Raw genomic sequence first — 125,699 nt, 5'->3', positions numbered from 1 at the left:
GTAAATTGAGACCTTGCCCAAGTTCCCCAGACTGCGGGCTGGGCTTGGAGGGCAGGCGCCGACCTCTGCTTGCCTCTGATAACAGTGTTAATGACCCTAATTCACTTTGGTCCATTAATGAGCCTTTATTGAGCAGAAGCAGGCGCCAGGGGTGTGGGAGTGTGAGCTACCATGTGGGTCCTCCAGAGCCCTGCTCCCAGGGAAGATGGCCATCTGAGCCTCCCTGGACAGCCGTCAAGTAGGCCAAGATATCGCCTCCTGCTCCCTGTCACCAACCCTGGGCTGCAGTGCCCCCCGATGTCCCTCCTGGCTAGTGAAGCCTTCATTCAGGGAGTAGATGGCAGACAAGGAGGCAGGCCGTCACTGTAATAGTTTGTGACCTAGCCTCAGCCCGGTCCCTCCTAGGGTCCAACCTAGGCCTTGAGGTTGTGGTGGGGGCTTGTGTGGCAGGACTGGCCCAGGTGATGCAAGTGTGTCTTCTCACCTGGAGGAAGGGTGCAAAGGCAGCCATAGCAGCAGCCAGAGGAAGAAGGGAGTCAGCCTGGCACCCAGAATGAGTCCCCTGGCCAGCGGCCCCCCTTCAGCTCCCAGTGTGGGCTGGCAAGAAGTAAGGTGGGGCTGTTGGTGGGTTCCCTGAAAGAGGCCTAGGAACTCAGGCAGACAGGCAGGGTCCTAGAGCACAGGAGAACCCTAGCCAGAAAGCACTACCTCAGCTCAGCCTGTAATAGGAATGAATCATGAATATGCATGAGACCTTATGACTATTCATATTAGGAAGAAGCCTAAATACTCCCAGGTTCTGACTCAGGTGGGCTTGGGACAGGGCAGGGGTCTCTGGCTCCACCATCCCTGTGACCCTAGGACCCTGGCTTATGTAGCTGACAGCTGTTGGAGCAGCTGGAGCAGGAACCCCAGTTCCTGTCTTGGTTCTACTCTTGTCTCTCCCTATGACACAGAGCGGATCACTGCCCTGCCTTAGGCCTCAGCTATCCCATCTGCAGAATGGGAATAAGTCTCAGCTCAAATACCTCCAGGGGTTGTGCTGAAGGTCAAATCCAGGCAATAGCCATCATGTGGATTGGATTCCTCTGGAAGTTTAAGAAGGGTCTTTAAGAGTCAGAGGTTGCCCAAGATTTTCAGTCAAGGTCTCAGAGAAGAAGTGCGGCATATTAACTCCTCTCACAGACTCAAAAACGGTGGCCCAGAAAGGTAGAGAGACTTGACCAAGGTTACATAGTGGATTCTAAGCCCTGTGGCCTGGTCCTTGCCTTGGTCAACTTTAGGACACTAGGCAGGGCTGCTCTCCCCAACCTAGGCACCTACGCTGTTTCCTGTCACTTCACCAGGGCTTTCTGAGCCATTTGTTTTTATGTCTGTATGTTGGGTGCCCTGCAAGTGGGGCTGGCGTCTGCCTGTGAGTATAAAACTGACAAGAGGCGCTGGCAGAGTGTGGAAACTGTCAGCAGAGCAGCCGCCTGTGAAATTAACATGATATCAAAAGCGTCAATGTTTATTTACTGGAAATATCTGGACAGGATGCAAAGCAGGCCGGCAGCTGCTGCCTCGAGGGTGAGGGTGAGGGTCACCCCACCTGTCCCTCCTCACCAGCTACTAGGTCCTGCTAGCAGAATCAGCTGACCCCCTAGATGAGACTCCCACTCTCTTCTTGACTTGCTGAGGAACAAGCTCTCAGGGAGAAAGTGCGGCTTCATTCAAGGCTATCCAAGAGTAATCTCCCTCATGTCCCAGGGTTCCAGTGGTTGTGTGTCCTGGCTCTGGTGAATGAGGATGAGTCCTTGTTCTCCACAGCAGCCCTCCCCAAGCCCCAGCTGATTGGGCCAGGTTGAGGTCACCTGACTAAAATGTGGCCAATCACAGGGTGTCTTGTGGGAATTCGAAATCAGGGCACAGAGATTAGGTTAGCAGCAGGGGATTGAGATTGGAGATTGTGTTGGCTCCAGGCAGGGGCTACCATCTTGGGGTGGTCAAGCTCAGCTAAGCGCACGCTGATAAGTGAGGGAAAAGCTTGGTTAGCAGAGATGAGGAGAATAGAGCAGATATGCAGAGGGGAGCAGAGATGAGAGACCTCCTAGCTCCTGAGAGAGACAGACACAGATGGTTTTCGTCTTGGGATAGGGAAGCCTGGTAGTTCATTGTACAATTGTGTTTCTTCAAATTTCTCTGCAACCTTACATTCAAAGGCACTTTTGGGAGAAAGGGCAGAAATCCACTGAAACCGGCCCTAAGACAGAGACTGACTCCAGGACTTGAGGTGACAAGAAACAGACCCTCAGATAAAGTGTGGAATTAGCTGGGAAGGAGTGAAGGGGGTGTCAGTAGCCCATAGCATATGGTAGCAAACCTGCTAATTATGCTGTGCCCATAGTCGTTGGGACCCAGACCTGGGGCCCACTGAGAGCCAGGCTCAAGGAACCACAGAAAAAAAGTAGAATCAGGGACATGCCCTATAGCTTGCCTCTGCTTCTCTCTGCATCCTCTGTGAATTGGAAACATGGCTCTTGGTAGCTCCCAGGCTCACATTTCCCAGCCTCAACTCCAGAGAAAAACCAATATTGGTATTCTCTGTTTCCAAGTTCAAATATCCTAGGAAAGGGTACTGATTAGCCAGACTTGGGGCAAGTACATACCAATTTCTTATCCACTCACACTAGCAAGGAGATGTGGGTTGGGTATAGGTTAGCCCAGCTTGGGTTGGGTACCCTCCCCTAGGCCGGGGCATGTCCAGGGGGGTGGGTTGCATAAGAAGACAGCAGTTCCTAGTCAAACCGCAAGGTTGGAGGTGTGGGCACCTCACACAAAGCAGGCAGAACAACTGATACCCACTCCATTCTTTAAGCACAGAGATCTGGGGGCATCAGGCCTGCTCCCATCACCTACTTCTCTCCAGAGGATACAGGTTGGCATCTACTGATGGCAACTATGCAGTGTTGGGCTGAAAGCTTTTTTCTACTTCCCCCTTTGCTACATGGAAGTTTTCATGGCACTTGAACTGATTTCCCAACCCCCGCCCCAACCCCCATGACTGCATGCCAGGTGCATGGATAGGTGGTAAATTACCATTTAGCCCAGTGTCCCCAACTTGATCGGTGACAAGAATCAGCAGAGCACATTCCCAGACATTTGGATTCCGTATGGCTGGACTGGGCCTGGGAATCAGAATTCTGACCTTATCTTATCTGGAGGATGACTTGGGAATCACTGATTTAGGCCATGGAGGGTGAAAGTCTCACCTGGCCTAAAATGAGACCAAAGTAGAGGGACAGATGGCACCCACAGGGTGGACTCAGCCCTGGGAAGTCTTTTAAGTGGTGGTCTGCACCTTGGCTGCACATTAGAATCGTCTGGGGAACTCTGAGAATCCTATTACTCAGGCAGCACCCCAGACTAATGAAATCAGGATCTCTGGGAGTGGGAGTTAAATAGCAGTTTTGTTTTGTTTTTTGTTTTTAAAGGTCCCGTGGTGATTTCAATGTGCAGCCAGGGTTGAGAACCACACTGATCTAGAGAAAGCCACACTTTCACTTCACTCACACTCATACTTACAGACCCCAACCCGCCCATAGCCTAGAAGAGGTGGCCTTCCCTATCTTCTGGCCCTGCCTCAGCCGATGGGACAAAGGGTGGACACCTCACGTAATCCCGGCACATCACAGTTTCTCTTCAGAATTTAGAATTGAACACGAAGGCTAAGTGAGTTGCCATGGGGAGCTGAGGTTGCCCTCTTAGGGGAGCTGGGCTCAGACACCCCCTGATTGGGCAGCAGAGGAGGGGACAGGTGACCTGAGCCGCTGGGCAGCCAGAGGCCGAGCCAAGAGAGGAGAGAAGAAGCTTCCTGTGATGGGCTTCCCTGAGACTATATCCTTACAGCAATCCCCTTGTTAGAGAACATCTTTAACTGGGCTTCTGTTCGTTGCAGTGCGGTCAAATCGTTTTGGATACTGACAGCACTGGAAGCTCAAACTTACCCCAGCCCAAGAGCCCCACATGCCCCTGCAGCCTCCACCGTTCTGCCCTGGAGGGCCCAGTGAGGGGCAGCAGGCTGGCGCCTACTGGGCACATTCCACAAGCCAGCCACTTTCCACCAGCTTTGTCTCTAAGCTTCCCAACAAGCCTGCAAGGTGGGAATGATTATCACCGTTTTAAGGAGCAGTGCAGTGTTGTGCCCCAGGCTGCCTGGCTGATTAGTGTGGAGCAGAGACAGAAAGCCGGGTGTGCCAAACCGCTTCCAAAGTGTCTCACCGGAAGCCAATTATGCAAAGCAGGGCAGAGTGGAGGTCCTGCTGCGAAAGGGGGTGGGGCTGCTGCTTGCCTGGGAGGAGGGGGGCTGACCATTTGAAAACAACCCCACTGCGGCCTAGGCCCTGAGAGAGACTGTGGGAGGCCCGAGGCCCTGGGACATGCATGGGCATGCTCAGAAGCTGGGAGCTGTGATTACTCTCATCATCCCTGTCACTGTTGTCACACAGGCTACAGAGTGCTTTGTGAACCACAGTCCCCTCCTACCCCATCCGGTGTGATTCCTCATCACGCCTGGTTACCTGTAGCTCTGATCACACTTTTTAAATGTGTATCATTTGAGTGACTGTCTAGTTGGAGTCTGTCTCCCCCACCAGACTCGAAGCTCCCCAAGGGCAGGAACTCTCCTCATAAAATCCCTGGTGCCTAGCCCAGTGCCTGCTTAGAGGAGGTTCTCAGTGAATATGTGGAAGGGAGGGAGTGCTCAAAAGCAGGAATTATGACTCCATTTTCTAGATGGGGAAAGTGAAACCCAGAAAGGGGAAACCAAGTGGCCAGGGTCAGACAGGGAGCAACGGCTAAGCTAGGCTAGGACCTGACCCAGAGCAGGGGGTGGAGGCCCAAGAAGTGAAATTTCAGGACGGCTGTAGGCATAAGTAATCCTGGACAAACGCATAACTACAAACTGAGTGTGGGATGAGAACGTGGTGATAAGACCCTGAGTGAACCCCTTCCTGCGACGGAGGCCTCCCCTCTCTGACGGGGAGCCACCACCCCTTCCAGCACGAGCAGGTGGAATGAGCAGTGGCTGTTCTCCCCGAGGCTGAGAACCATAGGCCCGACCCAGAGTGAGCAGTAGGTGGGCCACAAACTGGAGAAGGTGAAAGGCCTGCAGAACCTGACTACAGGGTCCATTAGAAACCACGCTTGCTTTTAATGTTCCTAAAGAAAGAGAGAAAGAGAGAGAGAGAAAGGTGGGCTTGTCCGCTCAATAGGGTAAAAGACAATTATGAATGGTTTTCACCATGGGCTCTTAATTTCTACCCTGATGGGACAAGTCTCCCTCTTGGACAGGCCACCTGGTATTGGGACGGGTCTGGCTGTGCGTCAGAGACAAACCCTCCATTGCTCACCACCTGTGAGTCTCCTGGTCCAGGGCCCCATGCTTGTTCTGAATGTTCTGAGTGAAGGCTGGGGACAGGAAGCTGTATTGAGAAGGTGGCATTATATATAATGGGGAGTCCATAAGAATAATAATAGTAGAAGCAAACATTGATTGGTCACTTGCTCCGTGCCAGACACTATTCGAAGTGCTTTGCAGGCATGATCGAATTTAATCCTCATAAGTTACATGGGCAAACTGCCCAAAGGCACACAGCTGGTACGTGGCAGAGCCAAGATTTAGACCCAGGTCATCTGGCTCCAGATCCCATGCTCTTAACTTCCTACACTTGGCCCCTTTGACAGGACTTCATCTCTTGGTATGCTTTGTGTTTCAATGTGATTCAAATATTTAGGGTATGATTTTGCCTAATCCCACTGTTGGCAGACCCCAGGCCAGGGGATTGATTCAGAAGGGGGTGGAGGAGAGGGCGGGGTGGTGGTGATGAGGAAAGGACTATTTGGGGAAGTGACCTATACCATGAGTTGAAGGTTGCCAGAAAAAAGAAGTGAGCGTGTGTGTGTGAGTGTGCATGATGGGGCAAGAGGGAGGTGGGGGGTAGGGAGCATCCCAAGCAGAGGGAAGAACATGTGGGGAGGTCTGGAGGGGAAGGAACTTGGGCACTTCAGGAAAAGGAGGTCAGTGCAAGCTCTTCAGAACCCTCTGGAGAGAGGAGACCATACTGGGTCATAAAGGCTCCCCCGGAGTCTTTGAGCCAGGTCCCTTCACAAACCTCGTGGGGTGGGCCCCACGAGGCACTACTGGCCAGGATGCTGACCTGCCGCGCCCATCCAGGGGGACCAGCGTCACTGGGACTTATTTCGGGCTCGTTATCTGGGCGCCTCTGAAGAACCCCTACCATTCCTGACAGCCTGACCCTGCCTTCTAACCCTGTAAAGGAACAGGGTCGGGGCACAAGGGTCCGGAGTCGGGGTGGGGGATAAAGGGAAGTTCCCTTAGTCACGCTCCTCCCGGCCGGCCCCTCGCAGCCCTTAGCCGGGCACCTCCACTGGTCGCCTAGGAGATAGCGCCCGGTGCGCTCTCATTGGCCGGCCGCGTCTCGGAAGGCGGGAGCGAGGCTCCCGGCTGCTGTCCGCACGTGCACGTGTGTGAGCGGGCTCACGTGTGTGTGCAGGGTGCGGGAGCATTGAGCACAGGGCTGATCTGGGCACGCTGTGATCCCAGGAAGGAGCGAAGCCTCGGTATGGGAGGTGGGTGTGGACCCTTGGGAGGACCCAGATGGTCAGAGCCTGGTTGGGGGTGGCTTATCCAGGGTGCACCTGTGAGCTGTAGAAGGGGGCTGTCCTGTATGTCTGTGCTTTAGTGTGAGTGCTCGGGTGAGAGGATCCAGTGTGGTGTACCAGTGTAAACAGCTATTATCTGTACCAAAGTGTACACTGAGGGTGTCTGCTTGCATAGGTGAAAAGGTTTGTGTGTGGACACATATATTGCTGCCTGTCTGTGTGCGAGAACGTGTGAGGCTGTATAAATGTGAGCTCTTCCATGTGCACGTGTGCCCACTGGAGTGTGTGTGTGTGTGTGTGTGCATGTGCGTGCATGGGTAGCAGAGAGGTGTGCGTACTCATGTGTGCATACCTTGTCTCTGCTGCTCCCACACCTCAGATCTTTCCTCCATAGACTCTGAGATGTGTCACTCTCATGCTCAAGCACCCACCATAGCTCCCCATTGCCCCATGGCACCCTACAGAACACCCACCTCAGCTTCCCCAGCCCCTCACACTCAAGTCGCCCTCCCTCCCACAGGAGCACCGAGAGCCAACAGGAGCGGGGATTCTGTCCCTGGTGCAGGGGAGGCTTCAAGGGCAGGCGTGAAGAGTTCAAAGCAGATTTTCTTAAACCTAAGCCAGGGGAACTGGAGCTGAGGGCCTTAGGAGCCTTGGAAAGCTGGGACCTGCCTTTTGTCTCCCCTATTTGCTCTCGCTACACGAATGGTAACCTTCCCTTAGGCCCCCACTGCCTGTGGGGCACTGGACTCCACAGCTGTGGGGTGCTTACCAGGTGTTATTCCCTCATCTACCTACCCATCCCATCCTCCCCTGCCTGCAAGTGTGTTTGGGAAACTTTCTTTTGTGCAGGAGGGCTAGAGGCCAGCTGGAGCACCCAGCTGGGACCTGGGAACCCATCATAGACTTTCCAGCTCTGTGCCTCACCACAGAACAATCCTCCCATCAACCCACACTTTCAGCAGTCCTGTCTGCCTCTGGGCAACTACAGGAGCCCATCAACCTTGCAGTGTCCCTATCCTTTCCAGCTGCCCCGCAGGACAAAGGAAAGAGCTGTTCTCCTGACCCCTGGCCAGCCAGGTGCCAGCCAGGGGCCAGGCAGTCCTGCTCGGCACTTCTGGCTGCAGGGCCTTCCACCAGTCCTACTTCCATGCTGGTGGCTCTACCTGGACTCACCATGGGGCAGAGGATCTTGTCCCACTCCTCATGGGCCATCCTGCCTAGCTGAGCTCTTGGGGCCCACCTGGTCCAACGCTAGCTGTGCAGAGAGGGGAAGTGAGGCAGAGGGGCAGGGACTCACCCCAAGTGGCAGAAGATTGGCAGGCTCCCTGAGGAGGACACAGGAAGACTCCAGAAAGGTGACCTCCAGGGTATGTGTGGGAAGGGGGCTGCTCTGGTGACTGGGCCTCTGGGGGCTTTGGCTGTCCCGGCTCCAGGCTGAGAAGCATCTGAGGAAGGTTGAGGTGGCCTGAGGCGGCCAGGGCCGGGGCAGGTGGATGGGCCAGCAGGCCCCTTGGGCCTCTGTGCCAGGTGACTGAGCAGTTGGTATCAAGCATGGTGAGGGGGATTTATGGGCCCAGGCGCAGGGCTGGGCAGTAAATGTCGTTGTGCTAGAGAGGCTGTAACTCTACTTTGCTTCAGCAGCAGTGTGGGGGCAGGGAAGTGAGACGGGGACACCGCTGAGTTCTGGGGTGAACCCTGAAGCTGGAGGGGAGTAGGGAGACCCAGTTGGTATAGTCCTCCCTCAGGCACCTGGGAGGGTCGGCCCAGAAACGCTCAGGGACCAGTGCAAGGTCACACAGAGAAGTGTCTTCCCCTCCCAGTGCTGGGCGCTGGACAGAGCGCAGGAGACAGGCACATGGAGAGCCTCACTCTGACCCAGCTCTGTGCTACTGGGGGGCAGACAAACTCCCCTTCCCACCCAGGGCTGCTCCCTGTGCCCTTGGCGTGTCCTGAAAGAGGCTCTGGCACTGACAGGGAATGGAAGGGACAGGGTTTACTGTGCCTGTGTCTCTCCTCTTTACGACACTATATTTTTTAACGAGCTATGTAAATGTCTGCTAGTCGGAGAACAAAGTCAGGGCCCCCAGCTGCCCCCCTCCTCTAGGGCTGGGTGCCCCCTGGGGCCAGCCTGACCTTGTATTTCCTATGGGAAAGCTTTCTGGATGCTACAGTGGTTGCCTCCCTGTCGCCACGTCCCAGTTCAGCTGAGTCAGAGCTGGTGCTACTACTGACTCATTTTGTGACCTTGGACCTGTCACTCCCCCTCTCTGAATCTCAGTTTCCTCATCTGCAAAACGGGAGCACACACTGGGCATTGTGTGCGTTCTGAGGTGCCACGCCTTAGCTGTGCAACTTCGCACAATGGCTCAGCCTCTCTGAGACTCGTGTTTCTCATCATCAAAACAGGGAGACAGTCATGCTGATCACTGCTTTGGGCTCAGCTTTGGACACTGGGGCCTGGGAATGGTGGACCATTGGGAGGGTCCGCAGTCCTCTCACCTGCCTGGCTTTCTCTTTCCTCCACCTCCAGCTTTACCTCCAGCCTCCTCCTCCTCCTCTGTTCCTCCAGAACACCCTTTTGCTCCATCCCCAGGATTGGCTGTCTCCATGGCAGTGTGTCTCAGCCCAGGCTGGGAGTGAGGGGGTGCGGGACAGGGTGGAGCTGGTGGGGGGTACGGGGACAGCCATGCTCTGGTTCCTGCTGGGGTCACATCCAGGGCATGAATTGGCATCGGGGTCGGGGTGTGAAGGAACTGGGAGAGGAGGGGTTTGGGGCTGAGACACTGGGGCATCCCTCAGTCTCCGTGGCCCCCAAGTCCCCAGCCTAGCCTTCCCAGACAACAGAAATCACCTGGCCTGGGCTGGGGTATAGGATGAGCCATAATAGGTTTATGGGGAGGCTGTAAATCCCTTCACAGGCTAAGCAATCAGTTCCCTCAGGCAGTCAGAGCCAGAACTTAGTTACATGGCCACTGTTCTCAGACCCCTGCCCCGTAGTCCCCAGTTGCCTGGCAGGTACAAAGGCCAAATTGCCAGGTCCTTAGAACAGGCTGCTGGGCCTTGTGTATATCATGCTCTGATCTCAGGGCCCCACAGAGATGCCAGGTAGACTGGGAGCCAGGAGGGGAGAATTGATTAGCAGAAGCTTTGATTGTGACCCCCACCCATGCACTCACCCACCTGTGCCAAAGCACACTCTCCATCACTGACTCATTCCCATCCCACAAAGGAAGGAGGCCGCAGGAGGTGATGGGACCATGCCCACTCCACAGCGGAGAAGCCTGAGCCTAGAGTGGCTCAAAGTAGAGACCAGTCTGGTGCTTTTTTTTGCCATGAAGTACTGGTGCCCTGAGTATGAATCCTGGCTTCGTCACCTACCTGGCGGTGAGCCCCAGGCAACCACTTCTCCTCCCTGAGCCTCAGTGTCCTCATCCAAAAGGAAGCACATGAGAATATCCTTGTGATAGAACTAAATAAGAGAATGTGGGTAAAGTGTCTGGCCTGGTGCCTGGCACAGCCCTTGATAAACAACAGCTGTTACTATTATTGCTATAGTAACCCTGGTGCCACCTGCCTCCTGCTTCTGCTTGAAAGGACACTGCACCAGGGGCAGCAAACTTGGGCTCAAGTCCTGGCTCTTACTTACCACCTGTAGATCATCTGTAGCCCTGACACCATCACTCTCTAAGTCCCCTACTCCTGGGTAAACTGTAGAGGCCTGTTCACAAATGAATGGTTCCTGAAAGAAAAATGGCCCTGTGGAGGTTCCTATGGAGGGTGACTTCCAACAGTGGCTGTATCGACCCTTGCATCCTGCCTGCCCTTTCACCATGTGACTTTGCAGCTCCTCCCACCCAGAGCTGGGTCTGACCTCCCTCCCCTGAATCTAGGTGGGCCTGTGACTTGCCTTGACCAATAGAATGCAGCAAACGTAAAGCTGTGGGACTTCCTGGCCTAGGCCTCAAGAGACCTGGCATCTTCCGTTTTGCCCTTCTTGGAGCGCTGAGCTCCCATAAAGAAGTCCAGCTAGCCTACTGGAGAGACCATGTGGAAAGAGAGAAGCCTGCTGTCCTCCAGCCCTTCCAGACTCCCCAGCTCAGGTGACAGACATAGCCAGAAGCGGCCCCGGATCTTTCAGCCCCAATCAGTTCTCCCCAGCTAACACCAGGCAGAGCAGAGATGAGCAGTCCTTATCAAGCCTGCCCAGATTATGAACAAACAATAAATGGTTGCTGTTGTCTTAAACCACTAAGTTTTGGGGTCGTTGTCATGCAGCAACAGATAACTGATACAATCCTTTAGCCCTTTCTGTACCATCTTTACCCAGACTTGGCCTGGGTGGGTGGAGCTCCTTGGCATCAATTGATTGGACAGGAGATGAGCACCTGACTTAGAGGCAGCACATCCATTGGCTGACAGGTGGCCAATCAGATTTTTTTTTCCTCTGGAGACTATGAATGAAAAGATCAGAGATCCTAGCAAGCCAGAATATGAAGGCAGCTGAAGCTGGGGTTTGGGAATGGGAGCTGAGGACGACTTTCAGCCCTATGCAGGCTGTCCTGTCATCAAAGGACACCAAATTGGGGAGAGGAGCAGGAAAGCTGATAGACCATGGAACCAGGTTCTGTGAGGGCCCAAATAAATCACTTAACTCCAGTTGGTCTGCTCTGACTTTGCTCCTTGTACCTCACGAACCCTGACTTCAGGCCCTGAAAGCCTCAAGGTCCCCCAGGACTCCTAATACTTGCCAGGGGTCTACACTGCTCCTCTGACCCCTCTCCTTTGCTCCCTGTGACCTCCATCCCCCGAAACACACACAGGTTGTGGCCTTGTCCTCCAGGGCCCCAGGGCATGGCCACTCTTTTTCCATCCCGGGCAGTCAGGCGTGATAGCCTAGAGTCTGCTGCCATCCAACCCACACAGCCCCAAGGCCTTTAGTGGCAAACCAGAGGGTGTGACCAGGTTTGGTTTCTACCCCAACCCCACTGGAGTTCCAGCTCTTTGGGATTCCCCATTATGTTCCGCACGCAGTTCCTGAGTTCAACCACCACTTCTCTGCTTGTCCATAATGATGTCACGATAATAACAGTGGTCACTGTTGTACACCAAACAGGTGCCACACCTGAGACGGTGTTTGAACCAAGGTCTGCCTAACTCCAAAGTCCATGCCCCATCCACCACTCTGCTGTGTGACTCTAGGCAGGTTACTTCCCCTCTCTGAGCTTCAGATTCACACTTCTGACGGGTAAGCCGGGGGGGTCATGGTGTTTTCTGCTCCCTCTAATACTTACCCTGCTGGATGCTATCCTTGGCCCAGTCCACTTGCTTGTCCAAGGGTAGGCTCCCAGTCTTACCACCCTTTCTCTTTAAGGTATGCTGTATCCTGAAGGAACAGGCCTGGAGGCTGCCTCTGGTCTTGGTCTTCTGGAAAGCAGGCTAAACTCTCAGGATTCAGTATCTTGCCTTTTCCCCAGTAGCTTGGACCCAGGCTGAACAGTGAGCAGAGAAGCCAGCTCCCTATAGGGCTTGACGTGGCAGGACACCCTGACTCCACAACCCCATTGGGTCTGAGGCAGACTGGGGTCATGTGGTGAGTGGTACCTGTGCCTTCTCTTTCTCTGTCGGAGGCTGTCAGGCCATGGAGAAAGTAACCTCTCCAGTCTGACTTTCCACGCTATTCCCCCTTAAATCTGCCAGGATTCTTAGCAGTTGAGTTCATTCATTACCCTCTTCTATAGATGAAGGTCCCACAGTTAGGAAGGGGCAGCATTAAAACCCAAGCTGCCTAGCTCCCAGCTTGGGCTTTTCCTGGGGCCCAGGCTCTTTGGCTTGGGCCAACCCAGCCCCCTGACCCAGGGTGCCCACATCCCCGTGAACTGACTCTCTCCCCCATCTGAAAACAACCTCACAATTTTCTTCTGTACTGAATTTCCTCAGGGATCCTGTTCCCTCCCAGTAGCCAGGAAGATATTGGCCCTGCTCTTACTAGAACCTCGTGAAGCCCGAGGGATCCCAGCATCCCAGATGGGTTAAGTAACAATCCCATGGGCTGCCTTCCGCGTGAGGTCGGTGCCCACCAGGGCATCCAGGGCTGTGGCGATGGAGAGCCTATGCTCTGGTCTCTCTCTGGAGGTGGGCAGGCCTGTCGAGTTCTTGAAGCCTCATGTGATACCACTGGCCTCTTGTTGCATACAAGCCACCCCCATGTCCAAGGACTCCTCTCCCTGCCCTTGAGGTCCCCAAAGTTGTCTCCTGCCAGATGGGGGTCCCCAGGCCTGGTCCTGAGAAGCCCTGAGCCAGGCTTAGAAGTCTGCGGCTCTGGAATTTCCAGGCCCTGGTCCTGTCACTTAGAAGCTGCGTGACTTTGGCTAAGCTACCACCCTCTCTGCTCCTGGCTCTGCATCACAGTTGGACCCAACAGTAATCATCACCAGCACCACTGGTAGAGGGTTTACTGAGTGCCAGGCACTACATCAATCAACAAATATACCTATGCTCCCTCATTTAACCTCCTAATGGCCAAAAGTCGTAAGATCATCTTCATGTTACAGATGAGAAGACCGAGGCTCAGAGGGGTTAAGAAACAGCCCCAAACAGCTAGTAAGTGCTAGAACAGGACCTCAAACTCAGACCTGACCTCAAACCTCAGGGTCTTATCATCACTAGTCTAGGCTGCCCCCCGACCCCGGGACTAGCAACCTTTTCCACATCAAAATTCTAGGATCCTGTGGGGAGAGGATCCTGTTTTTTCCCAGGATAAAATCACAGTTCAGAGGGCTTGAGGCTTCCCCAGAACCAGGGACAGTCTGGGTGGTGGCTGGGAGATGTGGGCAAGTGTACACAGACTGCCTGGAGCAGAGCAGGCTCTTGGGTACATCTGTAAACTGAATGAATGAATGAATGAATGAATGAGTGCCAACTCCATGCCAGACTCTGCTCACCCTGCCATCCCACCAGAGGCTTGGTTTAGAAGTTGCTAGGCATGCAGCTACCCAGTTCATGCCAGCTTGGGTGGGGGTGTGTGAGCCCCAGGAGGAGCCCTGATTGGAGGAGCTGCATTCTGGAAGTTTCTTGCCGCTGAGGGCAGACTTCCCTATTGCATCCCTCCACCCCCAAGTTCAGCTAAGTCTGTACCCATGGGTTCCTGCATCGCTGGATTCTCCCCTAGCCTGAGGGTTAATGGGCAGCAGGGTCACCCTGGGCCCACTGTGGGGCTGAAATCCAAGGAGTCCCCGAGTAGAAAGAGGAAACTTGGAGGGGTGAAGCCAAGCTTTCCTGAACCTGGTGCCCCTCCCTGTCCGACAGAGATGGGGGGTGAGCACATGGTCTGCTGGCTGAGCTACCGCCCCAGATTCTAGAGCCCATGGATTCCGGAAAAGTTACAAGCTGACCTGTCTGGCTCTTCACACTTCTATCTCTCAGAGCATCCCTTTCCAGGGTTGAGTTTGGAGCGTCTAGGTTTGGTGAGAATGAACAGGGCCACTTCTGACTCTCCTGGTCAGCTCACACGCAGCTGGCTCCCAATCCCAAACCCAGAGCCCTTCAAAGCCCAGGGAAGGCTCAGAGTAAAGCCTGGTGGAAGACGGGGCATGACTGGGTTGGTGACCTGGGTCTGGGCAGTCCTAAGGGCAGCCCCAGAACTGCCTTCCTAGTCCCAAAGACTGGGGGCTCTACATGGGAAGTGGCATACAGTAGGCACTTGATAAATGCTTATGGAAAGAAGGTTTGGAGAGATCTGGTGTTCCCAATCCCTGGGTAGGTCCAGGTCAAAGCTGCAAGGGGCTTCTGCCTGGGGGGACCCCACACCAGAGGTGATGGAAGCGGTGATACTCATGGGCCTCGGGACTCCTCGGGGGGTCTAGAGCCCTGGCCATCCAGGCAATGCTTGTGGTCACCGCCAGGCAGCTGTCCTGGGAGAAGCCTCTGGAAGTCCCTGGAGGCGGCCCTCCCCTGGCATGCCCCCAACCCTGACGCCATGGAGATCCCTTAGGAGCCCCACCACCCGCAGTGAGATAATAATGACCATAATGAGAACAGTCACCCACACATGTGCACAGCGCTTTACAGGTTACAAAGTGTTTCACATACATCATCTCATCAATTCCTCACAACAGCCCTGTGAGGTAGGCAGGGCGGGGAGTAGCGTTTCCGTTTATACAGATGTGGAGACTGAGGCCCAGAGGGGGTCAATGACCTGTTTGAGGCCACACAGCAAGTCAGCAGCAAAGCTGGGACCAGAGTTAGGCCTCGGCCCCTGGCTCTCTCCACTGACTGTGCTGTCCTCCAGGAGGACCCCAGCCCCTGTCCAGAGTCTCAGCCACACTCAAGCCGGGCCCCGCCCCCTGGCAGTAGTGCTGCCTGGCAGCTCAGCAGACAGGCCCTCACCCCCACTGGGCAGCCCTGTCCCCTCCACCCGCTCTCCGCCAACAGCCAGCCCAGAGCTGGGCACAGACCCCCCCACCCAACCTTCTCCTGGCGACTGCCCTGGACGGGTGGGCAGGCAAGTGGGGCTGGAACCTCCTCCCCTGTTTTCCTGAGTGATCCCTCCCCACAGGGGAAGAGAAGAGAAAGGAGGAAGAGGAGGAAGAGAAAAACAAGAAACTGAGTTGGAAGAGGGCCCTGGAGCAATCAGGACGTCAAAAGTTTGCATTCCGACTAGCTATAGGAAATAGTTTTTTTTTCTCTTTTTATTATTTCAAGTTTTCATAAAAATCCATAATTACTGAAACCCAAGTTACAGAGGAAGTTCGTAACTTTTTTATTGAATTATTGACTGTGCCGTGTCAGCTTCCGACTCCAGTCTGTCAACGTGTGCCCCTGTGCAGGTGGGGTCCCCAGGCCTGGACTTCTGAGGTCCTGGTAGAAAGAGGGCAGGCGGTGAGGGCCAGCGGGGGCAGCAGGGGACGGCGTGGGAGGGAGAAAAAGTGTGTGTGGAGGGGCTGGGAGGAGGTGGGAAGGACTGGAGAGCGAGCGGACGGCGGCCAGGTCCCTTCCCCTGCCCGGCACGCCCCAGGGTCCCCGCCCCCCGCCCCGGCCTCATATCATCTTCATATTGAACTTGCGAGGTGCGTCGGCGGAGCTGATGCCTGCGTCCGACTTGCGGGGCACATACTCAATCTCGATGTTGTGCTTGGTGTTGCCCTTGCCCCGGCTCCAAAGAAACAGCAGCACCAGACAGAAGAGGACGACGCCCAAGAAAGAGATGAAGCCCATGGTGGTGGCGATGATGAGGGTCTTGATGTCGAAGGGGAAAGGCACGGTGGCGCGGGTGCTGTTGGCCTCTCCCTCGCCCGGCTGGTTGGAGATGAAGGCGAAGGTCTTGTTGGGCTGATGGGGCCAGTCGGGCGAGTAGCTGCGCACGTGCAGGTGGGCAGGCATGGAATCGTTGCCGCCCGCGTTGGCCGCGATGCACAGGTAAGTGCCGTTGTCCTGTACCTGGGCGTAGCGCACCTCCAGCGTGCCGTCGGGGAAGACCGTGAGCCGCCCGTTGCTCTTGGCCGAGACCAGGTGCTTGCGGGGCGAGAGCCAGAGGATGGCGGGCGGCGGGTCGCCATCTGCCCGGCACACGAACTGCACTGTGTGGCCCTCATCCACAAACACCTGCTGGGCCTTGCGGTCCCGGATGCGGGCACGGCGGCAGGTGAAGTAGTTGGGCAGGAGCACATCAGGGAAGTCCTTGAACTCCTTGCCCTGGACGAACTCGGGCGTGGCACACGTGGGCTGCTGCCGGTTGAAGTTGAGCCGCCAGCGGCGCCGGAACACCCACAGGAGCCGGCAGTCGCAGGCCAGCGGGTTGGAGTCCAGGATGAGCGTCTCCAGGTTGCCCACCGAGTGGAAGGCCGACTCCTCCAGTGTGGTCAGCTGGTTGCCGGAGACATTGAGCACGCGCAGGTAGTTGAGGCCGCGGAAGGCGTAGGGCTCCACCACGGCCAGCTGCCCACCCACCAGCTGGATCTCCTGCAGCCTTAGCAGCTCATGCAACATGGAGCCCTCAATGGTGCTGATGGGGTTGTAGGAGAGGTTGAGGAAGCGGAGATAGACCAGGTGGCGCACCGCCAGGTAGGGCACAGCGGTCAGGTTGCAGTGCGTGATAGACAGGGACGTCAGGTTGAGGCCGTAGAGACAGTTGGGAGTCATGGTGTCCAAGTAGGGCCAGTGAGAGATCTCCAAGACCTTGAGCCGGTACAACCTCTTGAAGGAATAGTCCCGGATGGCATTGATGTTGAGGTGCCGGAGCCGCAGGACGATGAGACCGTGCAGGTGGGACAGCGCCTCGGTGGGGATGGAGGTCAGGTTGCATTTCTCCAGCGTCAGCTGCTCCAGGCTGTTGAGGCCGCTGAAGGCTCGGTGGGAGATGTAGACGAGGTCGTTGTCGCCGACTTCCAGTGACTTGAGGTTGTACAGGTCCTGGAACATGTAGTCCAGCAGGATGACGATCTTGTTCTCGCTGATGTCCAGCTTGGTCAGGTTACTGAGGCCGGTGAAGACGCCCAGGGGGATGAGCTTCAGGCGGTTGCTGCGGAGCCCCAGCGTCCGGAGGTTGAAGAGGTTGTTGAAGGCGCCAGGCTCCACGGCGCTCACGATGTTCTCATTGAGCTCCAGCTCCTCCAGGTGCGGGAAGCTGGCAAACTCGTCCTGGTTGAGCGTTTTGATGCGGTTCTTGCCCAGGTCCAGCAGGCGGGTCTCAGTGGGGATGCCCTCAGGCACCGCCACAAAGCGCTTGCGGTGGCAGAGCACTGCGCGGTCCTGGGCGGAGCACTCGCAGCGGGGCGGGCAGCCTGTGGCTGAGCCTGACAGCACCGAGCCCAGCACCAGCAGGAGGATGGGCTGCCAGCAGGCCAGGAGGGGGCTGGGCATGCTCCTCACGCCCCCCGCCAGCATCCTCTCGCTCACCTGTGGCCAGGAGCAAGCACAGGACAGAGGGGGCGGTTAGAGGGCAGTGTCTGCTGGACCCCCGCCCAGAGCCCTCTGTGCCCTCTGCCCTCCTGCCCTGTCAGGATGTCCCTGACACAGAGAGAGAGGCAGGGGTCCAGAGTGGCATATGACACCTGCCTGGGACCCCACAGTGAGGTCCAGATGCCCAGGCCAGAGGGCCTCCTGCCACCCCATGCTGCTTCCTCCCTGCCCCTTACCCTACCCAGAGCCCTCCTGAAGGACCCTCCAGCATCCCTGGGATCCAGGGGGTTCATGGAAGGGGTAGGGTCACTTCAGATGAGTCTGGTGTTGGCACCCTAGGCTGCATCCACCTCCTTTCCATTTTACAGACAATGCAACTCCAGGCATGCACTTCACACCCCACCTGGCACCCTGAGCCTCAGCTTCCCCTGGTGTTCATCAGGGATAAAGCGAGACCTGTTGAGCTGCCCTCAGGGCTCACAGAGGGAACCAAAGGGGCTCAAAGGCTGAGGCCTCTAGGAATAGCCAGCAGAGGAGCACGTCTGGGCCCCAGCTTGCCAGGCAAGGGCTTCTGAGGCTGCTGGGGCCCACCCTCTCCGAACTTCAGCCTGAGCATCCCCAGGCACAGACACCACGGCTCCCTCTCCATCAACACTGGGCTGAGCTCGAAGCCCAAGAATCTTGGGCAACCAGCACACCCAGTGGTTCCAGCCAGTGTTTGTGAAACTGCTCCCCAGTGGGGTTTCTGGATCAGTGGAGGGTACCCCCTTCCAGAAAGCCAGGACCCAGCCGTAGTGCCTCCCTGGGGAATCTTTCCAACTCTACCCTTCCTCTGGGTCCCCATGGTGACCCACCCAGGCTCCTGAGCTCAGGCTCCTGCTATTCCTTCCTCCTGGAATGTCCCTTCCCCCGGTGTGTTGAAACCCCCTCTTCAAGGCCATTGCTCTGAGAAGCTTTTTCTGATCCCCAGTTGGAAGTGTACTCCCCTTCAAAGACTCCCCCCAGGCTTCATCCGTCTGTCTCTCCGGCTTCCAATCACCCTCCTCCTAATACCAGGGTTCTGTGCAGCTGCTGGTCCGATGGGGGAGCAGTCAGACCCCCACAGCCCAGGAGGGCGCAGGTAGCCCTGGAGGTGCCGGTCCACACTGGGGCACTGGGGACATGAGGCTTGTTACAGCCGGGCCCTGAGGAACATGCAGGATTTGGGTGGTGATGACAAGGGAGACGGTGCCGGGATAGGGGTCTAGCCTGAGTACAGGCTGCAGGTGGTGTGAGCAAGGGGTGTGCGGGAGCTCACCCCCTGATTACTCTCTCCTAGCCCACGTTCAGAGGCCACTTGCTCCCACTTCTGCTAGACTGCTCTTCCCTCCTCTATCTCTGTTCCACCCTATGGGAAACTGGCCCAGCAGGGTACTTAGGGGGCTGGGAGGACTCGTCTGGACTCCTCCAAACTCCAGAGGCTGGACCAGACGGTCTCTGGGGGCCGAGCTGAAGCCCTTCTACTGCTAGTGGGGGTGAAAATCCATCCCACCCAGCCTGGCACCCTTGGGGCTCTGCTGCCATCCACATAGCCCACATTCACGGCCCTGAGGGGGCCTCACTGTAGGAAGGGGATGCCCAAGCTGGGAAGGTCCCATCTCTCTGCCTCAGCTCAGGCCCTTCTCCCACCCCTTCAAGCTCCTCCCCACACCTGCACACAGCCTCCACTTCCAAAGCTACAGGTCTTATCATCTGCACTTCGACCCTGATGGCAACTGGGGCTCAGAGAGCTTGTGGCTGCCCAAGGACACCCAGCCAGTTGAGGAGGTGGATTTGGGACCAAGGCTCTGGTCTGTCGGACTTCAACGACAATGCTCCAGCGGCCTCCCAGGACTGACAGGCACTCCCTGGTTGTTGATCGACTAAGTGACTGATTAACTAGAGAGGGCTCCTGGTGTCACTGACGTGTTATAGAATCTGCAAGGTTTTGTTATTCCCAAGGGCTCTGTCCACCACCACCCCCCCTTCCCCTCAGCCCCTCTCATCCTCTCTCCAGAGTTTTCTGTGCTTTGGCCTCCCCCACCCCGCCCTCATCAGGCCATTTTCCACAAGTCACACACGCTCCAGTGACCCACCAGAAAAGCAAACATCCTGACAGGCAATCAATAAGTAATTGGGATGGCAGCTGGGGCTGGCGTGGGTGTGAGCTTGGGGACCGGGAGAGGTAAATAGGACTTTTAGTACCCAGCTCACCACTGCACTGAGGCGTGGGGTAGGCTGATGGAGAGGGTGCTAAGGAATGAGAGAGGGGATAGCGAGTGCACGGGCTACCTTGAGATGTCAGTAAGACCCTCATACAGACAAGAATCTGGCATATGAAGACTCCACCCCCTTGTCTCAACCTACCCATCTACCTCCTCTCCCACCATTCCCCCCAGGGAAAACACCCAGGTATCCCAGCCTTGTCCTGCACATTCCTGGCTCTAAACCATCTCCTTTTGGAGATCTCTCCCAGCCTCACTGCCCCAGCAGACTTTGTGACCATCCATCCCAAAGGCCATCTCCTCCATGAGGCCACCCCTGATCTACTCAGTCAGAAATCATCCCTTGCCCACAACTCTGAAGTACCTTAGATTTATTAGTAATGACATTATGTAACTGATGTACAGCACATCTCATTCTAAAAATGACTTGGGCCAATGACCAGAAAAATTATGTTACAAGATGATAAGAAGATAAAGCTAAAGAAGGCAAGCCACTCAAGAAAGAAGGTCACAAAATCCTATATAATGATTAAAGGTGAGAGCTTCCTAGTGACCTGAGCAAAGAGGGAAATGTGCTCCAAAGCCTCAGCATTTGGCGCCTCTCCTGTGTCGTAGTATGTTTAATCCTGGGTCAAACTCCCATGGGTACATTTCTCTCACCTGCTAGAGAGTGAGGTGCCTGAGGGCAGATGATGTGTCTGCAGCCTCAGACCAAGGTGTGGCACGGAAAAGACTCAACTGAATGTTCTTTGAAAGGAAGTGTGTGTGCATGAGAGAGTTTTTGCAGGGGCTGAAGTCACTCTGATGAAGCTGGCTCTGGAGCAGGCCCACTGAGCAAAGAGAGACCTGGGGGATTCAAATATGTTGATAGAAAAGCTGGTCGGCATTGCCCTGTGTGGCAGGCCTGGCAGTTAGACCCCCAGAGCAATGGGCCATACTCCACGGGACCAGGATAGCTCCAGAAGGGCACATCCTCTGAATTGCCTTTTACATGTGACTGTCCTGAAAGATGGGGAAACTGAGGCCTAGAGGGGCTAACATGGCTTCCCAAGCTGGTACAGCACACTGGGCCTGGTCTCCAGGTCTAATACCCCCATAGGGTCCCTGTCATCTAGGGATACTGGTAGGGTTGTGTCTGACGGGGTCACCAAAACTGCTGAGTGAGCAACGTGCTGCTCCCGCCCTCCTGGCACCATTAATCCCGCTGGTTACCCCTGCAATGGCCAAGGAGAAGTGTTTTATGCATTTTAATCAGTGTTTTATTTTGGATCCTTGCCCACTGAAGGGCTTCCCACAAGGGCAAGAGTTTAAAAATTGGACCAATAAATACAAAGGAAATGAACATCGAAGGCTGGCAGGTGGGCAGGCAGAGGAGAGCCGTGCCCGGGCCACAGCACACAGAGCCGACAGCAGCCTGCGTCCTCCCAACCCCAGAGCGGTGGGAGCAGCCAAGCCATCAGACCTGCACTGCAGACGGCCACCTGCCACCATCACACCCTCACTCACGTAGTGGGGCAGATACAGCCTGGCTCCCTTGCTCCCCACACCAGCCACTCCACTGTGTGCCCCTCAAGGACGCCTGCCCTCCCTGCCCTTTCCCCCGCTGTGCAGGGAGGGGCTGATTCCAGGGTCCCTGAGGGAACCCACACAGAAACTGGATCTTCCCCAGCTAGAAAGTCAACATCCTCAAACCTGCTTAAGGGATGAAGGCGAGTAAGGGCTCAGGCCCCAAATTGTAGTTTTACTGGGACTGTAAGGATCTGAGGTTGGCATCCCCAGCTGGGGCCTCACATTGGGGCTGTCCCTCGGGGTTCAGGGTTAAAGAGTATAACTGGTGGAGACAGAAGGGGCATGGGATCATCCATGGATGGACTTGGAGAACCCTAAGGGAGGTCAGGGGTCATTCTCTCTCCTAAGGCAGCATCTGGAGGCCACTGGGGGCAGGGGCGTGCCTCTACCACGCACCCAGCCTGGCCCGTACGAACTGGTCAGACGCCTGCACTGAGGGAAGGGTTGGGACTAGCATCTTCAGACCACTTGCTACAGGCCAGGTTTTAGGCTTTATACACACGGTCTTAGAAACCCTCACCCAGCATTCAGAGATATTTCCTACCCATTTTACAGATGAGAAAAGCTGAGATTTCCAAAAGGAAATTCCTTTGCCTTTAGGCCTAGGCTACAAAGCTAGGAAACAGCAGAGCTCCGTTCCTCCTGGTCAGGCTGCCTGCCCCAAGAGCTACCACAAGTGGAGCAGGACTTCTTTCAGACACACAGGCCAGTTCAGAGCCAGAGGAGGGGCAGGCGTGTCGCGGCAGCGGTAGGGTAAGGCCCCCAGGGCTAAGGGAAGGCACTAGTCCTTAGGTAGCTGCATGTAGGTAACTTACCCCCTAAATGACAAAAGCTTTTCCCCAACTGTCAGAAAACTGTATGTTGAACACACTGAATTTTTTCAGTGTTTTCCCACCGTACCATTCTCCTTTGCCTGCTGCCACTGTCTATGCTAGAATCTCACCTAATTTGGGGTCGGCTGCAGCACAGGATGGAAGGTTCAGTTATTTTTGGTTTACAGTATCAATATTTCATGGTGTTCCCACTCAGTGTTCCTCAGGGACCGCAGGGATCCCCAGTACACACAGGCATGAGATCCCTGGCATGGAGGTGCCCACTGCCATCCCCGGGACCCGTGGCCCCCTGGGTTCCCAGCCTGGCTGTGTGACCTGGGGCAACTGTGACAGGCTGCTTCTTCACTGGGAAATGAGGCTGTTATGCACGATCTCATCTTGTCCTGACACCCTACATTCCTAAGACCGGGTCTGCAACAGGAAGGAAGGAGGAGGGAGGGCAGACTTGGGATGGGGGACTGAGGGCTTCAGAGAGTCTGCCTCCGGCCCCGCCCAGCTCTACTACCCTTTCCTACTGATTGTCGAAAGCCCTGGGCCTGTTAGCACATCCTGTTCCCACCACCACCCCTTGAGGTGGGTCGATTACTCGGAAAGGTGAAGGGACTTACGCTGTGTCACCAAAGATTGCAGGCAAGGCAAGGTCTAGATTCTTCATGACTTGCCCTGTCCCCAAGTTCCTGCCTGTCTGAAGTCCCTTCTCTGCCTTCAGCTCCAGGGCACAGGGCAGCTGGATCCATTTCATGAAATGATAAAGCACGTTCGTGATAAGAGTACCTGTTCAGAGGCAGCTGTGGCCACGTGGCTGAAAGTAGGGTAATGGGGGGTGGAGTGAGGCCTGTCTAGAAAGCCCCGATGGTCGCTCCATCCCGGGGCCTTTCTCCCACAGTGATGGTCGACCATCTGCCCCATGCCTGGAGATCTCCCACTCAGCCTTCAGAATCCAGTTCAAGGGTCTTTTACCCCAAGCCGCTCTTTGCAAGTCCCCAGGAAGAAGGGATCACCTCCTGGGGGTCCCTCTGGATCTTGGGTGGCCCTCCGCCAAGCACTGCTGGTGTGTTTACCTCTCTCCCTTCCTCCCTCTGTTAGAGCCTCTGCTGCCTCCCCTTCTGTGGCCCCCAGATTGAGAGCCCCCAGTACAGGGCTGGGGCTGCTATAGCTCAGCACCGCCAGGCCCAGCTTCAAGGGGCAGAGAGCCCCGACACACAGCTGGTGGGACAGCACCCCAGAACAGCTCCTGACTCCTGGTCTAAGCTCTTTACAGAGGCTTCCAGGAGGAGGAGGAGGTGTCATGTGGGCTCAGGCTGAACTACAGATACATTTCCACCGGCCAAGTCAGGGGCGGGAGGGGAGGCATTTCAGCCAAGAGAACGGTGCGGGCAAAGGTGTGCAGGATGGAGGTGACTCGTGTCCGGGAACATTTGAGAGCATCCAGGGGCTCCTAATTGCTTCTCTCCTACCCCAAATCCTGACCCGGGTCCCTGGACTCCTTTTAAAGATCCTCCATTCTGGCTTTCCCGGGCTAATCCCTGCTGAGGTGTGAATGGCTGATAATGGCTTAAGGTGTGAGCTGCTAATGGGGGAAACTTGGTCTTCCCTGGTCAGTCTGATCCAGCAGGGCTACGCTGAGAGCCTGGGGAAGGGCAGGGGCTGCCCCCTGGCACACGGGGAGGGGGTATGGGGGCAAAGGAAACCCTGGGAGGAGGGGTTAGCACCAGGTTGAGCTCTGGCAGGATAAATCCAGACCGACTGTGGCCCGCAGGCAGGCAGCTGGGCCGCGTCCGTCCGTCTGTCTCCTCCTGGGCTGGTCTGCCTGCCTTTGCCTGCCCTCTCCTTCTCCCTTCTCCTCCTCCTTCATCCGCCCGCCCCCAACGGGGAGAGAAAAATCAACCTGAAAGAAAATTGAGGTCATGTCCTTTGTCGTGTATAATTCTTTATTTTCCTCTTGCTCTTGGTTCTAGCAAAGAGTTGCTGGGCCCCCGGGGTGTGTGTGTGTGACGTTTGTGAGCAGGCAGCCATGTGTGGCCTATGTGGGTGTGTGTGCCTGCTGTCCCTCCTCCTGCCACTGCCGCTCCCTGCACCCACCCTCACCCCCGGCCACTGCCATCAGCCCCATCTCTTAGGTGCGCTTGGAAGCTCAGTCCTCTCCCAAAGGTGCTCCCCTGGCCTCCCAGCCATGGCCGGGCTGGAGGGCGCTGACTGGGTGCAGTGTGCCTGCCTGTTTGCTAGGGCGGCTGCCGCTGTGTGGCCCTGGGCAAGCACCCGTGCCCCCTGCACCTAAGGGAGGGGCGCCCCTGCCCACCCCACCGCCTACCCCACTGAGCACAGCTGATCTCAGGAGCTGACAGCCTTCCAGCCAGTTCGCAGCCCCAGGCCATTTGTGGGATAAATTATGAATTTTAATTGGCAAAGCATCTTAGTGTTTAAAGGCTTCTATGTATGGGCTTCGCCCTCTAGGAGCTGCTGGCTCGCTGCGGAGGAGCAAGGGTGGGGCAAGGCCTAGAGAAGGCTACTTCTGAGTGGGCAAAGGGCACTGGGCTCTGGCCAGGGCACCCTGCCCTGCTGTGTGACCTTGGGTGAGTCCTGGACCACTCTGGACCCTGCTGCCCTTCCACACGGTTGTTCTGAGGTGAGAGGCCAGTGGGGAAGCTAGGAGCCGGCGTAGGGGAGGCAGGAGGGAGCCACTGGCTCTGGGAAGCTTCCTTGCTGTCTGCTGTGGGCCTGCCTGAGCGGACAGCACTCCTAGTTGGATTGGTGCTGTCCCAGAATTGAGGAGGGGTACACAAGCACCCATGTGGTGACCTGACGGGTCTCAAGGAAAGTGATGGTCCTGCACCCCCATACCTCCCTTCCCATCTCTCTCCAGGTCTGAGATGCCAACCCAGGCCCTCGGGGACAGGAAGATGCCCCCGAAGGACCCTGACCCCATCCACCGCCCAGGCCAGGGGCCCCTTGGGAGGTGCCTAGCAGACATGCCTGCTTCATCTCCCCTCAGCCCCCCTCTTTCTGGGGCACCCAGGGCCGTCTCCCAGTTGGTCCAGCCCTCAGGCTCCTCTACCTTGGGAACAGCTCAGGCTGGCCCATTTCAGACTTTGGAGGCCTGAAAACCAGCCAATCCCCACCTGGGAGGGTCACAAGCCTTGGGCTTGGGAGAGGGGCGAGGTCACAGCCTCAGAAACCCAAGGTGGATACGGGGGAGCTGAGGGGAGTGGTGGATCTAATGTGGGATTTGAAGGCCAGAGACCTAATAAATATAATGATGATGATGATGATGATGATTGGAAAAACCCTAACAGAGGACTTTTGGTGTGCCGGCATTATTCTAAGTACTTTACATATAAAAATTAATTTAACCTCACCACAACCTGTTGAGGTAGGTCCTGTTATTGTTCCCACTGTGCAGATGGAAAAGACAGAAGCACAAGGAGGTTCTGTAATTTGCTCAAGGTCACAAAGAGGTTCTGTAACTTGCTCAAGGTCACAAAGCTAGCATGATATGAACTCAACAGGCACAACTGATGCCATCACCTGACTGTGCATTCATGAGAAGCCCAAACTTGGGACGGCCCTGGCATCTCTGCAAACCTCTAAGGTGCGTCCCAAGGCAGAGGGTATAAAGGGTCCAGTGCACGCCGACAGGGTAGAACCAAAGACCCATGTGTGGAGTCATAGAGGAGGCCTATTCAGTTCAGTACGAGGAATCAAATGGAAGATCAGACGGCTCAGGATAGAAGATGTACCTTGGTAGATAATGAGTGAGCAGGCTGTCATGAGAGATATGCAAGCAGAGACCGTGGATCAGGGACACTGCAGGAAGACTCCTCTGCTGGGTCCACACCTCAGCGGCCCCTCTTAGCTCTGAGATACCCCCATCTTGCACCCCAGTAAAGGGATTTGACATGGCCAGCCCCCCAACTGCATCTGCAACCCTGTGCTGGGCCAGACAGAGGAAGCATGCTGGCCAAGCCCCCACCCCCTCCTGGAGCCACGAGCCGGTTCTCTGCAGAGGGAAGCAGAGGAGGTGGCAGAGAGAGATTAATTCCCTGAAATGGGAAAAAAAAGAAAAACACACACACACCACACACCCTAATAACATGTAATAAGAGGTTGGAGACAAGGAACAATGCCCTGGTAATGTCACCCTGGCGGCAATCAATTTGGGTGTCACATGAAATAGGCCTAATTATTCCTCCAGCCCCGTCGCTCATCTCTAACCAGCTCCAGGGGCCCAGGCCCGGGCGGGGAAAGCGGTGTAGAATCAATTGTTGGTGCACCAGGCTGGCAGAGGGAGCTGCTCCAGATTAGCTTGCCAGCACCAGGTTTCTCAGCCCCTGAGGGTAGGCAGGGGCTTGAGGGCCTTGCAAGTGCCCAGGAGCCACCTTGCTCAGCCATCCCTCACTTGCTCAGTGGGCAAGGGAAATCAGGGAGGACTCCCCAAGGAGGTGGGAAAGAAGGAGGAGCGAACATACATATGTTCATCATTGTTCATTCCCCAGGTCACCAAACTCTTAGCACTCACCAAGGCCAAGCCCCACACCAGGTGCCAGGGGTTTATCGGGGGCTGTGCATTATTAAAATAATGAAGCAAAGTCTCCTTCTACCTCCCAAGCTAGGACCACCCCTGCCCATCCTGTGGGTGAACACAGAGCCACTAGGATTCCTTTGGCTCTAAGAGTGCAGGGACTTAAGCTCTCCTTGCTCCTTCTTCATTCCCACTTCATTGGGGAGAACTGCCTGACTGCTCTTGCCCATCCCTGACCCGCTTGCCCAGGGTTTATACAGACAGCACCTCAACACCTGGGGAAACTGAGGTGCAAAGGGAATGATTGCTTAGTGAGCACCCATTACACACTGGCTGCTGCTGCCTATCTCAACCCCCATTTCATACACCAGAAACTGTGAATTTCGGATATGCAAATCAAGGCCGTAATATAAGATCATTTTACACTCATTCAATCAGTAAAAGTCAAGATGTCTGAACATACCGAGTGTGGGTGCGGGTGGGGAATAATGGGGATACTCATCTCCTGCTGGGGGAAGCATAAACGGTCCAACCAATTTGGAAAACACTGTGGCACATTTCCTAGTAAAGCTGAATATGAATATGACCTACGGCAATTCCGCTCCTAGCTGTGTGCCCCAGAGATGCTCTGCCTGTTGTCTCAGGGGAAGAGACAAGAAAGTTCACCGCAGCACTGTTTGTAAGAGTAAAAAGGGAAACAACTCACATGCCCATTAATAGAAGAATAAATACACTGTTTATGTTCAAACAACAGAACATTATGCATCAGTGAAAATGAATGAACTACATTTATCATCATTTGTAACAATATAGATGAAACTTAGGCATATGGTGTTGAAGAAAAAAGGCAAATTCCAGAGGACTGCACAGTTTCATGTTCCTTTTACAAAGTTCAAAACTAACTAAAACTGAACAATTTCTCTATATTAAAATGTGATTTTTAAAAGGCAAGGGAATACTAAATAGATAATTTAGGGTAGTGGCTGCCAAGGGATGGGGTGAGAAGAAACACATGGGAAGATGCATATCGTTATTAAAGTGCTAGTGTTCAGGTTGGGGAGTAGGGTCATGGTGTTCATTATATTAGTAGTCGTAGTAGTAGTAATACTAACTACATTAATTAATTAACAGGCCATGCCTGGACCGGTGAGCAAGAGTCGCAGACCAGAGCTCAGGAAGAAGGCATTCTAGACTGAGCCCCATGCTTGTAAGCTGGGGTCTTTGGGCAAGTTGTTCTACCTCTCTGGCTCTCAGTTTTCTCAGCTATAAAATCAAATCTCTGTACCACCTACAAGGCTAAGATTGAGAGCACATCATTGATACAAACTATGAGTAGCTAGCAGTTCTGGAGAGTTTACTGTGTACCAGGCACTGTTCTAACTGCCTTGCATACATGAACACACTTAGTCTTCATAATGGCCCTCTGTTATCCTCACTTTACGGATAAGGAGACTGAGGTCCAAAAGATTAAGTTACTTGCCCACAGTCACAGAGCTAGGCAGTGTGGAGCTGAGATTTGAACCCAGGCATCTGGCTCCAGGTACCACACTCAACAACCTCACTATAAAATGACACAAAAGGAACTGAACACAGGAGGAGGGGACTGTTGTCAGAACAGCTCTACTGGGTCCACAGAGCCCAAGAATATTCATTCATTCATTCAACACATAAATGAAGGTCAGCAGCCCTCAAATGCATTTGGAAATGAACTTGCCTTCCCACTGTCTTTCTACAAAAAAACTGTCCCTGATTCTGGAATCCTGCTTTCTGTGTCTCTGCCAAGTCTTTTACTGCCTCAAGAGATACCCAGTCTCTCTCTCTTCCTGGAGGACCCCTGACTGCCGCAGCCCCCAGGAGCAAATCCCAACCTTCTCTGAGTACTAGTGTGTGCTACTGAATACCCTGCCTTGGCTCTCCCCAACCCCTGCCTCTGGGGCATCCTTGACACCACCTACCTCTGTCCATCCATTACAGGCTGAAGACACTGTGTTCCTTCCAGGTAGTTTTTGCTACCAGAATCAGCTGCTCCCTGGTGCCTCCCAGCATCTTTCTGATCCCCAAGGCCAGGCAGGGGAGCCCAGAGGATGGGTCCAGGATTGCCCCGGGTGTTCAAGGCAATCCATGGGGGCCATGCGAGGGCCTAGCCCAGAGCAGAGCAGGCAGCTCAGCCAGGATTTGTAGAATAAATGCATGAATGAATTGGCTGGTACAATATTAGGTGCAAACCAGGCACCGTAGGTGCGTGGAGGAGGAGGGTCAGTGACGTGGAGCAGTCAGGGAGGCTTCCTAGAGGAGGGGCCAGGAGAAGAGAAGACCTTCTGGGTAGGTCTTCTCACAGCTAGACCAAGAGACCCCAGCCAGCAAAACCAAGGCTCTCACTCTGAAACCACCACCACCTACAGCCTCCCCTCCCTGGCCCTTCCCTAGTCCCACAGGACCCACTTCCTCAACCCTCCACCTGACACACTGCCTCATGCCTCCATGGGACCCTGTGCAAACCACTGCACTGCTTCATCTCTCAGCAGGAATGCATTTCTCCCACCTTCCAGACCCAATCATGATACTCTCACCATTTGCTTTGGTGGCACGTGGAGAGCAGTAACAGATGAGCCATCGCTGGTACCAGGGATCCTGTCTGGCTTTATGCTGACCAACCCTCAGAAGACTTTTTTTTTTCTTTTCTTTTTGATATCCCCCTGGAATTCTGGGTTTTAGAAAATAATATCTAGTATAGGAAAAATGGGTGCTCCGGGGCAGGGGATAGGGGAACTGATCTCTAGGAAGAAGACTACTGCAAGGGGTAGAGTGGTCTCTACAATGCCCTCAGCCCACAAGCCATGACAACTTAGCCTTGAGCACCCACCCATCCTCCCAAACCTGCCCCATTGGATTCGGGATCCATTCTAACTCCAGGCACTGGGGAGCACTGCAGCCCTGACCAAGCCCTACCCAAGGCCCATCTCACACATAAACTGGCAGGGAGTGGGAGAAGGGGCAGAGACAACAAGAATACCAACAAGAATACCCGCCCTCGCCTTTGCTAAGCCTCCCTCCAGGAGGGGCAGCTGGGTGCTGCCGGGAGCCCCTATCTGGGTTCCGAGGAGTTCTTGGCCTCTCCCTTCTGTCACCTAATCCCCTGTCTCCTGCCTCAGGCCATGGGGAGAAAGCAGGAAGGGCAGGCAAGCTGTCCCAGCAGACCAGGTGCTGGCATCTTCCCAGAGGTGTGAGGACTCTGAGCCCCTCCTGGCCTACACAAGGACAAAGGGTCTGGGAGCTGCTGACCCTCCCTTCCCTCACAGCACTCCTTGCTGGATGTGTGGAAGCCCCAGGCTCTCTGCCGCCTCAATGCCCCGGCTCATTGCTCCCTGGGCATGGGAGGCACCGGTGCTGGAGCCATTGGCATAACGACCAGCAGGGCTGAGCCAGAGCCAGAGCCGGAGCCGCGGGCCAGGTTGGGCTGCACACCCTCCAGCTGCCCAAGCCGAGCAGAGGAGGACGGAGGGAGGGCTGGGCTGGCAGGAAAGGGGCTTGCCCAGATGGTACTGCCCCCACCTCAGGGCTTCCTGCACTCCCACCCCACCAGGGCAGAGCTGTTGCCATCCTCCCAGATGCCCCAACTCCCCCACCCCGACCCCAGGACCTCTGAGAACAAAGAGGAGGTGCCGATGCCAGCACAGCCAGGGCTGGATGGAGCTGGGCTGGGACCAGGGCAAGAGACAGGAGGGGACTGCCCACTGGGCCTGGCCCCACCCCTCCTCAAAGTGGGGTCCACCTGGAGGTGCCTGGGGAAGCAGGAAGCCCACAGCCCATCTTGCAGAGGTGGGGGGCCGAGAAGGAGACCCCTTCTTCTCAGCCGGTTCCTACCTCCCACCAGCTCTGCTTCGGAATGAAAAGTGGGGCAGGGGGAAGTGAGAAGCCAGGGCTGAAGACAAAGGGGAGGCCCCCCAATGGTTCCTGGGTCCTCCTCCACCCCAACTCCCTCTCCTCCACTCTCCTAGCCCCTATTTCCCCTTTCCTCCCTCTCACTGGGCAGGAGCTGGAAAGGGGCTGCCCCTCGTTAGGGGAGTCAGGTGGCGCCCAGCCCCGTGCCTGTGGAGAAACCTGGTCCCTGACCTGCATCCACCGGCTTGGGGGTGCCTGGTGCAGGCTAGGGCTGCCTGGGGGTGTCTGGGGTCTATGGAGAGAGGCAACCACCCAGTGCTGAGCAGGCGGCTTACCCTTCAGAGTGACCAATGCTCAGAATGGGAGGTGGGACAGAGGACGAGCAGGACTGGGACCCCTCCCCAGCTCCGGGGGTCCCAGCTAGACAACCTGAAATTTGTTGGGTGGGAGGGACGGGAAAGAAAAAACCTTCATTTCTGAGGCTTCGGGGGGGGCGATCAGATCTGTGACCCCCAAAGCGGGTCTGGGTGACGCTGGGGTGCCCCACAGCCCCAAGATGGGCACAGCCCGGGCCGACGGCGGCCCCCAGGGGCGCTCGCCGTGGGGCTGCCCACTCGGGGCTGGGCCGCGGCCGCCGGGCTCACCTGCATTTCGGGCGCGCTGTCCGTCCGCTCCGCTCGGTCACCAATCGCATGTCTCCCCCGCCAGGGCCCCAGCCCCTGCCCAGCCCCCTCCTTCGTCTCCTCCTCCTTGTCCGACACCTCCGCCCGGCAGTCCGCGCGCCCTCGCGGGGCTAGCCGTCCGTCTGTCTGCCCCCACGCGGGCGGGAGCCAAGCCGGAGCCGGGGCCGGGGCAAGGGCCGGGGAATGCAGAGGCGGGAGGCCGGGGCCCCGGCGGGCGGAGGGGCGGGTGCGCTCAGGACTAGCGACGCGGGCTCTACGAGCCTCGTTCTGCGCCCCGGGCCAGCCTGGAGCCGCCGCCGCCGCCGCCTCTGCCACTGGGGCCGGGGTCGAGGCCGGGCGCGCTCCGCAGCGGGGCCGGGGCCGGGGCCAGGGCTGAGGCCGGCGGGCAGCGGCCGCGCATGCTGCTCGGAGCCCCGCGTCGGGAGAGGAGCCGGAGCGGCGCGGGTGGGGACTCCGCGCGCTCCGGGACCGGGGCCGGGACCTGGACCCGCCGCCGCCGCCGCCTGTGCTGTCGCCGGCCGCCCGCTCCGGCTCCCGCGCCGGCTCCCGCCCGGGCTCCGCGCTCTGCCGCGGCGCGGGGAGGGAGCGCGAGGAGCGAGCCAGGGAAGGAGGAGGGAGGGAGGGAGCGAGCGAGCGAGCGATCCAGCGGCGGGAGCCGGGCGGGGGAGGAGAAGGCGCGGCCGCAAAACCGAGGGTGGGGGGGAGGAGGTAAGGTGGAGGACTCGGCTCCTTTCAGCGAAGGGGGCGAAGAGGGAGGAGCGCCCCAACCACCGCCCTGCACGGATGGGGCAGCGAAACTGACAAAGGGGCGCGGGCTAGGGGCGTGCCAGCCTTGCGCGGGGGCCGGAGCCTCCGAGCTCCAGCCCCGCACACGACTGTGCTCCTCCGAGTCCCAGGCCAGCGCGGCCGCGGGGAGTCCGGTCTGCGGTCCTCCCTGGGGGTTTGTGCCCACCCTCGCGTGTGGCCACTTGCGTGTACATGTGAGCGCGTGTGTTCACACGTGTTAACTGGGGTCATTGCACACTGCCATGTGGACCGACACACGCACGTGAACCGGCAAGGCTCCCCACCGACCAGGGTTGTTTGGAGGACGGAGTGGGAAGGGTGAGGCCTGGAGCCGCGGTCAAACGCCTTGTCCCCTCTCCTCGGAATTGTCTGCGAATCCCTGGAGGGCCCACATCCTGGCGGCCTTGGAGCAGGTAGAGAGGGAAGCTCCGGGGACGCCGAAGAAGGCGCGCCAGCCCCGCGGCTCTACCCCAAGCGTGGTCTTGCGCCCTCTTTTGCAGCCTGGGTCCCCGCCCAGCCTGGCTTCCTGTCCAGCAGAGGGCAGCAGGCCGCTCTGGCCAGCTCTGGCCGCGGGCACTGCACCCAGAGACCAGTAGAGGGCAACGCAGAGCCTCAGTCTGGGCTTGACTGTCCCTCACCCCGCTCCCCAAGGGTCCAGGGGATCCTGAGTTGAGGCACGTACTCAGATAGGCCCAAGGAATGGGACCTCTCCTCAGATCCAGATCCTCCTTGACCTGCAGATACAGAGATTCGGCTGGTGGAGGTGTCTTGGCAAAGCCTGCAGAGTGGGCTACGACCCTCGGGACCTCACCTCCTTCCACTGTACACCCCCTTCCATCTCCTTGAAGCCAGATGCCCTTTAACACTAAGCTAGTTTGATTAGAATAACCATCAATGCTGACACCATCCCACATGCTCGCCCCTTCTCCACTGTTGGGAGTGCATCACATGAGCACATTAGGGGTAGGGGTCCCGGCAGGCAGAAAAGGAAGCTGAGGCTGGGGGGCACAGATGTGGGGGAGGAGACTGGCCCAAAGCCTTTCAGTCTCTGGGGCAGAAACGGGGAATCCTGCTCCCAGTGCCCTGACCCCCATGGAGCTTGTCTGACATTCACTGCAGTTACCTGGCTAGCATGGTGGGGCCGCCAGTCCCCCCCCCCCTCCCTCCCCCACAGCACCATCTTCTCCACTGTTCAGCCTCACACACAGCCCAAAGAGTTGCACAGACCTTCTGTTCTAGCTCGACAGAGTTTGGGTACTTCTCAGTCTCACAGCCACACCACAGCTCTGAACAGTCACGCCTGGAGAACCATCTCCTGTCTCCTATGTCCATCCTCATCCTAGGCCTAGCTGGAGCCCCCTCCTAGTAAGTGAGGATGCTGTGCTGTGCACTCTGTGCGACCCTGGGAGAAGGCACTGTTGTTCCCCCTGTGACAGAGAGAAGGAACCCCAGGCTCAGAGAGGTTCTGTGATTTCCCTGTGGTCAAACAGCTAGTAAAGCCTGGAAAGGGAATTTGAATCGCCTTCCAGGGCCAATTCCAGCAGGGGGCAGGCTTGGCAGAGGGACTTATAAAAGCTGGGAGGGGAAGAGAGAAGGCGACACAGGAGTCCCCTTCGCTTCAATAGTCCAGCGCAGGCGGTTCCCCGGCCCCTCAACCCTGTGCCGCCTGGACCCCCATCCCAGGCTCCCCAGCTCCCCCACCCCGGCTGTTTGTGAGTTACCCGTGAGCTCCCGCCCTCCCGCGCCGCCTCCTCCCACCAGCCAGACAGGAATAGACGCTCTCTCGCTCCTGCGTAAAGGCTCCGCCAGGCACCCGGCGGGCGAGCAGACCCGCTGCGGGGCGGCGGCGGGGGCGGGGGCTATTCCTGGTGCGGCGGCTGACGCAGACACTGCACGGCCACGGTGTATCTCCGTCCCCGACTCACCTGCTCCCTGCCTCAGTGATCTCGACGGAGAAATGGGGGAGAGCCCACTGCTCCCACCCCCAACCCCCAGATGCTGGCTGAGGAAGTTGGCGTCCTGGGGTGAGGTCTTCTGGGGCCCACAATTGTCCCTCTGCACCTTGGAGGCAGCAGGGATGACCAAAGAGCTGTGTGTCTGGGAGGAATTGCCCCAGAGTCTTAGTTCTCCATGTGAACAGTATCCAAGCCATTTCCCCTTCCCTTTCTCTAAAAGAAATGACCCCTCCCAGCATTCCCTGTCTTATTTCACCAATGGAAACAATGGGGAAGGGAAGGCTTGTGGGGGGGGGGGGGGAGGAATTTGGAGAAAAGGCCTTTTTGAGGGTCCAGCCTGGGCCTGGTGAGAGTGCAGGTCCCTGGCCTTGTCACCAGAGACCCCATGAAAGGGGGAGGGTGTCACTGGGGACAGGTATCTTTCCACTACTGTCTGGTGGGGCAGTCCCCAACACAGCCCTCTCAGGGATCCCAGGGCCATGAAGAATGTGGAACATCAGAATGGCCCAGTCCAAGATTTCACTGGCACAACCTGGAGATCATAACCCTGGAGCTTCAGCTGAAGAAGGTTCACCCATACCTCCAAGCCTTTATCCTTACTGGTCCACCTGCTCGGCCTGTCCTCTCCCTGGTTCCCACCTGTGCTTGACCAAACTAAGACCATTTGCATCTATTCCTGTCTCTCCTCCTCAGGCTGAAATGCCCTTAGAGGCAAGGGCCCAGTCTCCTCCCTCTCTGTCCTCAGACTAGGAGCTCCCAAGAGCAGGCCTGAGACAGCATGTTCCTGGCTTCAGGGTGAAAACTCAGCAAGTCCCAGTAAAGCAGGAATTGATGGCTGCAAGGAGTCAGTCTGCTACAGCCTGAGTGCTCACAGCAAAGCAGAGAAGCTGGGAATGGGTTTGTCTGGGGACTGTGGAGGAGGGGCAGGACCCTCCAACATTTATTTGGCTCCTACTGTAAGCCAGGGTCTAAGCTATACTTTACATACTTCATCCCACTTCAAGATTGAGATTGCTATCCCCATTGTACAGATGAAAAAACTGAGGCTGTGGGAGGGCTGGTGACTTGCCCACGTTTACTCTGTGAAAGAGGTAGAGCTGGGCTTTGAAGCTCTGTGTGTGTCTGGTATCAGAGCACAAGCCCTGCTCTCCCCTACTGTGGGAGACTGAGGAGGCAGGGCCTAGTCCCCTGTGGCACAGGAAGGAATGGGTGGCACACACGGGCCTGCACGCATGCCTGCTTTGTGCTGGTCCTGCCCGCTTGCATCCCAGCAGCTCTCAGGGTTTTACAGTGATGAGTATTTCTGAAGGCACTTGAAATTAATGACAGCTCTAAAATGGCTGGGACAGTGGAGTCATTGCTGAGACCTCTAATTAGCAAGAAAAACGGAGACCAGGAGCCAGGGAGGCAGGTGGGGGCTGGGCAAGTGGCACTGGGCATGGAGCAGGGTTGGGGAAGTGGGTTGGAGCTGGCATCCAGCTGGAGGTCTCTGTGGGGCAGGTGGAACCCGTGTCCCACTTTATGCCACACATTTAATTCTGAGCACTCATTAATTTGCTGTGTCACCTTGGGGGGAGTCACTGCCCCTCCCTGGGTGAAAGTTTCCCCAGATACACAATAAGGGGTTGGCCTGGGGGTCTCTAAGTTCAGGGTTCTATGGGGAGAATAGGATGAAGCCGCAAGAGGGGGCTCCTTGAAAGACCCTGAGTCCCTAGAAGGCTGAAGCCCAGAAGCTGGGGGTCCTATAGCCTCCGGGAGCCACTGAAGAAGCCCTGCGTAGCTCTCACAGCCCTCCATGTTGGGGTTGCTGAGGCTGCCGGTATAATGAAGTCCTAAAGACTCAGGCTGGAGTGAAGTGGATCAGGAAGTGGCAGAAAATCCATACATCAGAGCCCCGTGCTGGTGCAGCTATGGAGGGGGCAAGGGATGGGGGGACACCTGAGGGGGCCGGCAGGAAAGTCCCCTGTAGGAGGCAGGCCTGGAGCTGTGGCCAGGCTTCAGGCCTTCCTGCTCCCTCTGAAGTCCTTCCCTAAGAGCCAGAAGGGACTCAGGGACTCCAGGGTCCCACCTAGGCATGTTACAGAGGGTCTGGCTGAGGTACCTAAAAGGGAAAGGACTTACTCAAGGTCATTTGTCCAGGTGCACCCTAGTTCTTGGTCTGCCACATCCTGCATGGGGCAACTGGCACAGGGAGGGGCACTGGGGGTCAGCTGAAGGGGACCTATTTGCACAGTGGCTGGCCCAGCTGGATGTGGAGACGTGCTGGTTGACATGGAGGGACACCCACTGTGGGTACAGGCTGAGGCCAAGACTCTAAGGGCAGGGGTGTGAAGAGCCCACCCTCACTTCCTTGGGGCATCCTCTTCCCTGGCAGCCCCCACTGCAGCCATGTCTTACTTATCATTAACAGCTTTAAGACCCTAGACCCACTTCCTTGAATCCTTTCACCCACTCCCCTTCCAATGCAGGGCACTATGTGGCCCCCCTCCCTCCAGAAGCCTGCTCTAAGCACCTCAGTCTCCTGCTCTGAGCTGGCCTGTGCATCCGTGGGCACCTCTCTAAGCCTCAGTTTCCTCCTGTGTAAGATGGGAATATCAGTAGAACGCATTTCATGGGGCTGGTGTGAGGATGTCATGACAATGTACAGTCATCCCTCCAGGACCCCCCACAGATACCAAAATCCACAGATGCTCAAGTCCCTTAAAGTCGGCCCTCTGAATCTGTGGATGTGGAAACTGGATACGAAGGACCAAAATGTATATCTAGTACTTGATGCTGGGCCTGGCACACAGTAGGTGCTTGATAAATGTAGGTATTTTTATGGTTATTATACTTACTGTTATGGTTGCTCTTTGCCCTCTGACCCTGCAGCCCCTCCTCCGTAAAGATAGGGGTCTACCCTAAGCTCCCTTTCAGCATTCCCATCAGGAGAAGCCTGGACCAAGTTCTTCATTCTCTAAGAATCAGGAACACCCTGAAGGCAGGGACTGTTCTTGTGTCTCCTCCAGTTTCCTCAGAGAGCCCGAAGCCCAGATTCCAGAGAGTCTGATGTGTGCAAATTAAACTCAACTGAAATCCATTCATCAGGAAGGACCAATGGGCTTCTCTGGAGAAGGGAACCAGGGCATGGGGGGCGGGGGCAGGGATACTCTTGAATCCCCAGCTCTCACCTCCCCTCATCTTGGGGGCCTCGATCACCCACGCCTCCACTGGAAATGTTCCAGCATCAGTGATGTTCACTTATCTAGAAACAGTGTAGGTAGCAGCCTCCACTACTTGAAATTGCACTGAGAATTGGGGGAGGCAAAAAGGTTCCTGGGGGACCCAAGGCAGAAGCCCGCAGAGAGATGAGGTCCTGGGGCTGGCCCCTACTCAGTCTGGTGAGCTTGGCGCCTGGTTGCTTCATCCATAATGGCTGAGAAGCAGGAAATTTGTCTGGGGCCAGTCAGTGAAGGGGCTCGTCTGCCCTGCCCACCCTGAAGTCCCTCCAGAGCAAAAACAAAAAAGCAAATGTAAAAAGTAGTTTGTATAAAGGGACACTCCCTGGCTCCTTGGGAATCTAGACTCCAGGCTTGGCAGAGCGACTTCTCCCAAGAGTTTGGGCTCGGCTGTCCCCACGGATCATGTCAGGGGGAACTTGAGCTAATGTGTGTAAACAGACAGCACTATTAACAAATCCATTTATTAAGCACTTGTCTTGAGTTCTGTTGTGCAGGAGACTTGTTTATTAAGTCAGAACCTGTTATTAACTTGAGCCAAAGGCAGCAAGGCAGCTTGGAAGATGTCCAGCCCTAGAGCCAAGCAGTCTTGAGTTCCAGTCCTGGCTTTGTCTCTAACCACTGCGTGACACTGGGCAAGGCACTTCACCTCTCTGAGCCTCAGCTGCCCTGTGATAGGCAGCCCCTAAGATGGCCACAAATGGTCCCTGCCTTCTGGTATTTACCCCCCACCTTGTGTAATCTCCTCCCCTTGATTGTGGGCTGGACTAATTGACCCAATTCTAGTGAACAGAATATGGCAGAAGTGATGGGATATCACTTCTGAGATTAGGTTACAAAAAGACTGTGGCTTCCACCTTGGGCACCCTCTCTCCATCACTTGCTTATTCACTATGACAGAGGCCAGCTGCCATGTTATTAGCTGTCCTGTTGAGAAGCCTGAATGGAAAGGAACTGATGTCTCTAACCAACACTCCACGAGGGCCTGAGACCTGCCGATAGCCACGCAGGCAAGCATGAAAGTAGACCCTCCCCAAGTCCAGCCGTGAGATGACTGATGCTCTGGTGGACGTCTTGATTGTATCCTTGTGAGACACCTTGAGCCAGAGGCACCCAACTAAGGCTCACCTGGATTCCTGACCTACATAAACTGTGAGATAATAAATAGTTGTTGTTTTAAGCCACTATGCTTTGGGATGATTTGTTATGCAGCAATAGATAACTAATACAGGCTTCATCTGTAAAATGGGCATAAAAATTCCTTTCTCCCAACATGGCTGGGGGCATTGAGATAATGCAGGAAAAGTGCCTGCTGCCTGTCAGGGTGAGGAATGACACAGCAACTAGGTGGTTATCTAGTAAAGTTGAGGAGATGCACACTCTATGACCCAACAATACCCTCCTGGGTATACACCCTGGAGAAACACGTCCACAGAAGACAAGCACAGGAATGTTCCCAGGGGTAGTGTTTGTATTAGTGAAAAATTGGAAATGCCCTAAATGCCCATCATGGGGAGAAGGCATGAACAGAACATGCAGTGGAATACTACGCAGCAATGAAAATGGACAAGCTGGAGCCACACATGTCAGTGTGGGTTCTCTCACAAACACAAAGTTGAGGAAAAAAAACCAAAGATGGTACCATTTATATAAGGTTTAAAAATAAGCCCCAAACCCTATAAATTATGTATGGACATCTACATATATAAGAAAAGCATACAAACATGCATGAGAATGATCAACTCCGATTCCAGGGGAGTGTTACCTCTGGGGACAGAGGAAGGGAAGGTGGTAGAGTTGGGCTTATCCTGAACCCCATACTCCAGAGTGTTTACCATGAGCATACACAGTGGTTTTAAGTCACTCATTTAATCCTTTCAACAACCCCATGGGGTCCATTCTATTATTCTCTCTTCTTACAGAGGGGGAAACTGAGGCACAGGATCTCCAGGGAGATTTTCCTGGAGTGCAGTGGGAGGCCAGGGCTTGGTTCCTCACTTTATTGCTAACTTAGGGAAGACCACATTACCTCCCTGACCTCGGTCTATTCTTCTGTAGCATGGGAGAGACTTGCCCCCCTTCCCCCTTTCCCCTTCCCCCTTCCTAGGTGTGGACTGAGATGCTGGGAAAGTCTTGATTAATCAATCTGGAATATTTGCAGAGGCCCCCCATAAGCCAAGCCTGGGGCCAGCTACATAGTAGGGGAGACTAAAATCAAGGAGGTGTGGACAAGAGAAGGTGTGAATAATAAGATGGTTCAATTCAACACAATGCAGTTCAGTTCAGTTTTGCATTGACTCAGTTCACAGACAATAGTTGAGGTGAAGGAATATTGCTTGAGCACCTACAACATGCTGGGCCCTGTATTAGGTGCTTTTTCTAAATTATCTCATGTAAGCCTCAACCACAACACAGTAAGTAGGAACTGTTATTATCCCCACATAACCAATGAGGAAACAAAATCAGGGAGGGTGAGCAACTTCCCCAGGTGACACAGCAGAGCTGAGATTGTCAGGATTTGTCCTCCCTCCACCCTGACCCGCCCTCTGTTTGGTGCTAGGGGCAGAGATGGAGGGTCCAAGCCTTGTTGCCCTCTGGGGATCCCAGCCCAGACCAGGAAGGTCTGGAGGAGTTGGGAGGAGAGAAAGATGTGTGTGGCTGGAGCAATCAGGTCAGGTTTCCTGGAGGAGGGGGAGGGGGAGGTGCTTCAGTGGGCTCATTAATGGTGAAGCAGGTGGAGGCATTCATCCATCCCTTCTCCCATTCATACCCTCAACAAACATTCGCTACAGCTTTCTCTGTGCCCCAAAGAGCCCATGGTCTCATGCACAAGACTCAGTGCAGCGTGAGCTAGGCTGAGGCAAGGGAAGCATGGGGGCTCATGCACACACAGAGCAAGCACTGGGCAGGCAGGATAGACACCCAGGAGCTGGTGATGGCTGAGCTGAAACCCAAAGGGTGAGTAGGAGTCAACCAGAAGACGGAAGGTGGGGGATGGTACTCCAAGCAAAGAGAACAGCAGGTGCAAAGGCCCTGGGACGGTGGGGAGAGACAGCAGACCCCAAGGAAGGCCAGCAATGACCAAGATGGTTCCAACTCAGCTGAGAAGCGGGTGTGGGACTGAGGCTGCCACCATCTCTCTCCCAAGTAGGGAGAGTGTCTGCCTGCTGGGTTCTCTAACCAGCTGTGTTCCCACGCCAGCTCAGCCCTGTTGGGCAGGCAGGGCCCCTCTCCAGAGGGCTTAAGAGCAGGGGAGTTCGAAACATAACGGCGTATGTAATTATGTACAAAAATGAAGGAGCGCTCCGTACTAATTGATGGTGGGAGAGAGTAAATATCGGCAGAGGCACCCGGCTGCATCTCCCCGTCCAGTCTGGCTGGGACCCAGGGCAGCCGCCTGGCCACTAATATGCCCGTAAATTATTGACGTTATAAAGAAGAAAGCAGGTGTCATGTGGCACCCATAAACAGCTTGTTAGCTAAGACTAACGAAGGGGCAGCTTGCTGCTTGGTGTTGCGTGGGGTCCCCCCACACCCTCCCTGATTGCAGAGGGAGATGCATGAGGGTGGGTGTGGAGAGAGGCAGAGAGACTGGCTGCCCCCCTCCCTGCCCCCCTCCAACATCCTGACTCACTGTGGAGTCCGGTGGTGCTGGGAGAGAGAGGAGGTCCACAGACATAAAGAGCCCAAAACGGGCCATGAGCTCCCCATCACTGCAGCGTGCGAGCAGAGCCTGGACAAACCTGTCACAGAGGACAGAGGAGCCGGAAAAACTCTGAGGCCTGCCCAGTCTGATGTGCTTGGGCCAACTGGGTGCTGGGAAAAACCGGATGCTGAGCCTAGACACACAGGGTGCACATCACAGGAAAGCCACCTGCCAGCTGTGTGACCTTGGGTAAGTCACCCACCCTCTGAGCCACTTTCCATTCATGCTACCTGGGTATAGCCATGCCTATCATGGAGGATTGTGGAGGGGGTCCTAGGACCATACGTATGTGACACTCTGGGTGCACATAAGCCCTTGTGCATAGGACGCTCCTCTACCTCCCACATACACCCCCAATCTCACAGGGGGCTTCTAATTAGATCAGGCCTAATGAGGCTTCCCTCTGCCAGGCTCTGTTTACGCTTCATTTAAGCCTGAGTCTGGGACATTAGGAGGAAGGGGGAGGCAGCCGAGGAGGGGGAAGGTGTCCAGCTGCCAGGTCTTGGCCCACCCCAGGCTCCACCTCACACAGGGCACCCTCACCCCAGGGAACAGAGGAAGAAGATGGAGGGGGTGCTCTAGAGCTAGAGCTGCCAACAGAGAGAGGCCTCGGGGGAGTGGGGAGGTGTAGGAGTGATGGTTGGGAATGCTAGCATTTTGGCTCCTTGATGATGAAGAACTTGAACCTCGCTGTCTCTCAGGCTGGGGTTCTGTAGTCTCTAAGATGCTTTCTTCCAGGAGGTGCAGCCAGGCAGCCTGACTGGGGCACTTGGGTTCCCATGGTGTGCTCAGCTGCCAAGGGCCACGCAAGACAAGAGGAGGGGACTAGGGAAGGTGCCCTGGAGAGGCAGCCAGATCACCCTCCATAACCTGCCTGAGGCCACACAGGGAGCAGAGCGGGGCAACATCTGGGCTTGGCTTCGGGCAACAGATGGGTTCCTCTCCCCAGTCCTGAAATACCCCCAGGAGAGTGTTCGTTCTGTCAGTGGTTTCCTTCTTCCTGAAGAAAGAAGGGAATCCTGAGAGTTTTTATCAGCTATGCTTCGGGCTGGGCCTCTCCTCCAGGGGTCCTCTCTGCACCCCTTATCTTATCTTGTCCAGGCTTGGTCTGTCCCACTGCAGCCTGTTTTGCAGATGCACAGAGAGGCATCATCGCTGCCCCAGGTCACACAGCAAGTCAGTGCTGACGCCTGAAGCTGGGGCCTCCTGCCTCTCCCCACACCTGTTGGACTCAGCCCTGGGAGGAAGTGGGAGACTCACACTGTCACGCTGGGCGCTGGGCATTGTGCTGTGACTGTTGGGATGAGCGCACTCTGACAGCCACTGTGGTGTGGCATTCCCAGGAGCGCCCTTCCTGCCTAAGGACTCCCAGCCCTCAGCACCTGCCTATCTATCACCTGCCCAGTGGGGTGGGGGCAGCTGGGGTAGGTGCCTGCAGTGACAGCCAGGTGGCCTGGTCAGAGAGGGACGGAGGCATTTTGGAGGGACGGCTCTTGGGGCTGGGTGCTCACCTGGGACCTAAGGACATCTCCCCCCACCTCCGACCTGAGAGGGGACATCTTTTGCCCAAGATCATAAGTCAGATGTGGGGGGAGCTGGGACATATCTGTCTGGTTGCAAAGTCTGCACCAAAATAAACGGGGGGAGCATGTAGACGGTGCAGCGGTATTGTCACTGGCTGGTGTGTACTGTGGGCTGCTCAGGTCAGCTCACAGACCCTCATGGCCCCGAGATCAGCATCAGCCCCTCCTTGACCCCTTGAGGGTCTGTCCCTCCCTCCATCTCTCTGGCTTACCCTCCTTCTCTCAAAGGGTCAGGGGAAAGAAAGGCAGGCCAGACCCCTGGGCCAGTGACAAGTGGATCTGACCAGGCCCCCTGGATGGTGCTGGGAGCTGAGGAGTGGAGAGCAGGAAGGCTGCCTGGGCTGGACCAGGTGGGAAAACAGGGCTGTCCAGGGGGTCAGGGGAAACACAGGGCCCTGGTAGGACTGGGGGTTGAGGCAACCCTCAAAGGCGAGAAGGACCTTCTCTCCTCCCTTAGCTAGGTCAGACCTTGATAGGGACTGCGGACCATCAGCAATAGTCAGGCTACACAGAGGGAAAGAGAGGCTCATGGGGGAATGTGGAGGGTGGGCACACAGGGAGGAAAGCCCAGGAGCCTCAGGTCTGTGGCACTTCCTCATGGCCTCTTCTGGCTATGTGGGCCTGCACCTCCCTTCCTGCCATTCTTGGGTGTGCCGTCCCGCCAGGCATAGCACCGGTGTCAGACAGGGCCCATCCCAGGAGGGCCCACGCCAAGCTCAATGGTTTAGGGTTTCTACCTTGAGAGGAGCCACAGCTCTGGCCCAGAGGCAGCAAGCCAGAGGAAAATCTCAGGTAGGGATGTGGGAAACCAGGGCATCCTTCCTGAGAGTCTGGTGCCACCCCCAGGCAGGACGCTTGGGATTTTTGCCCTCCTATCTCTTCTCCCTCTAGTATGGGACTGGGCAGGGGGATGATATATCTGCAAACAGGGAAATGGGTGGGTGTAATGAGTGGGAGAACGTTCTGGAACATGGAACCCTCTGGGCAGAGCACTTAGGCAAGTCCCTTAACCTGCTCCAAAGTGTCGTGAGGATTAAATGACATAATCTATTCAGGTCCCCAGGAACAGGGCCCAGCACATGGTCAGCCCTCAAGAGGGTGCACTGTTGTGATCATGAGTCTAGTTGGTGCAGGGATGTCTGCTTTGTGTGTGTATCCAGTTCTTTGTGTTATGGTTTTTTATGATAATGGTGTTGTATTGCAGATCTGTTCTGTGTGTATCACTGTTAAATGTGATATGTCATCGCTGTTGTGTGTGTCAGGGTTAGGTGTCCTGAGCAGGACTTTTCTGCATCTCCCCCATTCTCTTAGCTCCATCAGTCCACAGACAGAAAACCCAAGCCCTCATTCAGGGCTTCCAGCTGTGTGGAGAGGAGCAGCAATTGTGGTCTATACCTGGACCATGCCTGCCCTCTCTATCCCTTCTCTGCCCATGTTGTCCCAGAAGCCCACCTCCCACAACTGGCTGACCAGAGCCTGGAGGGCAGGTGGGTGAGGGAGGTACCCTGGTTCCAGGAGTCCCAAGGGCAGACCTGAGTATCTACCTGCTCCTTCTGGGCCTACCACCTACTTGTGGCATTTCTATAACCTGGGAAATGAGGTTGGCACTGATAGAAGTATGAGTGATACCAGGAGGGCAAGAAAGAACCTAGCACATGTGCCCCTGAGATGACAGGAAATGGGTCCCAAAGCAGGGCTGAGCCACGGGCAGGCTGAGCCCTGGCTGACTTCTCACTGGTCACTCCTGAAGCTGATGGACACAGTGTTGGGCTGGTTCCCTCACTCCCTTCAAGCGACACGTGCAGAGGGTGTTACTGTGCCCATTTCACAGATGAGAAAACTGAGGCTCAGAAAAGTGAGGTGACTTGTCCTAGTCAGTGGAGCCAGGACTAACAGCCGGGTCTGGCCCTGGTGATAGTCACAGAGGTTTGGGGGTGGAAGGAGGAACCCCAAATGGAAACTTCTCCATGGGGCAAATGATGTGGCTCAGGCTGGCAGCCTGAGGTGGAGAGATCTGGAAGGCCCCAAACAATGGGGGCCCCCCACCCTGAACCAAAACATGGGCTCATACACTCAGATGCAGTGTGCTCACACCACCTGCTGGGGTGCGAAAACCAGCCATAAATACCTGCATTGTCGTGGTGGCTCATCAGGCAAGTGGGAAGAGAGGTCTGGTGTGCCCTCAGGAAATTTCAGTGACTCACAGACTTGTGGACCCCCCGCCTCTGCACACCCAGACACTCCTCCCATATGCACACCCCCGAAACTGGCTTGGCTGGGTGCCTCCTTCCTCCCCCAAAGAGAGCGGGGTAGAGAAGACCACCCATCCACTCCCCAACTCAGGGGGCTGAGGGGTCTGGGAGGGGGGAGCCCTGGCCAGCCAGCTTGCAAAGACTCCATACATCCCAGCCTAGGAAGCAGGGGCCAGGGAGGGTCCCAGGGCACACAATGGGGTGGGGAGAATGGGGTGGAGCGGAGGGCTGACCCCGAGGCCCACTCCTTCTCTCTCACTGTCTCTCTCCCCAGAGGCAGCCCAAGCAGAAGTGGAGAGGTGGAACTCATCACCACTCATTCCACCAGTGCCCAGCTCTCTCTCCACTCTTGAACTTGGCAGGGACAGCTTCACATTTAGTTAACACGCAGGAGGTGTGTGTTGGGGCGGAGGGGGTACCTGCACATCTCATGGCTAAAGATAAATGCCAGCTAATGTCTGAAGTGTAGGAAGCGTCATGAACAAATTCAGGCCCACAGTGTGTGCCCTCCCGTCCCCAGGCAGGTTGTCCCCTAATGCAGGCAGGGCGGCTGCCTCAGACCCTCGCTCACTTTGTTACACACCTGCACTCCTGCACAGCTTACTGATCCCCCTAGAGAGCGGGCTCCAGACCCCCATTAGAAAGGCTAGCGGGCTTTCCTTAAGCCATCAGTTAGCTCTGGGAACTGAAGAATAAAGAGAAGCAAAGTTAAACATCTTGCTGATAATTCTCCCCTTGTGGCGGACATTAGTCTGCCTTTCCAGTGGACGAGGAGACAGCCCAGGGTCATAGGATGCCCCAGAAGAGCCTCAGCTTGGCTGGTAGTCCAGGGTGAGTCCAGGGAATGAGCGAGTGCATGACGAGACTTCAGTTTCCCCATCTACAAATTGGGACTGCACTATCTATCCTGCCTGCCTCATGAAGGGGCCAGAGACATGAGAAGGGCCTTCTGCACGAGCCTGGTGGGGGTGTGATGGGGGCAGACACCCAGCCACTGAGGGGAAAGACACATCTATGGCCCCCATAGTCAGTAAAGGGATGGATTGTTCCTGCTTGTGCTTTAGCTACATGTCAGGGAAGTGTGTGTGTGAATCAGGCCTGCAGACCTGAAGGGACCCCACCCAAACACATGGCCCCCTCCGCCACCCCACCACACCCCAGTGTGTGGGAGGACCTGGGCATGTACACGAAGCTCCTCGCTCCGGGCACATATGCTGGCAAACTCTGGTTCTGTCCCCATACGGAGTCCCGCTTCCCAGAGCCCTGCTGTCATGGCAACCAAGAGAGCTGAGTCAGGGCAGGGATGGGGAAAGAGGAGTGGGCTGAGGGGACTGGGCTGTGGCTCACAATTCACTTGAGAGGGCCAAGTGCTCCCTCCCTCCTCTTTGTGCCCCTTCCCTCCTCTTTGTGCCCCTTCCCTCCTATTTGTGTCCCCTATATAGGTCACAAATCTCTGAGCAGGTAGAGGCCAGGCAGGAACCTGGAGCTTCCCCCACCCCCAAGTAGACCAGAGCAGAGGCCGGCCGGCCCTCTCTCCTGGGAACAAATGTGGCAGAGTAAAAACCCACATTCAGGGCGAGGTTTGAGGGCCAACCCCTGGCCCAGACAGCTCCCCCTGCTGAGTCTGCTGTGATTCTTCTCCCATCTCCATCCCCACTGCCTGAGGTTCCAGCATGGGCGATGACTTCCTTGGGGCCTCTGAGGTGTCTCTGTCCTCAGGAGTACCCCAGGAAGGGCGGGGACTTTGACAGTCACAAATGACTGGGCTGGGATTAGCTGACAGCCAGGTAGGGTGTGCTCCTCTAAACTAGGCCCAGAAGAGAGGCAGGCCCCACCACAGATGGTAGGAAAAAATAGAAATGCCTGACACTTCCGGAGCATTTACTCTGTGCCAGGTACCAGGGCCCTCCGGTAATCTAGGCATTAACTTATTTCATACTCTCAACAACTCTATGAGGATGGTGCTATGAGCGTCCCCATTTTACAGGTGAGGAAACACAGGCACAGAGAAGCACAGTAACTTACCCAAGGCCATAGAGAAGTAAGTGGCCCCCTGGGTACATTCCAGCTGTAGAGTGTGGAGGTCGGGGAAGGCTCTAAGCTGGTTGAGTGTGTGGTAGGGGACCTAGAATTCATTTGTCTAATTGCCTATTTTATAGGTACTAATGTTGAAGATGGGAGGACAGTTTCTCTTGTAGCTTCCCTGGTGAGAGTCTAGGGATGGGCCAGTGCCCTGCTGAGAATCAAGGCCCCTGGAGGCTCCCAGACCAGGCCCTGCTATGGCCCCCATGCTGTCCTGCCCCTGACAGAAGGCACTAGGAAGCCAGAGATGAAAGGGTCCCAGTCCGTTTGCCAGAGCACAAGCCAGGGGATAGGTAGGCCCAGCTCACAGGAGGGTCTGACACAAGATGGGTAGTGACCAGAGCAGGAAAGGAGGAAAGATGAACCCCAGGGAAGGGAGGAAATCAGAGCGGCTTCCCTGGAGGAGGCAGTCTTTCAGGATTGGTAGGATCCTGACCTTCAGAGAGGGGCACAGACATTCTAGGAGGAAAGAACAGTAGGTATAAAGGTATGAAGACTGGACAGAGTGGGGTCTGTACAAGGCCCATGGAGTGGCCACAACTGCCCAGCATGGGGTCAGAGTCAGAATACAGTCAGAGGCTGAGTGGAAGCCTGGGAATTCCTCTCCAAGGTCTCCCTCCCCAGCACTGAGGGCAGTGTTTTAACTCATTGCTGAGATGCAACCTTTTCTAAAAAGCCAAGGGATCCGAGAAGCTCCGTGAAATTGAGCAGGAAGACTCACAAAAACAATCCCAGTGTTAAAGATCACAGATGGCTTCTTTCACTAGAGCACATGCTGGGTCAATGGCAGCCTTGCTGAATGCTATTCCAGGCAGCCTGAGAAAGGCCCTGGCAAAACCTTGCTCCCCTCTCTGCTGCTGTGCCCCATGCCCTCTCTTCCCTGTCTGCTTTGCCCACCCCTCCCTTCCCGCCCTCCCTACCCTCCCTTCCTTCTACCCTTGTGTCTTTCTACCATTGTTCCTTATTTTATTTTCAGCCCTCAGCACTTTTCCTGAAAGAGAACAGCTGGGCTGCTGGAGTCAAAGAGAAAATATTTTTTTTGACTACTTTGCAGATTCCCCTTCTCATGAAAACTGACGCCACCATTGCTAACTGATGGATGGATGGTAAGATATCTATTTCCTTGTCTCCTTCATTCCTCCCCCTCTCTGGGCTCTGTTCTGTGGGAATCTAGGAAAGACCGGGCAGTCATACAGCAGCTGGGGGAGAAGGGTAGTAAATGGGGATGACTTTGGCATCAGGTGGGCAGCTGGGGCCCTCAGTAGCATCATTAAGCCCATTTTACAGATGAGGAGACTGAGCCTCAAGATCACCCAGATACAACAATAATTACAATACTAACACTAACCATAGAGTCAGCACTTAAGGAGCACTTGCTGCATGCCAGGCACTGTGCTAGACATTTCACGTGCAATGAACCTATGAGGCAGATACATTACCGACCCTGTTTTACAGAGGGGGAAACTGAGGCTCAAAGAAGGGAAGTCACTAGCCCAAGGCCACACAGCTGGGCCCGTAGAGCTGGAATGTCCCCCCATACAACCATGCCCATGTTCACTCTGCGAGCTGCAACCTTCCCCTGCCCTCCAGCTGGCTGCTAATGGGAGAATCAAGATTTGAACCCACACTTGTCTACATTCTCATTCCAAAGCTGGGCTCTACTCCATGTTGATTGCTGTTGCCAAGAGAACATTAAACAGCAGTTCTAATCACAGGATGACCTGGCCTGATTCTAACCCACACCTGATTCCTCAGGCCAAGGGGTACAGAGCTTCCGGCTAAGCCTGGCTCATCCTCATGACCTGCTCTGTCTGGGCCTCAGAGACCCTGCTAAGAAAGGGGGAGACTGGACAGGCTGGGCCCTGGATAGCAACACATGAACTGGGGCCAAGGCCCCCCAGGACCATGCTGAGCAACCCATGCCTCCTTCCCAAGGGTTACCTTTTGCTCACTCTGTTCTCCAGGGCTGGAGACCACAGGCAGGGCCCGGCTCCTCTGGGATCCCAGTCTGCTCCCTGTGGCCAGAAGACACAAGGAGGGGACAACAGGAACCCTGGCCTGGGCCTCAAACCTGCTGTTACACAGCCCAGTGGCTCCCAGGAATCTTGCACACACACCCTGGAGCACCCCAGTAAGGCCAGGAGGCCCTCAGCTATGCATGTGTTATTGTGGGTCTTGATCTGTGTACTCTCAAGTCCAAACTTAGGGAAAGTGCTTTTAAGACACATCCAAGGAATGACTATCAGTCCTGCAAGCTAAGAAAGGTTGTTTGGATCAGACCTGGGAGTAATATAGGATAGCAGTCTGTGTTATCTGCGAACCCAGAGCCCTGCTTGGCTGTCCAACGTAAATGTGTTTAAATAGCAACACACACGTTCATGTCAATGGGAATGTTCTAGGCTAATTGTGGCTGGTGTAAATGTTCATGAATTCAAAGTGAACATGATAGGTGGTGATGCTGTGTTCAATGTAAATGTCCAGTCTTTGCTAAGACAGAGGACTTCATGAAAAATATGTTTGGTCGATGGAGATGCACATGTGGGGTCAATGGTAACGCATGTGTTCACTACAGATGCAAGCTTGAGGCAAATACCCATGTGAATCTGCAATATGGGGCTGACTATCAGAGATGGAAATCACGATGAGAAAAGGTGGCACAGGGAGAGCAAAGACCCAGGGGCACGATGTGGAAAGGAGAGGAGGATTCTGAGTGGGGAAGAGGGTGCAGAAAGAAGCTGCAGGTATTGGACTCTGGCTCCTGGGTCAAGGTGGAGAACCTGCTCAGCTGGGGTCCAGACGTGGCTGGGGAAGGTCTCTAGCTGGGAAACAGAAGCCAAGGGAACCCAAAGTGCAATTAGGGGACCTTGGAATCCCGTGTGCCCAGCTGGACCCAGGCTGGGCTCCACTGCTCATGACTGGGCAAGTGAGGCCCTACCAAGGGGAGAGTGGGGAGGATGAAAGGGTGGGGATCCTTCCACCACCACCCCCAACTCTATCATCCCAGGGGGTCAACGACAGAAAAATAAAACAAGGGTGTCACGAAGCCTTAGTTCCAGCCCTAGTCAGCCACCAGATAATACTGGTCAATGCACCTAAGATCCCAAGCCTCAATCTTCTCACATGAAAAATGGAGGGTGTGTTAATACCTCCTGTGTGGTTCCCACATGAGATAGGATGTGAAAGGGCTTTGAAAGCTGTAAAGTGATATGCAATGTGAGGTTGGAGGAGTCCTGGTCCCTGGGGCTTTGCTGTTGATTGATAAGCACCAGGGAGGCCAATTTGATGTCTACGTGGTGTGTAAGCATGTGCACAGCATGTACACACATGTGTGTGTATGTTTTTAAGACCTGAGGCTCTCGGAGACTGCCACAGAGGTTTGAAGTGAGGGGGAAGAGAAGGAAGTGAGATTTCAGGATAATCTTAAAAGCAAAAAAAAAAAAATTATTACGTGTCAAAAGGAGTGGGGAGGCTTAAATGGCTCCCAGGTGGGACACAGAATAAAACAGTCTTTGCTTTTATTTTTCGATTGTCTCCACGCAGGGAAGACAGGCAGAGGGTCGCCATAGCAACTCTGGGCATCCGGCAGGGGGCAGCCTGGACTCTGCAGGTTTCTCTGGGCTGAACAGGGTAAGTCAGCCCAGCAGATCCTAGAAGGTGGGGCTGGGTCCAGTACTGTACCCTTGTCCTGGAGGTCACCAGTTCCTTCTCTTCTGGAGGCCACCACGATGGACAAACAGGAGCTGCCTAGTGGTGGGGCCAGGCCAGGTTGAGACTGGGAGCTGAGTCTGAAGGTAGAGAAGTCTCAGGATGGGGAGGGGATGAGATGGGGGCGCTGAAGGGTTGCCAGAGGCAGCAAGGGAGTCCCACATGGTGGTCACAGAGGGGAGAGGCCATGCATGGCTAATACAGATGATGGAATAAGGACTGGGAGATGGAGTAAGTGTTGGAGGGTCCAGGTGCTGGAGTGGAAGCTAGTGGCTCCCCCAAGCCACCCCTGAGCCTATGTTAATGGAGGGCAAGTAGTCATTTTAGAGGCTGGGTCTAGAGTGAACTTGGCCTCAGGGTTGGGCTTCAAAGGCAGGGGTCAGGCAGGAGAGAAATGTGGATAAGAAAAATCCTGATTGGAAAGAAGTAGCTATGGCAGATTCATGCATCTGGGCACGCACAGAGGCCACTTTCAATGGAAAACTGAACTGGGGGGAAGAGAGAGTCCTACGTTTGTGGAAAGTAGCTGGGAGTTCACTACCTCTTTTATTGTGTATCCTTAGTGCCTGACTTCAAGAAATACTTTTTTGAACAGATGAATGAATGACAAAGGACTGAATGTATGGTGTTCAGAAAGCTACATGGAAGCTCTAAGGAGGCAGTTGACACCTTGTCTCTGATCATTTGCAGGCTGGTATTGAAAGCTAAGCAGCAAAAGAAGCCAAGCCAACCTAAAAATACAAATGAGGAGGTTGCTGGCTCAGGAGACCACAGGACTCTGAACGTCACGTGGCCCAGGGCACACCCAGAGCGTCTGGCAACACAGATTTGGAAACAGTGGTCATAGTTCCTTCTTCAGGTCAAATGATAAAAGCCCAAATTTATATCAAGTAGTGACTGATAACAGTCCATTCCTACGAAGAAAGTACCACAATGGTACCCACGTGTTTAGATTTCTTTAGGTCATGCTCTAACTTAATAAGCCATGATTCTGAAGCTCGTGCTCGCCTCACAGCTTGAAGTCCTGGAAGTCACACTTTCCAAACAGCTTCAAATGAAGAACAAACACACACAAACTCAAAAGTTCTTGATAGGTAAGTAACTCCGGCTAGTGGAAATATAGATTCTGGGGCAGGGTCGTGGCTGACCCCTTCACCCAATGAACTGGCTACTTTTGCCACAGTCTTGCTTCAAGGGAAAGAGGCTTTGAAGTAATTTGGGGCCTGGGGTCTTTGGATCTCTGGGTTTGGTCAAGCCCTCGGGGACTCTCAGCTGAAGGCCGAGCAAGGGTAGCCTTGGGAGACCTCTCAAACTCGAGAAGTCAAGGAAAGCCACAGAGCAGTGAATCTAGAATCCATTTCCCATTCATGCCAGAACCCTGTTCCCTCTACTCACCTGAGGAGCTTCCCCCTCATGAGGGCCCACGTGGCTTCTGAAAAGCAGGCAGAATACACCATGGAGTCAAAGGGCGTGAGCACACCTCATGGACCCACCGGCTTTGGGCAAAACTTTTGCCTTCTCTGTGAATCAGGGAATCAATGGGACAGAGCATCCCTCAAAGAGCCACTGTGAGGATTGAATAAGACGATGAATACTCGAGTACTTCATTAACGGTAAAGTGCCAGAAAGAATTACTACTATTCTTGTTGCTGTTATTGATTCACTGAGTAGAAGGGGGTCCCTTCCTACAGTCCCCGGGGATTCAGAAGCCTGTCTGGGCCTTCCAGCAGCATCTCTGCTCTGCACTATGAAATCTTGGCTGACAGCTCTTCTGTCTTCCTGGACAATCCCAACATCCCTTGCCTGTGGCTGCAGCTGGGGAAAGTGTGTGTGTGTGTATGTGTGTGTGTTGCTAGAACATGGAAATCACCTTTCTCCATGTAAATATATCCTCCAGGTGACATCTGTCACTCACACCCAGTCCAGATGCACCCCACCTCCAAGCTATTGCTCCTGCTGTTCTCCACCTAGAACCTGCTCCCCCTCCTTGTCCAGCTAAGTGGTTCAGGGTCCAGATCCAATTCCTCCTTCACCAGGGAGTCCTCCTGGATTTCTCCAGCCCAGTAGTGGTCAATGGCAGGACCACGGAAAAGAAGGCAGGAAATTGGGCTCAACCTATAGCCTGTCTGGTTTGTGCCATGGCTGGTAAGGAGTGAGCCTCCCTGGAGGGAGTGTGTCTCTGTCACACCACCTGGTCTTTGCCTGGTTACCTGCCTATCTCTTCCTCTGACTGTGAGCTACTGCAGGGGAGGGCAGGGTCTGACTGGCCCAGTGAATATAGGGTGAGGGGTAGGGTAAGGGAAAGCCACCTCACTTTGGGGAGGGGGAAATGCTGGTTGGTAAAGAAGTTCTCAGAACCCTGATGTCAGAGGTGGGGGTGGGGACCTAGGTCAATCCCTTCATTGGAGGAGACTGAGGGCCAAAATGAGAAAGGGACATGACCAAGGTCACACAGCCTTATGTGGCCGTGGACTCAAGCCCAAGTCCTAAGTCACTGTCCCTGCCCCCTGTCCCGTCCCTGCCCCAGCTCTTGGTTACTCATCTTGGACTCTAAGGCAGATGTGTGGCCTCCAGCCAGGGGGGATGGCACCTTCCTGAGTGATGAGGGAAGGTGCTGAGTGAGAGGAGGGGTCCTCAGCCTGGTGGGTCACGCAGACCACCCCAGGCCTTCTCCATGTCAAATGCAACATTTGTTGAACAGAATTGAATTTACTGTTCAATTGCAGGAGGTGTAATTTGATCTGGGTCTTATGAAGCCCTTAATAAAGTCAAGGTATTAGTGGTATCTCCTGCTTTTTTTCATTTGTTAAAAGAGGCACTGACGAGGGGGAGGGGTGCTCAGCTGGGAGTGAGGACATCTGTCTGCTTTCTGCTTGTCCTGGCTCTGCTGCCACCATGCCATGTGCCCCAGGGGAAGACACCGCTCTGCTCTGTCCCAGAAGCAAAAGTCTTCATCCGCAAGGTGGGGACTGTCGGTCAGCCCTGATGACATCAGGGGAGACAGCCAGGAAAGGAAAGGGGGTTGGATTCCCTACGAGTTGGAAGTGCAGGGGAAGAGAGCTAACATTTATTAGGCACATTCTGTGTGCCAGGGTCTCCATTGTATTAGCACATTGTATGCTCATGGCACCCCTGTGGGGCAGTGCCGGTGGTCATCAGTAAGCAATGTTTGCTAAGATCTCAGTTTTCTTCTTTCAGGCATGTGGTAAGGAAATGTACTTCCCTATTGCCTTTGAAGCTGGGCATGGCCACGTGACTTGCTTTGGCCAATGAACTGTTAGTGGCAATTACCTGTGTCGCTTACAAGAGGGAGCTTTAGAGCCACTGCCAGTTTGGCCATGCCTCTTCCTGTTGCTATGGTATCATGGGCGCACATGTTGAAATGGGGGCAGCTCCTTCAGCCTAAGGTCCTGAGTGACAATTAAGAACAGACCCTCCCTCCCCCTGTCGCAGTCATGCAAGAAATGCACCTAAGCTGTTTTAAGTCTCTGAGATTTTTAAGGTTGTTTGTTATCGCAGCAAAACCTATCTAGTCTGACTGATACAGTGCCGCTCTGTTCCCGTTTTCTAGATGAGGAAACCGAGGCATAGAGAGGTTCAGTACCTTGTTGGGGAACCAGAGTGAGTAAGTAGAAAATTTCGGTCAGTCTCAATATACCTGATGCCAAGACCATGCTCTTCCTAAGCTGGGGTCCTGTGTCTGCCCCATGCTGGCTGGGTGTGGTCAGAGTCCAGCCACTGGGGATAGGGGCCCGCTGCTCAGCATCCATTTCTCCTCATTTTCCACTCTGCTGAGCATAGTGTCCCTGTAACCCCTCCCAGTGGCCCATTGGAGAGGCTGGACTGGGGCCTTTCAGTCTGTGAGGGCTGGTGGAGGTCAGAGGAGAGAGGCTTGGAGAGGTCATGGATAGGGTTACGAGTTAGGCAGACCTGGATTCTAGTCCTAGCTCTGCTACCCTAGCTGGGTGACCTTGGGCAAGTTACTGTCCTTCTCTGAGCCTCAGTCTTCTCAGGTGTCAAATGGGAATAATGCTACTTCCCTAGTTATTGTAAGAATGAAATGAGATGCAAAGATCTTGGCACATAGTAGGACCTGATACTTGGTCTCTGTTATCACTGGAGGCAACACCCAGAGCTGAGGCCACCCCACTCTCCACCCCTGCCCTCCCCACCTCCTCAACCGGAATAAAGCCAGACTTCCCTGCCCTGTTTTCTCTAGACACATCCTAAAGGAAGCTTGCCCCATCATCTCACAGGGCCCTATCAGCCCCTGGAGGAGGGAAGGATTAGCTCTCTGTAAACCCATTTATAGTCAGAGAGGAGAGGCTTTCCCAGCGTCACACATCAGGAGGTTCTGGTGGAGCTGGTGTCACAGTGTTGCTCAGTAGCCCCATTTTCCAAGGGTCTGGAGGGGACTTCCCAAGAAGGAAGGCTGGCCGCCCCAGACACGCCAGCGAGGGCTTCCAGGAAGAGGAGCTAGGGGAGAGCTGGAGATTCAATGGAGGTGACGGTCCTGCTTTAGAGCTGCCCACATGGCCTGATTCTTCCCCCAGACCCAAGATCCCTAGTTGCCACCCCAGGCTTTTTCCTGCCAGCTCACTCTTCTAGATCCGGATAGCCCCTCTCTACACTGCTGCTTACCTGGAACATGGCCACACTAGGTCCCACCACCACGCCTCTGCTTAGGGCAGGTCCTCCTCCAGGCTCAGGACCACATAAACTCATCCCTATGTCCCCAGCAAATGCCAGAGATCATGTCCTGAATGACCACACCAGTGGCAGCTACCATTTAATGAGATCTACTCTAGCCCCCGTGCTGTGTGCACACCACAGGAACCCTTCAAGGTAGGGGCTATCAGCCCCATTTTACAGAATGAGGAAACTGAGGCTCAAGGAGGCTCACTTACCAGAGGTACCACAGGTATGAAAAGAGGGAGCTGGACTCACAGCCATGTCCCCAAAGCCTGTACTCTTAGCATACCTACCCCCTCAATCCCTGGCCAGATGGATGGGTGGGAACAGTCCTCTCCTTTCAGCTCCCCGAATCCTCCCGACCCTCCCCTCCCACCTCCCACCTCTGCACGGTTCCCTGTTCTCCAGGCAGCCTTCCACGTCTGCCCCGGCCATGTGGAGTTCCACTGCCACCCAATGAGTCTGTGATGTACTCGGGTTAGATTTTGATGCCTGCCCCTGACCAGGAGAAGCGCCCGAGTCTTCTGCTGTCTCTGCCCCAGTGTCACTGTCCACAGGGTCAGGGGACAGGGATAGGGTGAGGAACCCAGAAAGGGCCGCGGAGTTGACGTGAACCCTCAGGCAGGGCACAGGGCTGCATGTTCTAAGGGAAAGTTTTACCCAAGGCCTGGACAGGGGACACCAGGCCTGTTTTGGCCCTGGGCTGAGCTCTGGGGAACACAGGACCCCAATCAACCCTCAACAGCCCCACAGAGCTCCCGCCCTCCTACTGCTCCCTCTGTCTTACTCCGTCTCTCTCTCCCTGCCTTTCCCACCCCCTTCCCCTGCCCTTTTTCCCTTCCTAAAAAACACAGAGAAATGGGATTCAGAAGCCTACACCGCCTGCGAAGTATGGTTCAGCCTCCCCCAAAGAGGAAATGCCAGCATGCGGGTTCTCATGGCAACCCCAGCTCCTCCCTGCCGCAGCCGCCCTGCGCCCATATGGTAAGATTCACATGGCATTGACTCAGCTGGGCCCTGGGGTCCCAGGCCTAGGCCTCAACGGGGCTAATGTTGGTTTATTCGGCTGCCTTGGCCAGAACCTACCCTCCTGAGCAAACAAGACCACCTCCTGCAGGGAGTCTTTGGGGGTGCTAAGTCCCACCCAGGGTGCAGGGAGGTGGGGGCAATATTCAGCAGCTGCCTCAGCCCTGAGGAGGGGGCTTTTCTGACCTGATGCAGACTTTGTTTCTCACCCTTAAAGGCAGAGCAGAGTGGGCTGGCCTAACAGGGTAGGAGGGAGCTCCCTTGCCTCCTCCTTCCCTCTGCCTTTGCTCCCCGGTATGTCTCCTGGACTTTAGGATTTCCATGTTAGGTGTGGATGGATACAGGAAACAGTATGGAACTGGGGCTTGTTTCTTTGCTCCTGGCAATCGTGCACCAGCTACTTGCCCCCATCCCAAGCCACAGCACGGGTACCCAGCAGCTCTGGTCTCTGAGCTGTGGAATGAGGAAGCAAGGCTTGGACCCTTGCCATGGCTGAGCTGCCCCAGGGCACTGCCCGTTCATGCCTCTAACTGCTCTCCATGCCCAGGGCAGCTCCTACCAGCCTACTATGTGGACTCATGGTTTTCCAGGCCAGCTGGCATTTCCATGACTAATGAAATGGAAGCTAGTGCCAGGCAGGCTTGGGAAAAGCAGGGCAGGTGGCTGAGAAACAAATCTTCCAGGGCCTGGCACCCACTCTGCTTCCTTTCCCAGGGCCCCGCAGGACAGACAAGCACAGCGGTGCAGTGGAGGGACATCTAGATCCCTAGTACTGCCTGGATCCCTCCACCTGACCCTGGAGCAGCTGCCCAGAACTCAGATCACCTGCAAAGAACCACCTTGGGTGGGTTAGGTGTAGTGGGAGTTAATGGGGGGACCAAGCCCCAAACCTGAGGGGAGTGACTTAGTCTTGGGACCCACTTAGTCTGGCTTCATGAATGTGGCTCCCTTCACCACCTTGGGGCCATTCTCCCTGGATGCTCTAAACCCAAAACTTCCCTGTCTTGATCCCTCCTGTATTCTCCCATTTCTAATCCCCTCTCCCCAGACATTTCTATGAGTGTCAGAGTCAGGGAACCCCAAAGGGGATGGGCCTGAGCCCTTAGGAGCACATCGTTGGGGCCCAGAGAAGGTCAGAAACTGCACAAGCTCACACAGCAAATCTGGTGTCAAGTAGTCCCAGACTACTGGATGGATGGATGGATGGGGGCGGGGGGAGCCGGGAGCAGGGATTCAGGAACAGATGGGCTTTGAGGCTCCTCCACAGGGGCTTGGGGAGGGGGAGGAGGCCTGGAGAAACTGGAACTGTTACAAAGTTGCGAGTTAAAACATTCTTCACACTCCCGCCTCCTTTACTGTTCTGATGCACCAAGATGTGACAAAAATGTGTCAGATTTTTAAAAAACCACACACATACACAAATGCCAGTCCCCATCTCTGCCGCCTGCCCAAGCTTGGGCCATCTGTTCCCCGGGGGTGGGAGGGGAGTGGGGCTTGGCAGTTGGTGTCATCACTCTGGATACCCCCAATCCTAGGTCTGGACCAATGTCCTGGCCCAGAAATGGCCCTCAGGTAACGGTGGGATGTCTAAGAAGGTGAGCGCTTAGACACTTGCTCTCCCCGAGCCGTGCTGCCCCACCCTGCTGCCAGGCCACTGCCAGCTCTGCCCACCCTGCAGTCCAGCTCATGCGCAGCCCCTCACTGAGCTGGGCACTGCCCCTCCTCTCCAGTTTGCTGCATTTGGATGCACTGGGGCTGGGAGCCCACCGTCATGGTATAGATGGGAAACCGAGGCCAGAGAGGAGGAGAGACTTGCCCAGGTCCAAGTCCATGCCCCTCATTCATTCATTCAATGAATGAATGTCTTCCAGCAGAAGGGTGGTGAAGACAAGAAAACAGGTGGGCCTGGCAGCAGGGCTGGAGGGGAATTAGGGTGACCAATCATCCTGATGTCTCTGGGACTGTCCTGGATTTAGCTTTAAAACTTCTGCACCCTGGAAATACCTCGGTCCCAGGTGGACCAGGATGACGGGTCACCTGGTGGCTACTTTAAGCTGGGCATACATAAGCTGAGTCGCAAACATGGGGATTCAGTGTGAGGGTCTGGGACGCTGAGAGAGAGGGGGTGGGCTCTAGGGGGAGGGAGTAGGCAGATACATAGGGCCTTGTGGGCCCTGGATGGGAGTAGGGGTTTTATTTGGTCACAGAGTCAAATTTTATCACAGTCATAGAGTCAAATTAGGGAGCATCTGGTGCAAAGGTTATAGCCTGTAGAGAATTTTTTAAAAATTCATCAAGGCTGGAGACAGTGGCTCGAATATGTGAAGCTGGCAGAGACTAGATCTTGCCAGGCCTCCGAAGCTTCCCAAGGGAATGGGGACTTTAGCCCAAGGGCATCAGGGAGCCACTGAAGGGTATAAAAGTAGGGGCTTGATGTGGTCAGATTTGCAAGTAAGAAATCCTAAGGCCCCAGGCTGGTCATGCCTCCATGTAGGGCCCTAGAATACCATACATCACTGTCCCCACCCCCAAATGTAGGAGAGTCTGGTCATCCTTCAGGGCCCAGCCCGAATGCCACCTCCTCTGAGAAGTCTTCCTGACTTGCTGAGAGAGGCAGGTGCAATCATGCCCTACTCTGGGCTCCTCCACCCTGAGGCCTCTCAAGCATGGGTCCCAAGGGAACCCTCATCACAGTGGCCACCCTGCCAGCTCCCACACATTGTCACACTAGATCCCCAAAGCCATCTGACCAGATCCACATCCCAGGTGTGGACACGGAGGCTCAGAGAGGGGAAGTGGCTTGCTTGAGACCATACAGCATTTGGTGGTTGAGGTCAGTTCAGAGCCATGTCACTTCTTTCTGAATTCAGAGTCCCTGGGGCCCTGCCCACAGGGCTGTGGGGATGGGGAAAACAAGGAATAGATGAGCGGTCATTACCAGGGAAAGCTGGACGGAATGGGCTGCGGGATAGGGCGGCTGGCTGTATGGGAAAAGCTGGCCACGGCTGGGAGATTTATAATGGAAGTCTCCCAGAACAATTACTGAATTACCAGGCAACCTGACCTTGCAAGCTGGCAGGCAGGAGAGGCTGGGGTGAGGTGAGGGGGTAGCCTAGGAGCAAGTGCTCAGCCTCCTCCAACGGGGGGTCCCTGGGGGAAACAGGAGACCGCCTGGTGGAGAGGGAAAGGGGTGGGGACTGAAATGCCACCATTAACTCACACTTGTCTGTTTAAAGTGGTGAGGTCCCTGTCAGAATGCAATAAGCCCTCCTCGCCCCGCACGACAGAGTTCATCAGGGCATCCTTCTGGATAGGAGGATTCAGCACAGTTATTTCTCTTCTCTGAGTCTCCGTCTCCCCATCTGCAGAATGGGGACCCTCATCCCAGCTCCACTCACCCTATAGGGTTTGTTTGAAGCTCACGTTAAGTCAAGCTCTGGGTCATGTCCAGCCTACTGTAGAGTCAAGGGTGTGGCCAGAGGGCCGGGCAGCTGCTCGGCCACAGGAGACTTGGAGGGGTTCAGAGACCATGGAGGACGTTGCCTTTGACTTCTCAGGGGGCCTGTGAGATGACCCTCAGCACCAAGGGACTTTCTAAGGGATGATCTGAGGTTCCTGCAGGAAGGCTGCCAACCCTGGAGCACCAGCCTCCCAGGAGTCTCCTGGGAGAACCGTGAGCCCCCAGGGAGGAGCAGAGACTCTCTTGCCCTTGCAAGGTGACCTCAAGTGAACGCCCGACATAGTTTGCAGTGCAAACAACTGGACTCTCTTCTCTGTGCCAAGTGGGAGGTAATCCCTGTACAATGGGGATGTACTGGTACTTCTCTGTACAACTGGGGTAGAGGTTTGGAGGAGGCAGGGGTTTGCTTCCTGCCCCCCCATTCTCCTCCTGCCCCTCAACACTCTTCCCTTACCTTCCTACCAACTAGAAATTAATTTGGGTTATTAGATTAATTAAATGGCTTAATACAGCTTTTTAATACTTGTACAGTGTTAACAACAGTGCCTGACCCACAGTAAAAACTGAGTGTTAGTGATTATTATTGCTATTATTATTAACACTATTACTATAATGCTCTTCTGTTCAAATCCAAATACCATAGGCAGGATAAGTTGCTACCAATCACTCACACCTTAGTATGAATTAGTTTAAAAAACCATCTTGCTTTCCTGCTCAACCATCTAAGGTCAGCTTCTCTTGGGATGAGGGTAAACTTGGAGCTTGTCGTGGTGGGGGGGGGGCGCATAATAAGAAAGACCTGGGCCTCTGAGCATTGTATTTCAGGGTGATGTTGCCCAGGTCTTCCTAGCCTGGGTGGGTGGAGAAGGTAGAGAGTGAAGGGTGAAAAGCCTTCAAGGGCTTAAGAGTCTGCCCCTAGTTCTCAACCAAACCAGGTGTCTGGTCTGGGAGCAGGGAAATCGCCAGAGGTAGGGGGGAGATGCCTGCCTGGAACACAGGCCTCTTCCCAAGACAGGCAGGAGGGAAGGCTGGGGGTAGAGGGGAGGCACTGAGCTGTGCCCAAGCCTGGCTGCCTGCCCACCACTGCTCTGGGCACTGCAGGGGGAGGCTGGGGAGATGGGGACGGGTTGGGGGGTGATTATGGGCAAACAGAGTGGAAAATGAAGCCCTTCAGATGGCAAATGAGTTTAACAGAAATGAGATGGGCAGAAGCTGTGATGAGAATGGCAACGCTGGGCAAAGGTGAGCTGATTCTCAACCAGGCCTGGCTGGGAAGGCTGGGGTAGGTCAGCTTCGCCTCTTGCCCTCACGGGCTAGCCAGGCTGCAGGGGCCAGTGTGCATGCCCCCATACGCACCTGGAATGAAGAAGGCAGAGGCACCGAGGAGAGGTAGTGGGGCCTTTGGATTAACAAGATCCCACAGGAGTGGCAGGGTGAAGTTAAAGCATGAGGGACTGTGGTCAGACTTGCAGAAGAAATTCTCGGCCAGCACAAGGAACAAACTGAAGGAGTCTGGTGTCCTAAAGGCAAGCGTCGGCCTCTCTCAGAGGAGCTGGTCCCAGCTCTGCCTCAAGGGAGCAAGGAAAGCTCCCTTTGCTAAGCGTGTTCAGTTGTGGGAGACCCCTCACCAGGAGCAGGTCTGTGTCTCCTATGCGCGGGCACTGTCCCTCCCTATACATAGGCCTTGGAAAGACCTCCCTTTGGGCCTCAGTTTGTGCGTATGAAATGGGGGTAACAGTGCCTACCCTGCCAGGCCATATGAGGCTCCAAATGAGACACAGTGCAGGTCACCGTCCGTTCCCCAGCTGGGCCACCGTCCCTGAGGGCAGGGTGGAGACAAGCCCTTCTCTGGCCCAGGGGCTTAGACGTCGTTTGCCGGGTGAACAGTTGGTCACATCCTCACACCACTCTAGATCCCACACCGCTTTCCTCCCTGACCTCCCCACCCTCTGCCCCTTTTTCCCTCCTATCCTTCTCAGAGCAGGCTGAGCAAGCTGGCACAGGGCGGCCCTCACCACACACAGGCACGCGTCAGCCCTCTACCTTCGCTGGGCCTCAGTTTCCCTGTCTGCACGACGGCTGTGCTGACTCAGATGTTCTCGCAGACCCTCCAAGGGCCGATGGCTCTGGGCAGGGAGAGGCTGTCCCAGATTCTGCCTCAGTCTTCACGGGTCATTCCTACCCGGGACACTGCCCACGCTGCATGCGGCCCAGCTCTCCTTCCAGCCAGGATCCTGCCTGGCCCTCTGAATGGAGGCGAGAGGAGCAGGCAGAGGAGGAGCAGGGGCCACCTCCAGCACAATAACTAGTAACCGGGCTGACAGATTGAATTATACCTTTTCCACTTCCTTACCCTATTGATCCGGGAGGACTCACACGTGTGAGCATGTGTGTGCCCCTAGCCCGTGGGGTTCTGGGGGCTCCAGTGCACACGCTGAGCCGGTCAGCTTATCAGGAGATGGCATGCTGGCAGCTCGGGCCCTCCCGGTGGGAACTGAGCTCGCCCCGGCTGCCCCAGCTGTCTGGCTCAGGTCTGGCTCCTCCCCGAGGGGCCCTGAGCGTGTGCTTGCAGCTCAGCCTGGCCAGGGCTGTAGGGAGCGGGAGCGAGGGAAGGGCCCGGGCGTAGTGAGAAGGGAAGAGGGATGGACCTGGCTGGGGCCCTTGGGAATGAGGGGGCAGGAAACTCTTTTCCACAGGTTCTCAAGGAGGGGCCAGGCTGTCCAGGAGCCTAAATAATGCCACAGGGACCGCAGTGTGAGAAAAAAAACCCAGTCCTGCTCTGGGGCCCCATCTCAAGAGGCCATGCATGACCCCGTCCTCACCTCTCAAACCTCCACCCTCTCCACCCTCTCTTCCCTGACCTTAGTTAACTCCTCTCACAGCCAGACCAGTGTTTCCCTGAATGCTCCAGCCTGGGAGTCTTCACTCCGTAAGTGTCTGTTGAGTCAAGGGAGGCCAGCCACCCCCTCCATGGCCTCAAAAACAATCCCTTTAGCCCCTTCGAAAGATGGATGGTCTCTGCTTCCATATTTCAAAAGAGTTTTTAAGTCCATGAAGCGACTCCTGAGCCATCCTATGCACATACACACACAGCGCAGATGTGTGCCAACACATCCACGCACGTGACACCAGCATTTCAACAGCCACGCCCCCGATGGGACACATGCGCACTCTGAAAAGAGACGAGCATCCCAGCAGGCTCTGGGCCTGGAGGTTCTGGGACAAGCTGAAGCCCCTGCAGGCAGGCAGCTGCCGCTCCCCACACCTGGCAGGCAGGAACTGGCCTCTACGGAAGCTGGGGGTGGCTGGGGTCCCCCCTTCCACACGACAGCCCTTTCGAGGATCTGTCTCACCTCCAGCTGCATCACACCCTGAGGCTAAGGCTACCCCAGTGGCATTAGGAAATCCTTCCTATGTCTAGCTTAACTCAAATCAATGCTCTATCCTTTCACTAAACAGACATTCTTGGGCAGGCACTGAGTACCCCATGGTCATGCCCTGGTAGAAGGAAGGTGAGATTTGCTGGGTCACCTGAGAACTGTGTGCCAGGGGCAGTAAGAAGGAAGTGGCTTTGGTGTCTCCCAGGGGTGGAGGTAGCGGAAGGCGTCCAGTGTCCCTGGGTGACTTAAACCACAGCAATTCCCCGTGATCCCGTTTTTCCAGCTGAAGAGGAAATACCCCTCTCCGCTCTGCCCCCAGTCCAGTGAATGTCTCCCTGAGCTCACTGGGAGTGGCGAGGCTCCCACTCTGGACTTAGGTCCTGTCTCAGACATTGATTTAACTTAGTTGAGTCCATCCGGAAATGGCAGTAATGTCTTTAGCCGTTTATCTGTCCACCTTCTCTTGGAAACCCCTTCCCACCCCTGAGGCATCCTACCCAGACCTCAGACCCTGCCTGTTGCCTGAAACTCCACCACTAGGGGTCCCTCCTCTGTGTCAGGCATTCTCTCCACGGGAGTGCTATTACACAGGCCCCAGCTCCAGCCAGGCCTCCCCAACCGCTCCTCCCCTCATCCCCAGAACCCAGGGGCTGAAGCTGGAGGGTCCAGTGGGGGAAGGGAGAGCTTCCGCCACCCTCCATGCAATCAGCAGAGAGTGGCAAAAATGAACTGTGAGTCCCGGGGCGTGGCTGGGGAAACACTGAGGCCAGAGCATGAGGTCACCTGGACAGAGAGGCCCAGGGAGGGGCCAGGAGAGGTGAGTCTGGGGTCCCACCACAGGGCATCTGAGGCAGGACTGAGACAGGCCTTGGCCTTCAGACCACAGTCTGAGTTTGCAACACTGAGCATCTGCTGGGGAAGGTGGGAAGATGCCACGGAGCTTTCCCTGGGAGACTGACCCAGATTTCTCTCCCTCTCTCTCAGCCACATAGGAACACCGGGTATGAGTGTGTGTGCGTGCGTGTGTGCATGCGTGTGTGTGTGTGTGTGTTATTCTCAGTTCTGGCAGGCAGAGGGGTGGTGGGAAGGGAGGAAGCTTGCTGAAATCTCTGGGAAATGAGAGAGAAATCCTCCCCAAATCCCTTGCTCTATCACTAATAGCTAAAATATGCTCTTGACAACAAGGTGAGAGGCCCCGAATACTCGGGCCTGACCTTGCCACCAGGAGCTGGAGCCCCAGGCCTGGCTGCTGGGGGAGAGCCCCAGGCCCTGAGTGGTCAGGGCTGAGCCTTAACCCCACCCTCTGGCCTTCCTGGGCAGTGTCCCACAGGTCACACTGACGCTGCCCTGTAAGGCAATGAGCTCCCCATCATGGGGGCTGTACAAGTGGCAGGGGGAGGGTACCTACCTCTCAGGATCCCATGGCAGGCACTTAGGGATGGCTAGGGAGGGGGCGAGCACAAAAAAGAGCTGGATGGCCCCTCCCAGCGTGAGCTGTCCCCTTGATGCCAGGTCTACCCACAATGCCTGTCCCCAAGGGACTAGACCTTAGCACTCAGGGAAGGGCTTTGTGAGGGGAGGGCAGAGCTGGGCCCAGGCCTGGCAGCGGGAGGTTCGGTAGATTTCTGGCTCCGGTGGAAGGAAAAGGGTTTGTCCGGTAGGGCTGCTGGTCATGGCCGGGGGCTCTGGTGTACACATACAGATGCAGAATTGTACTCACAGGGTCACACTCCATCAGACACACACACATGACATACACAGAGACCTGCCTATGCAAACAGAAGCAGGGCTGTACACTCAGGTATGAGCTGGTACACTCACGGGCACACAACGGACAATGGTTGGTTCCCTCGTGGGCTCTTCTGGGCCCCATGAGGCATGTGAGAGAAATTTTCCCCAGAGACTACTAGGGGCTCAAGGTAAATCCTTGAAAACCTTCCTGTGGTAAGACTCCAGAGGGAGGTGTCCTCCTCTGCCACATTCCAGGCTCCTTGCCAGACCTCTGCCCTCGGCAGGCAACTCCTCTCCAGCCAGGCCTTCTCTGCGCCCTGCACGGCGGCCACCCTGGCTCCCTCCTGAACCCTGAGAGCTGGGGGGTTTGTCCTTGCTGAGGACCCCAACATCCCGCTGAAGGGCGGGAGGAACCCTATGCTCACGCACCGCTCGTGTGAGACCCTGGGCATGGCCCTGCCCCTGTGGGGCCTCAGTCTCCCTTCTGCCCGATAAGGCTGACCCCACCGGAGGGGCCACCGTGAGGACTGGAGGTGTGGCACAAGTGGATGCGGCCACAGCCATGGGTGCCCTCCAGGCCAGCTGCAGCCCAGAGCACCTAGTTCCTGAGCCCGAGGCAGCCTCCCAGCATGGTCAGGATACCCTTAGTCCTCACACACCCCCTCACAGCGGGCTCAGTCACCACCCATGGACGCTGACCTGTCCACGCCTCACCTGACACCAGGCAGGAAAGGAGCAACGCTGAGCTTCCCCGACATGTGTGCTGGGCCTGTGGCCATCTGCAGAAGCCCTGGCCTCTGTCTTCACACGCCCTGCAGTGCATCTTTCCAGCATCTGCAGGAGAGAGGAGGTGCACCAGTCCTCCCGACAGCTCCCTCAGCCACCCCTACCCTGGCTCCACAGCCAGGCCCCCTTGGGTATTCTGTAATTGAACTCCTTGCCTTTTCCTGAGTTTGCCTGGCTCTCTCAGACTCAGAGCCTTTGCACAGGCTGTTCCTTTGCTGTGATGACCTTCCCTCTCCATCAGTCTGAAAATGCTTCCCTCTCCTTAATGAATCTATTCAAATGTTTCCTCCTCTGTGCAGCCTTCCTCCCCCATTGTGCTCATACCCACATGATGCTCTGGTACTGTCTCCACGGGGCAAGTCTTAACCCGGCACTGGTCAGGTCTGGCTATGTTCTTGTCCTGACTGGCTGTGGGCTCCCCCAGGGCATGGTCAGGACCTTCATCTCAGCAAGCTTAAGGCTCTCCTTAGGGCCTGGCACTGAGTACCCAGCATCTAGCAAATATTTATTGAATGAATGAATGAATGAACGATGCAAACGTGTGGACATCCTTGCCAAGTCCCAGCGTAAGCTGAGACACAGCTTTGAAGGTCTCTTTCAAGGGGGCAGATGTGCTTTAGGGAGTCTTACATTACAGTCAGATGCTGGTCACTCATTCAGCAGACACCACCAGCGAGGCATACAGTGTATGAAGCCTCCGTCCTCAGGGAGTGCACGGTGCTCCTGGGAGCACCAGAGAGCCCTGGGCGGGGAACCATCTGCATGACGCAGAGCTCCGAAGAATGTGTTGTTGCCACAACTACCTCATTTGCCGACTATGAGCACCTGCTGCGGAACCAAGGAAGATGTGGTCCCTGCCTGCCCTGGGAGCTCATGAAGTAGAGATGCAGGTGGAAGAAACGACTTGATGGGCTAAAGCTAGAGGCAGAGGAGAGTGGCTTGGGAGCCATACATCCTGGTTCATGCTGCCCACCTCTTAGCGGTCCTGTGATCTTGGGCAGCTAGCTTAATTTCCTTGCATCTCAGTTTTCTTCATCTGTAAAATGGGGATGATAACGTGTATTTATCCCATAGGGTTGTTATGAGGATCAAATGCTTATAAGATGCTTTTAACTGTGCCTGGCACAGAATAAACACCCAAGGAACAAGAACGGCCACTATTATTTGTTTTATCATTAGTTAGTTAGAAGCAGCCCTAGACTAGGCGTGCAGAGAACAGGCAGGCTGGCAGCAAAGGAGGTGGGGAGATGTCTAGGGCTGAGTAAATCCACCTCACCAGAGGATGTTTGGTTTGGCTTTCTCTGCTCAAGGAACCAACGGATCTAAAGAGATCTGGGTGGAGGGACCCTGAGAGGAGGAAAGAGGGGAAGGCTTCACTGAATGGACAAGTAGTTTCCCAAGGGTCTGGGAGTGCTAATCCTAGCCCTTTTGCTCAGAATGTACACAGATGAGAGAAGGTGTGCTAGGACCTGCTGGAAGGGGCTGTGGTTGCCTTGCCGTGGAGGCCAGCGCCAGCAGGGGGATGCAGATCTGACGTGGCAGGACTGGGCATGGGGTTGGGGGGCATTCTCCCAGCTGGAGGAGAAAGACAGGGGGCTGAGGAGCTGCTTTCCCACCTCTGGGGAGGCTTCCTGAGATGTGGGGGACCTCAGGCTGATGCCTGTGGACTTTCCCAGGGGTGTGGATGCCTCTGTTTAATCCAAGCTGTCCTGGCAGAACAGGGAGGGGCGAGGGGGCATGGGGTGAAGGAGGCAACCTGGGAAGTGAACTCTCTTGGGGTACACGGGACAAAGGGTGCTCTAGCAGGCTGTGCTCAAGGAGAACAAGTGCCTGGGGAGGAGGGAAGAGCTGTCGACCTTCTGCTCAGCCTCTCGCTTCTCCTTCTCCCTACCTAAGGCCACCGCCCCCCCATCAGCCATGTCAGTGTGACATTAACAGGCTGACATTAACAAGCTGGAGCTCCTCCACTTGTCTGCCAGATCCAGCCTCAGCCATGGAAGAATTGCTAATTACAGCCACAATAAGGAAATATCAATGATGGACGTCAATATTACTGCCTCTTGCGTCCCTGCCTGTTGATTTGGAGATGAAAAGAGCCCTGTGGCTGTCTCCCCAGGACAACGTTGAATGATGACAGAGGAGAGGAGAGCTCCATGTGGAGAAGGCAGCACCCTCCAGCTCGATTCATTCATGAAACTGGGGACTGTTTCCTCTGGGCAGAGTCCCCTCTACCAAGGGCCAGGGCTGCAGCTGCAGGCAAAGGGTTCATACACAGGGAGAAGACGCTAGTGATCTTGCTTAAAGCCCTGGTTCACCACGTGACTTCAGGCATATCTTTTGCCTCTCTGGACCTCAGTTTCCTCATCTGCCAAATAGGTACAATAATTCTAGTCCTGCCTATCTTGTGCAATGTGGAGGAGTAAATTAAGTACAAAAGCAAGGGTTGAGAAGGGTGATCTTCAGTACAAATACAGGGGCTTTAAGGGCCAGAGGAGACAAGTGGGGTTAGGGTTAGGGGCTCGGGGGCACTGACAAAGAGACAGACATGTCCCAGTTCAATGAACTCGCAGAAGCAAACATGCTCCCCCAAGCCTCCATCAAGCACTCAAAACTTGGTGGAAACCAAACAAACCATAAGCCAGAGAGAAGAGAGGCAAAGCTTGACTCAAATGTGCAGCAAACCAGCTGACACCTCTGAGCCCCCGAACTTGTGAGGACTTCACGTCTTTCGGTGCAAACCCACAACCCTGAGTGCCATGCCGGTCACAGGCAGAACTCACACACAGGGTGGACTTTCACCCACCAAGAGGGTCTCATAGGCAGCCTCCCCAGAATCAGAGAACACGGCACAGTGGAGAAGCACCTTCAGAGACAACCCAGAGAGCCATGTGAAATGCACTGTCCATGCCAGGGTGCATCACAGGCATGTGTAAGCACGCACCCTCAGAATACACACGCACGGCCAAGTTCATAAATGAATGTGCAGAGGCGACACAGGCAAACACACACCACACACACGTATGTACGCAGCATCTTAGGCCCAAAGCCAAGGTTCTTCCTAGTCCATGAAAAACTCTCCCTATCGAGAAGGAAATAAAAAGCCCCATGCGGCCTTCTAGGCACATGTGGCCTCTCAAACTGTGGCCAAGCCAAGCAGCAGTGGTTAGGTGCCTGGGAAGCGAAGCCCAGCATGGCCTGAATATTTCACGGGAGATTTTGCTTCACAGAAAATCCCTTCTTTGCCTCCGTGCATGTCAGGGTATAATTACCCATTAGGTAGTGGAGCAGAAACCTGGGAAGATGTGTGCGCAGCTCCGAGTCTGGGCCCCTCGCTCTGCCTCTGCATGCAGGCCTGGTCTAGCCTGGCGGGGCCCATCCCACCTCTCACCTGCCCCCGAGGGAGGGAAAATTGGATGCCATTTGGGACATGGAGTGTTCTGGCTCAGGGTCACCTCTGTGCTAGGTTCTCGGACTCTGGCCCTAGCTAAGGAAGGGCCGCAGTCCCCCATCCTTTTGCCCCTCACCCCACCCTGCTCTCTCTGCAGGGGCTTAAGACCACTGGCTTATCTCACTCCCTCATCTTCCCTCTTCTCCTCTCCAGCCGGTCGAACTGTTTGCAGTTCCCCAAACAAACGTCAGAAAGGACAGAGAAAAAAAAAAGAAAACAGAGACACAGAGAAGACTGAGAAAGAGGGAAGACAGACAGGAGGTAAGCGCTAGAGGAAGGGAGAGAGTAGCTCGGCTGGCCCCTGGAGAACCCCACCCCCACCCCCACCCCCCCAGGGCTCACCCCTCAGGGAAGAGAAAGAGGAAGCGGTTTCACACCTCTTTGCTTCTGCTTCCCTCTGGAGTACTCTCTCGCACTCCTTTTGCCCTTAAAAATGTCCACTCAGGGGACTATCCTGGTGGTGCAGTGGTTAAGAATCCGCCTGCCAATGCAGGGCACACGGGTTCAATCCCTGGTCCGGGAAGATCCCACGTGGCCACAGAGTAACTAAGCCCGTGCGCCACGACTACTGAGCCTGCGCTCTAGAGCCTGCGAGCCACAACTACTGAGCCCACGTGCCTAGAGCCCGAGCTCCACAACAAGAGAAGCCACCACAATGAGAAGCCCTCGCACCGCAACTATATAGTAGCCCCTGCTCGCCGCAACTAGAGAAAGCCCCTGCACAGCAACGAAGACCCAACGCAGCCAAAAATGAGTAAGTAAATAAGTAAGTAAATAAATTTTTTTTTTTTTTTTAAATGTCCACTCAGGACTTCCCTGGCGGTCCAGTGGTTAAGACTCCGTGCTTCCACTGCCGGGGGCTCGGGTTCGATCCTTGTCAGGGAACTAAGATCCCACATGCCGCGTGGTGCAGCTAAAAGTTTTAAAAAAAAAAATGTCCACTCAGCCTAAATTAAGCTCAGGTGATAACTCCTCCAGAAAGCCCTCCCGGACCCCTCCCTAGGTCAGGAGCTTTCTGTGGCTCCTACAGCCCCTTGTGTTTCTCTCCATCACTGTTCTGTAATCAATGGCTGAAAACTTAGATGCCTACAGGGACCAGAGAGGAAATGACAGTGTAGGTAATGCAATCGGGAGATGGGCAGGACTTGAGAAGTAGAGAGCACACGCCCTGCCTAAGGCATCAACACCAAGCCACTTTATGGCCCAGTGATTCCACTCCTGGGATAAACCCAAGAGAATGGAAAACAGGTTCCCACAAAGACCGTTACACAAATGTTCATAGTGGCAGTATTCATAATTGCCAAAAAGTGGAAATATCTAAATGTCCATGAACGAATGGATAAAGAAAATATGGAATATCCGGAGAATGGAATATTATCAGGTCATAAAAAGGAATGAAATACTGACACATGCTACAGCATGGATGAACTTTGAAAACACTGTTATGTGAAAGAAGCTAGTCACAGAAAGCCATCTCTTGTATGATTCTATTTATATGAAATGTCCAGAATAGGCAAATCCATAGAGACAGAAAGCAGATTAGTGGTTGTCAGGGCCTGGGGGATGGAAAGAGGGGGAGTAACTGCTAATGAGAGTACAGGGTTTCCTTTTGAGGTGAGGAAAATGCTCTGGAATTAGATACTGATGATGGTTGCATAATCTTGTGAATATACTAAAAAAGACTGAATTGTACACTTTAAAATGGTAAGTTTTATGGTACGTGAATTATATCTCAGTGAGAAAAAACAAATTGTTTAAAATGGAACAAAACCTATCCATAAGCCACATCCCTGGCTGGGGCCTCCAATTTTCAACCTCTAGTTCATACATCTGTCTCCCCCCACAAGAATGGGGATTCAGCCCTACCTGAGGCTCCTCGGTGGTCCCCAGAGCTGGCGCCCCAAGGGCAGGCACTTGAGCCACAACAGTGACCACAGCAGCATGTTGACCCAGGCCACATTTTGTGCTTTGGTCCAGAGTCCCTCCCTCAGACAGCTCTGGTCCAGAGTTACAGACGTGCCTCAGGTAAGGCCACAGAGGCCCAGGTTCAGGATTGACTGAACTAAGGTCACATGGCAAGTCGGGGGCAGAACAGAGAAGCCAGGCCTCCCAACCCAGTACAGGATGACCAGGGCAGCTGGTAGCCAGACTCTGGTGGGCAGAGGAAGGTGGACACAAAAGCATGGACAGCTCTGCCGCTGCTTCCTGCCTCAAGGCCCCCCAGATTCCCCAGGCCTCAGAATCAAGTGCACCTACTGGATCTGGCCTCAGTCCCCTGGGGCCCTAAAGGCATCTCAGCCACTGCGGTGAGACCCCTGCCCCTCGCTCCTTCCTCAGCACCCCCGCCCCCCAGGGAGCCCAGAGTTGCTTCCCACAATTCCTAGGCACAGCCGGCACCATGACCTAGACATCCAGGTCCTAAGAGGCCCGGCACGGCTTGCCTGGACGCTGTGGGTTGCCAGCGGCAGAGGCCGAGCCCCCGGTGCAGAATGGCTTTCTGGTAGGGTGACCAACCATCCCAGGACTGAGAAGTGTTAAAACTGGGACAGTCCTGGGCAAAATGGGACAGCTGGCCACGATGCCCGAGAGGGCCCATCCCCTTTCTCTGCCCTGGTAGGAGCCGCAGAGGGAGGGGGCTCCTTTCCTCAGAGGCCTTTCTCCCCTTCCTCTCGTTCTCACCTTCTCCTTGTCTCAGCCACCCTCCCTCCCAGAACCATCCATCAGCAGAAAGGAATCCTCTCTTTCAGCTTCCCCCTCAGGTCCCTCAAGGACAGCAGGTTTCCAGCACTAGCCCCATGAGCCCCTGTGTTTGTGGAGATGCCCTGGGGGCCACTGGGTGGATGGGAGGAGGGGGGCAGGGTGAGGCCCTTTACCCCTCCTTCAGTCATGGCCTCCTTGTAGCCTGGCAGCTCCTGCAGGGCAGGAAACTACTTTTTGTTTGGTTCACAGATGTGCCTAGCCTAGACAACTAGGTGCCCATTTGCTGAATGAACGATGGGGTCTATTTTCCGCTCTAGGCATCCCTACTGCAGGTCTGGACTGCTAAAGAGGTCTTCAGGTGGCCATGGAGGCCTCCTCCATCTGACCCCTCACACCTTCCAGCCGCCCCCCAACTCACTGACAGGCCCCACCTCCAGCACCTCCAGAGAGCCCCAGCCTTTTCTCCCATAGGTCCCCTTTCTGGAGACTCTGCAGCCTGTTCCTAGGCATCGAGCTCGGTTCCTCCCCTCCTGGAAGTCTGACTTCATCACCACCTGCCCCCTCCCATGAGGCTCCCTCCCCAGATGAGCCCTTGAGCACCTTAGGGAGGGTGTGCAGGTGAGAAGGAGGGAAGAGCTGGAGGTGTGCCTGACTGCAGGTTACCCAGGACTCGGGCCAGCCTCGAGCTGGAAGGGCATCTGGGCGTCTCCGGGTCTGTCCGCCAGCAACTGCGTGCAAGGCCAGCGTCGGCTGGCAGAGGAGAGGAGGGGAGGGGAAGGGAGAAAAGGGGAGAGTAGGGACAAGATAGCGAGGAATAGGGAAGATGAGGGAGCTGCTCTTAGCCCCGGAGCCCCAGGAAGGCTAAGTCAGAGTCCAACACAGTGATGAAGCAGCTGGGCAGCCAGTTACATGTGGACACAAATATCCCCCAAAGACACAGATCATTCCCCCGCTGTTCAGAGTGAAGTAAAGGGGGAAGGAAGCCCCTCCTAAGCCTGTTCATACATTGACCCTTGAGCCTGGTCACACACTGAGTGCCAATCCTGTTCACACAAGGAGCCCTGACCTTCTTCCCACACACCCAGACCCTGGTCCCACACAACAAGTTGAGACCCTCCTCGCACACCAAGCCCAAAGCCTGCTCACATGCTGAGCCCAAAGCCTGCTCACACCAAGTCCCGACCCCCCCTCACACAAGGAGCTGCAGCCCTGGTCACACGCTGAGCCCTGACCCTAGTCACACGGGACCCCCGACCCTGATCACACAGGGAGCCGAGACTCTGGTCACACAGCAAGCCCCGAGCGTGGACACACACTGAGGCTCGACCTTCCTCAAATGGAGAGTCCTGACCCTGGTCACACACGGAGCCCTGACCCTCATCACATGCTGATCCCAGAGCCTCTGCACACACGGAGCCTTGACCTTCCTCACACAGAGAGTCCCGACACTGGTCACACATGAATCCCCAACACTGGTGACTAAGAAAGCCCAGACCTTCCTCACACACAGGGCCCTAACCTTGGTCACAAGCTGAATTCTGACCCTGGCCACATACTTAGCCCCGACCCTCATCACACGCTGATCTCGGACCCTCCTCACACAGAGTCCAGACCCGCCTCACAATCGGAGCGCCAACCCTCTTCACACTGGAGCCTGGACCTGGTCACACACGAGGCCCCGACTGTGGTGACACAGGGAGCCCCGACCTTCCTGACACATGGAGCTCCAACCCCCATCACACAAGGAGCCTCAACTCTGGTCACACACAGAGCTTTTGTCCTTAGTCACACAGGGAGCTTGGACCCTCCTCACACACAGAGCTGCGACCAAGGTCACGCACGGAGCCCTGACCCGCAGAGCAGACTGGCTCTCAAAGATAGAGAGGAGTTTCCAGAGGCATCAGCCTCTCACCTGCCCCAATTCCTCAGGCCTGGGTGACAGATCCAGTGTTTGGGTGCCTGAGACAGATCCCAGCTCTGAGCGACTGTTGGCAGCTGGTGCCCAACGTGGACCGTGGTGGCTGATTTCCCGACTTTCTCAAGACCAAGACTGAGCAGGTGACCATCTCCTCTGTGTCCAGGACACAGCATGTGTCTAGTAGACACCAGGTCCTCTAGGAGCCCCAGCCCCAGGCTTCCGTGGAGAGGCTGCCATGCCCCTCCCTTCCCCTCCCCCAGCTCTGCAGCGCTTGCTCCCTTTCTCCTCTCCCCCTTCCCCTCCCGCAAGGATCCAGCTCCACCTCCCTCTTTTCCAGGAAAAAGCTGTGAATTGCCAGGTACCTGTCCCCTCCGCTTTCACCCCTCCCCTCTCCTGGCCTTCCCCAACCCAGATACACATGGAATAGGGCCCCCTTCAGTGTCCTCAACTGGCTGTCAGCTAATCCCTGAAGAGGTGTTAACTGATAATTAAGATGTTAGCTGTAAACTTAACGTGTGATTCTCTGCCAGGAGTATTTTGGTTTTAACAGGTTGCTTTTTGAAATGGGAAAACCTTCAAGATCCAGCCAAATGGCAGACGGGGATGCTGAGCGGGGTGGGGTGGGGTGGGGTGGTATTTTGTGTCTGGAGCCCTTCCAGCCTTCCTGAAACCCAACCCCTCTCACCTCCCCTGTCACTGGGATGGATAGAACACAAGCATGGGAGCCGAGAGAGCGGCCTCCCAGGCTGACTCCACCTGCTAAGAGTTGACGCCACTGGACACGTGATGAAGCCTCTCTGAACCTCAGTTTCCTCATCTACAGATGCGTATACAGAATACCAACCTTGCGGAATTGTGACAGCACATAGGAGGCCCTCAGCACTGTAGAGCTCCCATGATCCCTAACTTCCCCTTGTTTCTTCCTTCCACTCCTCCCACCTCCTCACACTCTAGCCCTAATCAATCGCCAAGTCTACCTATTCTCTGGACTTCCTAAATCTTCCCCCAGGCAAAGATCAATGGAATCAAACAGCAAGGCCTGGACAGACATGAGAGTGTGAGGACATTTGGCACATGATAGAAATGGAGCTTCAGAGCAGGGAGAAAGGACAGCTCACTCAATAAACAGTGTCCAAACAACTGGCTAGTCATTTGGGGAAAAACCATGTAGATCCCTATCCTCAAACCACACACATAAGAACATTCCGAATGAACTAGGTATTTAAATATTTTTAAATATCATAAAAAATAGAAAACAACATAAGACATCTTTTCAAAACTCTTCAGTGGGTAAGGCCAGAAACTCTAAAGGAAAATAGTGACAGACTTGACCACGGGACAATTTAAAACTTTTAAGGGGTTTGAAAAAAAAACTCCATAAATTTAAATGACAAAAAACCCCCCCACAAAACTGTGAAAAAAATATTTGCAACATAGGACAGGCAAAAGGGTTAAATCTCTTACCCTCTTACAAATCAGTTTGCTCTTGCAAGTCAATAAGATGCATTTCACACACCCTCCCACCATCACTGAACCAAGGTCCCCTGTGACCTCCCCACTGCTAATGCATGATCAATGCTCAGTCTGCATCTTACTCGACCTTATGCTTGAAACATGTCTTGCCCTTGGCTTCCAGGATAGCATACCTGGCTCTCTTCCACCTCATTCATTGCACCTTCTCAGTCACCTTTTCGGTGTCTCCTCAGCTCCCTAACTTCGGACCAAAGGAGGCTCCAGGACTAGGTCTTTGGTCTTTCTCTTTTCTACCTATACTCAACTCCCTTGATGCTCTTATCCAATCTCATAGCTTTAAATGCTATCTTTATGCTGATGACCCCATATTTGTATCTCCAGCTCAGACCTAGCCCCTGAGCTCCATCCTCACGTATCCATTTCTACTCAGATGTCTACTAGCATCTCACACTTTACATGTCCACAGCCAGGGCCTGCTCACAGGTATGCCACCTGGGCAGTCGTACTGGGCCCTACACTCAGAAAAGTCCCAGGCTTAGTTTAATGCTCTACTGTCACCACTTTGAAATTCTTAATATTATTTTTTAAACAAAGGGCTACCCACTTTCATTTAGCTCTGGCCCCCACACATTATGTAGCCAGTCCTATCCACAGCTGAGCTCTTCTCCTCCCTTACACCAAACCCACTTCTCTGCCCCGTCTCTGTTGATGGCAGCTCCATCCTTTTCCCTACGTGGGCCAAAACCGTTGGAGTCATTGTTATGGACTGAATGTTTGTGTCTCCCAAAATTCATATGTTGAAGCCCAACTCCCAATGTGATAGTATTTGGAGGTGGGACTTTTGGGAGGTAATTTGGGTTAGATGAGGTCATGAAGGTGGGGCCCTCATGATGGTATTAGTGACCTTGTAAGAAGAAGAAGAGACACCAGAGCTTGGTCTCTCCGTATGCACACAAAGTAGTCACGTAAGCACATAACGAGATGGTAGTCATCTGCTAGCCAAGCAGGGGGGTCCTCGCCAAGAACTGAGTCTGCCAGCACCTTGATCTTGGACTTCCCAGTCTAAAGAAGTATGAGAAATAAATGTGTGTTGTTTAAGCCACCCAGCCTATGGTATTTGGTCATGGCAGCTTGGTTATGGCAGCTTAAAATGACTAAGACAGTAATCTTGGCTCCCTCTCTCTCTCAAACACACACACCACCTCATCCAATCTGCCAGGAAATCCTATTGGCTCTATCATTAACAAGCACCCAGAATCTGTCCACTTCTCCCCACCTCCATCAAGACCCCCTGGTCCAAGCCCCCACCATCTCTTCCCTGGATCATTGCAACAGTCTTCTGACTGATCTCCCTGCTTCCGTTCTGGCCCCCTTCACAGTAGCTGGAATGATCTGGTTAAAATTAAATTCAGATCATGTCATATCACTATTCAGAACCTTCCATGTCTCCCTGCTTTCCCTGCTTCATTCTGAGTAAAAGCCAAGGCTTTAGGGTGGCCCACAAGGCCTTGCGTGATCTGGCTCTTGATCCCTCTCTGGTCGCACATCCCACTCTCTCCCTCCCTCACCCTGTTCCAGCCACACTGGCCTTCTCACTGAGCCCTGAACAGGCCAGGCCTGCTCCTGACTCAGGGTCCCAGACATTTGTGTGACTCATTCTCTCGCTTCCTACAGGTCTTTTCTTTACTGCCACCTCCCAGTAAGGCCTTCCTGACTACCATATTCAAGTCACCCAACACCTCCCATCCCCTCACCTGCTTTATTTTTTTCTCCTTAGCACCTAACACTCATACTACACACAGTATATTTCACTTGTTTATTTTCCCTTGGCTGTCTCTCCTTCACTAGAGCTCGTTCCATGGAGCAGCGGGCGGGGGGGGGGGGGGTTGGTCAATTTTGTTCACTGTTAGGTCCCTAACCAAAACAGTACCTAACACGTAGTAGGTGCTCAATCAATGCTTACTGAATAAAGGGACAGATGAATAGAAAAATGAGCTGAGGGCGTGACATACATAGGCAATTCACAAATAAGTTGAAATGGCCAAAAAACATACACAGATATGCTCAACTTCATTAGTGATCAAAGAAATGTAAAAGAAATCAGTTTTACCTATCAGATTGGCAGGGATTTAAGTGATTGATAATGTCATGGTTGGCAAGGGTGAAGGGAGGAGGCCTCTTGTACACGATAAGTGGGCACAAGTTTCTGGAGGCTGATCTGGCCTATGGATCAAACCTTGAAATGTGCGTAACCTCTGACCCAGACAGTCCACGTCCAGAAACACTCCCAAAGGACCCATAACACAAGTGCACACAGAGGTACGAACCGGGAGGTTCTCTGAGTGAGGTTTATAAATAGCCAAACACCGGAAACAATCTAAATGGCCACCAACAGGATTAATAATTGATAAAATAATTTAAAGACCATCCATACAATGGGCGTAAAAGGATAGAGAAGAAGGTTAAAATGATCTACACAATATATTAAGTGAAAAATCAAGTGACGGGGCAGTATATCTAGTGTGATCTCATGTTTTTCCTTTTAAAATATGTTTGTAAGTACACAGAAAAAAGTCTGGAAGGATATGATATATGGAACTAGTTAGCAGTGGTTAGCCCTGGCGAGGAAGAGATTATGGGAAGAGGTTGAACTGCATGCTTTAAATACTTCTACACTGTTAGATAGATAGATAGATAGATAGATAGATAGATAGATAGATAGATAGATAAACACATAGAGAACATGTTACCTTAACAGTTGGAAAAATGACTCCGCCTAAGGAGAAGACACTTCCTTTGTATCGCTTTGCTGTCACTGCCGAGGTGGCCTTTCGCGGTAGTAGCTGCTCCCTCATGATCTGGCCCTGCCTCATCCCTGATACCCCACCACCTCCACCCCAACCCCCCCAGCATGCTGGGTTCCAAGCTCAAGAAACCATTTTCTATTCCTAGATCCTCTCACAGCTCCACACCTGTCTCACAGCTCTGATCACGGGCACAAGGCCCTGACCAACCCCGCCCAGTGACCGCCTCAGCCTGAATTCTGCTGTCAGAGAGCCAGAGGGGAAGACAAGGACCCCAAGAGCACTCTTAACAGCCAGGACTGCTGCCCCAGCGTCCAGCAGGAATCCCAGGTCTCTGCCCCACGGACAGTCTGCAGGACCTGGGCGATTAGGAAATACCCATTGATTGTGGCCTGAGTAGGCTCGGCCGCCCTTGGCTCCAGGGCACCCTCCACAGGCACTGGATGCAGGTGATCCGAGGGGACCAAGATGAGCCCAGCAGGGAGGACTGAACACAGGAAGAGGGAGCCTGGGGTTTCAGCTCCCACTAGGGTTGCCAGATTTAATAAATAGAATTGTATGTCCCATGAAATATTGGGGACACACTTACGCTAAAAAAATGATTTGTTGTCTTTCTGAAGTTCAGATTTAACTGGACACCTTATATTTTTCCTGGCAAGCCTAGCTCCCACCGCATCCCAGCCCTTGGGGAACTTGGCCCCAAGCAGAAAGCCTCCCTCCACCTGGGGCTCCCAGGAGAGGCAGAGAAATGTCCTCTCTCAGGCCCAAGACCGAGGGGATTAAAAGTAGGCAGGGCTGTTCTTGGTGCCGGAAAGAGCACCTCTGCCCTGAGGGTGTCCTGTAGAGAGCGTAAGTAAGAGTCACCACTCACGGAATCACAAACATCAGGGGAGTGAGTACAGCGACTCTGGCAGGGAAAAGCCAGTGACAGCAACGGATGAGAAACCTCAGATGCAAAACCTCCCACTGCCAAAGAAATTGGCAGGTGTGTACCACGAAGGATCCTTAACAAACCGCTGACAGCGAACGTGTGAGAGCCAAACGGGGGGCCTCTCAGTGTCCCAGGGACGCGGCCTGGTGAGGATGGCTTGCTGCTGGAGTGGCCCACTTCTTGGAGGTCTGGGAACTCCTCCCCAGGAGGCCCTGCAGTGACTGGGGACTTCAAACCCCATGCTGTGCCCCTCCCCATTGCCCTGACACGGGCCCATTCAGCCGGGGCGGGGGTCCTTACACTTACATCCCTCCCACCCAGTGCAGGGGCATGAGGCAGGGAGAGCCCCCCTTGATCTCCCCCTACCTGGGTTAGACGGCACCAGGAGGCAAACAGATGGTCCTCTGGGGGCCTGGGGAGCGGCAGGAGGAGCAGCCTGTCCGTCTCGGTCCCAGCATGCACTGTGGGAAGAGCAGGAGGGTTAGTGCGGACAAAGATGGGGCCTCTGCTACCCGGGGTGGGCCCGCCTCAGCATGGGTCCCCCAAGGCAGATCCTGACCCTCTAGCCCAGCGGGCTCAGCGCTGCCTCCCACCTCAGGGATGGGCCTTGTGGCACCGGCCTCCCTACCGTCTCCCAGCCCCCTGGACTGCCCTCCCAGGCCTGGTGTCCAAGGGCCTGTTCGAACCCCTCACTTCTCACCATCTCACACTGTCTTCAATGGGTCAGGCCCATCTCGGCAAGTCTTGTTCAAAACACACACACACACACCACACACACCAGAGGCAGCTCTACCTCGTTCTCTCTGAGGTTCCCTTTGCTACCCACGAAGTCTGTTCCCTGCCTCCTGGAAGCTTCACTCACATGTCCTCACCCCCAGCACCCTCAACCCAGGATGTCTGGCTTCTGTCCCACCACTGCCCACAATACCCTCAGCAAGGACCCCCACCTGCCCGTGCCAGTCCTCCTGCCCCAGCCTGCTGGGTCTCTGGCTGGCTGACCACTCCCTCCTGTAGAGGCTCCTGACACATACTCTCCTCACTTTCATCGCACCCCTCCATCACTCCTCCTTACCCATGGTCATAAGCTGCTGTTTCCATCCTCCCCTCCCTTCTCCTCCCTGGGCCATCTCACTCACACCAGTGTTTCAGTCACCCTCTGTCTATGCCCCCCAGTAGCTCCCATCATGCCCAGAGGAGAGTGGAGGCCCCTGAACTGTCTCCCACCCTCCCCTCTCCTCCCTCAGCTCCAGCCACAAGGGCCGCCCCGCTGCTCTCTCTGCCTCCCACCAGGTCCACACAGGCCTGGCTCCTCCTCATCCAGGTTCAGCTCAAGACACCTCCTCAGAAAGCCTTCCCTGACCACCATGTGCAGGAGCCCCTCCTTACCCATGTCACACTACCCTGATTGACTGATTTCTCATTTCGTTTTCCCTGTCTCAACAATCCCACGGTGAGCTTTATTTCCAGTCAGGTTAATTGAGGTATAATTTACTTGCAGTAAAATTTACCCTTTTCAGATAACAAATACTAGTGAGGATGTGAAGAAAAGGGAATCCTTGTGCACTGTTGGTGGGAATGTAAATTGGTGCAGCCACTATGGAAAACAGTATGGAGGGTCCTCAAAAAATTAAAAATAGAACTACCATATAATTCAGCAATTCCACTTCTGTGTATATATCCAAAGGAAATGAAAACACTAACTCAGAAAGATACATACACTCCTATGTTCACTGAAGCATTATTTACACTAGCCAAGATATGGAAACAACCAAAGTGTCCATCAATGGATGAATGGATAAAGAAGATGTGAGATATAACAAAATATTATTCAGCCATAAAAAATAAGGAAATCCTACCACTTGTGACAACATGGATGGACCTTGAAGGCATTATGCTAAGTGAAATAAGTCAGACAAAGACAAATACTGTATGTGGAATCTAAAAAAATAAAAATAAAAAAACAAACTCATAGGAAAAGAGATCAGACTTATGGTTACCAGAGGCAGAGGGTTGGGGGAGGAGGAATTGGAGGAAGGTGATCAAAACTTCCAGTTACAAGATAAATAAGTTCTAGGGACATAGAGTACAACATGATTATAGTTAACACTGCTGTCTGTTATATAGGAAAGTTATTAAGACAGTAGATCCTAAGAGTTCTTATTACAAGGAGAAAAAACTTTTTTATCTCTTTTCTTCCTCCCTTTCTTTCTATTGTATCTATATGAGATGATGGATATTAGGTGGTAATCATTTCACAATATATGTAAATCAAGCTATCATGCTGTACGCCTTAAATATATACAGTGGTGTATGTCAATTATTTCTCAATAAAACTGGATCAAACTTTATCCTTTTTAGTGCACCGTTCTAAGCTTTGATAGCTGCATACAGCGTGTAACCACTACTGCAATTAAGATACAGAACAATTCTATTAACCCCCAGATCCAAAAATCTCCATGAGCTGTCCCTTTGTAGTCAACTCCCCCGACTCCCTACCTCTCACAACCACTGATCTGTTTTCTGCCTCTATAGTTCTGTCTTTTCCAGAATGTCATACAAATGGAATCATCTGTATGTAGCCTTTTGAGTCTAGCTTTGTTCATTTATCAAATAGTGCATTTGAGATTTACCTGTGTTGTTTCTTGTACCAGAATTTCATTCCTTTTTTTTTTTTTTAATTGCTGAGTAGTATTCGATTGTTTATCCATTCACCAGCTGAAGGACACTGGGATTTTTTTCCCACTGTTTGGTGATTATGAATAAAGCCACTATAAATATTCGCATACAGGTTTTTGCGTGAACATAAGTTTATATTTCCCTTGAGTAAACACCTAGCAGTAGGATTGCTGGGTTATATGGTAAGCATATTTTTAACTTTATGAGGAACTGCCAGACAGTTTTCCAAAGTGGCTGTACCATTTTGCATTCCCACTAGCAACATATAAGGGTTTCAGTTGTTCTGTATCCTCACCAGCACTTACTGTTGTCAATTTTGCAAGAGTCATTGTAAGAGACACGCAGTGGTATCTCACTGGGGGTTTTAATTTGCACTTCCCTAATGACTAGTGATGATGAGTGATTTTTTTATGTGCCTGATTTATTATTTTAGTACCATCACTATTTGAAAGTACCATCTTGATTTAATTATTTCTGTTTATTTTCCATTTCTCCCATCACATGTGAGAGAAGGGACCTTGGCATCTACTCCCCCAATATCTAGAAGAGTATCTGGTACTGGATAATGATGATGATGATGATGAAGATGATGGTGATGATGATGATGATGATATCGAGCATTTATAGAGTCTTTATCATGTGCCCAGCACTGTTTTGAGTGCTTTACAAATATTAACTCATTTAATCCTCACAACCACCCTAAGAGAGACAGATGCTATCCTCTTTTTAAAGAGGAGAAAACAAAGACAGAGAGAAGTAATTAACCGGTAGCTAATAAGGGACTGAGCCCAGCTTCAATCCCAGGTGTTCTGGAGTCAGAGTCTGGAGTCATAATCAATACATTACCTGGCCCATAGCAGACACATTTGCTAAAGGAATGAATATGTGGAAGAAAGGCAACAACTTCAATCCAGCGTGCCATGGACTGAATGTTTGTGTCCCCTCAAAATTCATATGTTGAAACCTGATCTCCAATGTGATGGTATTTGGAAGTGCAGCTTTGGGGAGGTGATTAGGTCATGAGAGTGCAGCCCTCATGAACGGGATTAGTGCCCTTATAAAAGAGACCCCGGGGCTTCCCTTGTGGCACAGTGGTTAAGAATCTGCCTGCCAATGCAAGGGACACAGGTTCGAGCCCTGGCCGCGGAAGATCCCACATGCCGCAGAGCAGCTAAGCTCGTGCTCCACAACTACTGAGCCTGAGCTCTAGAGCCTGCGAGCCACAACTACTGATCCCACGTGCCACAGCTACTGAAGCCCGCACACCTAGAGCCTGTACTCCACAACAAGAGAAGCCACGACAATGAGAAGCCTGCGCACAGCAACAAAGACCCAACACAGCCAAAAATAAATAAATAAATAAATTTATTTTTAAAAAAACAAAAAAAGAGACCCCAGAGAGCCCTGTCGCCCCTTGTGCCATGTGAGGTCACAGCGAGAAGATGGCATCTATGAACCAGGAAGCAGGTCCTCACCAGACGCTGAATCTGCCAGCGCCTTGATCTTGGATTTCCAGCCTCCAGACTGTAAGAATTAAACTACTGTTGCTTATAAGCCACTCAGTCTCTGGTATTTTGTTACAGTAGCCTGAACAGACTAAGACAGAGTGGCTTCTAGATGCCGCCTCTTGGACTTTCTCCCTCCAAAGCTGAACTCATTCTCACTCTCAATCCTGCTTCTCCTCCTAAAAAATTCATTTTATGTTGGTATGGCAGGTGTCCAATGGGGATAAGAGGGGTGAGGCTGAGTCACACCTGGAGCCTGATGGTAGAGGGCCTGGGCCTGCCACGGGGCTTATTCATTCACAGGGACTCTTCCTCAAAGGTTTTCCCATCAGTCCCTCCCACAAACCCTGGGCCTCCCCAGGTGGAGAGAATGAACAGGAACTCATGGCCTTGGCAATTCTGAAACCCTTGCTCTGAGAGCACCCCATAAAACCCCTGCTACAGATAACTTTACTGCTCACTGAATGTCTGGGCACATTTCCTCCATGCCCTCCCCCCCACAGAATGTCCCCACACTTCCTCAGCTCCTTTACAGGTAGTTGAGGCCATATGAGAAGCTCTGGCCAGTGGGCTGTGAACAAAAGTGATGTGTGTCACTGCTGGGCCAATGCATTTAGGAGCCAGTGCGTGCCTCTACCATTTTCTCTTCTTTGCCACAGTGGCTGAAGGAGGCCACAAGTTCCAGATGGGGCAGCTACCACATGGTGGAACTTCTGTCAGCCTGGGTCCCTGTGTGACTAAATGGACCAGAGGCTGCCACCCTCCCCACTTCCCACATCGAACATGTAATGTGAATTCATATGGTAAAGGAAGAAAGAAGAAAGGAGCCTTGTCGCGTTAAATCACCGAGAGTTCAGAGACAGCTTGTTCGTGCAGCACATCACTATGCTACCTACATCCCCACTGGCCACATGGGGGCATATGGTTTGAGAACATGTTTGGATGACTTTCTGGGTGACAGAATTAAGCTCCATTTGGGAGCCCCTAAATGACTAGGATTTCAGTGGGGGATGGAATATCTCAATCACCAAGTTGAAAGGTTCCCCATTTGCAAGGGAAAGGGGGCAGTTCCAGGCCCTTCGGCAGGATCCACTAGCAGGACAATCCCCATCTGGGGAAGGGAGGTGTGAGCCGAGGCAGCTGGGAGCGTCTCCATGACAGCTGGGGCCTTGGCCTACATTCAAGGGCTTGAACTTGACTTTAGAACAAAGGCTGGAGTGTCTTTAGAGCTTTATCCCTAACTCAGGTTTGGGACCAGCTCTCAGAAAGGCGCTTGGACCCCAAACTGGTCTGTCCTGGATGGACAGTTTGCGGTGGGGGAGGGGGAAGGAAACTCCAACAGGGCCTTGGAGCCGCAAATGACAATGCACTGCAAGCTTAATTGTAGGTTTATATTTTGAACTTACTGACACTAGCAATTATCACCTTGAATGTTGTGTGCTCCTGTGGGACAACACAGGGAATAGGGAGAAGAGGCCTCCCCTCAAGATAAGAGCGGGGCGCTGGTAGACGATCTGAGGGGAAAGCCCTTAGTTTATATAAAGCCCCTGTGACTTCTTGCCTTTTCCAAGAAGTCAGATTTGGCTACAGTAAAATACACTGTCTCCTGCCACACACCCCCTCCAAACTGGTACAATACGGCTTCTTCGAGGCCATTAAAAAGACCTCTTGAGAATGAGCGCTGGATGCCGGTGTCAATACTTGTCTACGTGCATCCAAAGGCCTGTGGTTTTGAAATGGGGCCAGGGTAGCTGGAAACTGTGGCCTTTCATGGCACCCTGCAGGGGTACTGGGGTGTGCTGGGGTGGGGACTTGGATCAGAGGCAGGGGTGGGGCTGTTTAAAGTGTAGAAGCCCCTGGGGCAAAGGTGGACTTGGTGGAACCCAGGGACCTGGGGACAGGGGCTTCTAAAAGAGCAGTCATAAGGAATCCTTTCTCAGAGGCTTTGGGGGTGGGGGGCCTGCAGTTGGGTGTGGCTATTCCCTGGGAAGGGCTGAAGTGAGTTTTGCCATCCTTTTGGCTAAGAATAAAAGGGTGTAACTGATATAGTTCAACTGAAAACAAAATCCCCCAAAGAAACAGGCAATAACTGCTCCATTCTTTACCACGAGGGTTTATTTACTTGGGGGTTTATTTATTTTTTAAAATTTTATTTATTTATTTATTTTTTTGGCTGCATTGGGTCTTCACTGCTGCACGTGGGCTTTTCTCTCTAGTTGCGGTGAGCGGGAGCTACTCTTTGTTGCGGTGCGCGGGCTTCTCATTGCAGTGGCTTCTCTTGTTGCGGAGCACAGGCTCTAGGCGTGCGGGCTTCAGTAGTTGTGGCACGTGGGCTGGCACACGGGCTCTAGGGCACAGGCTCAGTAGTTGTGGCGCACGGGCTTAGTTGCTCCGCGGCATGCCCGGGCCAGGGATCGAACCCGTGTCCCCTGCATTGGCAGGCAGATTCTTAACCACTGCGCCACCAGGGAAGTCCCTATTTGGGGATTTATTTACTTGGGGGTTTATTTTGATGATGAGAAATCCATAATGATAAGTTTGGTGATTTTAGTGAGTTTTTTGGCATAGGAGAAAATCTAAATTGGGTGCAGACCTGAGATTTTAACCCAGTTTGGACACCTTGCACCCACCATCATGACCATAGGATTTGCTTAGATATGCTAGTGGTAAGGAACTGTGCCCAGAATTTGCTGTGCTTTCTGCTTTTGTTTCCTACGGGCAAGTTTCCTGACAAATGATGCTGAGAATTACTCATCCTGGGGTCAAGGATCCAGCGATGGCTTGTGGCTAGAGTGGAGATTTGGCTGGGCTGGGGTCAGCTCAGACCCCTGGCTCGAAAGTAAACTTGAGGATCCCCACTCAGGGAGGAAGGAGTTTTAGATTTGGACCTTATGGTCTGGTATCCAGAGGCCTGGGCAATGTTGGGATGAACGCATTGGCTCATGGAGAATGCCTGACTAGAACTGCTTGGGGGAGGATTCCGTGAGCACGACATGAATCGTTTTCCCCTGAATGGTTTTTGCTGACTGACTGGGCTTTAATTCACTGTCTGCTAAGGGTTTGGGGGATGAAAACAGAGGATGAAGTTTCAAAGGCAAATATTGAAAGAAGTTCCTGTGGCGAATTGAGGAAGAGCTGGCACAGGAGAGAGGTGGCAGGTGGAGGGAGGATGGAGAGGGATGGGAGAGGGTAAAGGGGCACAGACAGTCACCATAGATAGCATCCCGAGAGCTCCGCCCTCACTGGGCTAAGTACTTCCCATGCACGAACACGTTCAATGCCCACCAGCACCCTAGGAGGTGGTACTGTCACTGTCTGCATTTTCAGGATGGGGAAACCGAGGCACAGAGAGGGGGAGTAACTTACCTTATAAGGAATGAGGCTGAGTTTCAAACCCAGGCAGTCAGGCTCCAGCACTCATCCTAAGAGTCCCTGATGAAACTGGGTTGGTCAGGTTAGAAATGAATGAAAGGCCCCTCAATGTCATTGGCAGGAATTCTGTCTGTGGGTGGTCAGATCTAGTTGTCCAAAAAATCCCCTTTCTGCCAGTCACTAGCTCTGTGACCTTGAGCAAGTTACTTACACTGAGTCTGCTTCCTTATCTGTAAAACATACTTTATATGGTAGTAAAGATTACAGAGCATGTGTGAGTGTGTGTGCGTGTGTGTGTGTGTGTGTGTGTGTATTCCCTTGTACAGTACTTGCTAGAGAACAGGAATTCCACAAAAAGTAGACACCCCTCCTCCCTGCCATGGAGCCACAGCACAGATGTGCCAGTCTCCAGAACTTCCAAGCATGGACATGGGCATGGACATGAATATGCATGTATGTACTCATATATCCACATGTCCCTGCCTGGGTGAGCACTCACATGCACAGGCATGCATTTCCCTCCCTGGTCCTGTCCCTAACTCAGGCTGGTGGAGGCATCAGCCGTGCAGTCCCCAGCCAAACACCCAGACATCACTCTCGAGTCCTTTCTTTCCCTCTCTCACCCTCACATCCTCTCACCATAGTCAGCCAAATCCTGACTATTTCTCAAACTCATCTTCTCCTGGTTCTCCCTCACCCCCACCCCAGCTGGCTCGCAGTCCTCCCTCCACCCACCCTCCACACAGTGGCAACCAGAATGACCTTTCCCAGTCACAAATTTGACCTCACCCCCGCTCCGCTTAAAAGCATTCCAGGAAGCCTGGCCAAGCAAGACGTGAAACTCAGAAGCCCTAAGGAGAAGTCTGACAGATTTGACAGAATAAAGATATAAAGCTTCTATATGGCCAAAGATACCATAAACAAAGTTAAAAAGACAAACAGCAGACTAAGGGAAATATTTCCAACACATATAACATACGAACATTTTAAAATTCCTAATATACTAAAAGTTCCTTTTTACCAATAATAAAAAGGCAAAAAGAAAAGAAAAATAAGCAAAGGATGTGAATAGTCAATTCACTGAGAAGAAAATACAAATGGCCAATAACCACATGAAAAGATGCTCATCCTCACTGGGGAGAAGGGAAGTGAGTGTTGAAACCACAGTGAGATGTTCTCCTGGACTGGCAAAAATTAAAAACCTTGATAATGTTCAGTGCGAGGATGGCTGGGGAAATGGCTACCTGCAGATACCAAGGGTGGCCCAACCTTTTGGAAGAGCAATGTGACAGTAGCTATCAAAATTTAATAAGCATACCCTTTGCCCTGGCAGTTCCACATCTAGGAGTCTATCCTATAGAAAGGCTTACACGTGTCAGCCAAGGTATATATACAAGGATGTTCACTGAAGCATTATTTGCAAGAGTGAAAAATTGAAGACCACCTAAATATCCATCAACCCAGGACTAGTTACATAAATTACGTTATGTCCAAACAATGGAGTATTAGGCAACAATTAAAAAGAACATGGGAGATCTGTATGCGGTGACACTGACAGATGCCCACAACACACTGGTAAATGAAAAATGGAAGTTGTAGAGTAATGTGCATAATACAATTCCATTTCTTTTTTTAGATAATATACAATAAATATGTTTATAAAAGCACAGAAAAACTTCTGGAAGGAGGCATACCAGACCAACAATAGCGGGACCTCGGCAAAATGAGATTTAAGGGCAAAGAGGGAACTTCCCTACTTAATAGGACACACTTCTACATTGTTCCACTTTTTACATGAGCAAACATTGCTTTTGTGGTAAAAAAAAAAAAAAAAAGGAAAGGAAAAAAGAAGAAAAATACCCCATCCATGGCCCCTCACTGGCTGTAAGACAAAGTCCAAACTCCTCGGGGTGGCCCCTAAGGTCCCTCAGGACACAGCCCTTGTGTGCCACCAGCCTGAGGTCTCCCCTTGTCCCATTCTTTGCCTAAGTCTAGATAGACAAGCTCAGCTCCCTTTTAGTCCCCCAGACTGCCTCTGGGCCTCTGTCCCTGCGGTTCTATCTTCCCGCAATGTACTTTCCTGCCTTCTGTGCCTCATCTTTCAAGTCGTTCCTCGTGTGTCGCCACCTTCTGGAAACTCTCCCTGAACACTCCCCCACACTCTGCCTTCTCTCTCCCTCCCAGCAACGGTGACAGCCAACAACCAGGGAGCACACATGTGTCTGTGTCGGGGCTGTGCTGTATGCTTTACATTGTATTGATTCCCTCAATCCTCATAGCAACCCTAGGAAGGTTTGTCATCACCTCATTTAACAGATGAGGAAACTGAGGCAGAGAGGGGTTACCCAACTTGCTCAAAGTCACACAGCCAACAATCAGCAGAGCCAGTGAGTGGTGCCAGGCAGGGCACCCGTGCAACCCCCCACCAGCGCTCAGCACAAAGTATCTATACCGGCCAGACTTCAAGACTTGCCTGGGAGTCTCAAGGTTGGGGTTTGTCTTGATCTTGCCCCCAGAACCTGGGCAGGTCAAGCGTGCACAGGGAGGTCTGCTGGGCCCAGAAGCCAGCCCCCAACGCCACCCAGCCAGGGCTAAAGGAAGCAGCTGGTCTCCTCAGGGAGCTGGGGCGGCGGTGAGGATGGGGGCTGGGACCAGCGCAGTTGGGGGTCAGCTGACCCAGGAGTGCTGAGGAAAGGGACGGTTTGTGGAGCTGCAGCCCCACCCGAGGCGGGGACCCAAGCTACTCCCTGCACACCTACTGTGTGTCAGGCCCTGGGGGTAACAGGCCAGGGAAGCCGGGGGCCAGGAGACTACTCCGCCCTCCACGTGCTGTAAAGTCAGACACATGGAGGCCAGCAGCCTAAGAGAGGGACAGGCCAAGAGCTGTCGGATGGTGCTCACAGGAGCGGGGCCCTGGCTTCTGACTGGGATGAAGCAGACAGGGGGTCTCCATGAAGGAAGTGGCATCTGGGCCCAGCCTAAAAAGATGAAGGGGATCTGGGCAGATGGAGTTGGGGAAGGGAACTCAGGGGGGCTGGAACAGCTGGAACAAGGGCCTGGGGGTAGGCAAGTGTGCAGAGCATTGGGGAAGAGTCACTGGTTTTGGCTGGAGCACAGGACAAGTAGGGAAGCAGCAGTGGATGAGGGGGTAGGGGTGCTGGGGGCCCTTGGAGGGGGCAGCTGCCCGCAGGCGAGGAGGGGGCACTCTGGAGCGGGTGGATTGCCTACGATCGGAACCTGGCGGGCAAATCCACCTTTGCAGTTAGCTGCAGGACAGTGGCCTAGCTCCCCACCTCGGTGCCCTCATCTGTAGAAAGTCATGCACCTTCCTAGACTGCTGAGAGAATTCAATGAGACAGTGATTTGCAGCACCTGGGACCCAGGGAGGGGGGATGGCCGCGTCTGGTGGGGGCACCGTACCCGAGGAGGCCGAGGTGGCTCACGGGGCATCTGCCCGTGTGATGTGAACTTGTGGGGGCAGATGACCCACAAGGCCTCCCAGCCCAGCAAAAAGTATTCAAATACTATCCTTGTGTTTAAAGTATAAACTCCAGGTAATGTCATTTCACACTCTGCACCTTAAACAGACATGAGAGGCAGAGCCCCACGATCTTGAGCAAGTCCCTGCCCCTCCCAAGGCCTCAGTTTCCCCATGCGAGTGTTGGGTGACTGGTTGGGTGTTTCTCCAGGCCTGGTTATTCAGAAGGGGTTGAGCCATGGAAGGAGGGAACCGGGGGGGTGGGGGGAGGTGCAGAAATCCAGAGGGGTGGGATTCAGAGAGGGGAGGAGTGGGGATGGAGGAAGAAGAAGACTCTCCTTCCTGGGGCTAGTCCCCTACCCAGCCAAGGCCCTCCTCACACCCCCTACTCCGAGGCCCACCAGCCCTCACCAGTGCCCGGTCGTATTCACTCAGTTCGGGGTGGAGAAGTTGGAAGAAGAGGAGCCCCTGCCTCCCAGGGCAAGTTCACTCGTGGGAACAGTGGTGTGCAGGCCCGGAGACAAGTAAGACCTGGGACCATGCCCCACTGGGCTACTTCAGGCTGAGTGTCATTAGGCAAGTCCCTGCACGTCTCCATTTCCTCTTCTGTGAAATGGATAAAAATGCTTTCCTTGTAAGTAATATTACCAGCCCAGTGCCCAGCACACCACCAACCTGCCCCAGAGGTGAGTCCTTTGGTTCACCAGGAGCTGAGCATGCCCTGGGGGAGTCACAGCCAGCTCTTGGAGGCGGGGAGAATCACTCACCCTAGGCACCCCCAAGACCCAAGACCCCCATGGGTGCCATCCTCCTCATCCCTCACAGGGACCCTATCTTAGCTGCTTCCCCACTGGCCCATCTCCAGCACCTCCCCCTCCCACCTGCTGCCAGAGGAACGCTCCAAGTGAGGCCCACTTCGACTCTGATCACTGGGCTGTCATTGACTGCTTGCTTGTTACCTCCCCCACCAGCCCTGTGGGCAGGAACCACATCTGATTCATCTCATCCATTGCAGAGTGTGGGGTCTGGCACAGGAGTCCTGCCCACAGGCAGCAGAGCTAGCAGTGGGAATGAACAAACACGACCATTCACCCCTCCCACCCGGCACCTGTTGCTCTACTGAGTATCCATGACAATGCTGGGCTCAGTGTGGGGCTGGGGTCAGAGCTTAGCGTGGGACCAGGATCAAGATTCAGTCTGTTCAAGATCAGGGCTCAGTGTGGGGCTGGGATCAAAGTTCAGTCTGTCCAGGATCAAGGATCAGTGTGGGACTGGGGTCAGGGTTCAATGAAGGAAGTTTTCTGCCCCTTACCATGAAGGGCTCAGGACTTCTTCCAGCCTTACCCACTGCTTTGAAAACAACATATCCTATCCCTGGGGTGCTGGGGCCTGTCTTCTGAGTCTCCACTATGCCCGCCCTCTACTCAAGCAAGGCCTGTCCTCTGCTCCACTCCAGGCAGCTATGCTGGGATTCCCATACTCACTATGCCCCAGCCACCACCTGACTCCTACAGAAGGGGCTCAAGGCAGGAAGTGCTTCCTTGCATCCTTAACTGGCCTTCAGAAACACAACAAGGACAGTCAGCCTTCTGGCATGAATGCATTCCTAAGCCAAGGAGAAGCGGTTTGTGAGTTAGCTCAGATTTTTCTATTATCCACCCCACTGTCCCCATTCCATTAGCCCAGATGATCCAGTGCCAACAGAGGTAAACCCAGGTCTGGCTGAACATGAAGGCGAAGGTGTTAGCTGGTACATGGCAGTGACATATGCCACCCAAATACCTCCTCCTATCACAGTGCCTGAAATCCCTCCTTTGTGCTCCTTGCTTTAAGTAACTCTTGCTGACCCTCCTCTGAAACCTCCGTCCTGAATCAGTTTTCAGCTGGATGCGGGGACTGCTGGATCCCTCAGCCCTGGGTGACTCAGGTCTAGCCCAGGTCCGGCACTCACAGGGCTCAGAAATGGGAGCTGAATCAGAGACTGGCCTGAGTGGGCATCGGAGCTGGGCAGCGCCCACCCCTCAGCAGCCCCACTCACCCAGCCAAACCCTCCACTACTACTCTGCCTGCTACTCTCAAGCAGAGGGTCAAGTTGGTTTGCTGGAAAGACACATGGTTCTAATTTTAATTAATTAAAGAAAAATCTAATCACTGCATTAAACTTCTCATTACTCCACTTGAATACCCGTTAAGTAAATTTAATTACCAGAGGATTGGGTTTCCCAGTCTCTTTCATTAGCTTCTGATAAGATGAGGAATGGGAAGGGAAGAGGGTGGGAAACAGAACAATGCCATTTTTAACCCAAGGAGGGCAAGGTGGGCATTGTACTGGGGCTACCATGGTCAGGCTTTGGTGCCTCCCTGAGGACAGGCTTGGCCTTGGGCCTGGGGAGACCCCCACCCCAGCTGCCTCTAGAAAGGAAAAGGCCTAGCATTTGGCTGCAGTCAGCGCTGAATGCTTCATTTATGGCCACTCTTGGTTATTTATACCCCACCTCCTTCTAAAAGAGTTTGAGGCTGCTAAGAACAGCACAAACTGAAACATAAGAGAAGAAATCAGAACAAGGGAAAAATATGAGAGAGAAGAAGATGAAGCCAATGGCAAGACTACTGAGCAACTGCATGCCACAGCATCCTGAGCACTTATCAGAAATGGGCCACAAACCAGCTATGAGCTTCCTAGCAGCCAAGGCAAAGAGAGCAACACACTTTGGCACTAATGCAGTAACCAATAGAGTATTCATAAGGAAATGCACACTGAGCCTCAGGCTTTCCATCTGTAAAAAGGGTGGAGCTGGCGGATGAACTAAAGGAAATAACCATTGTCTGGAGCAGTCAGCAAAGGTTTCCTAGAGAAGGAGAGACCTAAACTGGGCCTTAAAAAAAAGGATAGGGCAGACTCATCTATAATAATCATTTGTTATTTGCCTCCCCCAGTTGGAGGCATCTCTTCCTGCCAGCAGGACCCTGCGCTTCCTTTGGGAAACACTCTCCCCCTCATTCCTGGTCACATGGTTGGGGAAGGACAGACCCTTATCCCCAGCCCATCCATGTTTCCAAGCCCTGCGGACCCAATTAAAGGAGCAGGATGATCTTAATCCTAACAATAGGGCCCAAGAGATCAACTCCAGGACTTTTATTTGTTCTATCAGGAAACCAGATTTTGTCTCTAGCCCAGACCCCAGATTTCAACCTGGTAGCATGTTGCCCCAGAAACTGCTGGCAGATGTCTTATGATCACATCATGTGAAAAGCCACTAGGAGTGGAGCCATCACCAAAAAAGAGAAGCAGAGAAATACAGACAGAAAACAGATCCTGTTCACATTGTTGAAACCACTGGATCAAGCCCTGCCTGAAGCCCAACCTACCCCTGGACACTTCAGTTACATGAGCTGATAATTTCATTTTATTGAAATAAGATTTTTGCTACTTGCAACCAAAGGGATCCTGACAGATACAGTGTTCAGAAATGTATCCTTCCTGTTCCAGAGACCAAGAAGGCTCAGGCATCCCCAGGAGCTAGGGAGTAGGCAGGGGGGGCATACCACCTACCGTAACTGCTATTGTGCCTGCTGAGTCCTGAAGCTTGAGGAGTCCCTTCGGTGCAGGCTGAGGTGAGGAATAGGCGTGGGAGCGGGTGCAGGGGCTGGACAGGGCCAGAGCCCTGGAACGCTGGCAGGAGGCAGACTCAAGGCAGCCAGGACATGGCTGCGGGGTCCCTAGAAAAAAGGAGAAGCAAGAGTGAGCAGTACAGTTCACATGGGAGACAGAGGGGCACAGGGCGTAAGGCAGATGGTGGCCACACCTTGACAAAGGTGAGACCAAAGTCAGCCAAGTTTATCTTCACTTCCTCACATCTTGTATCTCATTTCCCCCATTTACTGCCCCCTCCCCCTGGAGTACCTCCAGACTGTAGGAGAGCATCTGTAGAAGGCCTTCCCTCTGAAGAGAAGGGAGGGCTGGGGGGCAGTCATGGCTGGAATCCATGTGCATTGCCAGAGTGTATGTGCCTGGTGTGAGGGGAGAGGGCGGGGGAGCTTCACCCTCAGTACTGTGGACTCATTTCTCACAGTTCCTCTCCCAGTGCGTACCCAGAACTAGGCCTAGGGCCTGAGGCAGCCAGAATAGGACAAAGCTGAGTGAGGCAGCCGCCTCCTTTGATATCTGGTCTGGACTTCTGAAAGAATCCTAGAGAGGACAATGCTTAACCCAAGGGCATGAATGGTGGTGTTCCAGGCATAGGCAGAGAGCAGTGTAGGCCCTCCAAGTGCCTTCCTGTTTGAGAAACCAGGAAACCAACTACTCTGGCTTCACACCAGCCTCCCTTGGGCACTGCCCCTGGCTGGGGGGCCACCCCTCGAGGGGCCCACACTCTTCCCCAGCTTCTCTCTGAGACCAAGCTGGGACCTTTGGGGAGAGAAAGAGGGTGAGGATATTTCAGACTCAGGACACTGCCAGAGGTCCTGGGCTTTGGAAAGTCACTAAGCCTCTTTAGGCCCTTAATGAATCCTCTGATCTAAGGGATCCTGGCTTTCTTCCTGGCTCCAGAAAAAGGCATGATGACAGAGATCTTGAATCACAGAACACTGGGCTGATTGGATCTCTAGAAATGTCTCGAATAGCGCTTTCTGCAATGTTGAATGTGTTCAATACCTGTGCTGCCCGATACGGTAGCCACTAGCCACACGCGGATATTGGAATGTGGATAGTGACACTAAGAATCTGATTTTTTTTCTTTTATTATATTCATTTATATTTAAATCAAAATAGCCACATGTGGCTAGTGGCTACCACATTGAATAGTACAGCCCCGGACCAACACTTGCCCAGTCCCTGGCCACAGTACCCAGAGAAAACTGAGGTCCAGAGAGGAGAAGGGATTTGCCCAAGGTCACATGGAGAGTGGCAAAGGCAAAACCCAGAACTTAGGTCTTCAGACTCCTAGCCCCAACTCTCCACAGCACCCACTGCCCTTCCCATGGTGGCCTTATGTTCTCCCATCTTGCTCAGCACTGTCACGGAGTGTCTTGCTGCCCCACTACCCATGCTGCTGCTCCTGGGGCAGGGTATCAGGCCGCTTTTGAAGGGACCTAACTCTCCCAGCCACTGCTGCTGGCCCATCCCCCAGCCCCCCAGCAAAGCAGCCTCAGTGACTATCCCTGAGGTTGGCTGGGGAAATCATCCATCAGAGAGAAAGTGCTCTGGGCACAGAGCTGTTCACTGCAGGGTTATTAATAACACCAAAGTGCTGGAAGCTGCCTAAACATCCCACACTAGAGATGACAAAGTGCATCATGACACCTCTGTTGGATGGAATATTACACAGCCATTAAAAATGATAAACACAGAGACTGGTAGCAGCACAGAGCAATGTTTACCTAACAACACTGAGCAAGAAAACAGAAAAGGGATGAGGGTGGGGCTGGGTTGCAGCGGTGTGCAGGTCTCTGCGCTCACAGAGCCCACTTATATCTATTACCCCCAGCCCGCACTGCAGCATCACGACCTCCAGATTTCATAACCATTCTACAGATGGAGGAGCTGAGGCTTCGAGAAGCCACACACATACGCCTGGTTACATTGGGAGTGAGGGCAGAGTCGGGGCTCAAACTCTTGATTTCTGACTCTAAGGACAGACTTCCACTGCTGCCTCTTTGTGCCATGATGGTGGCATTAACGGTGCCCTTTCTTTTCTATTAATTAACTCATCCTATTTAACAAAAACACATTCTAAGTGCTTTACAAATGTTGGCCCATGTGGTCTGTACAACAACTGTACGAGGAGCAATTTATACTCTTATTTTTTGGATCAGGAAACTGAGGCACAGAGGTCAAGGGCCACTTCTACTTCCCACATGTTCTGCAAGGTTCCAGTATTGTCTTCACAGGAAAAGGGCAAGGGGGCAGGGAGGGAACAGCTGTTGACTTGGAACCGTAGAAATACAGATGTGTGTGTGTGTTCCCTTTTTAATTGCATGGAAATTCTTTCTGTAGCAATTGAAAGAAAAAAAATTCCAGAAGTAAAATATGGTATCAAAAAAATGTAAAACAAAAACACATACACAAAAATGAAAACATTCAAACTGAAGCTACTGATGCATCCAAGAGACCTCGACTGTGAACGTCATCCACCTCCTGGCAGCAAAGCTCATGTCTCCAGGCTTTCCTGCCAATTTCCTGACCTCAGACTACTCCCTCCTGCCTGGGTGAGATCCTCACCTCAGAGGGCAGCGGGGAGCAGCCCTGTATGGAGGTGGACTTCAATAAACACTTCCTGGCACCCCTTGGCACAGCGCAGCAGGCCAGCAGACAGGCCTCAGAGCCCCAGCGGCCTGCAGTGCTGCTGTTGCTGGCCAGGGCTGACCTCAAGAGGCCAAGATATCCAGGCCTCTGCCTCCAGCCCCAGGCAACCCCATTCTACAAGTGAAGCAACTGAGGCCCAAAAGGTAAAAGACCTCGTCAGAGGTCACACTGCTACTGAACAGGGAAACGAGTGTGTGCACATGCATGTGCATGCATACAACCCACATGTGCACATGTGTGTCTCCCGTATGTGCAATGCTTCAGGCCCAGGCACCCTCAAGCCTATAATTAAAAGGGCAGGTGATCCCCAGCTTATACACACACACACACAACAATTATTACATTATTAACTGCTACCATATCCACAATTGTATTTCTATTTCTCCTTTACATTTTTCTCTGTTATTTTTCATTCTGTCACCAAATACTTATTGGGCACTTACTATATATTAAGTATATTATAGGTGCTGGAGATTCAGTGGAGTACCCCTCATGGGGATGGGGGGTACAGATGATAAGCAAATAAATAGCAAATAAAGAAACAAGATAATTCCAGAGAGTGACAAGTGCAATTAAGAAAATCGAGCCTGGTAATGTGAGAGAGAGTACCTGGGATGGGGCTAAGGGGTCACTCTAGCTGGACGATCAGAGGAGGCCTTTCTGCAGAGGTCACATCTGAATCTATACCTGGACAATTAGAACTCAGTCACTCCTAGAGCAGCAGGAGCAGGGCAAAGAGCAGAGTGGGGGGCTTCCCTGGTGGCGCAGTGGTTGAGAATCCGCCTGCCAATGCAGGGGACACGGGTTCGATCCCTGGTCCGGGAAGATCCCACATGCCGCGGACCAACTAAGCCCGTGCGCCACAACTGCTGAAGCCCACGCACCTAGAGCCCGTGCTCCGCAACAAGAGAAGCCACCGCAATGAGAAGCCCGCGCACCGCAATGAAGAGTAGCCCCCGCTCGCCGCAACTAGAGAAAAGCCCGCGCGCAGCAATGAAGACCCAACGCAGCCAAAAATAAAATATTAAAAAAAAAAAAAAAAAAAAAAAGCAGAGCTGGGAAGGAGCCTGGTGTTTTTGAGGAGCAACAGCAGGTCAGCACGTGGAATGAGATGGGCAGAGGTGGGGGCGACAGCAGGAAAGGAGGCCACAGAAGGAGGGTGGGCACTGAAGGCCAAGGTAAAGTTTTGGACTTCATCCCTAGTGCAATGAGGAGTCACCTGGGAAGTGCTGGGCTGTTTTATTCATTGTGAAAAGTTCCTTTGGGCTGCTTAGTGGAGTCTGGATTGAAGGGGAGCAGGGGACCAGTGGGCTGACTGTCGCAGTCACCCAACACAAGAAGATGAGGCTCGGGCTGGGGTGAGGGCGGGAGCAGACAGATGCAGGATATATGTTATAGCAAAACCAACTCATCGGCAGTTGGTTGATGAGTTGGATGTGAGGAGGTGAGGGTAAGAAAAAGGAATCAAGGATGACTCCTAGATCTTCTACCACAGACACATACTATTTTTACTACCAGACCCCCCCACAAAAAAATTTAAATAACTATTAAAAAATAACAGCAGATGAGCCACCAGGAAGACTGCCACCCCACACACACGCTGAGTCTCACACCCCCCGCGGTGCATCTTTCTTCCCAAGCCCCTGCTCTGTTCTCTGGTCCTATGTGTGGCACACAGGGAGGGGCAGAGATTGGGGCCCACCCTCAGGCTGACAGGAGACAAGATTGTCCAAAAAGACAGGACAGGGCAGGACGAGGGAGGTTGTAGAGGGGCTGGCCCAGAGCAGGCCCCCAGCACATGCTTGTAAAGAACATGCTGGCTGAGGGGCTTCCCTGGTGGCGCAGTGGTTGAGAATCTGCCTGCCAGTGCAGGGGACACGGGTTCGATCCCTGGTCTGGGAAGATCCCACATGCCGCGGAGCAACTAGGCCCGTGAGCCACAATTACTGAGCCTGCACGACTGGAGCCTGTGCTCCGCAACAAGAGAGGCCGCGATGGTGAGAGGCCCGCGCACCGCGATGAAGAGTGGCCCCCACTTGCCGCAACTAGAGAAAGCCCTCGCACAGAAACGAGGACCCAACACAGCCATAAATAAATAAATAAATAAATAAATAAATAAATAAATAAATAAACAAACAAACAAACAAACCACTATTTGTCAGATTAAAAAAAAAAAAGAACATGCTGGCTGAACCTGTAAAGTTATACCAAGGGGTGTGGGGACTGGGGAGGTAGGGCCCAGAATCTGGGAAAAGCAGGAGTTTGAAGCTAAGACAATCCTGGGTTTGAGTCCTTGCTCCACCCCTTGCTCGCTGTGGGACCCTGGGTAAGCTACTTCACTTCCCAAGGCTCAGATCCCTCATCTTCCAAGTGGCAACCACAATCCTCCCACGGAGAGCTGTGATGAAGACTCGCTGAAATGACACATGTCAAGAACTGGCATTTATAAATATTAGCATCTCTCCCCTTTTTATTAAAAAGGGGGCTTAAAAAGCCAATTTAAGCTTAGACTGCGAAGCTTACATCTATTCCAATAGAGATTCTAGAAGTGCTGCCCAGAACGCCAGGAAAGACAATAGTAAGTTTGAGAAGTTCACTACCAAAGAGTCCTGTGGGATAACTGCATGTCCTCTCTTGGCTGCTCAAAATGATGACATGCACTCCAACCAGCCATGAGCGAGGCCCCCATGACACCCCTGATGGATGAGACAGAAAAATATGGGCTGGGCTTCTCAGTGGTTAGCTACATAACCATGTCCAAGAATGTGGGAGAGTGGGTCGGACTGGTCCCTGGGGTGGAATCTCACTGGCATCAGCAGAGCTGGTCCTTGGCCCTGCCTGGAACGACCCTTTTTGGCAGCGACTAGGATGGAGCTTCGAAAGTAGGTCCAGCCTGGGAGGGGTCAATTAGGGAGGCAGGAGCCCCTGTTCGAAGCCCTCCACTTGCCCTAGGAAAGGGCCAAAGTGGACAAGAGAGAGTTACTAGGCTCTGGCTGAGTTCTGTGAGTAGCTCCCTGAGTGGCCAGGGAGTCGTGGCCTCTGTGGAGCCTGGTGGCCAGGAGACGTGGGGGCTGGGTGAGCCAGTCACTCCAGCTCGCCATGTCAGTCATCAAGGTATCTGTCTAGAAGATTTTTGATACAGTGGAGTCTGTTCACAGGGGCTTGACAGGAAGAGGTGGGCCTGGAACCCATGTTCCCTGGGGAAGCCTCGGGGGCCTGGTCAGGACTTCAGGTCCCTGATAAAGACACTTGGCATTTATGGGCCCAGAGAGCAGAGCTAGGCCCAGTGAGAAAAGATTCCAGGAAGAGAGATGTCTCTTCAGCATGAGGAGTAGTGAGCTCCCTGTCCCTGGGGGCATGCAAGCAGAGGTCTAGAGAACATATATTTTGGGTAGGGATTTGCACTAAATGGGGGGTTCCTTTCAGCCATGAGGTTCTTTAATTCTATTCACATATGAATCAGGGCTAGATTGTGTGGATCAAAGGGGGTTTTACAGAGAGTGAAGGGAAGGCAAGATAATGGCCAGAATAATAGTTATTATTATTATTACTACATTATAGATCACCACACATTCCCATCTATTCTCTAACTGGATCTTCTGCCCACCCCATGAGGAACATAGGGCAGGATGATTAACCCCATTTAGCAGATGTGGAAATTGAGGCCCAGAGAAGGAATGGGACCAGCCCAAGGTCCGACCAGCACGTCAGCCCCAGACCTAGGGGCCTTCCCCTCCTGCACTCCAATGGTCATCCTGCCACCCCTGCCTCAGAAGGAGGGAACAGGAGTCTCCCCTCCACCCTGGGCTCCTGTCCAGCTGCCACAACTCCCCATCCCTGAAGGTTAGAGGCTCTCTTTGCACACCGCCCCACTGAAACCTGGGAGGTGAGTCCCAGCCCAGAAGGCTTCTCCTCCCAGGTTACAGAGGCCCTGCTCTCCCACCCTTTCCTCTCATTCCCCTGGTAGTACTGCCACAGCTCCCTAGGTTGGATCCTTCAAACTAGACCCAGGACCAGACACTAGGCTTTGCCCAGGAAATGAACTCAGGGAGAAGGGTCCCTCCCACTCAGCCTTATTCTTTGCCTCACCCCTGTACAGCCAGCTTGTGTCCAGGGGGAACCAGGGCCCACTTGCCAGGTATCCCTCCTGAACACCTTCCCTTTTCCTAGCCGGAGGGTCAGAGAGAGGGCATCTGGGCAGGAGAGGTGGGAGTGCCAGGAGGTGGGGAGACTGGGACCACCGAGGCAGGAAAGCTGCCACCCCTTAGCACCACTCCATGTCACATCACACACTGAACCCCAGGATATTCTTGTGAGCCAAGTAGCAGCATCTTACTTTACAGATGATGGAATGAAGGCTCAGAGAGATTAAGAACGTGCCCAAACTCAAAATATTAAACCGAACAGAAACAGCCGGTAAGTTCTAGAGCCAGGATTTGAACCCAGGACTGGCTGATTCGAAATACCCTGTGCTTTCCATGCTCCCTGCCGCCTCCACAGAAGTGCAAGGAAGCTCAAAAGGCAGCCTGGTGAGCAGATGAAAGAGGGGCAGGGGCGGCAGAGAGAGGGAGACAGAAGGCAAGACAAAGACAAGACAGAGAGCAGCAGGGACAGACGAATTGACAAGTGGACCCTGCAGGGGCCAGAGCAAGGCAACTGCAGAAACCACCCTATTGATCAACGAAAGGCCCTCCAGTGCCACCTCTGCGGCCATCTGCTCCTCCAGTTTAGCTACTAGTCTTCCCTAGGTCCTTCCCGGGATGCCCAGGTCCAAGGAGCAGAAGAAATCTCCTGTCCTAGGAGCCCCCAGTCAGCGAGGGTGTCAGGCCAGATCCCTGGGCCAGGGAGGTGGGCGGAGTAAGTAGGGGGCCAGTTTTATCCCTGGGCAAGGCCATCTGCCCGGCCTCTGTCTGCCCAGGCCAGGCTGGAGGGTCCAGCTGCCCAGACCGCCCACCAGGTACAGCACGCCCGCTGGCCCCACGTGGCTGTGGGAGTGTTCCGGGCTCGCCAGGTGTTCCCGTGCCCCACTGGCAGCCGAGAGCGTAATTGGCCTGTCCCCAGAGCATGCAGGGTTTAAGCAACAGCTTCTCAACTGAATATTTAAGAAGAAAAATACCTTTGTTTTTTTAAGAAAGAGAGAAAGGGAGGGAGGAGGAAGCCAGCAAAGGAGGGGGAGGGAAGGAGGGTGGGAGAAACCTACCCCATCACTGCAGTCAAGGTCACAGGCATCCTTATGGGGCAGGCGCAGGCAAGGAGCCTTTAATCTGGGAGTTCAGGCTGAGGAAACTAAATGCTTGAAGCCGGAGTGCATTACTGCCCTGAATGATCTGTCAGCTTCTATTAGGCTAAATATCTCTGTATAATGGGGAATTATCCTCTGAAAAGACAAACTGCCGGCCTCTCCAGAAAGGGGGCACGGTGGGAACCTCTCATCGTGAGGGCTCTTCCACGGGGGTGGGGGGAGGGAAGAACAGGACCAACTAGGAAAGCCACCCCCCCATCCCACACCCCCTCCCCGGAAAGTCACAGTCACCAGCTGTGTGATGCTTGCGGCGGGTGCCAGCATCCCGCCCCCTCCTCCCCAGACTCTCCCTCCACTAAGGAGTCTGAAAAGATGCTAGACGTGGAGTCGAGGCCTGACAACGCCTCAGTGATAGCGGGTGACCCTGGGTGAGTTCCTGCGCCCCTTTGAACCTCTGTGTCCCTGCCTGTTAGATGGAACTGACGATACGCACCCAAAGGCTGTGCGGTGGGGATAGGAAGCTGGCACAGAACCAGCACAAAGTGGGCACCCAGGACAATTTTGCTCACGCTGTTCTGCCCACGGGTGAAGACCTCCTCTTCATCCCCTCCTCCTCGTCCTCACTGGCCCCCATAGGGCACCACCACCTCTACCAGGAAACCCTCCCTGACCCCCACCCCACCCCTGGCTATCTCCTACAGCCAGAACCCCACCTTCTGGGCTCTGCCAGTCTCCGGTGGTTGTTTACATGTGGGCCCTTCAGCCTTAGGGGCTCCCTCTGAATGGGACAGCATTTCCTCCTTCCCATCCTCCCCAAGCCCTCTCACACGCGGGACTGGCACTCAGGACTCTGCTCAGATTTGCAGGCTAGTAGGCGAGGGCTGGAGGAAACCAGAATCAGGCATGGCCTGGGTCCACTGAAGGGCATCACTCATGGTAACACATTCAGCACCAGGGATGCCGGGCCAGGAAGCCAGAAATTCCAGGCCATGAGTCTGCAAGAGCAGGGTGGCGGGCGGACCATCTGCAGGCTGGCCAGGGCACAAGGCAGGGCTGGGGCCAGGTTAGAGCAGCGTAGAGGTGGGACTCAGTGCTGGGTTCCTGGCACAGTACTGAGGCGCTGGAGGTGCTCAGGCCAGTAAGGGTCTCAGGGGTCAAGAGGGGCAGGGCTGAGCAGTGGGGGGAGAGGCAAAGGTCAAATGGCTCTAGCTGGGTGGGGAGCAGCAACATCCCGCTGTCACGGATGCTCATGTGCAAACAACACTGTCCAATTCTGCAAAGCCCTTTTAAATCCATTAGTTACTTTGATCTGCACAGCCCTCAGGGATTAGTTACTTAGTTCATTAATTCAACAAGAACTTCTTGAGTGCCTACTCTGTTCCAGGCATTGTTCTGGCTCACTCAACAGAGGGGAAACTGAGTCCCACAAGTGCTGCCCAGGAAGTTCCATGGCCACATGGGGTGGGCAGAAGTCCAGGGCTGCTGTCAGTCTCCATTAGTGACAGGTGCTATAGGGCTTCTGCTACAGCCCAAGAGTCTGCAGGAGTGATCGGGAATGACCATGGGCTGGGGGATCCAGATAATCCTCCAGAGTTGGGGAACGAGCGGGGGCAGAAGCCAGACAGGAGCTGTGGAAAGGGGAAGCCTGATGGGGGTGAGGGGGGGATCACAGGGCGGGGGGCAGGGAGGAGCCTCAGCCTGGAGTGAAAGCTCCTCTTCCTCTAAGGCAGGGGTGGGAAGCCAGAGAGAAAGTGTGAGGGGAAGGAGGCAAGTTCACGATGGAGTTCTCCTCCGTGGGCAAGAGGCTGGAAGGGCGCAGGAGGCACAGGTGAGGAATGACAAGGTCAACAGCCCCACCTGAGGAGATGAAGGGGCACACAGGCAGGGCCAGAGGGTGAGAGGGGTCAGAGTGGGCACATCAGGAGGACCCAGAGCTGGGCTGAGCCCCCTAAGATGTCTGAGCTAGGGGAAGGGCAGAGGGCAGGGAAGCCCGGCAGGGAGGAGCAGGGCCCATGACTGCCCTAGCGGGTGCCCCATACAGTAGCCTCAGGCTGCCCTGTGCTCCTGGGGCACGAAGAACCTCCTCAGAGTGTGGGCTCCCGAGGGCCCAGCCACAGCCCAGAGCAGCCCAAGTGCCTCCAGACTCTCCCTGCCGCTGGTGGGAGCCACCTGGGTCAGCTCAGGAGCAGCTGTTCCCTTTTGGTTCCTCAAGGTCAGCCCAGCACACTGAGCATTCGCCGGCGGGCTCCTCACTCCCCTGGACCCTACTCGCCTCATCAGTAAACTGAGGCCGACCCCACCTCTCAGTGGTCAGGCCAGGAAAGCGCCGCCCCGTGCCCGGATGCACACACAGTAGGTGCACATGGATGGCTGTCCCCTTCCCGTCCCTTGTGGTGGAGTCTCCTCTAGTCCTCACAGCTTTTCCAGTGTCTCACACATATTTTTGCTCAATTCACTCTTACTGAACTGACTTCAACTTGCAACCAGCTGGTAGCAATGTAGGGAGGTCAGAATTCTGCCCACTGGACCCAGTGGGGAAGGGGCTGAGAGGAAGGAGGACATCACAGAAGGACATGGCAGACGCCCCAGGGAGCAGACATGAGGATGAAGCAGAGGCCAAGGTTGCTGGGGCAGCAGAGGCCCCGCTCTCAGCACACATATTAGCACTCCTTAATCATTTAGCAGGCCGGCAGGGGAGCCCGAGGAGGGGAGTGAGGGCTGGGGAATGGGGTTCACCCAGGTGGAGGGTCCCTGGGCAGATGGGCCTCCTGGGCCCAGGCCTCCTCATAGCACCTATAGCCTTGTGAGCTGCTCCTCCAACTCATCCCACCCACCTCAGAATCTACCCCACTGTGTGCCAGGCCCTACCCAACCAAGAAAGTTGGAGAGAAACTGAAACAAGTCAGGAGGAAGGAAGAGCCACTTCTGGGAGAAGGGGCAGAACCTGGAAGGCTTTACAGAGGTGGTGACTTTTCAACTACTCTGGGCCTCAACTTGCTTTGCTGTGAAATGGGACTGCTATACTACTAAGTACTACTAAGTATTCCTCCTCCTACTACTCCTCTTCCTCCTCCTCCTCCTCTTACTACTACTACTACTACTACTACTACTACTACTACTACTACTACTAATTATAATAATAATAATAATAATAATAATAATAGCTTAAGAATTTGGAGCACTTACTCTGTGCTAGGCTTTGTGTGAGCACTTTGTGCCCAGAGAGACTGAGGTGGAGCTGAGGGCAAGCCCGCCCCTCTCCTAGACTCTCTTTGGCTGGACCAGCTGGTGGAGGGTTGACTGAGGTCTGAGCCTTGGGCCAGCTGCAGGCAGGGTGGTAGGTGAGGTGGGTGTCACAAGTGGCCAAGGTCTGCAAGTTGCCCCATGTTTTCAGCATAACTCCAAGTGACCACTCCTGAGCCTGGGTGAGTGGGGTGGGGGTAGGGGTTGGGGGAGGGAACCTTCCAGAGTCAGGTCAGAGGTAGCAAGGTCAGAGGTTACATGGTGGCTATGGTGGCAGCTCAGTTTGGCCATCCCAGTGTTTAAAACGCTGGTGCTGAGTATGGCCTATACCTGCAGCTCCCCCCGCCTATCTCCCACAGGACCCACCTCACCCACATGCCAGGTTCCAGAAGATCTCGGGCTCTAAAGAGGCACGGTGGTGAAACTGCACAACAGTGTTAGGCAGTAGATGTTATTATTCCCACTTGATGTGGAAACAGGTTCCAGGGGATTATATTATACTTTCCCAAGGTCACAGATGGGAATGGCCAGGCTGGTAGTCACACCTAGGACTGTTTCTAATGAACAAGGAGATGCCAAAGGCTGAACAGGCTCATGGGGCTGAAGTTGGAGGGTATCTCAAGCATAATCAGTAGGCCTGAGATAGATGTCTTTGGGGGTGAAGTCTTCCTGGCTCCCCTCCCAGTGGCTTCAAGATGTCCCACGCCCAGGACTCAGGGGGTCAGGCAGTTTGAGAAGATGAGGAGGTAAGAGGCAGGGGAGGGTGAGGGATATCTCTCCTGTGGCTTCCAGCAGCCCTCTGCCTCATTCTACCCCTGCTCAAAGCATTCGTCTCCCTGGTGAGATGGGGCACCCTGGAGGCCTGAAGTTGCCAACAGGGCTTGAGAAGCACCTTCGTATGAGGCCAGGGCGGGTGAGGGTGTGGTTAAAGAGAGATGAAATTCAGCCCAGAGCTAGGATAAGGGGGCTGAGGCTAGGTGGGCAGTGGGGAGGCGGTCAGAAAGGCCCAAGAGAACAGGTGTCCATTGCCTGGACTCCCACTATTTGAGCCCCCAGAAGTGTTTAGTTTCCATAAGCTTTGAGCCAGGGAGAGGCACCATCTAAGAATACTGGCAGTGGGAGGTAGGGCCCTGAGGTTCTGGTCCTCCTCTACTTTCACACTGTGTTTCTTGGCACAAGTGTCTTCCCCACTCTGGTCCCCAGTTGCCCCATCTGCAACACGAGGTGTCCAGGCCTAAAGGCTGGGGGACACGGAAGGGGAGTGGAGACGCCCCAGACAAGCCACCCCTCCCAATGCCTGTATCAACTGTATGCAGGCTACGTGCTCAGCATGATCCTCTGTGACCTTCCTTTACCCTCTCAACAAGGCTGTGACGTAGGTATCGGTACTCCAGTTGTGTAGGTGAGCAAACTGAGGCTCAGACATGAGAAAGGACACTCCAAGGCTCCAGGAAGACAGGAAGAGCTGAGGACAAGTCCTGTGAGTGCTGTTTTGTTCAGCACCCCGGACAGTTCTTGGCTGCTACCTTCCTGACCACCACCTGGTCACCTCCACCACACACACACCCTTAGCTATGCCTGCTTTTCCCAATTCCCCCTTCCTATACAAACTTCACCCACCTTCCCCTAACTGCTTTAGCTGCACTGATCTCTCCTGGGCTCCTGACATGGCTAGGATCTGTGCTCACAGCACTGAGACCTAGCTCAGTAGCTCTTGCTCCCTTTTATGTCTCTGACTTAAATCTCATTCTCTCAGCAGCTCCTTGAGGGCAGGGAACCATCTTCCTCTCTATGCCACAGTCTGGGCACACAGAGGGGACTCCACTGGCTTTAGATCAGATGTGGGTGAGAATTGGCTGGAAAACTCTAGGCCCATCACTTCACTTCATTCACTGAGTTTCAGATTCCCCAGCTGGGAAACGAGCTGATCCTGTCCATCTCACAAGCCTGCTGGGGTTTACACAACAGAGTGCAGATAAGCCATGCCAGGGGCTGCTGCCTCCCATGTCAGTGGGGCTGCCTGCTGACCCCACCTCAGTACCCTCCCGGGACCTCGTTCAAATTCTGGACCGCTTCTCCCCATGAAATATTCTAAATGGGCAGATTCTTATCACTGAGAAATGTCTGAGGCTAGTAGAGGGGTCAGGAAAGCCCAAGAGAATAGCTGGTACAGCGCTCGGAGTCCCACTATTAGAACTGATTCCTTTGTGGGCTCATGAGTGTTCAGTTTCCACAATCGTCTTGAGCCTGAAGGAGGGAACACCTAGGAATATTGACGGTGCAGGTAGGGTGCTGGGGTTCTGGTCCCTCTTCTCTACTAACATACTGTTTCTTAGTACAAGTGTCTTCTCTTCTCTGGCCTGCAACATGAGCTGTCCAGGCCTACAGGAGATGGAGTGGCCCTCTTTGCACCACTTCCTAGAAGCAGAGGAGGAAAATGCCTGTAGGGGTGATGTCAGAGGTGCTGGGAAGGACCCTCTAAAGCTCTCAAATCTGGAACCATGATGCCCAAAGGCCTCCACTGGGATTGCCATGCTCCTTTGTCCTCTAACAGGGCAAAGCCAAACCCCTGGTCCTTACGGGACCCAGCAGACTTACTTACTATATCTCCTAGTCCATCCTCAGGCCCAGCTGACTCACCCAGGGAACTTCAGCCTGAAGAAGACTGAACTTACACCCCCAATCTAGATGGAAAAGGGAATAAGATTCCATGGGGGGACCTGGGCAAGAAGAGCTCTGCTGAAGGCCCCTCTCTGCCCCAGGGAGGGATGCTGAGGGAAAGGGGGAAAGGGACAGAGAGTTTATCCTGGCTCCATCACTCAACTAGCTGGCTGACCTCAGAAACTTGCTTTTCTTCTTTGAGTTCCAGTTTCCTAATCTATAAAATGGGGGAAATAATCACACCACACAGTGTCCAGTAGTGGCAAGTTCTGGAGGAGCCGTAGACATTATGACCAGATTCCTGGCCAGGGCTTTGGGTTTTTCATATCAAGCCCCAGAGTGGGTGACATCAGCCTTGGGCACGTAAATAACAGGGCCCATGGGGGAGATGAGTGCTGAGAGCTCAGAGGAAGTGTGGATGAGGTGGGTACCAAACCTGCCCCAGCGGGGTTCTACCTAGAGAACCAGTCTGAGCCCTGACCCTGGACACACACCGGGTCCCAACCCCGGTCACACTGAGCCTTGAACCAGTCACCAGCCACTGCGGTCAGTCCCCTCCAGAGACCAATGTCATAGTCGGCCCTAAGGAGGGCTGTCGGGCTCCCATCTTCTTGTAGAAAAGCTGCTGAGTAATCTTCCATCAAATGAACTGGTCATCCCTGGTGGGGAGGAGGCGGGAGCCTGTGGGCTCAGTGTGTGCTCCCGGCCTTTTGCCCCTCTGTTCACACCCTCCCCACACCTTTCCCCTATGCCACTGGCTTTTGTCTGAAGATGCCCCCCACACACACCCCAGCCCTGCTTGCATCACCCTGGCCCCCCTGATGAGTTTTGTCCCCTGATCACAACCCCACGACCCAAGCTCTTGGTATGTTTTGCCACTCTGACCTCAGAAGGTGGAGATCCTGGGATGCCTGCGGGAAAGGGCCCCCGGCCTCCCCCACTCACTGGGCTCACTGTCCAGATGGGGACACTGAGGCCACTGGGGGTAAATGGCAGCCTCAGGACTCCCATCCTGGTTCAGCACTTTTTTTTTTTACCCAGCCCTCTGGCTGCCAAAGGGCTTCCCTTCTCTCAGTGCCCACCCCCCACCCAGCCAACAGAGGAGGGGCCCCTGTAGATGGGAGTCAGGCAAACCCCAAGCCCCCTCCCACGTCCAGGAAGGCAGCAGGAGGTGGCAGAGCCTCAGGGAACCACCCTGTCCTGGGCTCCTCTGTCCTCGGAAAGCCCCAACTCCAGGCTAATTTTGGACATCTTCTCAGGCTGAACAACTGAAGAGATTTTCCAGATCCTCCCTGGCGTTATGGGGCCGCAGGGATGAGCTGCCCCGCCCCCGCTTCCCAGGGCAGCTGAGGCCTCCCGGCCAACAGCACTACAGCGTGATACTAGGGGGGAGTGTGCATCTGAATCCAGACAGGGCCCTGGGTGAAGACCAAGGTGGCGGCACGGGGAGATGACCTGCCCACCCAGGCCTGAAATCCCACCACTGGTGACTCATCCTTTTGGGTAAAGCACTGCCCTTCTCAAACACAAGACTAGGCAAGGGTGGGGAGTCACCCCTAGAGGTGACGGCTCTGGGTTCATATCCTGGCTCTCAGTACTACCAGCTGTGTGCCTTTCTGAGCTTCAGATCCCACATAAACTGTGGGATTAGGGGAACAATAATATGTCAGTCACCTGACTGTTACCGCTAAGATCCTGACATCCTTGCCCTCTCCCCCAGGATGTCCCACAAACCCCTCATCCCCCACCTTCCTCCAAGCCTCCTCCTCCTCCTGTGCTCCTGCCTCTGTGAATGTCTCCACCAACAACCCAGCTGTGCAGGCCAGAAACGTGGGAGCCCTTGTAACTCCTCGTGACTCCTCCCGCACTCCCTCCCCCATCCCACCCAGCACAGTCCTAAAAGTGTCTCCAATCCAGACTCCTCTCTGCACCTCCGTCCAGGCCAAGCCTACCACTGCCTGCTGGACCGCCACCCTTTGTCCTTATGCCTCTCCACTCTGTTTCTCACATGGCCGCCAGGGCAGTATTAGTGAACCCTGAATTAGATTAGGTCCCTTCCCTCCTTAAAACCCTCTGGCAACTTCCTCCTTCTCTTAGAGCAAAACCCACCCACCCTCCTCACCATGGCCCACAGACTCTGCCTGACCCGCCCCCACCGGCTTTGTTCCCCTCACCCCACAAGCTTCCTTCCAGCTCCTCAACACACCAAGGTTCCCCCAGGCATGGAATGCTCTTCCCCACTCCTTGCACACAGCTCCTGCCGCCTCATCCATCTGATTATGGGATGAGACACCTCCTAAAGAAGCCCTCCCAGACTGCCCTGTCTCAGCGGGCCTGGAGCCTTCCCCACCTCCACATTCTCTATTATTCCCTTGTACCACTTGTCACAATTTGCAATTATACATCTATTTGTTTGTTTACTTGTTTATTGTCTGTCCCCACCCCCACCCTAACAAAAGCTGTGAGCTTCACAAGGGAAGGGGCCAGAGCTGCCTTGTTCAGCCCTGGATCCCCAGTGCCTGGACATTGTAGAGGCTCAGTAAACAGGAATGCCCCCTGAGGTTCATCACTCAGGAGCCGATCAGAGAGTCCACCCTCCCTGCTTCCACAGCCAGTTCCAAAAGCCATATCTGGAGTCTCAGAGGAGGCTTTGGCAAGCACAGACACCCAGAAAGGCGTGATGCTGCCTCCCTGGCTGGTGCCCATGGCCTCAGCTATGCCAAGGTACCATGCAGATCCCCTGTAGGGAACAGTGCAGCGAGAGACAGAGCAGGGCATGGACCTGCAGCTGCTGAGACCGTGCCAGGGGCTGGGCATTCTCACAGCAAACCATCTCAGCAGGAGGCAGGCAGTGGGCAGGCATGTGGGGAGGAATAAGATGCGCCCACATCTCCTGATGCTCCAGAAAAGAGAGAGAGAGAGACGAAAAAAAATCCAAGCTCGCCCCTCTGATTGTGCCTTCTCAGTACTGGGCTCTGGCAAGTGCCTGAGCCTGGCCCTACCCACAGCAGCCTCAGCCAGGTCAGCCCCTTGTGGCTGACCCCTGCTGCACCCAGGCTCAGGACAACTTGACCTGGGTTGTGGAGGCAGGGGTGGGGTGGGGTAGGGAGGGGAGTGGCCGGGTATGACTGGGTCTCACACACGGGGTTCCTGGAACTCAAATCATGGAACTGAACTGCTAGAGGTGCTGGCAGGGCAGGGAACCAAACAGCATCTGTCCCCTGGCATCTGGGGTCCAGGCATCTCCCAAGCTGAGCCCTTCAATATTCTCCCACACTGATCCTCCCAAAAATTCAGATTCCCGTCTTCCTGCCAGCAGGCCATGGACGTCCAGTCACACCTTTGCATCTTCCTCTGCCTGGAAAGCCCTTCCTCATCTCTCTATCCAGATTTCGTCCTGATCAAGTCCCACTTCCTGCAGGAAGCATTCTTGGACTCCCCAGCCCCAGGGAGCTCCCAGGGAGCAGTACTCTGTTCCCACCATTGTTTCTGCAGGTGGAGGTCAGCACACCTGGGAGATGGGATGGAGACCTGGTGAGTATAGGTGGAGTGCTGGCAGCAAACCAAGGCCGTGTGTGTGGTGAGCGTCCAGCACCTCCTGCTCCTTTGCTAGTCGTGTTCTTCTGAAAGGAGGGTGGAGGTTGGGGGGAGACACCCTCCACCCTCAGATGAGCCTCAGTCTTAGAGCCAGGCGGGATCCCTGCCCCTAAGATTCGCTGGCCTGATGAAGGAGACCTAGCCACGAGGGCCAACCCTCCTATCATCCAATCATTGAGCAAATCTGTACCAGGCACCTGGCGCCGCTTGGGCACTGGGGGTACCAGAGTGAATAAGCCCGGCACGGTTCCCTGCATGACTATGGGAGAGAGGACCACACAGATAACATTCCTGCAAGCTTGTCTGCTCAGGGCCTCCCAGGTCCTGGGCGGTGCACAGGTGAGTGGAGGGAGAGCTTTGCGGTGGCACTCCAGGGTGCTGAGAGGGCTCCCAGTAGGGCCACCTAGACCAGACTGGGAGGGCTCAGGGATCCTGGAGACAGATGTCCTGGAGGAAGGGTGTCTGTGCTGAGATGCAGAGTGGGACAGAGGCTAGGGGAGAGGGGTGGTGGCAGGGAGGGTCTCGGGCACCTGGCACTAAACCCCAGGAGCCCGGTCCTCCCACTCACGGGCCTCCTCACCCAGACTCCACCCCCAGCTCCTGACCACCAGGCCTGTGGGGGGAGGGAACTTGGTGTCTCCTCGTAGCTGTCCTAACACTGATACAGCAGCCCCCCTCCCAAGACAGCCACTTTGCCAGGCTCCATGGACGTCACTGACATTTCCACATGCCGCCATCTCCTGGCTGTGGCCCATCTAACTAGTCACTGGGGACTAAGGCAGTCCCTGGAGCCTATCAGAAAGCCGAGAATTGAAAAGTTCAGGATGGCAAAAAGGCTCCATGGAGGGGCAGGGTGGGGGGTATCTCCAGTGAGGGGCACCCTGATGCCCTCTCTTCCCTCCCACTGCAACTCCCCCAATATGCTGGTGACCTCAGGGGAGGGTGAGGCTTAAGGAGTGGCCCGGGCTGTGCCCACAGCTCTGGCCTGGGCACGACTGGGAGGGGAACCAAGAAAAGGGAAGTAATCATGCCTGCAACCACCCCCAAACACACACACACACCCCTGGGCTGGGGAGGGGGGACAGTGTATGAGGGAGGAGAGCCACACCCCCCCAGGACCACTGAGGGACGCTGGGGAGCCATTCTTCAAGTCACCAGAGTGGCCACTTGGTCCAGCATTAAGCAGAGAGGAGAAGGAAAGAAGGCCCCATGGCCAGTCTCTTCTGGGAAAGGAAGCAGTGTGGATTCACTTCCCACTATGCGCCAACACCAGGTGTTCCACATGGGCAGCCATAGCCCATCCCACTACACCCTCGAAGCAGAAACGATCCTGACCATTCTGCAGGTGAGGAAGTTCAGCTCAGAAAGATCACATGACTTGCCCATGGTCACACAGCCAGGAAGAGAGGGGCTTAAAATCAGGTCAGCACTGGGGCAGCAAGGGGTTTTAGCCAGACACGAAAGAAATCCTCCGAAAGGTTGGAAAAAACTTGATCCCAGGAAGATGATTCCAGGAAGGCTGGAGTCCCTTCTCAGAAGGCTGCTGGGGAGGACTGGGTAAGAGGCTGAGGGCAGGGACTGGACCTATTGACCTCCAGGGTCCCGCCCCACCGTGATTTTCTTCGACCACCGGGCAAGCTGCACATACCTCCTGGAGGGTGGGATCGGGAAGAGCTGGGCAGCCCCTGAAAGTGGCTGTGGGAGGCTCTGACCGTCGGAGCATAGGCCCCCATCCAAGGCCGCCACCCCCAGCCCTGGCCAATCTGCAGCTCTGCTCTCTCTATGGGAGGCTCTGACCTCCTGAGGCCACCAACAGTGACAAGGGTGCCCAGATCCCAGAAGAAAAGGGACTGGAGAGGATTAAATGGGGGAGAGGAGGAGCTCACCCCTAGTGGCCAAACCAGCAAGTGGTAAACCCTGTCTGGAGGTTTGGACAGTGCTGGGCAGCAGCTCATCCAGAACCTCCTTCTTGTGCAAGATAATTACAGTTCTTCCTGTGTAATGAGATGGTTTTTAAAGGCCATTCAAAAGAAATTTCCTATAATGAGGTGAAGGGGTTTAAAGTATTACACATCAAGGCAGCTGGTAATTGGTGGGAACTGGGCTGAGTCCTGGAGTGGAGCAATGGGAGTTCCATGTCTAAAGGCGAGAAGATGAAGAACCTAGGGGCAGGGACTTCCCTGGTGGTGCAGTGGTTAAGAATCCGCCTGCCAATGCAGGAGACATGGGTTCGAGCCCTGGTCCGGGAAGATCCCACATGCCACGGAGCAACTAAGCCCGTGTGCCACAACTACTGAGGCTGCGCTCTAGAGTCCACGAGCCATAACTACTGAGCCCACGTGCCACAACTACTGAAGCCCACATGCCTAGAGCCTGTGCTCCACAACAAGAGAAGCCACCGCAATGAGAAGCCCGTGTACTGCAATGAAGAGTAGCCCCCGCTCAATGCAACTAGAGAAAGCCCGCGCGCAGCAACGAAGACCCAATGCAGCCAAAAAACAAACTAATTAATTAATTAATTAAAAAAAAACAAAAACCTAGGGGCAGGACAGGAATAAAGACGCAGACGTTGAGAATGGACTTGAGGACATGGGGCGGGGGAAGGGTAAGCTGGGACGAAGTGAGAGAGTGGCATGGACATATATACACTACCAAATGTAAAATAGATAGCTAGTGGGAAGAAGCTGTATAGCATAGGGAGATCAGCTCCGTGCTTTGTGACCACCTAGAGAGGTGGGATAGGGAGGGTGGGAGGGAGATGCAAGAGGCAGGAGATATGGGGATATATGTATATGTATAGCTGATTCACTTAGTTATAAAGCAGAAACTAACCCGCCATTGTAAAGCAATTATACTGCAATAAAGATGTTAAAAAATTAAATAAATAAATAAATAAATAAATAAATAAATAAATAAATAAAGGCAAGAAGAGCAGGAGGGATGCCAAAACCTGGGAGGTAAGACGGACACTCTGCCAGAAATGTTGCTGCAACGCCAAAAGGTGTCCCGGAAGAGCAGACAAGGGCATGGGAGGCTGACAGAGCTGGGGCTGGGCAGGGGATAATTTCTGGGGGTGGGGTCACAGAGGTGGGGTCAGGAGAAGGAAAATGAATGTACTGGTTGAATTGTGTCCCCAAAATTCATGTCCACCTGGAACCTCAGAATGTGACTTTATTTGGAAACAGGGTAATTAGCAATTGCAGACGTAATTAGTTAAGATGAGGTCATACTGGATTAGGGTGAGTTCTGATCCAATGACTGGTGTCTTTATAAGAAGAGGGAAATTTGGACATAGACACACAAACGAAACAATGCCCCGTGAAGAGGGAGGTAGAGATTGGAATGATGCCAAGCAATGCCAAACAACCACCAAAAGCTGGAAGAGGCAAGAAATTTGCATCCCTAGAACCTTCAGAGAGAGCATAGCCCTGCCAACACCTTGATTTCAGACTTCTAGCCTCTAGAACTGAGAAGATAAGTTTCTGTTGTTTTAATCTACTAGGTGTGTGGTAATTTGTTATGGCAGCCCTAGGAAATTAATACAATGACCATTCTAACAACTGCAACTATCCAGCAATTAAAAAGGCAGCCTCAAAAGTGGTGAGCACCTCACCTCTGGAGGTGTGCAAGCAAATCTGGGAGTGTTCCCATTCCTCCCGACCCCGTACTCTGAACAGATGCCAGGGCAGGTTCACACTTAGTCCCCCATCTGACCTTACTGTATGCAGTCCAGAGAACTGGACAGGAAAGAGTTATCATTCCCGTCCCACAGATTTGGAAACTGAGGCCCAGAGAAGGCAAATAACCTGTTCAAGAGCACAAGGTAGCCAGTCAGTGCCAACCACAGGCCTGAAATCCTGGAATCCTGAATGCCAGTCCTGGCCTTTTTCAGGCTCATGACCCTGAGTCTTCCTTCTGTGCCTCCCCTGTCTCTAGACTCAACTGTAGTTCAACATCATGAAAGGCAGAGAAAGATCCACAGTCTCCCTGAACCCAGATGTTCCAGACTGAAAGTGACATCACTGCTGAAAGCCTTGCCCAACTCTAAACAGAAACTTCTAAGCAGCACTGTTGGCCATTGCAGCCAGGTGCAGTCACCAGCCTCTCACACAGCATTCGGCTAAGAGAGGGAGGTGCTGGGACCCTTACTGAGCACCTACTCTGTCTGTGCAAAGCCCTTGGCACAGTGTGGGGTGGGGGTGAAAACCAGGGAAGGCAGGTTACTGCATCTCCTTGGGGACCCAAGAGTCCATGCAGATCAGACCACCCAGCAAGACCCCATAGGGTGTCCCCAGACCAAGTGTGACCTCTGGCTGGACATCCTAGGTCCTCTCCTGGGGCCTCCGGAGGAGGAGCTGGACCTGGAAGTTGAAGGATGGGAGGTGACAGTATGGCCTTCTCCAGCTCCTTCCAGGCTCTGAGCCCCGGTGGGCTGCACCGCACCCCAACCTGCACCTGGCACTTGGCTCCATCTACCCCAGGAGCTAGAGAACAGCGTGGAGGCCCCCAGCTCTGGCATCAAACGGAGCGTGAGCGCAGCCAAGCTCACCAGCCAGGGCAGCCCGCTCCTAATGCTGGTTAGTTGGCGCCGCACAGCCAAGGGACGGGAGGAGTGGGCTTTGAAGTCACCTGATGTGAATTGTCCAGCGGGAACAATGGGCCACCCAGCCAGTGGAGAGTCTCGGCTCTTTCTAATTAGGTACCTCTTTGAACACGGAGGCATCAGATTAATGAGGTTTACAGCGCTCAGTTTCATGGCGTGGCCGGCTGCCTCTGTTCTCTGATAGCAGTTTGATGACAAAACCTTGTTCTCTAAATCAAAGGTTCTCCCGAAACTCTGCTTTCTGACGTGCCTTGGGTTTCTGCTGGGTGTCTAAAAGCCTTCACCTCCATCCCATCACTCCCGGTGCCAGCTTTTGTTTCGCTGAAGAAGATTTCACAGGGCTGTGACACCTCACCCAGCCCACCTGGGAGAGGCAAGGGGAGGCTGGGGTAGCCCCATTTTGCAGAGCTTGCTGGCCCAGTGCACCCTGGGGCCAATAGCCCCCCTCAAGCCTGCAGGCCCCTCTGCTTCAGCTCTTGGAGGCTTCAGGCGTGCTGGGCCATAGAGAATCCACTGGCCAATTTCCCACTGTTGGCATCTGTTCACAAGCCTTAGGGACATCTGGTTCACCAGTCTTGGAGAAGATTGAGACATCACAGGAGCCAGCCTGCAAGGCCTCGCCCTCCCACCTCTTCTGCTCTAGTGGAAGCCTCCTCCCCACCCCCGCTCTGGGTCTTTGCTAGTACAGCCCCCCTCTCCTCGCCCCCCACCCCCAAATGCCCCTCTCTCTAAACTCACACGACCTTTCAAAACCCAGCTACACCCTTGCTCCTCCTTCGCCACCACAGTCACCAGACTTCTTTCCCCCTCTGAGATCTCCCAGCCCCATATCCCTGTCACCTTGCGCAACTGTTCCTTGCCTTGTATTCCATTGTTTAATGCTACTACCTTGCCTCATTATTTTGTCCTGTCTCCCCTGTGAGACTGTGGCACAGGGACAGGAACAGTGTCTGTGTCAACTCTGTGTCCCCCACAGTAAAGACTGGCTGATAATAAAGATTCTACCCTCCCTTGGCACTCTGGGATACATAGGGAGAAAAGACACCATCCTGCCCTCAGCTTCCCCATCTGCCAAATGGGAACGAGACCCTCATCCTGCTTGCTTCCTGGGGCTGCTGGAGTATCCAGGATGACCCTGACAGAAGCATGTGTTTGGAGGAAGTGGGGCAGTGCAGTGGGTGGGGTACCCCTGGAGCAGGGCGGTGGGCTCTGGCAGGGAAGCTGGGAACCACTGGGGCCTGGACAAGTCAATGCCTCTCTCTGAGCCTCAGTTTCCCTATATGTAAATAGGGTTGGCTCCAGGACTCACAGAATGTGTGTATTAACTCACTCAATCCTCGTGCCCACCTCTGGAGTAGACACTGTTACTAGCTCCATTTCACAAATGAAGAAAGGCCCAGAAAGGTTTAGAAAACAGCTTATAGGTGGCTGGAAGCAGGACTCAAACCCAGCAACATGCTAGCTCCTGAACCTACCTTCCTTACCACTCCACTGACTTTCAAGTGGGCCCTGGCTAAGCTTCCACAGAGCCTATCATTTCTGAAGCTTGTTTAACCTCTCTGGGCCTCTATTTTCCCATCTGAGGGGTGGGTGCACAGTGACACTCTGTAGATGGTTTCTGCTAGGCCAGGGAAGGCTGACGTGCTCCCTGCTCCTCTGAGTCCCTTCCAGACCTCAGCTCCAAACCTCTCCCACCTAGAATTTTCCTGCCCTTTGGATGACTACCCCATTGGGCTGTGCCTCGCCCATCTCTTCCTTCCAACTTCCTGGCCACTCCTCCTCACCCACCGAAGGCTCCCATCTCCCTCCGAGTCTCAGCCCTTGTCATCCTCTTGGTGACTTCACCACGCTAGGGAAGACCAACACTGGGGCTCTCTGTTCCCTGACCTCCTGCCTCCAGTGACTTTTGGCTTTCATGCCCTCCAGCTTCCATCCCAGGCTGTAGCCTGGCCCTTGTCTCCACCACAGCTTCTGATCAAGCCTCCCAGCCCACCCCACCTGTGCCTCTCCTTAGCCCTCTGCCACCACTGAGACCTTCACACCTCCCTCTCTCCCCCACTGCTCTTCCATCCTCACTCTCTTTGCCCAGCTTGGGTTCCACGGTCCATCAGTATAATAAATCCTTCAAGCACATTGCCCCCCTCTCTCCCTCGGCACCACTTTCATGAAACCCATGTCTGGAGGAACCCAATTAGCACCCTCTTGACACGTACAGCTGGAAAGTCAAATGTGATTGGAAAAAATGAGCCCACCATGCAGGCTGTGCCCTCCGTGAGCTCAAAATCTCAGAATTTGAGTGGTCCCAGCACTGCCCAGCAGTCCCAGCTTGTGTCACGGGCTGGCTCACTTTCCTGCTCTCCAAGATGGCAATGTCTCCCCTACCCCACTTACCTCATACCTCCCATCTCTGTCTGACCCGTCACTCTCAATTGAGCCCTCCCTTCAGTCTCCCTGAGGAAGCAGAAGCCGGCAGATGTGAACTCCCTCATCTGCCTACTGCAGATTCCAGAAGCCCACCTGCTTCTGCCTGTATCCCCTCTTCCTGCCTGAGGAGGGGTCACGCTGCCTGTCGAAGGTTAGTTGCTCCACTTGGACTCTGAACCGATCACCTCTGGTCCCAAGAATTTGGCTCCCACCACTGTGCTCTCTCTTGACATCACCCATCTTGCCCTCTACTGGGTCCATCATCCCCCCACCAGCAGCAATCATGTTCTGGTATCTCTCGTCCTTTAAAAACTCCTTCCTTAATTATGCTGAGTTTAAAAAAAACTCAATCTCAGAAGATTCTATACTATATGATTCCATTTATATAATACTCACAAAATCGCAAAACTACAGAGATGGAGGATAAAGTAGTGGTAGCTGCGGGGGAGGGACAGTGGGGGAGGGGAGGGGTATGTGGTAGCACAGGGAGCCTCGTGGTGATGGAACAGGCTGTGTCTTGACTGGTGGTGGTGGTTACAAAGCTACGCATGCAATACAATTACACAGTACTGACGCATACGCACACACACGCACATGCACACACGCACACACTCACACACACAACTGGGAAATCTGAATAAGGTCTGTGGCTTGTACCAATGTCAGTGACCTGGTTTGATATTTGATGTGTATTACAGTTATACAGAACATCACCGCTGAGGGCAGCTAGGTAGAGGGTGTCCAGGACTTACACATTCTTTGGATTTTCCTGTGACTCTCCCCCTTCCAGCCCCCACTCCATCCACTTCTCTTCCCCTCCTCACAAAATTTCTAGGAAGAGTCAACTACACCCTTTCTCCCTTCTCTCTCCACCCATTATCCTCAGCCCACTTGAAGCTGGATTCGTTCATCCCTTCACAACACTTCTCTCATCCAAGCCTGCCATGGCCTCCTTGCTGTCAAAGGCAAGGGCGGTGTCTATGTCTCCATCTTACCCACCCTCGCAGCATCCTCGACCATGGCTGACTTTGCCCTTCTGTTTGGAACCCTCTCTTGGCTTCTGAGTTGCCACACCATCCTGGTGTGGATCTTTCCTCGCTCTCCCTGGATATGCCCCGTCAGGCTCCTGTGCTGGCTCTTTCACCTCCAACAACTCTCCACGTTGGTGAGCCCAGGGCCCAGGCCTGGGTCCTCTGTCTCCACCATCCACATCTCTTCCTGGGTGAACAGTGCCTATGTCTATAAACACCACCTACAGCTTCTGGTTCCCGCATCTCCATCCCCTGCTCAACCTTCTCCCTGAGCTCCAGCCTTATGAACCCAACCATCAGTGGACATTTCTGCGCCAGGAGGTGGTCAGAACCAAACTCCTATCTGACTCTCAATCTCAAACGTCATCTGGTCCTCCCCATCTCAGAAGATGGCCACAGTGGCTGAAGTCAGAAATCAAGGGGTCCTCCTTGCTTCCTTCATGTCTTTCCCCCAACTCCCAGTTCTGCCTCCACAATGGGTCTGGAATCATCTGCCTCTCTCCATCTCCATGGCTACCATTTTGGCCCAAGCTTCCATCACTTCTGCCTTACCCTGTTTCCCCTCTTGATCCCTCCTACAGCAGCCAGAGAACTCTTTTTAAATCATAAATCAGATCAGTCACTCCCCGGCTTAACCCATCAAGAGCTAGCTGGACGTTGCCCCTTGGAAAACATCTCAGCTCCTCCCCACAGCCCCAGAGTGCCATGCAAATGCCCTCATGTGAGGCCACCTCCCTCCCACCACACAGTCTCCCCTTCCCCACTCAGGGCCCTCCCACAGGTGCTCCCTCACCTGAGAGGGAGCCGGGCCTCATCTCACAGGTGACCCCATTCATCCCATCACTGCACCATTAGCAATTTCGAATCTCCTGTTTGCCTTTATTTTGTTTGTGTCTTCCTTACCCACCAGCCAGAGGGAGTTTGCACGTCAGTGCCTGGTGCATAGTAGGTGCTCAGTAGTGCTTGTTGAGTGAATGGACAAGAGCTCCCTGGTCTCCTCCCCCAGCAGCACCCTCTCTCCCCTGAGAAGGCAGGCTCGTCTGCACGTGGGGGAGGGTGCACGTGTCTATAAATATCCACACACTCCACTCTCCCCAAAACAGTAACTGTTACCCAGATGACTCGATGACATGATAATTTCCCCACGTCTTGCTGGGAGCTGCTTCTAGCAGTAAAAGTTTGCTGTTTTATGGCCCCAAGAAGACATCAGCTCTAATGTGCTAAAATTATAACCTAGTAGAATCATCTGTTTAAATACTCTGGAAACCAAATACTCGGGGCTGAGCACTATTCCGGATTGCCCTGGATGCCAATGGTGGACCTGGTTGTGTGGAACACTGAACGCCCAGGACTGGGCACCAGCCTATTCCACAGGGTGACCGTGGTCACAGGTGGAATGCGGCGGTGCCATTCATCACGTCCGGCACGCTGCAGGCACTCAATATGGGGCACTTTCCATTCCTTTCACACATCAGTGGGGCCCACTCAGCATGGGCCCATTGGGCAGGGCATGGCCGAGGAGGTGTACGGTGTATGAGGGATGAGCTATAGCAACTGGATTTTGGCTGAGCCTGAATATCACGGTTAGAGTGCAACCATGTGAAAATGACATGAACTGCCCTGAAAGGTAGTGAACTCCTGTCACCAGAGGTGTCCAGCAGAGCAGGACATTGTAGGGGAAGGGTTTGGACTGGCTGCCCTTCGCCAGCCTTGCAGCACTGGGACTTGAGCCACGAGTGGAGTAGACCTTCAGGGTCAAACAGACACGCATTCAAATCCCACCTTTGCTACAGACAGCTTGGGTGACCCTGGGCAAGTCACAACTCAGTGCTCAGATGCAGTTTCCTCATCTCCACAGAGAGATAACATATACAAGATGTCTGCATGTAGTAGGTGCCTACTAAATGTTTGTCCTTCCCCTCCCTGCTTCCCTCTGAGTCAATGTAAGCACAGCTATCTGGGCCTTGGAACTCTCCAAATATTCTTCCTGCCCTTGCAGGTCCACCCTCCTATCTACCTGAACCCTAGTACTGGCACCACTTCCTCCAAGAAGCCTCCCCAGGCTGCTCTGATAGACGCTGAGCTCCTCCTCACTTGCAAGCTGTGTTGCACACCAGGTGTTGGAGGCTGGTGGGTCTGGGCACATATGCCTACTGCATCTCTGGTGTCTCATGGTCAGTGGGTTGGGGGAGGGGAGCATGCTCTGTGTGTGTGTGTCTTAAACAATAATGACAGTAAACATTTACATTGCACTTATTATGTACCAGGCACTTTACAGGCAACTAACTCATTAATGTGTACAACAAAATTATGAGGGAAGCACTATTTTATCTCTATTTTACAGATGGGGTAACTGAGGCTCAGAGAGGTTAAGTGACTTATCCAAGGTCACACAGCAGTAAATGGCAAAGCCAGAATTGCACCCAGGTGGCGTGACCCCCAGAGTCTGTGCTCCTAACCTCGACCTGCACCATTCAGCCTCTCAATGCAGATGTGGTTCCCCGTGTGAGCTCTTTCACAAGTCCTGCAGAGGGTCAGAAGTCATCTTAGGTGAACAGTGGTGGTGCTTCATGACCCTGGAGGCCAAGACACATGCATAAACACTCACACACAGACGTATATACAGATGCAGGCATTAGTGAACATGCAGACTCATGCACAGAAAAGGAGTGAAGAGCCATCACTACCAGTCCCTCTGCCCGAGAGGCTCTCACCTCTCCTCTCCCTAAGCCACCATGGGCAGGGGAGTAACGGGGAATCTCAGGCACTGCCCACCTCTGCTGTCAAGTCTATCCTAGATGTTAAAAATCAAATCCTCGTCTGCCCATGTGGTGAGATCCATTTATTATATAGCTGGTGGCCTGGAAGCTCAGAGAGGCTCCTGTTAGGTCACACAGCAAGTCAGGACAAAACTGGGCCAGTGCCCAGACCTAGGAAGCTCTCAACAAGTGCTTTCTCACACCATCCCAGGGTCCCCTCCACAATCTCCAATTCCAGACATCTCCTCTATTCCTGCTTGCTTTGAGCAGGACAGAAATAAAGGACAGAGATGAAGAGAAGACAAGAAGAGAAAGAGGGGAAACAGAGGCAAGAAGGAGAGACACTTGGAAGAAGAGAGGAGAGGAGGGGAGCAGCGGGAAAGTCTGAGCAGTGAGCTGCAGGGAGCCCGGCTCAGCTCACCAGCCGGCCTCGCCCGCCCGAAGCTGCCCGCCTCCGAGAGGAATACAGCGAGGCGGGGGTTAACTCTCTGCTGTGGAGCAGAAAATGAGGTTCCAGTTATTAGTTGATTTATTGCTCTGTCCTCACTCTGCGCTCAGGTCCTGGAAGGAAATGTTCCACTCAAAAGCATTAAGCGTCTTCAAAGAGCAGAGGCATTAAAAATTGAAATCATAAAATAGACACGTAAATACAGTGGAGGTGAGAGGGGGGCAGCCTCCTAGGCAGGCTGAGGTAGGGGTGGCAGGCCCAGGTCCCAGCAGGCCTGTGGGGCCGCCACATGCATGCAGGAGCCGCCACACGCATGCAGGAGCCGCCACACACATGCAGTGGCCACCACACGCATGCAGGGGCCACCACACGCATGCAGGGGCCGCCACACGCATGCAGGAGCCAGCTGTGTCGGCTGAGGCGAGGGGGCGGTCCTGCCCAGAAGGGGCGCACCAGCGGCATTGCTCACAGTGCCTGAAACCCCTCCATCAGCACACCGGCGTCTTAGGGGTCGGAATTGTCCTATCTTTGAAAACACATTCCCTCTTGGTAGAGGGACAGCCCCGGGGCCTGTCAGATAATGGGAGGAGAGAGAAGGGAGGGGGGGCAGACAGACTGGGAGGGCTGAGCTGACCCCACCTTAGCCAGCATGCTGGTGGGAAGAGGAAGAGGCAGCCCTGGGAGCCTAGGGCAAGCGCAGCGTCTTCTGTGCCAGGGCCCAGGCTGCTCTGTGGGAAGGGAGCCCCGGCAGACAGGCACCTAGTCCCAGGCCCTCCTCAGTGGTGCTCAGACCCCACTGCACAGCCGGGCTTTGGTTGGGCCATGTGGGGACCGACCCACCCCCAGCCACGGCTGGGCCTCAGGGGGAGTGGACGAGGAGGGTCCCTGCTCTGCCCTCGGTACATCTGGGCAGTGGAGTCACGGGGCAGGTTATACAGCCCATGCTCTCTCCATACAAGGGCTAGCGGGCCGGAGAGCTGCCAGTGGGGTGCCAGGCCCACCTAGAAACGGGCACCCAAGAGGATACTCACTAGCATCCTGAGTGGGCCGGCTCCCAGCACAACCCACACATACACACAAGCACACGCGCACACGCCTATGGAGGAGATTCTGCCTGAGCGGCATCTGGGATCCTGGCCTAGGCAGAGGTGAAGAATCGAGGCTGAGAGATAGTGAGGCCAGGCTCAGAGTCACACAGCACGTCGCTGGAGACCCAGGCCCAGAACTCAGATTTCTGCCATCAAGGCCCCCGCTCTCAGCCCCTTGCCGCTCAGCTTCACTGGGAGTGGGAAACAGGTGTCACCCCCACCTCCCCCTCTTCCTGCCCTCCCTCTGTCCCTCCCTCACTCCATCTCTCATCCCTGCACATCAACAACCATCCCACTTTATTAGGGAACTCCCCCTGCTCCCTACCCCCCAGCTAACCCTCCTCCCCCCACTCTCCCCACTCCCACCCACCAAGGCCAGGATGGGGTCATCCCCCAGGCTCACCCCTCAATTCTAGAACCACTCCTGGCCTGGGCACCTCTTTCCCCCATATGTAATTTTTCTTAACCGGGAGCTCGTTAATTATCCCTGTGTTTTCCAGAGGAAATAAACAGCAATTAGAGAAATAAATGGTATTTTTATTCTCCAGCAGACTCAGCATCACGGTGCCCATCCCATCCCTGCCCCGATGGCCAGTCCAGCCGCCTGCCAGGTCTGCTCTCTTGCCCTCTCTCCCTGCATCCATCCCCATGTGTATGTGAGCAAAGTGCCTGCCACCAGGCCACCCAGCAGCAGGTCGCCTCTTGGAGTCTGCGTGAAGAACCATAAATTGCTGAGAAAGGGCCTCCTTCCCCGTGCAACAGAAGGTTAGAGTGTTAAAGAGAGCTGTGAAACTGTTTTTATTAATCAGAACTGCTATAAAGAAAGCATTTTAATTAACATAATTATCCCAATTGAGAAAAGCAGTCCTTACCCCATAGATACTTTTCAGACTAAAGATGCAAGCTGTCACAATCAGTCATAATTAAGTAAAGCGAGCCACTTTTTTCTTCTCCTGCTCCCTTCCCCTCTCGGGCACCCGCTCCTCCCTAGGTTAGATCTCAAAGTGGAGACAAGGCAGATGTCACACCTTCAACGCACTCATGCTCTCACACCCCGGCTGCCTCTTGAGCTGCATTTCAGAGACGGTGTGCCCCCCGGGCCAGTGGGCCCTGCACCATGACCCCCTCTCATGCCTGACCTCAGAAGGGCCTCCCTACCTCCTAGGGAAGGAAGGAGACCCATCTCCAAAGGCACCCACCTCACCCCCTGCTGGATGACAAGTCCTAGAGCACTGTCCCTCCTGGACACCTGCAGGGACTTTCCTGGGTCAGCAGGCCCGGAAGGAATAACCGGGGAGGACAGCCAGTGGCACCCCAGACCATCACCCTGGTCCAAGCCACCAGCCCTTCTCACCTGGATGTTCACCTTCACCCCCTAACTACCTCTCCAATCCACTCTTGACTCAAATTCAGGCCATTTCCCCACATAACAGCCAGAAATCTGTTCATACCACAAATGTAAGTGTATAACCCTCCTCGGCCCTCATGGAGGGCCCCATTTCCCACTACTCCTCCCCTGGCTTTCTCCACTCCAGCCACACTGGCCTTTCCTCATCCTTCTCAGCTCACGTGCTATTCCCTCTACCTCCTGCCCTCATCCCTCCAGCCACCACCTGCCACCCTCTCAGCTCACATGTTCATCCTGCAGTGCTCAGCTCATGTGTCACCTCCTCAGGGAAGCCCTCCTTGACCTCCTGGACCTGGTCCATCCCCTCTTAAATCCTCTCACAGCACCGCATATCCGCCCCTTGCTAGTGTGTACACAGTGGCTTTACAACAGTGCTGTGATTCTTTATTTAGCTTTAGTCTCCTCTGTTCAACTATAAACTTCATGAAGCAGCCAGACCCTTTATTATTTTGCTTTGATTATATTTTTGTTTGTTCACTGTTGTGTCCCCAGTGTCCATCACAGTGCTTGGCTTGTGGTAGGTACTTAAGAAATATTCGCGGAAGGAAAGAAGGAAGAGAGGGAGGAGGGAAGGGGAGGGAGCCCCCGTGTCAGCTGAGGGCATTTCAAGGAGGTAAGGGGTCACCCCAACAAACTGTGAAACTCTCCACTCCCCTCGTCCCATCTGGGCGTCATTGCTCTCCCCGTTTTACAGATATGGACACTAAGGTGTAGAGAAGCAGGATATGCCCAAGGTTACAGTGAACCAATGCAAGAGTCTGGGCCTGTCTGAGGCTCTGAGAATGTCTGCTTTGAGGTGGGATGAGGAGGGAGGAGAGAGATACAGGACCACCCACTGTGGATATAGTGTCACCCTTGGGCTTGGGGGGTCTGAGAACTGCTGGGAGCACCTCTTAGGATGTGTGACCTGGGACTTTTCAGCCCATCTGAGCC

At 54.1% G+C, this 125,699-nt stretch overlaps 1 protein-coding gene across 1 annotated transcript; it reads right to left on the bottom strand.

The window, feature by feature from the left end:
* Window positions 1-15,702: 15,702 nt before the first annotated feature.
* On the bottom strand, window positions 15,703-93,647 carry LINGO1 (leucine rich repeat and Ig domain containing 1). The gene is made up of 3 exons (XM_068537201.1): window positions 93,512-93,647; window positions 79,294-79,388; window positions 15,703-17,559 (listed from the first exon to the last, which is right to left on the bottom strand). Exon 3 carries the CDS (start codon window positions 17,545-17,547, stop codon window positions 15,703-15,705), a length of 1,845 nt encoding a protein of 614 aa, XP_068393302.1. The 5' UTR covers window positions 17,548-17,559; window positions 79,294-79,388; window positions 93,512-93,647.
* Window positions 93,648-125,699: the final 32,052 nt, after the last annotated feature.

The sequence above is a fragment of the Eschrichtius robustus genome, chromosome 1 (genome assembly GCF_028021215.1).
Source record: "Eschrichtius robustus isolate mEscRob2 chromosome 1, mEscRob2.pri, whole genome shotgun sequence".
Taxonomy (NCBI): Eukaryota; Metazoa; Chordata; class Mammalia; order Artiodactyla; family Eschrichtiidae; genus Eschrichtius; species Eschrichtius robustus.
The sequence above is the reverse complement of the archived record's forward strand: the minus strand, read 5'-3'. Positions and strand labels throughout refer to the sequence as shown.

Coding starts and splice junctions, on each gene's coding strand:
- LINGO1 (XM_068537201.1), bottom strand. CDS start 17,547: ATGCTGGCGGGGGGCGTGAGGAGCATGCCCAGCCCCCTCCTGGCCTGC.